Consider the following 144,179-nt stretch of genomic DNA (forward strand, 5'->3'; position numbering starts at 1 on the left):
CTTCCCGTGTTTTTACTGGGAAGTAAAACATGCTCTTCTTTTTTGGGTTTTGAATTTGTTTAGTTCTTTGTAGATTTTGGATACTAACCCTTTATCACATATCATTTACAAATATCTTCTCCCATTCTGTAGGTTGTCTTTTAGTTTTGTTGATCATTTCCTTTGATATGCAGATTTTTATCTTGATGAAGTTCCAATCATTTATTTTTTGCTTTTGTTTCCCTTGCCTCAGGAGACCTACCTAGTAAGAAGCTGCTATGGCCAAGGTCAAAGAGATTACTGCCTGTGTTCTCCTCTAGGATTTTTATGGTTTCCTGTCTCACATGTAGGCCTTTCTTCCATTTTGAATTTATTTTTGTGTTTGGTGTAAGAAAGGGGTCCATTTTCATTCTTTTGCTTCTTTCCAGTTTTCCCAACATCATTTGTTGAAGAGACTGTTTTTTCCATTGGATATTCTCTCTTGCTTTGTTGACAATTAGTTGACTGTATAGTTGTGTGTTCATTTTCAGATCTTCTATTCTGTTTTATTTATTTGTTGTTATTTTCCTAGCTTCTTTAAGTGTTAGGTTAGGTGTGTATTTGAGAATTTCCTGCCCCTTGAGGTAGTCCTGTATTGCCATATATTTCCCTTTTATGACTGGTTTTGCTGCATCCCGAATGTTTTTAACCATTATGTTTTCATTTTCATTTGTGTCCATGTATTTTTTATGTCTTCTTTAATTTCCTGGTTGACCCATTCATTCTTTAATACTATGCAATTTAACCTCCAAGTATTTGTGGTCATTCCAAATTTTTTCTTATGGTTGACTTCAAGTTTCATAGTGTTGTGGTCAGAAAAGATGCATGGTATGACCTCAGTCTTTTTGTACTTGTTGAAGCCTAATTTATGACCTAGCCTGTGATCTAATCGAGAGAAAGTCCCATGTGCACGTGAAAAGAATGTGTACTCCGCTGCTTTAGGATGAAATGCTCAGAATATATCTGTTAAGTCCATCTTGCCCTGTGTTATTCAAACCCATTATTTCCTTGTTAATTTTTGCTTTGGTTATCTTTGCATTGATGTAAGTGGAGGTTAAAGTCCCGTACTATTATTGTATTATCATCAGTGAGTTCCTTTATGTTATTATTAATTGTTGTATATATTTCAGTGCTTCCAAGTTGGGGGCATTAATATTTACAATTGTTGGATCTTCTTGTTGGGTAGACCCCTTAATTATGATATAATGCCCTTCTTCATCTCTTGTTATAGATTTCGGCTTAAAATCTATTTTGTTTGATATAAGTATTGCTACTTTGGCTTTCTTTTGATGTCCATTAGCATGATAAATATTTCTCCATCCCCTCTCTTTCAATCTTCAGGTATCTCTGGGTCTAAAAATGAGTATCTTCTAGGCAGCATATCAATGGGTCTTGTCTTTTTGTCGATTCTGACACCCTATGTCTTCTGATTGGAGCATTTGGTCCATTTACATTCAGAATAATTATTGATAGATACTTATTGCCATTTTATTATTTGTATTGTAATTTTTCCTGGAGATTTTATCTGCTCCTTTTTAGTCTTTGTTGCTTTTTGCCTTTCCTTCCTACTCAAAGAATTTCCTTTAATATCTCTTGCAGGCCTGGTTTTGTGGTGAACTCCTTTAGTATTTGTTTGTCTGGGAAACTCTTTATCTCTCCTTATATTCTGAATGATAGCCTTGCTGGATAGAGTACTCTTGGCTGCAGATTTTCCCCTTCGCCCATTGAATACATCATGCCACTCTCTTCTAGCTTGCTAAGTTCTGTGGAGAGATCTGCTGCTAACCTATGGGTCTTCCCTTGTAAGTTAGGGACTTCGTTTGTCATTTTGCTTTTAATATTTTTTAATTTATCACTGTATTTTGCAAATTTACCTACAGTATGTCTTGGTGTTGGCATGTTTTGTTGATTTTGATAGGAGTTTTCTGTGCCTCCTGTATATGGATATCTGTTTCCTTCCCCAGATTAGGAAGGTTTTCAGCTATTATTTCCTCAAATAAAACTTCTGCTCCCTTTTCTCTCTTCTTCTCTAGAACTCAGATGATATGAATGTTATTATGTCTGATGAAGTCACTGAGTACCCTAAGTCTACTCTTGTGACCCATCATTCTTCTTTCTCTCTTTTGTTCAACTTCATTATTTTCCATAATTCTTTCTTCTATACCACTTATTCATTCCTCTCTTTCTTCTATTCTGTGGTCATTACATCTAGTTGGTTTTGAATCACAGTTATTGCATTTTTCATTTTGGCCTGATTGTTTTTTAGCTCTTTAATGTCTGCAGTAAAGTTTTCCCTGATGTCTTCCATGCTCTTCTCAAGCACAGCTAGTGTCCTTATCACTATCGCTTTAAATTCTGGATCAGGCATCTTTGTTATATCTGTTTCAATTAGATCTCTGGCCATTATCTTTTCTTGTTCTTTATTTTGGGATGAATTCATCTTGTATTTTGCTTAGGTCTCTCTCTGTCTTCTGTGTGGTAGAAAAACCCGTTATATTTCCTGCTCCTGAGTGTAACAGTTTTATGAAGAAGAGATTATATAGTGCCTAGGGCCTAGTGCTTCAGGAAGTATCTATGGTGTGTGCTCTCTGCACTCTGCTGCTGTGTTCTGGATGCTTTATCCCTCAGGTCAGTCATCTGCAGTTTCTCCTTGCCTGCAGTGGGCAGTGTTTGGACCTTGGCCAGAATGTGGCAAGTTTTAATTAGGTGTGCTCTATTTGTTAAAAGAGAACTGATGCTATTTCCTCAGAACTGAACTTTTGCAGAACGCTATGGTCAGCAGATGTGGTACATATGGGGGAATTCTGTTGGTCTCTGGGGACAAGGGACCCACAGCACTAGTCCTTAGGGACACCAGCTGAAGAAAAGCAGTCCCAATGGAGTGCAAGGGGTCAGAACTTAGTCTAAGCAGGTTAGGCAACAGTGTTGGTTCTGTGGTGTTTAACAAAGTTGGTTTATGTTGAGGTGTGGGAAGGGAAATGGCACCAGCCGGTATCTTTGTTCCTGAAGAAGGAAGTCTGTGCTTGCTGCTCTCAGAGAAGCACTTTCAGAAGAACAAATAATTTCCCCTGTGCATCACAGGCATTTTTCAGATCATTGCTTTCGTACTGTCTGTCTCTGGGTTGCTTGCTTGCTTACCTGGAGTGGTGCAGCACACTTCTATCCCAGCCAAACCTACTGACTTTTAAAACTCAGGGACCTGATGTGGCAGGGACCTGTGCTGGTCTTCTGGGAAAGGATCTCACCATGCTGGGATTGATGCAAGTTTGACCTAGAAAGGCAGTCATGCTAGAGCGGGGCATGGGATTTGGAGCACAGCAGGCTAAACAGGTTAGCTGCCCTCAGCACGTATCTCTGTGCTTATGTTGAATGGTAGGAAGAGAAATGGTGCTGGCTAGTTCTTTTGACCCTGAAGAGACAATCTCACTTCTCACTGATATGCTCCAAGAAGAAAAGTCTCTTCCTGTGCACCTTAGGCAATCCTTTGATCATGCAGCATGCCCCAGGGTTGCCTTGCCTTCCTTCTCTCCAGGAATAAGGAAGCACCCTGAGGTCTCTATCCCAGCCAAGCCTGAGACCTATAACCTCCAGTCTTTGCACTTCCCTGATTGCAAAAACTCATAAAAATTAGCCCCTCTTGTTTTCCCAGTCAATGGCATTGTGGAAGTGTTCTTGTGAATATCTCTGTGCACCTTATTCTTTCACTTTTCTCTGGGACCAGGGTTCCTTCCCTTCCACAGCACCTGCAATCTGTTTCTCCTTCAAACCATACCTTCACACTCCCTACTTTCCTCAGTGTGGCCTCTTCTCTCTCTCTAGTTGTGCAATTTGTTCTATCAGTCCTCAGGTAAATTCCTTGGATATTCAGAATAATTTAATAATTATCTAGCCATGTTCAAGGGACAAAGCAAGCCTAGAGTCCTTCTACTATGCCACTACCTTAGCTCCTTCCCTCTAATTACTGTTTCAGCAGTCATTCCAGCTTCTTTATTTCATCTTGTTAGACATACTCCATATTTTACCATACACAAAGGGAACGCTTTGGTCTAATGCATGATCTTTTCCTGGACAAACCTTTAGTAGAACTTTTGTTTGATTTCATACTCTAATGAACTGGGCCTTAGAATTTGGAAACAAGTAAACTGACGTCTTTTATATTTTCACTTCTCTCCCTCTATAAAATCTGTATATATCAAACATTAATTACCTAACTACTTGCATTATTCTGATGTCTATCTTTGTTCATATTATCTCTTCAGGTGTGAAAGAACCTTCCAAAAAGCATGATTTCTTCAAAAATGATGAAAACTGTCAAACTCAAGGTCACAAGGACTTACTTATATCAATGCCTTTCTTCAGGTGGAAGACCGGATGGATGAATCATAGGATCCATCATAGATAGCTTCTTTATTTAGCAGGTTGCTCTGGGTTTTTATAAGCCAAATTACAATTATACTTATTTAGTTAGTTAAGTATAAAAATAAATAATTATTATGAAATATCCTCAATATACCAGAAAGTTAAAAACCATCCCTACTATCAAGTAACAAAGATTATTGTTAATGATTCAGTTATAAATAATAGTTTTAGTGTGGTTCAATAATTAGCATTTAAAGTTCTACTCTGAAATTTTTAGAAATTACTTTGATTAGGTGAATGGTATTTATAATTAACATTTATATAGATTTAAATGTCCATATATTTGGTGTGCTTAGAAACAAATTATTTCATGTATTTGCTTTTTAAAGTGTGAGAAAATGGAATTGTGCCATTTTATTTTTTTGATGGAGGAAAATGCAACTTTACTTCTAAATGTAAAGAGATAGAATGTCAAAATTCAATTGCCTTAATAAGGAAGGTTATAATTTTTATAACAACAAAATAAAAGAGTCAATGGTCATATGTGGGAAGTAGAAAGAAGTGGAGGAAAGTGCTCTATAAAGAGCTTAGGTATTGCCTGGTTTGCTCAAGAAAAGTTCTATTTACTCATGAAGCAGTTGAATAGATGAATGCTCTATTATTAGAAGATATTTAATTGTACCCTCTCTATTTCCAAAGGGCTTGAATTAATTAAATAAATGTTTAATTTATTTTCATTTAATTTCCATCTAGCAGCTGAATCATTATTTAGATGAGCAATTTTTTTACTTTACATAATTATTTAAGATATTGTTCACCTTTCTTATACTGTTGTTATAATTAAAGGGCTAAATTTGAAGTTAAAAAATGAAACTACATACTTTCTACAAAACATGTTTAGATGTATTCTATGGATATTAATATATCTTTGTCAAATTGCAAAATCAATTGAGAACAAAATCAATGGTTTTATAGTGTTGTAGTTTCCAGCAGTTACCATAACAAATTGTCACAAACTAGGTGGCTTAAAATGTGAAGTTAATTTATTGGTAGTTACAGAGGCCAGATCTCTGAAATCAAGGTGTCAGCAGAGTTCTGCTCCCTCCAAAGAATCACTAGGTAGGGAAACTATTTCTTCCCTTTCTTAGCTGGCATGCCTTGAGGTTTCTGGCCTGCTGGCTCCCACTGCAATCTATTCATATCATCTTCTCTTCTGCTTGTGTCTCAATGAAATCCTTCTTAGACCCTTCTTATGAAGATACACAAATGGCAGATAGAGCTTACCTGATTAATCAATGATAAGATCTTCCTCTCAAGAGGCTTAAGGCTTCCATATATTTTGCCATATAAAGAAATATTCACAGGATCTAAAATTAGGAAGTGAATATATCTTTGGGAAGCCATTTTTTCTGCCTATCACAATAATAAAAAGCATAATCTAACTACAATATTTAAATTTGTATTTATCAAACTGATCAAATGTTTGCAATTCTTTCAAAAATTTATTTATTTATTTATTTTAGAAAGGGAAATTAAGAGAGAGAGTGCATGGTGGGGAGAGGGAAAGGGGGAGAAAATCTTAGCCGACATTCCTCTGAGTGCAGAACTCGATGAGGAGATCAACATTACAACCCTGAGATTATGACCTGAGCTGAAATCAAGATTAGATGCTTAACAGATTGAGCCATTCAGACACTTGCAGTTTTTCAAACATGAGTGTTGTCTAACAAATAAGAACTTCCCCAAACTTATATTTTCAAGCAACAAATATGTTTAGGTCTTAATAGTAATGCATTTTATTTCTATTGGCAAAATTTTCAGAATTTTGCATCCAGACCCTAGTAAACTTGACTTGTTTTAGTGATCTCATGTACCAGCATCCAAATCCACATGTTTTATATTATTATTTATATTAATTATGAAGTGAAACAAAATTTCATAATGAAAACTAACAGATATATTATATTTAATGATCTTTCTATCCACAATATTTCTGAAGTAAATTATTCAATTGCATATGATAGTAACAGTAGCTATTTTCATAGAATGTTAAAATTACTAAATTTTACCTAGTAGTTGCACATTTCCATTACTAATCACTTCTAGCAAAAAGATGTACTATCAAATCATGAGGAAAGAGCTTAAAAAAAAAAAAGAAGCAGAAGTTTCATGGGAAAAAATTAGTTTCTTGAGTTCCAAAAGAAACTGTAATATAGAAAGATCTAGGTATAAATATTGGATATAATTAAATGATCTTGACAAATAAATTTAGAAAATAAAGTAATAAAAACACATAATCTGAACTTGTATATAAAGATAATATCATCATAAATCCTTTAATGGAAATAAAAATTAAAGATGAAACTGAAAATTCAAGTGGTAAGGACCTTAAGTAGTCTTGGGAACATTTGCTGATGGCAAAAACTGAAGGGTTTGAGTTTTAAGGACCAAAATGAAAGGGAAGGAAAAATGTGTTCTCTTACAAGTTAGGGAATAAGAACAAACATACTACATAATAAAAACATAAATTATAAATATCTGTCAATGAAAGCATGAGTTACAAATATCCACCCACAGCCACACAAGTTATTGAGAAAGTTACGTTTAGCTTGAGTTCTGGGATAGGATGAAAAGAAACTCTCTCATGAATATTTATAAATAATGGCTTATACTGACAAAAGACTTGAGAGAGGGGATGGGGTGGTCCGCATTTAAATATCTCTGGGAAATACTAGGAAAGTTTTGTTCCATCTTTGAGGTAGTAGGTGAGAGCACAGGTTTATTTAAATTTGTACTTGAGGATCCTGCCTGCTGTTTGTAATAGTTTAGGCTGACATACACTTATTTGCATATATCTATGCAGCAACAAAGTACTCTGATTGAAATTAAAAATGAAACAAAGCATCCCATGCAAGTGCATAACACCAAAGATACTAAGGAATAGAGAAAATGTATTTGTAAAGGTCCATTCCATACAATACACTGAATAATTAAAATGCCTCTCACATTAATTTCTTGCCATTATTAGTATCACTCTTGCCTTTTATCTCTTTGCCTCTGCACTACCAAAATGGACTCTTAATTTTTTTTCCTGGTTTTCTACTGCCTCTCTCCTTTCAACCATCATTCATATTGCTCTGCCTGATTCATTCCTCTAAAACTTTTACTAGGTATCTTTTATTATTAAAAAATCTTTGGGACGCCTGGGTGGCTCAGTTGGTTAAGCAGCTGCCTTCGGCACAGGTCATGATCCCAGGGTCCTGGGATTGAGTCCCACATTGGGCTCCTTGCTTGGCAGGGAGTCTGCTTCTCCCTCTGCCTCTGCCTGCCTCTTTATCTGCCTGTGCTCGCTCACTTTCTCTCCCTCTGTCTCTGACATATAAATAAATAAAATCTTTAAAAAAAAAAAATCTTTAATGATATCATGTTAGCCATAAAATAAAGTACAAGTACATGAATATGGCACTTAAAAAGCCTCAGACTATCTATAGTTTTGACTGAGCTCATAATTATTACAATTGAGCACCTAATCTCAGTTGGGCTATTTGATTCACTCTTGTGAATCATATGCAAGTCATATACTGGCTCATGTTATTTTTCCTTTCTCTCCTGGAATTATCATTCCTACCCTCTGTCCAACTATATCCAAAAAAAATTCTTTCTTCCACTTAATATTTATTGTATCTGTTGAAAAATAGTAATTTAACAATTATCATGATAAATAATATATATGTCCATGAGTTACCAAAAATTATTTTAATGTAAGATATTTGTGACCCATCTCATTAATTTAAAATCAGTCATTATTTTTATAATTATTAAATCTCCTGAAATAAATCCAAACTACCCTACATAGTATTGAATGCATTGTAGCTACTCAAATATTTGATTTTATGTAATTTTAGAATGCATTTCTTTTAATATTCACAAAAGTAACTGATACAATGTTTTGTACATAATAGATATTCAATAAAAATATTAATGATTAAAGCCAAATGAAGAAATTCTTTAAAAGCACTCACAAAAGAGATCAACTTTGGTAGAATGGATAACTAAAGTACTATTTTTGGTTTCTAAGTATATAACACAGACTCTAAGTTTATTTATTTATTTATTTATTTTTAAAGATTTTATTTATTTATTTGACAAAGAAAGATCACAGTAGACAGAGAGGCAGGCAGAGAGAGAGAGAGAGAGAGGGAAGCAGGCTCCCTGCTGAGCAGAGAGCCCAATGCGGGACTGGATCCCTGGACCCTGAGATCATGACCTGAGCTGAAGGCAGTGGCTTAATCCACTAAGCCACCCAGGTGCCCCTATTTATTTATTTATTTATTTATTTATTATTTTTTTTAGACTCTAAGTTTAAATAGAAAAAGGGTTTTTAGAAGGTATTAGCAAGTTCTAGGAGGATCATGAAACTAGGTTTCAATGCTACAATTTAAGAAAAAAGCCAATGGAAAGGTCCACCCACAATATAGAGCTCTTCTAAAAGAAGCCTCTCTCCTGCACATCGCTCATAATGCTAGGGGGAAAATCAGAACCACCATCCTCATCACCATGCCTGTAAAGAGTCGCTCCCTGACTTCTTCCAAATGCTGTGTTTGTTGGAAAGAATTCAGGCCATAACCAAAATTATGTCTTTTCAAAAAAGATTCTAAGAGATGTAGTCTTTAGCTTTTCTAGCCTCTACAATGGATGAAGGCAGCTTAAAGATGTTTGAGAGGGGTATCGAGCAAATATAATCTGCAATATCTATCATACTAAGAAAATATTTCTTACGGAGATATTTATGAAAATAGTGTATACAATGACAAATATAAAAAGTATAAAGGAGATTATACTTGAACTATATTTATCACTGAACTATATAATCATTTCATGCCTTATGTTTTAGAAATTTGGCTGCATACATAGTTCACAAATTTGAAAATAATGACTAAAAATAAAAACAATTAATTGACAGATTCTACACATTTTTGGTCCTGGTGATTTCTTGAGGAGAACATTCTTTCAACTGCCTTTAACTCGTGTTGTCCTTAATATCATGCTAATGCTTGTTTTATTTGATATCATCTCAAGTTAAAGTTAGCTTTTATTATCCTTAGTTTAAAACACTGTGACCCACCCCCAGCATTCTTCATTTTTGACTGATTGAAATCATATAATTCTCTTAAATTTCTACTCAAAGACAGTAAAACAACAAATTTTGTTTTGAGATTTAACAACAAAAGTGTGTTCAAATATACAAAGGTTTATTTAGTGAATACCTTCTCCCTTATACAGAGAAAATATATTCTCAAAAAAAGTGGAAACAGCATGTATAGAGATCTTGAGGGGAAGGAGCCACTAGAGGTCATAAAAATCCAGAATTTTCAAGGATAATTGAAACATGAACAGAAAAAAGGATGATTCAATATAAAACTTGGAGACACAGGCAAGGCCCAGATGCAACTGGCCTTTAAAAAACTATATTAAGGATTTTGTATTTTGATCTAATAACAATGGGAAGAAAGAAAATTATTAAGGAGAAGAATGATAAAATAAGTTTTGATGAATGATAAGATAAATTTTGATGAATGATATGATAAATGATGAATGATGAGATAAAATTTTATTTTAGTACCAGTCAGTATACTAAAGTGTATAGGATATAGTGTAGCTGAGAGAAAGGAAGGTGGGGAAGACAGGAGAGAAAAAGTTAAAGTGGAGGCAGGATTCTGGAACTTAGGTAAGATGAAATAAGTGGAAGACACATTATAGTAAAAATGATACAAGTCAAAGACAAGGAGAAAATCTCAAAGCAATAAGAGAAAAATGACTCATCAATTACAGTGAACCACAATAAGATGAAGACCTCACTTCTCAACAAAAACAATTTGAAACCAGAAGACAGTGGAATAATGTATTCAAAGTGTGTCAAAAAACAACAACAACAACAACAACAACAACACTACCAACAAAAGTAGTGTTGAGAGAAAAGTTTCTCTCAAAAAAGAGAAACAAAAGAAAAATTTCAAAAAAGAGAAACATTCCCAGTTAAATAAAACCTGAGATTATCTGTTGCTATCACAAATACTAAGGGAACTTCTTCAGACCTAAGGCAAGGAACACCAAACAGTAATTCAATTCTGCTAGAAAATTAAAGAGTACTGCTAAAGGTAAATATGTAATTGTAGAGATCAGTGATAAGTGGATGTTTCTTCTCCTTTCTTCTTTTAAATGACTTAGAGAGTGATTTTAAGTACATAATCCTGGTTTGGGGTCTTTTATATACGTGTGTATATATATTTGCCAATAACAGCACAAGATGGTAAACTGGAGTAAACTAATACTGGACTAAGGAAAGGGTGTCAGGTGATACTTTAAATCCACAGAAATAAGTGAAGATAGCTAGAAATGGTAAATAAGTCATTTAACATTATAAACATATACTTTTCTCCCTTCTCACAGTCCCTTTAAAAGATGTAAAATCATATACAATAATAACAATTTATCGTTCAGTTTCAAAATATATAGATGTAATATGTATAGTGATAATAGCATATGAAGAATGAAAACAGAGTTATATATGATAATATTTCTATATCTAACTGGAATTAAGTTAGTCAAAATCTGAAGTAGATTCTGGTAAGTTGTGATGTATATAGTTAGCTCTGGAACAAACATAAAGGAAATAATAAATACAGTGAAAAATCAGTTTTTCTGATCCAGCTTCCAAGGAACTCGGGAGTCACTACTTCATTCTGATAATAAATAAAGAGCTAAAAACAAACAAACAAAGCAAAATAAACAAAAAACCTGAAAAATAAAGAATTTTTAACTTCTAAGAGGAGTGAGGTCAAAGGAAAAACTGCTGCCCCACAAACTGGAGCAACTATAAGTAAATACAAAGAATCGCAACTTGCCAGAACAGAAACCTCCTCAGGAACTGGTGCTGGTTTAAAAAAATCAAAACTGTACTTGACAAATTGCTGAAGGTTCACTGTGGCCAAATCTGAGTTTAAAATTCCAAGGAGACACAGGATTCAGGAAATCCCACACTTTTGTGAGTTTTACCATCTGGGTCTCTGTTAGGTTCCTACAGTATGTATTAGAGGAAAATTCCTTAAGCTTCTGGAATGAAATAGGCAAGGCACTCTGTTTTTAACAAGACCTGCCCTTGGGGAAAACTAGTTAATCAGAGCTTAACCTAATGGGATTTTATCAGAACCTAACTGAACTAGAGAAGGGATGTACCTAACATCAGTCCCCTCTGGCCATTCTGTTCTATCTAATGTGGGGGTAGGGGTGAGTGGAGAGGACTAAGAAGTATAAGTGAAACTCCCATTCCAGAGACAAGAAGCCCACTAAAAGACTAAGTCCTAATCACAAGAAGATAAAACACTTCTTCCCCTACACCTTATAACCATATTACTAAAGTCTATTCATAGCAGTTCTATTTACAAAGTACCTCATGTCCACCGATCAAGAAAAATGTCGAGAGAATGAGAAGACAAAGCAAAGATTGTGAGAAAATATTTGCAAAACACATATCTGAGAAAAAAAAAAAACTCTTTTTGATTCTTTTTCAAAATATACAAAGAACTCTTAAGAATAACAAAATATCTGGGCCCCAAGGGGCACCTGGGAGGCTCAGTGGGTTAAAAAATGGGCCCTGATCCTAATAGACACCTCAACAAAAAACATGTATAGATTAGAAATAAACCTGTGAATAGATGCTTCACTCAAATGTTTTCAAGGAAGGGCAAAGTAAAACAACAGTGAAATACCACTATAAATCTACTTGAGTGGCCAAAATCCAGAACACTGACAACACTAAATGCTGACATGGATGTGGAGTAATAGGAACTCTCACTGACAATGGAAATGCAAAATAGTACAACCACTTTAGAAGACAACTTGTAGTTTCTTACAAAACTAAACTTATTCTTAACTATCCAGGAAAGGTTTTTTTTTTTTACTATTATTATATTAGCCTATTTTATCTTTCAGAACTAAACTGGTTACTACTTTTTTAAAGTATCTCTAGTTATTGTTTGCTGATTAATGAGATAAACTGGCTGTCTTTTTCCAGCAAGTCATACGTTGAAAAAAATAACACCTGGTAAGACTTTAATTAGGGTGATAGGAGCTGGACATGTAGCATTGTACACATCTATTATAGTCAGGATCCTTTGGCAAGTGAAGCAAAAGTAAGAAGACTTAGGAAGTTAACAAAGGAAATAGAGCCAGAAATAAGCCTTACTTATTTCATGGATTGCCAAGGATTAATCCTAAATTCTATCAAGCTTTTGAGTAATTAACTAAATCTCTCTGAAACTTCATCTAATACACATTCCTAAAAGAAGATCAAAACACACATAATTATGCTTTGGAAATCATACTGGTGCTAATTTTAAACCAAGATAATAAAAGTATAATTTGAACTAGAGTTTTTACACTTTCTGATAAAAATTCAAAATAAATCTTGAGTAAAGTCGAAAAGTATTACATCTAATGCTTCTCTTTGATATATCATGTTTGTCACTGCCATATAAGAAAATTTGATTAGGTTGACAGAACTTATTCTTCACCTACGTATGTTTATTTATAAGAACCACAGTATTTCAGAGCTGAAAGAGGCTTTAAAGATCATTTATTATAATTGTCATTCTACTCTAAGGAGGACAAATGATTTTTAAAACTGTATAAATGTAAGCACTACATATTTTTATTTGGGAATCAGTGGGAAAATGATGCTATTTTTGACTTATTCAATATAATCACAGACTGTCCAATACAATAGATGGATTCCACCATTATTTTTAAAGACATTTGTAAAAAGAACTTGAACCCAGCATTAGCCTAAGACACTGCTTTAATTCTAATGCTAAATTTAAATATTTTACGTTGATATTTTAGAGTGAGGCACATATTAGTCATCATTAGTAATCAAAGACATTAAAAGCTCATAATTATTCCCCTTTTTAAAATTCCATGTTCTTTTGTCTCATGTACATAATTGAAAATATATTTGTTATAGTTTCTTTCCTCCTTCTTATTTTTCAATTATATTTTATTTATTTGAGAGAGAGAAGGAGAGAGAGACAGCATATGCAGGGGGAGGATCAGAGGGAGAGGAACCACCAGACTCTAGGCTGAGCATGGAGCCCATTGTGGGGCTCAATCTCAAAAGAGATTGAGATCTCATCTCATAAGAGATCTCTCATGAGATTATAACCTCAGCTGAAATCAAGAGTCTGATGCTTAACTGACTGAGCCATACAGGTGTCCCTTTTTCCTCCTTTTTAATCACCTAAAAATATTAATGTTCTTACAGATAGGTAAGACTGAGACACTGTTTTTTATACAAAATAGCCCTGGAAATGAGGCATGGACCAAAATGTGACATTTCTGATACAAAAGGAGGAGCCAATGATAAATCAAAACACCCATATTAAAAAAAAGTTTCTATACAATAAATATGCTGACTTTAGAAATGTCCAATTCCTAATTTTTCCCAAGTTAGGGAATTACTTTCTTAAATATACTGTTGGCCAAAAGTGGCATTAATAACACATTAGAAAAACATGTCTCATAGGGCGCCTGGGTGGCTCAGTGGGTTAAGCCGCTGCCTTCGGCTCAGGTCATGATCTCAGAGTCCTGAGATCGAGTCCCACATTGGGCTCCCTGCTCAGCGGGGAGCCTGCTTCCCTCTCTCTCTCTCTCTGCCTGCCTCTCCATCTACTTGTGATTTCTCTCTGTCAAATAAATAAATAAAATCTTTAAAAAAAAAAAAGAAAAAAAAAAAGAAAAACATGTCTCATAAACAAAAATACATCTAAAATTCAATTTTTGCAAGCAAGGAAAAAATATGTATTTGGCTAACTATGGGTTAAACACTATATTTTCAAAAAGTGATAAATAAAATATAAAAATAAGCACAGGGAAGAAATTTGGAACAAATTCTGTAAATGACTATAATCTCAACAAATGTAACAAGTTTATTAGAGAATCTTGGTTTTTGAAGCATAACCTTGCCTCTAGTGATATTTACTTTTCTTCTAATAAAATAACCTTCTGTATTGGTTCTTGCTACACCTCACCTTTCTATTACACAGTGACTCCCTCAAAGGATATCTTAGCCAGATTTTTCTTAACTCCATCATATTTTTTTATTAACAATCACATTATGGAATTTGCAACTCAGACTCATTCTTTTTAGCATTTTAATTTTAAATTTAATTCAGAAATGTTCTCCTCCTGGCAACATATCCCTTACTACATTTATGGCTCTATAGACTTGAAATGGAAGTATTTCTCTTGAACATTATATCTTCTATTATAATCCACTGTCCAACTAAGAGAAAAGCCAGGTAAGGCTGCAAACCTCTTCCTGTTATTTGTGACTATCTCTTGTAGGGCAGTAGGGATTCTTACTAGAAGGAGATCTAAAGCTGCTCTGACCCACCTACCATAATTCCTCTTGTGGCAGTGTCTTAGTCAGTTTGGGCTGCCATAACAAATATCAAAGCCTGGATGGCCCAAACAAAAAGCATTTTTTTTCTCACAGTTTAGGATGCTGGGAAGTCGAAGATCAAGGTGCCAACAGATTCAGTGTCCAGTAAGATCCCTCTTTCTTAATTGCAGAAAGGTGCCTTCTTGTATCCTTATATGGCTGAGAGAGACAGATCATCTCTCATGTCTCTTCTTATCTAAAGACACTAATCCCATTCATGAGGGCTTTCCTTTAGTGACTTAATCACCTCTCAAAGGTCCCACCTCTAAATAGCATCATATTGGGGATTAGGGCTTCAATAAATGAATTTTGTGGGACACAAACATTCAGTCCATATCAGCTGACATCTCTCATTTAATGGGCTTTCATAGATAGAAACAATTATACAGAATGACTTAATGCCATCTACGCTTTTTCTGTACATGTAAGCAGGAAATCCACACATCGCTGCCATGCCAAATACTGGAAATGTTGGCAGTTTCACTGTTGCTATTCCTTCTCTCAGCCTCACCTTTTCTCTATATTTTCCACTGATAATGTGTAGTGCAAGTACAGAGAAGCAAATTTGCTCCTTAAGTAGGTTCAATCAGGAGAACAGGAAAAATGAATAGAACTGCTCACTGCATTTCTACTTTTGTCCTTACATTGACTGGATAGGGCAAGAAGGGCATGGCCATGAGGAAATACAGAGGGATATGAAAGTAAGGCAAGTTCTGAGGTCACTCTTCAAGCCAATACATAATGATTTTTTAATAAAAAATAGGCAATAATCTAAATGTCCAATTAAAAGACTACATTAAGAAGTTAGAGAAACACTCATATGAAAATTACTAATTCCAATAATATGTTAGGTAAAGAAAATGATCCAAAATTGCATTAAACTCACCATGACCTGGAGGAAATTTTTTCCATTTAATGAGTGCAACTAGCTCATGTATGGATAAAGTGGGCCACTCTTCATAATATGGACATTTACGAATTAATTTCACCTTTTCTTTATTTTCGAGTTTTATTTTCTCCTGAAAAAGGTTATTAAAAAATAAGGGAAAATGTACAGTAGATAGATAAATGGCAGTAACCAAAAAATAAAAGTTTTATGAGTGTAAATTGTATAACAAAATTACATTTGAAGTTTGTAGGTGCATCATTCTTTGATCACATAACTATATTGAAATTTTAATCTTCAGATTTGCTACTAAAATTGTATTTTCCCCCTTTCATAATATTTTTAGACTTCCATAAGTGTTTTAGCATTTTTAAGAAATCCTGTCATAGTCAAGACTAAACTCAAAAGTTGTACTTGATAATATTGAATCCTTGACACTTATATTTTGAAAATAAAACATACAAAATGATTTTTTTTAAGCTAGCCACTCTGAAACCAGGGATTTGGAAGGAAGTTGAATTCTGAGAAAGTCATCTGTACCACTGACACTGAGACAACTGTATCAAAAGAAACCCTAACTATTAGAGACCTAAATCTAAAAGATGGATGTCTCTTCATCTCCCTCCAACCTGAGCACACAACCGTAGCTGATACCAGTGCTCTGTTGCCCCTGTACCAGACTTAGATCCTATCAGAAAAGCTCATAGACAATGGGGGCCTTTCAATGCAGTCATTTATAAAAAACTTTCTCTGTCACCAATAAAGGAGAAATCAAAAAGAGGGAAAATTTTGGAGTTGATTAAAGGAGACTAAATTGGTAAACTTGAAGTCAATAAGTTATCTTAATGTAGCAGAATTTGGGGGCCAGAATTAAATTGTGATCACCTATTCATCCAACACTGGGTTTTTAATATCTATTACAACAATGAAATAGCATGTTAGCCATTCCCAAGTATTTCTTTTTCCTCAGGTGGACTGACAGATTTAGAGATCTCTCTGTATGTTTGTCTGGTATCCCTAACTCTTGACAAGCTGTTGACACCCAAAACATATGTTTGTTGAATAAGTACCTGAATAAATGAATGGATAAATGAATGGATTTGAAATTCATGAAAAACCCAAAGTGCTAAAAATATACATAAAATATACCCATAGAGACCTTTCTTTCCACTTCAACTACCCATCATCATCATAAGCTTAAATATTGTTCATCAAACAAGCCATATTTTTGTCTCCAAGTTAAGTATATTAAAACATTAAAAAGATATGGACATCTGTCTAAAGGCAAAACTTAGCTTGAGTTTACACACATATTGTGTGTGTGTGTGTGTTCGTACCGATTTAAATCTTGCATAATTCTTTGCAGAGATTTTAAGAATTTCACAATCTTCTTCTGTGATCACTGAGTACTCCTTTGTTTGTGATTCAGTCTGAGCCTCAACTTCTAGGGTTCCAAAGGTACTCCATTGTCGAAGCTGTAAAAAATACAGAAGTAGCTTAAACTTCATTATCAATCATCAACATAAAAATACCAGTGATGATGAAATAAACAATCTAGAAGAGTCTGGAAAAGAGATGATGGCAGATCAAACTCCAAGTCTGTGAAAGAAGGGGATCTAAACAGTCTTGCATGGATGTCATACTTCTACCCAATGTTACCTTCCTAAGGCAAGAAAAAAGTTTCCATTTTTTTAACTAGAATGAAAGAAATAACTTATAAGAATAGATCTTCTGGGGGCACCTGGGTGGCTCAGTGGGCTAAGCCTCTGCCTTCTGCTCAGGTCAGAGTCTCAGGGTCCTGGGATCGAGCCCCACAGCAGGGAGCCTGCTTCCCCTGCTCTCTCTGCCTCCTCTCTGCCTACTAGTGATCTCTCTCTGTGTCAGATAAATAAATAAAATCTTAAAAAAAAAAGAATAGATCTTCTGTTTTATCCACTGATTCATTTTAAATACCTAGAATAATGCTTGGAACATAGTAAACATTCAATAAATATTTGTTGAAAGAGTGAAGAAAAAAATACACTTACATACTTGGTCTTCTATTTATTTTATTATCCTCATATGTTAGTAATAATAATGAAATGAATATATTGTTATGCAGTATTTAAATTATAAGTATATATATTTATACACACTCATATTCACACATAGTGTCTTCTAATTTAATATGTAAAAGATAAATATTTAGCATCCTCAAAATTTTGCACTAGGATATGTATTGTAAATTATTACTATATAATGAGAATATATACAGCTACATAGAAGACCTGTATTCATGTTTACCTGGGGAAAAATATATAGCATAGATAATCTCTATCTATGAAATTGAGAAGCTTTTTAGGAAAAACATCAGGTCTATACGCCTAAGATAATATGAGAGGACATCCACTCTTCCATTTCAAATTCATAGAAAGGCTGAATTGTTTTCTTTTGAGTTGAATGGATAGCTGAGCTTGAATCTGCAAGTTCAGAATTAAAGAGGAATTTTAAACAGACACTGATGAAGCTGAAGTGGTTCATCGTGATATCAAACTAGGATAAAGGCCTAAAAAGTGGAGCTCTGGGATTTGTCATACATGTAGGAGTAGGAAATGAGACCCAGGACCACACAAAGCAAGGAACTGGAATTGAGCCCTCTTACCTAAAGCCTAAGACCTTGTGTAACTGCCCCTAAGAATGAAGTACTGCTTAAAATATAACCTATGAGAAAATACACTAGTTATGAAGCATGCTTAGATATAGCCTTAAGAAAAACATGTACTGGCAATAGGCCTCTGGGGGAGAAGATGATATACATCCTTGAAGCCGAGCAGCTGGGGATGCCTGGCTCACTCAGGGCCGGCCCAATGCCACCTGCTTCATTTTTCCATTATCTCCCCTTCCCTGGAGAGCACCAGAAGTTAGTCATACAATCCTTTTGTTTGGGCTTGCTCACTCTAGGTCATGTACTACATGACCAGACATACTTTGCCTATCTTCTTACGTATCTACAAGACTCATGGTCAATGTATTATCTCCGGTTTCTTTGTTGATTGTTACCCACTTTCTAATAAACATGAGACTGAGGAGTTGTTTGGGGTGACAGTCTTTTCTACTGACCCCTGCTCCCCTTCCCCTGCAGCTGCAGCTGACTTGTTTCTGCTTTATTCTCCCATGCACCATCAGGAGGCAGCACCTTGGAGGATCACCTCTTTGTGAAATGGAGGCAACAAAGTCTAGTTTGTTGCCTCCACTAGTCTAGCTAGGGAACTGGGTACAGTTGTCACAAAATCAGGATCCTAGGTCTGTAACTTTTGTAGGTGAAGAGTATACATTTATACATGGTACAGGACTCAAAGCTTAAAAATTACTCTACAATCTGGTACACATCTAGTACCTAGGATCCAGGAAAGTGCAAATTTAAAACCCTATGGATGAATTGAGAATAAAAGGAACTCACATAAGAAGCAATCCCTACTAATAAAAAAATCACAATAAAAACTTAAAAGCTTCACAAGTGACAAAACTCCTATGAGGGTAACTCAACAGAGAACTTGAAAAAAAAATCTAAAAGAATCTATTTACAATTAACTTATTAGATCTTACTGCATTTGCATTTTATAAAAGAACAAAATTAAAACTTTTATAAGTAAAAAATTATAGGAAGTTATTAAAAAACTCAATGAACACATTAATTAAAATGTAAGAGATAATTCACAAAATGGATAAAACATGAGAAAAGCATTCAGAGTAAAACATAAAATATAGAAGAAGTTTGAAATAAGAATTTAAAAGATATGGAAGACAGATGGAGAGCATTCAGTATACATGTACTAGGATTTCTAGAAGGAACTAAAAATAATGGGAGATGAGTAAATATCAGGTCAGTGACAACAGCACCAAATTTTCCAGAATAGGGAAAAGATGAGTCTTAGAAATAAAGGAATATACAAAGCTTAGATATATATTTGTATTTTGTATTCCTGCTCAGGTTTTGTTTGGTGTACTATATCTTCCTCCTCCAGGTACCCCTTCATCATCTTGATAGTGATCAGTATATTCAAGTAGATATTTTCTACATATAGTTTTCCAAATTTTCTAATTGTTTTTAGGATAAGACTTAGTTTGTATTACCTATTAAACTGTTATGAAAGCATAAGTCCTTTATGACTTTAATACTCTTAAGGGTTTCTTACTTGATGTGTTAACAATATCATCAAATTCCCTAATATTATTAGGAAAGTATTACATTTCCAATATTTTTTACATATGATCTATATGTAAACATTGTTGTACAACTTAATTACTATATTACTGAATTATTTAAATTATTAATATTTATATTTCCATTCTGTCCTATAACTATGTCATCTTCAAAGTGCTCAGAAAAAATAAGTTTCAAGCTAGAATTCCTACTTAAAATAGGAATATGGAATGAAGAAAACAAGCATCAAGCTAATTTTTGACATCATGTGAAACAAATTTAAAAAGAAGAATTTTAGCTAGAACAATACTGAATCCAAAGAGGAGTACAAAACAGTAGATAAAAAAAATTGGTGAATGTAAATAAAATTTATCAGCATATAATATTTTTAAAATAACTAATTTTTATAGCTAATTTTTTAAACTATTTTTAAAATAACAAACTAATATGTGGTACTTTAAAATAACATATATTTAAAATAGTTTTACAACAATAACTCCAAAGAGAAGAGCAAGAAGACAAAAAAAAAATGTTTTGAGAGTGAATCTTTATACTTTGGAACTAGGAAAGAAAAAAGATTATATAGCTTTTCTTAGTTAAAATTGAAAATTTAATAATACAGAAATCGGACCTTTATGGATGCAAAAAATAAACATAATGACACAAAAATAAATGATGAAATTTACCATGTCCCTAAAATATCTAAAACCTATAAGCTGACGTATTATGAGCAACAAAAACAAATAATTAGATAAAATGCCAAATTATTTTAAAAAAAGAATTTATAAAGAGAACAATTAAATAAACCACACACAAAAGAAAAAAATACAGGTCTATTAGATCAAGTTTGTTAATTGTGCTGTTCAGAATTTCCATATATCCACTGACACTTTTTTTTTGTGGGGGGTCTGGTCCCTTATCAGTTACTCAGTGATACTTATTAAAATTACCCTTTATAGTCATGGACTTGTTTACTTATTTTCTTTCCTCACTTCTTCCCTTCATTTCTTTATCTTTCTTTTCCTTTCCTTTCCTCTCCTCTCCTCTCCTCTAGTTCTTTCTTTCTTTCTTTCTTTCTTTCTTCTTTTGCTCTCTTTCTTTCCCTCCTTCCTTCCCTCTCTCTCTCTTTCTCTTTTTTTTCCATCAATGTTTATACATTTGAGGTAACAATTCTTAGTGTATATAAATTTCACACTAATTATGAAATATCTCTTTTTACCTTTAATAATATTCTTGTAGTAAAGTCTACTTTGCCTGCTATTAGTAGAGCTTCACTAGTTTTCTTTGGTTTAGTATATTCTGGTTTACCATTTTTCCATTATTTTATTTTGCAACTTCCAGTATATTTGTAATAAGGTGTGTCAGCATACAGGAGTTTTTTTAAATCTATCCTGAAAATCTTTGTTTATTAATTAAAATAGTTAGTCTTCTATATTTAATGTAATTACAGACATATTTGGTTTAAATTTGCCTTCCTAATATTTGCTATGTGTCTTTTTTATTTTTCATGTGTCATTTAATTCTTTTTATTCAGTGCTGAACACGAAGTATAAAAACTTGTTATTGCTGTAGATATCATCTTCCTCTGAGATGCTTTTCCTACTGACAGTTAAGTAGTGAGTGTAGAAGCAGATTAACATGATCCAGTCATTAGGTATTGAGGTATTTGAGGCTGGTTTTAGTTCTGGGTTTCTACTGATAGACTAACATGTATCAGAACTTCTTACCTTACTAGACATAGAACTTTTTTTTAAGATTTTATTTATTTATCTGTCAGAGAGAGAGAGATCACAAGTAGGCAGAGAGGCAGGCAGAAAAAGAGGGGGAAGCAGACTCCCCATTGAGCAGAAAGCCCGATTTGGGGTTCAATCGCAGGACCCCGAGATCATGATCCTAGCTGAAGGCAGAGGCTTAACCCACTGAGCCAGCCAGGTGCCCCTAGACATAGAACTACCTGTTAAGCACTATGAGACTGATGACAGTTCTTGTTAGATTTTTAGCTGCATATTTTTACTTGTGTTCTCTGATGGTTAATTTTATGTGTCAACTTAATTGGGTCATGGAATATCTGGATAAATTGGTCAAATATTATTCTGGGTGTTTCTGGTCAAGTTGAACTTTTAAATTTGTACACAGAATAAAGTAGATTGATTTCTATTCTGCGGCAGGCCTCATCCAATCAGCTGAAGGCCTGATTAGAAAAAGAGACTGATCTGCAACCAACTAAGAATTTAGGAAGTTCTCTATCCAGTGGCCTTCAAGCTGATCTCACTAAATATCAGTGATTCCTGGTTTTACAGCATCTTCCAGACTTCAGACTCAAACTGGATATTGGTTTGGCAGATTTTGGATTTGCCAGTCTCCATAATTGTCTGAGCCAATTCCTTACTATCTATCTATCTACTTATCTATAATCTATCTATACTTCTGTCCATCCATCCATCCTACTGGCTCTGATACCCCTAGTTCTATAAAGCTTAGGAATTAGCAAATACCTGAAAGAAAAGAAAGGCATATCAAGCTACCTTTCCTCTGCTTTTCTTTTCCCAGTATCATGGTCCCTCAAATCCTGATTGTCTAGATAGATTGAATTCCAAATTTTGTCACTCTTGTACTGCAAGACTCCTGAAAGTCCTGAACTACTGTTTTTTTCTTACTCATCCCTATGATGCTTAAAAATTGGCAGATGCCCCAAAGGAAAGCAACAGGAAATGTCTGGCTCAAAATATTGTATTTCCTTTTCTTCTTGAATCATGGCCTTCAAATCCCCTGGTTCCCTTGCTTGCTCTCAAATACCTTCAGACAGTTGTTTGGTTGGTTGCTGTTATCCCACCTTTTTAGTGTTCTCAGCAGGGATATTGGGTTGATGCAAGCTACTCATCATGGTCAAAAGCATGAGCTTTGGCAAACTAAAGTGACTGTTTCTTTAAAACAAGATCTACTTCTCTTTGTATTGTTTAGATTTGGTTAGCTTGCTCTTATCATCCCTGTATAAAATGAGTGACAAAAATTACTCAGAATCATCAATGGGACAATAATATCTAAACCCTTTTCATAGAAAATAAAGGAAGGATAGAGACTCTGACAAGATTGTCCAGGAATTTTTATATAAATTAGTATTTGTAATTAGAAAAATATTCTGAAGAGCCTTATCCTGGTTTTGAATTTCTTTTCCTAAAAAACAATGGAGAGAAATTAGATGGCAGCTTCTTAACACAAGGAAGGAACTAGTAGGCATACAAAGGGGGAAAATGCTTCGTATTTCAAAATACTTCATATTTCATCTTTTTCTCTTTCTCTGTAGATGGATAGATCATATCCATGATTAATTAATGAATGAATATTAATGTATCAATAGCAGAATTTCTAATGTTTGAATTATTCATGCACATCAGATACTCATAAGAATAATGTAAGTACAAAGCACTCTTTGCTACTTGGCAGGTTATGTATGTTGTATGTACCTGTGTGTCCTGTTGAGTTTTCTCTGTCAACTGTATTTTTTTAAGTCTTTTAAAAATCATAAATTTTCTAGTCCATATAAAAGATATATCTACAAGTGCAGGAAAGGAGTAGATCAACAGTGAAAAATAGTACCCGATGAACTCATTGGAAACATGTTCCTGTATAAGTGTCACAGTACCTACAATATAAAAACTCCTAACAGCCCAGACTACATCCTATTAGCACAGCTTAGCCGATAATCATGAACTGAACATCAGTTATATCCCAAATATTTCTTTGTGCATTAATTTTTTTTATGTTTGGGAGGGAGCAACTCATACAGTATCTTCTGCACTGGACTGCTGATTTTGCCAAAGAGATACAATTTTTTCTATGTCCTCAGAGGTCCTAAATGACTACACTTAATTCTGAAGGAGTCACCAGCATGATTCAGCACTTTCATTTATCTAATTTGAAAATACTGAATGTATAATTTAATCAGAAGTATAGTTCAAAAATTAAACCAAATAATTAAAAGATAGCATTTGGACAAATAAAATATATTTAATAATTTTCTAAACATAGTTGGTGCTAAATAAGTATTGCTGACTAGTTATAGATGAGAAAAAACATTTTTATAGCATTATTATTTGAGATATTTTTACTTTCTTATTACAAGGGAGAAATTAATCATTCTGATATGTAGGAATATACCATTCAACCACTAGAAATAATCATTCTAGCATGTCATTTAGTGATATTGCTCTTTCACTGCAATATTATATTGCAGAAAATATAAGTGGCATAGTCACAATTATTTTAAAGTAGCACTAAGAACTAAAAATACTTCTATATTATGATATGAAATACAATGTCAGTTAAAGTAAAAGCTAATATTACTTTGAATAATCATAAATTTTTTTAAATTAGTATGTAAATCTTAGTAAAAAATTAATGGAGCATATGTTGAAATGCATACATTATAGGTATTCATACATAAGTGCTCATCACATGTTCACTAGCTATAACACTTATGAAATCTAATGTTCCTTAATGGATCAACATCATTCATGTGTTATATGGTTTCTCATTTTTAAATTAATTGCTCTGATGTGATTTGAATTTTATATGAAAAATGATATATTTTGGTAGCTTTGTATAGCAGACTTTCTAATAAAGCAGAAACACTGCTTTCTGACTTTATATTCAAAATAGAACATTTTATCCACATACTGCTAAATTCAATGGCTCATATATCCATTTATTCTGAGTTTAATATGATCTTATAAAGAAGATTCAGTTGAATAAGCTTAAATATAAAGTGAAATAACTGTGTCAGCCTAATCCCAATGTGAAAATGATTTAATATTTACATTTTTGCTTATAGCTAAAATAAGTACTTTGAACTGCACTTTGGGATTTTCCATGTTCACCATTAAAAACTATAATTTTCTTAACTATACTCTCTACTTTTATAATTATAGAGCCTACTTCTTAAACTTTTCAATGAATAATAAGCATAAAAAAGTAACAATAAAATGAACTTCTATGTGCTCACTACCTGACTAAAAAAAATCAAATTTTCCTAGTTAGGCAGAGGTAGCCATTATGTTAATTATTAGGATATTAATTTATAACTATATCTTGGTAAAACTGTATGTATCTACAATATAGTATAGTTTTACCTTTTTCTTCACTTATTACTTATTGTTTTACCCTTTTCTATGAGTATATTTTACCTATTTCTTGCCTATTTCTAAAACCTATAGTTTTACCTATTACTATAGTATAGTTTTACCTATTACTATAGTACAGTTTTACCTATAGTATAGTTTTACTTATTTCTTCTTTACCTATTATTTTAAGTAACGTTAGAATAAACATTATTATATTTTTGCTGAATATTAAGTTTCTGAAATACAACCATGTTGATGTAGTTCATTCATTTTTCATTGTTGCATGTTTATGCTCAGATTATTTATTAATTATTTTGCTGATGAACATTTGTGTCATCAGTATTTGTCTATAAAATAATAATATAAGCATTATTATATGTGTGTTCTTATACAATATGTAGCTATTTTTCTAAGATACATGCCTAAGGATGCAGTTTCTGTGCTACAGGATGTGTTATCACTTTAACATCTAATATCCAAACTGTTTTCTGAAATGCATGTTCTAACTTACATCATACATACATACATACATCATAAATGCATGCAATGTCTTTCTGCAAAGCTTCTCCAAAATTATGCATTTTCTGATTTTTAATATTTTTCAATTTGGTAGTAAGTAACAGTATTGATTTTTTTTAAGATTTTTATTTTTATTTATTTATTTGACAGAGAGAAATCACAAGTAGACGGAGAGGCAGGCAGAGAGAGAGAGAGGGAAGCAGGCTCCCCGCCGAGCAGAGAGTCCGATGTGGGACTTGATCCCAGGATCATGACTTGATCCCTGAGATCATGACTTGAGCCAAAGGCAGCGGCTTAACCCACTGAGCCACCCAGGTGCCCATGGTAGTAAGTAATAGTATTGATTATACATTTTTGTTATTTATTTGCATTTATTTTAAAGTCAAAAATATTTACTGTATATTTACTGGGTTCCTAAAGTGGTAGAACTTCATTGAATTTGTCAAGTCCTTTAATTCATAATTTCTCTTCTGCATTAGATTGATGTATATGTTTTGTATTTTTCATTATTATTGTCTTTTGGATTTTTAGGTGATTATATAGTCCAAATGTTGGTTCTTTCCTATTTATGTGTGTTGAAAAAAATCTTCATTGAAAGTGTGCCTTTTCTTTACTTAGGGATCATGGGATGAATAAAACCTAACTGGTATTTTTTTTTTTTATGCTTAAAGTTTTTATTTAGATTCTGGTTAGTTAACATATAGCATCGTATTAGTTTGGGGAGTAAAATTTAGTGATTCTTCACTTGCATATAACCACTTAGTGGTCATCAGAAGTGCCTTCTTTAATACCCATTACCCATTTAGCCATCTTCCCACCCACCTCCCTTCTAGCAACCCTGCTTGCTCTTCATAGTTAAGAGTCTCTTATGGTTTGCTTCCATCTCTTTCTTTCCCCTAAGTTCATCTGTTTCATTTCTTAAATACCATGTATGAAATATATGGTATTTGTCTCTCTGACTGACTTATTTTGTTTAGCATAATATGCTCTAGCTCTATTTGCATTATTGCAAAGGGCAAGCTTTCATTCTTTTTGATGGCTGAGTAATATTCTTATATACACCACACCTTCTTTTTCCATTCATCAGTCAATGGACATTTGGGTTCTTTCCATATTTTGTCTGTGGTTGATAATGCTGCTATAAACATTGGGAGCATGTGCACCTTCAAATCAATATTTCTGTATTATTCTCCGGAGTGGCTGCACCAGTTTCCATTCCCACCAATATAAAAGTGTTCCCTTTTCTCCACAACCTTGCCAACATATATTGTTTGGTGCTGTGAATTTTAGCCATTCTGAGAGGTATTATGTGTTATCTCATTGTAGTTTTGATTTGTATTTCCCTGATGAGGATGTTGAGCTTCTTTTCATGTGCCTGTTAGTGATCTAGATACCTTCTTTGGAAAAATGTCTATTCATGTCTTCAGCCCATTTATTAACTGATGATTTAAGAATTTTGAGGGGTATCAAGTTTGTTAAGTTCTTTATAGATTTTGGAGACTAACCTTTTATCAGATATGTCATTTGCAATTATCTTCTTCCATTCTGTAGGTTGCCTTTTAGTTTTGTTGATTGTTTCCTTTACCATGTAGAAACTTTTTATCTTGATGAAGTCCCAATGGTTTATTTTTGCTTTTGTTTCCTCTGCCTCTGTAGATGTATCTACTAAGAGGTAGCTATAGCCGGTGTCAGAATGTTTCCTATGTTCTGCTCTAGGATTCTGATTGTTTCCTATCTCACATTTAGGTCTTTCATCCATTTTGAATTTATTTTTGTGTATGATTTAATAAAGTGGTCCAGTTAAAACTTTGATTTTAAATTTGTTTGGGGGGAGGGATAGAGGAAGAAAAGATAGGATCTTAAGCAGGCTCCATGCCCAGTGTGGAGCCTGATGCATGTTCGATCTTACAACGCTGACTGAGATCATGACCTAAGCCAAAATCAACAGCAGGACACTTAACTGATTGAGCCACCTAGGTGTCCCAAAACTTTCTTGGTTTTCAACAAACATCCTTATAGTATACTTCTGTAAGTATCTTATTTCAAAAGCTTTTGTTATCATGACATCATGAAGAAATTCTGCTACATACTCTTTCAGAATATTTTTTAGCTAATTCCTTTTATAATTAAGCTTGTGATCCTAAATTGATCTTTATGTATGACGTGAAGTAAACCAGCGGGTTTATTTATTCTATTTACATAGGTAACCAATTTCCTTAGCTCATATTATTAAATCATCCCACAAATTTCCCCACTGTTTTTCATGATACTAGTTTACATCAAGAGTGTTTACATATGTGGATCTTATTTTTGGACTCTGATTGCTCATATATATGTTCATCTAAGCCATTAGTAATCATTATAAAAACACTATATCAATTATATAGCCTAGTTTTAAGTCTTGATATCTGGTAGAAAAAGAATCCCTTCCGTAAGTGTCATCTTCAGAGTACCTAGCTGTTTTTAGCTTTTGGCTGTTTAGTATAATTTTTAGGACCAATTGGCAAGTTCTACAAGAAAACTACTTGGATTTTTTTCACTGAAATTGCAAGAAACCTAAAGATCTTTTTGGGAGACTTGTCATCTTAAAATATTAAATGTTCCTATCCCTAAATGTAGGGTAGCTATATTTAAGTCTTCTCTTATATGTTTTAGGAATACAAATAATGTTCTCCAAAAAGTATCACAACAACAATTTTTATTATTTTTCTCATTACTCAATATTTTACATATCTATTTAATAGAATCTTTTTATTAATGATATTTTCTAACTGTATTTTTGTGAATTCTTTTATTGTAATATCAACAATGCATTTAGGGGTGCCTGGGTCGTTCAAATGGTTAAGCATCTGCCTTCGGTTCAAGTCATGATCCCAGGTTCTGGGGATTGAGTCCTGCATCGGTCTCCCTGCTCAGCAGGAAGGCTACTTCTCCCTCTCCCTCTGCTGTCTCTCTATCAAATAAATAAATAAAATCTTTTTAAAAATGCATTTATAACACAAATAATGATTTGTTACATTTTAATCAGTTCTTTAGTTGTTTTCATTTAAAGGAAGGGGTTGGTGAACTTTTTCTGTAATGGACTAGAACGCTTACATTTTCAGTTTTATGGGACCTATAGTCTCTGTTACTACGATTCAACTCTTCCATTTTGGAGTAGAAGTAGTCACAAACAGTATATAACAAATGGGTGTGGTTGTATACTTATAAAACTTTATCCACAAAAGAAAAAAAAAGCTGTAGTCAGATTATGCCCAAGGTCTTGAGTTTTTCAACCCCACAGAGCTTCATTAATATTATTAAGACCCATATACTTTATTATTATTTATGTTTTAACCTTAAAAATGTATAAATATCATTCCATAAGATGAAGTAAAAATGACTAACATTTAACATACAATAATATATTTTACATGATATACTATATGGTATAAAAGAGTACTTCTAAAATGTGATATTCATATAATTTACATTTTAAAAATTATGGTTTCCAGATTTTTTAATTGATATATTTCCTCCTGTAGTAGCCCTTCTGTTCCTCAAAACGTTTTACATTTAATTTTCTTTGGCCTTGGAAGTCATATTTTTAGGCTTATCATATGTTAAATATAAGTAGACTATATCATCTAAACATCTATTGAACTCTCCTAGGAGTAAAGTATGAAGCTTGGGAAATTTGTTTGCTTTGGTAAAATATAACTAATCTGCTATAAAGTCCTTTAAGTTTATCACTGTGCTCATCTTAGAAGAAATTGACAGATACACTCTTGTTATATGAAAAATTACTGTATGTGGATATAAAGCAAATCCTTTTAGAAAACAGTTACACAGACAATTTTTTTCTTCAAATAATTGTGCATGTGTTTTTCTGTGTGTATGTGTTCATTTATATGTTGGCTGAGTAAAGTCTTAGCCAACTTTTTAAGGAATTATCATCATCCAGAATGTGTTACGGTGGAGGTTTACTAAAACTTTTACTAAACATTTTCTGATTTTCAATAATATAGTCTGTTAGCTGTATATTTTGTCCAGTTTCATTTATGCAGATGGATTTCTGAAGATGGGTAAAAGCAGCTTCTTAAATAATTGTTTGGGAAAAATATAAGCCAGTTAATTAAGCCAATTAAAAATAAGTAAGAATTGATTTCCAGTATTATTATACAAACACACACACACACACACACACAGAGTTTCCATACAAATGACAAGCTTATAAAGAGAATAATGGTCATCATAATTGACAAGGACACTAAGTAAATACAAAAATTATTTTAATTAAAGAAAAACGAGTTGAGGCCACCATATACCACTATGGTTGTGATCATATTTTTCAGGCAATATTATGTAATAAACATATATAAAGGGAGTTCCACATAAATCAAGGAAGTTCAATCCTTATTCGCAAAGCAGAGCCTGGCGCTCTGAATTTTTGCTCCCACCAAAAGGCTTGTTTATTTATTCACCAATTCACACCATCAAACTGAAACTTTCAGCTGCATTTCCAGCCATCTCTACCACATCATCATCTTCTCTAAGGCCAAAACAATTTATTTATCTCAGTACCAAACACATAGTAGGTGTTAAAAATGTCTGTTGTAACTAAACTGAACATTAGAAAAATGCCAAAATATAATCTTTTATCAGAATAAATAAAGATCTCTTGAAGTATTCAAAGATTTTGGATGCTAAAGTGGTGAATTTCATCACTCTCTATCTCAACTGGCAGAACCAAGTGGAAGTTTATATTCCTGCCTTTGACCAGGGCATATGCTAATGGGATTCTCAAAAGCAGGGAAAGGAAATAAAATAATTAAATCTGTAATTTAAAAATAATGCTGTTAAAGGGAGGAACCTTGCCTGAGACTCAGTCAGAATGTTTTTGCTGTTCTAATTCTTTTTAAACTTCTAACAATTAATAAAAATATAATGTTCAGCCATCTATACTGTGTTCAATAAAGAATTTATTAGGAACAAAGCACAGTTCTTGAATTATGCCTTAATGTACTTGGACTTTTTGCCATCAACAATGCAAAAAGAAGCACAAATTCCATTTCTGTGATACTCTAAGTGGTATCATCATACCTCTAGCTGTCAGTAATCTGTAAGAAATATACAAGTCACCAAAAGAACACTTTTCATGGTCAAGCCCAGTCCTATAGGGGAAAAAAAAAAAAAAACCCAAAACCAAAAAACGGTTTTTGATCTTCAGAGAAGCATTATGCTCAGACACATCTCAAATAATTGGTGGTTTACTTTCAAATGCTCCAAAGAAAGAAATAGTATATAGTAAGAAAGCTCTATTACAAAGAACTTGAGGTGAATTGAAACATCAAAGAACACTGAATAAAACATTGAGGTTGTTTGTTGCTTGAACAAGTGGGAAGAATCAAATCACTCTTAAGGAAAACCAACCATTAAGGAAGGCAAACTGATGGAGGAACTTTTAGCAACACAGAAAGGCAATTTCAAGGAATTTATTACTATGTATTTTCACCAGCTGTAAAGAATCTCAAAAGAGCACTTTAAAGATTTACAGTGCTAGTGAAAAAAACATTTGCTATACAGAACCAAAAAAATCATTTTTATTGTTTAAGATCTTTTTTTAAATTACTGATGTTTAGCGTGGAAAGAAAGACATTGGTCCTCAAACTGCTGACTCAGAGAGTAAGAAGGGTTGGATTTGTTGAAGAGGAAATAAACTATTGGAAATGTGGAACAACTGCAATGGTGAGACACCTATATCAATCTGAAGAGCAACCTGGGATAGATTAAGTCTGGTCAACTGCATAAGTTTCCATTGCTGGCCAATGAAAGAGCCTCCCAGGATGCCTGGATGCAAAAGGTTTAATTATGCAGTTATTCAAGTACTTCTTCCATGAGTATAATATTCTTAATTTGAAATTGTGGTTTTATAGTTATGATCATATTATAAGAAAACATATTTTATTTTTTTGTTTTTTGATTTTGATTTGTTTTGAAAACATATTTTATATGCACATTAATCTTACAGCATCTATTCTATTTATTGTGTCTTATTCTGCTTAATAAAGACATAGAATATTTTCTGATACTAGGCACCATACTCAAGACTTTATAAATATTAGCTCACTGAATACCCATAACAACACTCTGACCTGAGTTTATTACTATATTCATTTTTTATGGATGAAAATTAGACTCAGAAGGCTAGGCAACTTTTCCAAGGTCACACAGCTGGTAAGTGGCAGAACCAAAATTGGAACTCAAGCAGTCAGTCTGGCTTCAGAACCTGAGCTGGCTCAATCACTTCTCTGTGCTATCTGTGTATGCTCAAAGCCAGGTGCAGAATAGGTGAGGAAAGATAGCTAGTGAATATTGAAAAATGATAATTATAGGTATTGGTTTTCATATTAATTATCTTTTTAAAAATTGGCTGCACTTACATATTCTTCAAAAATTTAGGAATTTGAAATCTATGTGTTAAATGAGAGGAACAAATTATTCTAACTGGCTTTCCTTTCTCTTGAAAAACTGTAATCATTTTTTTCCCTCTTTACAGCACAGGTCTACTTTCATGCACAGATGTACTTTAATCAGGTAAATAAAAATCAAAGAGTAAATAAAAATGATAATTATTCAGTAAATTTTCAACATGCACAAGGTTTATTTCAGTACCTTTAAATCTTATATCCTGTGATCTTTTCTTAATTTTCTGTCTCAGTCCTTTCTTCCCACCACCTTCACTGGCTTCAAATTGTCCCTGACTCCTTGGGTCACAACTGTTGTGCCCCAATTACATCTTTGGAGATTATTTTTAGAGTAATTTTAGGTTTACAATAAAAATGAGAGGTGGGCGCCTGGGTGGCTCAGTGGGTTAAAGCCTCTGCTTTCGGCTCGGGTCATGATCCCAGGGTCCTGGGATCGAGTCCCACATCGGGCTCTCTGCTCAGCGGGGAGCCTGCTTCCCTTCCTCTCTCTGTCTGCCTCTCTGTCTACTTGTAATCTCTGTCTGTCAAATAAATAAATAAAAATCTTTAAAAAAAATGAGAGGAAGGTACAGAGATTTCCCATATATTCTCTGCCCCACACATATATATATTTTCCCTCATCATCAACGTCACTCACCAGAATAGTACAATTTTTTAAGCGGGATGAACCTAAATTGAGACATAATTATTACCCAAACTCCCTAAGTAACTGTTTGGTTCATTTTTTGGTGTAGTACATGCTAAAGATTTGGACATTAATGTATAATGACATAGATCATAAAATCATACAGACTATTTTCACTGCCCTAAACATCCTCTGTGCTCTGCCTATTCATCTTTCCCTCTCCCACTATTACTCCTGGCAACCACTAAATTTTTTAAAGTGTTCATAGTTGTATCTTTTCCAGAATGTCATATAGTTAGAATTACACACTATGTAGCCTTCTCAAAGTGGCTTCTTTCACTTAGTAATATGCATTTAATCTTCTTCCATATCTGTTCATGACTTGATAGCTCATTTCTTTTTAGCACCAAATAATATCTCATTGTCTGGATACATCACAGTTTAATTATCCACTCACCTAACAAAAAACATCGTATTCCTTTCAAGTTTTTGGCAATTATGAGAAAAGCTATTATTAACATCTCTGTGCAGGGTTTTGTGTGGGCCTAAATTTTCATTTGGACAAATACCACAAAGTATAACTGTTGAATCATATAGTAAGAGTATATTTAGTTTTGTAAGAAACCACCAAATGACCTTCCAAAGTGGCTGTACCATTTTGCATTTCCATCAGCAATGAATGAAATGCTGTTGTTCTGCATCCTCACCAGCCTTTGGTATTGTCAGTATTAACAGATTTTGGCTATTCCAATAGGTGTATAGAGGCATTTCATTGCTGCCTTAATTTGCATTTTCCTAATGAAAAATGATGTGGAGTATCTTTTCATAAGTTTATTTGCCACCAGCATATCTTCTTTGGTGAGGTCTCTGTTAAGGTTTTTTTTTTTTTTTAAATTAAATCTATTTCTTTTCAGCATAGCAGTATTCATTATTTTTTCACCACACCCAGTGCTCCATGCAATCCGTGCCCTCTATAATACCCACCACCTGGTACCCCTGTTAAGGTTTTTGATCCATTTTGTTTTGGTCCAGGTTGGTTGCTTTCTTACTGTTGAGATTTAATTAGGAGTTCTTTAAGTGTTTTAGGTAACAGATCTTCGTCAGATTCATTATTTGAAAATACTTCCTCCCAGTCTGTGGCTTGTCTTCCCATTCACTTGATATTATCTTTTTGTAGACCAGAAGTTTGTAATTTTAGTAAAGTACAGCCTGTCAATTATTCCTTTTACAGATTGTATCTTTGGTGTTGTATCTAAAAAGTCATCACCATACCCAAGGTCATCTAGGTTTTCTGCTATGTTATTATCTAGGAGTTTTTATCATTTTGTGTTTTACAATTAGGTCTGTGATCTATTTTGAGTTACCCTTTGTGAAGGGTGTAAGGTCTGTGTCTAGACATTTTTTGCATGTGGATGTCTAGCTGTTCTAGCACTATTTGTTGAAAGACTGCATTTACTCCATTGTATTGCTTTGCTCTTTTGTCAAAGATCAGTTGGCAGCATTTATAAGGCTCTATTTCTGGCCTCTTTATTCTGTTCCATTTATCTATTTACCTATTTTTTTCACTAGTAACACACTGTCTTAATTATTGTAGCTTTATAGAAAGTCTTGAAGTTGGGTAGTATCAATCCTCCAACTTTGTTCTCCTTCAATATTGGGTTGGCAATTTTGCGGTCTTTTGTCTCTTCATATAAACCTCAGGTTCCATTTGTTGATATCTATAAAATAACTTTCTAGGAATTTGATTGGGATTGCATTGAATCTATAGATCAAGTTGGGAAGAACTGTCATGTTGGCAATATTGAAACTTCTTCTCCTAAACATGGAATATCTCTCCATTTATTATTTTATTCATCAGAATGTTGTAGTTTTCCTCATATGGATCTTATACATATTACAGTAGTTTTGTATCAAAATATTTCGTTATTAGGGGTGCTAACACAAATGGTTTTGTGTTTTTCATTTCATATTCCACTTGCTCACTGTTAGTATACAGAAAACTGACTTTTTATATTAACTTTATATTCTGTAACTTTGCTGTACTAAGTTCCTAGAGTTTTTGGTTGATGCTTTCAGATTTTCTACATAGATAGTCATGTCCTCTATAAAAAAGTTTTATTTCCTCCATCTCAATCTGTATATCTCTTGCTTTCCTTTTCTTTTTTCTTTCCGTTTCTTTATTTATTGAATAAGCAAAGACTATCATTATAATGTTTAAAAGGAATTGTGAGAAAGAACATATTTGCCTAATACCTAATCTTAGTGGGAAAGCTTTATGCTTCTAATCATTAAGTATGATGCTAATTGTAGATTTTTCTGTAGAGTTTTCATCAAGTTTAGAAAGTTTCCTTCTCTTCCTGGTTTACTGAGTGAGAGCTTTTGTCAAGAATGGGTATTTATGGACATTGGGGAGGGTATGTGCTTTGGTGAGTGCTGTGAAGTGTGTAAACCTGGTGATTCACAGACCTGTACCACTGGGGATAAAAATACATGTTTATAAAAAATAAAAAATTATATTAAAAAAAAAAGAATGGGTATTGTATTTTGTCAAATGCCTTTTATGCACCTGTTGTTATGATCATGTAATTTTGTTTTTTCATCTGTTGGTGTGATCAATTACATAAATTGATTTTCGAATGTGGAATCAGCCTTGAACAACTGGGATAAATCCTACTTGGTCATGATGTATAATTCTTTGTATACTTTTTTGGAATTGGATAGTATGAGTACTTCATAATAACAATCTTAATTCTCCCTCTTACTCCTTTTATCATCACTGTCATTTGTTTATACATAAACATAGTAAAACATATATATATATTTATACACACATGTGTATATATATATTCATAAGCATGTGTATATATATTCATAAGCATACATAGTCAAATACAGTGTTGCCATTATTATTTTGGAAAAGGTGTTATATGTAGGATAAAGAAGAAGAAAATTAAGGAGTTTTTATTTTGTCTTACTTATTCCTTCTCTGATCCTCTTCCTTTCTTCTGTATAGATCTTAGTTTTTGACTTATATTATTTCCTTTCTCTCTAAAGATTTAACATTCATTGCAGGCATCTACTTATACCACCAACAAATTGAGAAAGTCTTTGTTTTTCATCAGTTTTGAAAAATAATTCCCAGGGTACAGAATTTTAGGTGGGGTTTTTTTGATGAACATTTTAAATATTTCAGTCCACTCTTCTTGCTTACATTGTATCTGCTAAATCAGAAGAAATTCTTTGTTGCTCTATATGTAAGATGATTTTATTTTCTCTCTGACTTCTTTCAAAATTTTTTTCTTGATATTTCTATCATTTTAAAATGAAATGCCAACATGTAGGTGTTTGTTGTTTTGTTTTATTTTGTTTTGTTTTGGTATTTATCCTGCTTAGAGTTCTCTGAGGTTCTGGATCTGAGGTTTATTGTCTGACATTAATTTGGAGAAACTATCGGTCATTATTGCTTCTAGTATTTCTTCTGTTCTTTTCTCTTTCTTCTCCTTTTGGTAGTCTCATGATGCACATGTTACACCTTTTGTAGTTGTCCCAGGGTCCTTGAATATTTTGTTCTGTTTTTAGTCTTCCTTCTCTTGGCATTTCACTTTTGGAGATTTCTAATGAGATATCCTCAAGCCGAGATTCTTTCCTCAACCATGTCAAGTAAGCTAATAAGCCCATCAAAGGTATTCTTGATTTCTGTTAGTGTTTTTGATTTCTAACATTTTTCTTTGTTTCTTTCTTAAGATTCAATCTCTCTGCACTGCCCATTCAGTCTTAAATGTTGTCTACTTTACCTATGAGAGCCCTTAGCTTATCAGTGACAGTTGATAATGTGTAGTCTTGTTTTAGTTTGTTTGTCTGTTTGGTTAGTATTTATCCTGCTTTGTGTTCTCTGTACTTCTGGATTTCACAATATTGTGTAGGTCCCACTAAGACCAGGTTTCCCTAGAGATTTTAACTCTCAGAGTTGTCTATACTGAGCTACCAATAATTTGTTAGGGTTCATCTTTATCTACCTCCCACACTGGCTCCCTACCTGGTTTCTACTTCTGAGTTTGTGCTCCTGTAATCTTGTGCCATATATTTGCCTTTGTCTTTCTAATCTTACAGGCTGTTCGCCCTTTGCCCTACCTTCTTTCATGGATACAAGTAGAGTTGTTGAATTACAGCCTATTCAGCTTTTTATTTGTTGATACAACAGAGTGGCGATTTCCAAGCCCCTTACCCTCACAAGCGCTTCCATTTACTTTGTGTGAGATAGACGACATAACCCAAAACATGTGATTATAACAAATAATTGACTACTGATGATAACAAATTACTTTGATTGGACAATACAAATAAGCTAGACAGCACTGAAATAACATCTTTTGTTCATTGTTACAATAGTCTTTCTGAAATCTCTTTCTCCGCTTCTTTTTACCACTCCTACTTTCCTCTCATGCTCAGTGAGTGGGAGCCTTTCCCAAAGATTAGTCCTCAAGTCTCTGGTCTGCACTTATGGGAGCTCTACTGTCTGAGAACTCAATTCTAATGACATGGTATCACCATTATTTGGAATACTGTTAAATCTCTCTACATTTCTGACCTGTATCTATATGCCAGTCACTTCTCAAAGTGCCTACTGGGCATTTCTCCATAAATATAATTCATATAAAACCCAATCTAAAATTGTCTTCTCTAATTTAGAGACCTTTCTTTTTTCTCTATTTTGTATATGATAAAATAATTTTATCAATGACTTAAACTCAACCTTCCAGTTGTTGACATCCCTATTTAACTAAATTCTCATTTTCTCATAAATCCCACATCTTGCAATCATGACTATTCAAGTCATGTTTAATATTTTGTTTTTCTTTCTTTCTTTCCTTTCTGTAATTATTTACCCAATAGTGGTTCTAAATCTTCATTCCCTGAATTTGGTCCTTATGTGATCAATTCTGTTTATTAATTCTCTCTGCAGCTCTAATTTACCAATCTATTTCTGGATCTCTAATGTAATAATAATCATCCTATAACAGTTAATTCAGTATTTTCCCACTTATCAGTCAGGGGAGATATACAATGGCCTTTTGGGTAATATGAGAACAATGAAATGAAGGAATTATTTCCATCTGGACAGGAGAGACTCCAAGCCTAGCCTCAACCTAGCCAATCCCAAAGATGTTGCCAAAGATCTACTCACAAGAAAGAATTCAAGGACAAATTAGCACAGTGGAGAGACACAAGTGGAAAAGTTTATTAAAGTGAAAGTACACTCCTGAGATATGAGAGCTGGTGAGTTAGAGAGAGAGAGAGAGAGAGAGAGCGCTATGCCTCTGGGGTATGGGTTTTTATCTTTTATTGACAGTTGTTAACAGGAAAGTGGAATATTTATTACTTGGAGTGGGAATTTCTTTGAAGCAGGATTTGCTGCTTTTTTTCTTCCTTATTTGGTCAGGGGTTTCTGGCCTACTTTTTCAGTCATCTTGATCCTTGTGGCTTTGTTTTGGAGTACTGCCAGGGCAGGCCTCTGACTTTTCCAATAGCTGGCCATGACTTCTTCTAACAGAACTACTTATTAAGGGTATTGGAAACCAGAATGGATAGTGTCATAACCTGGGGTTAAGAAGGGCAGAGCACATCTCTCCTAGGCCTGAGAAGAGAGGAGAACTTAAAGGCTTGGAGAGCTGTGTTGTGAGGATCATTTGATCAGAGCTGTGACCTTCAGGTGAGAGATTCAGTCAGTGACACTGCAGACAAGGAACCAGGGAATAAATACACATAGCTCCACTCACCTACCTCCTTCTGATCTCCCACTGGTCCCCTTCCTGGACTAAATCCAACTGTAGATCAGTGGGGAAAAAAAGCCCTTGGATTTAATACCTACAGGCTAGCCTCAGGGTAGAGAGGAAGGTAGAAAAGAACGGGAGACTGGTTCTGATGACTAAGAGAAAGGAAGGGGAAACTCATTGCCTTAGATTTTCAGCTTATCCTTTAAACTGGCCTTGAATATCAGGCTTAGCCCTACCTTACTACTTTCTCTCTCTTTTCCCCTTCTCCAGATCTGCTTTTTGTTCATTCACCACTGAGTTTCCTGAACTCTGCACATCCCGGATGCTTGCTCATTTTCATTTCTAAACCATTGCTTAAGATAGGATTCTACACAGAAAATTTATGTGCCCTCTCTCTTTTCTATATAATCAAATCTCACTTATCCTTTAAAGATATCATAAGATCCCCCTTATCAACAGGCATTATTTGAAACTCAGCCCATAAAAGTCTACTCCACCGGTGACATACTATCCAACTTTGTGTTCCAGTTATTACACATTTGAATAGGGACTATCTCATATTGTCATTTAATTTGTATGTGTACATATATTGAGCCCCCACCAGACTGTAAGCTCTTCAGAGCCAAAAAAAAAAAATTCCTCTAAGTTTTAGACTCCCCACATCTAAGGAGCTTATAAATACTGTATATTAGATTTTAAACTTAAAGATAAGAATGTCAAATTCATTTTTGCTTCACCAGTACTCAGCAGTCAATATATAGCACACAGTGGATGCTTATTTAAGGTTTGTTGAATTAACTACATTAAAAAAAACAGTGGAAAAAATAAATTATGTGCTTCTATGAACTTATTCTTTAAGTAAAATAACTATTTCTCTGATTATAAAGAAGTCTACAGAGTCTAGATATGAAATTGCTTTTCTTCATGTAAATATAATCATTGAAATAAAATCATAATTGATTTTGAATAATGTTAAAACTCCTACTATAATAACAAAATATTGAAAGTCAATTATCATTGTTTGATGTTAGTCAACCAATTTCATTGAACTGAATATAAAGAAAAAGTATACCTTGTTTCACATTTATGTAAACACAAAATGGAAAAAGATTTTTCCTTTTTCTGTATAAAACCCAGTATACCTTGAACTACAGTTGAACCATATTTATCATAATAATGTATATAACTCTGGCTATAGCAGCAAGGAAAAAGTAGAAATGAATGTCAGACTAGGAACTTAGTCTAATTTAAATGTTTTTTATGTATTTGTTGTTCTATCAAAAACACTGATGTTATTATCAGTTTAGGTGGGAATACATAATCTGCTCATCAGATTATAATCAAGATAGATTCTATAATGATGCTTTTCAAATATACTTAACCCCCACAATATTTGAAAAGTATTTACTTCAAGAAATCTTACTAAGAAGAATATTAAAAGATAAATACAAAAGGGTTCTTCTTGACATAAGATATGGGTGCCACTGTGGGCAGCAATGAAATGTTCTACCCAAACTTTGTCCTTAGTGGTCCTAAAATGACTAAGGAGTAAATTTAGAAAAAACTGTTTGATGAAACATATTTATAGCCACCTGCCTTGGAGTACTACCATAGAATTTGAAAAGAATAAACAGTAAATGGTACTTAGAAGCGGTCAATTCAGTTTCTAAGAAAGAATGTCATATAACAAAAACACCAACCATATTCAACATTCAAAATACTAGGAAGATAATACCACAAAAGCTAGAGAACTGAAATTACACCAAGGGTCTCACGTGTCCTGTTTTTATAGTTTTGCCAATCTGCCGAATGATTAAATTACCTTGCATAATGTCAAACTAACTCTTGAGAATTTTGTGTCAGAAACATATTCACTCACTCAATAGCAATTCCTCAGTCCTGCCTTGTTTGCTAAGCCTGATTTTGTTCAGGCATCAGGCTACAAAGCGCCCAGAGATAATGACTAAGCTCTTGGATCTGAATCTTGATTGCTCTAAGCTTATAAATGGTGATCACATTCAACTTTGTCAATTTTCAGTTGAAAAGTGAAATGTCTTAATCCATTTGGGATGTTATAACAAAATACCATAGATTGGGTGGCTTATTAGAAATTAGCAGTAGAAATTGCTGCTCACAGTTCTGGAATGTGGAAGTCCAAGATCAGGGTACAAGCACGGTTAGTTGAGAGCTTTCTGGATTGCAGATTTATTGCTATATCTTCATATATAGGAAGGGTCAATAAATGTCTCTGAAGCCTCTTTTATAATGTCACCAATCTCATTCAAAGGGCTCTTCCCTCATAATTTAATCATTTCCTATAGTCCATACCTACTAATATCATCACTTTGGGAAAGAGTATTTCAACTTACACATTTTGAGGGGATACAAATAATTCTGACCATAGCGTGGACCTATGACCCTGCCTGGCCAATGAGAAAGAAGTGGAAGTCTGTGCTTTGTGTGTATTTTGTGAAAATGTTTTCTTCACTGATAAAAGGACACATGATGAAGAACCATCCCCCACTCCATGCCTGGCAAAGTAACAATTGAGAGACAAATCTGAAGAAGAAAGCCAGCATTCTAGGGATGGCAGGATGGAGAGATGGGCAAGTTCCTGCATCCAGGTGACATTGTTATGGCCCTATATTAATAATCACTGAGCCATCTATCTCCAGACTTCCCTTATGTAACATAATAAATACACTTATTTCTTAAACCATTACTGATAAGGGTTTAGATTATACACATTGAAAAATCTTAACTGATACAGAGGGTAAGACCAAATTCTCTAAACACATTTCATAACTTGGATTTCAACTGTAAGAAAAAAATTTCTGCATTCAAAAAGTGACAACATATTAAAAAATTGAGCTAATGTAAAAATTCTAGAAGTTATTGCATGATCTAGTTTGCTAAAAATTAAATCCTATAGCTTCCCAGTATGATCAGTTTCCATTCCCAGTATGAACAATAACCAAAAGACATCATGGAAATAATGACTTGAGAAACAAAAAGAATGTAAATTAGCTTATTTTAGAAGTAGTGGGAAAATTACCGAACAGGTTTGTCACTACCTTAACCCTCATCATTTCCTCATTCTGTGTCTGTTAGAAAAATTTAAATAGCAAAGTAGTGAAGAAGTCCAAGATAGTTGCAAAAAAAATAAATAAAAGAACTACAACCTGAAGGCATTATTTCTGGAAACCTCTCTACAGGTGAAATAGGCACCAAAGTAAAGCAGACCTGTAACTATGACACAGCAGTCCAAGAATCTGCTGGATTTCTAAAAAAATGAACCCATTTTACGTGAATAATTACTTTTATTTAATAGTGTGAGTTGTAAAAGTGAATCTTACAAATAAGAGATCTATGTACTTACTCAAAATATATACCTGGGAAATAATGGCAGCTGGGATGCCTTCTCCTGCTTAATGCTCTGTTGAGAATATTGTTTTTCTTTCTTTCTTTCTTTCTTTCTTTCTTTCTTTCTTTCTTTCTTTTTCAATGTAAAGCATAATCTTGAAAACATGAGCTGAAAAGGGGTGTTTGCATGGTGGTGGTACTGAAGTGTGTCAGGGGCATTTACTGTTAACATTTTGGGTGGGAATGAGAACAAGTTACAGACATTCAAAAAGTAAGAAAGTTGCTTTCCTAATACACTATTTTCAAGAAGTTTGGTATGACCATCTGCAATTGCAGAAGCTGCTCGAGGAACCTAGGATGGACAAACTATGTCAATGACCTCATCACACAGAAGTGAACTGTCCCTTAAGATAGAATAAATTAAAAAGTCCAGGAAAACATTAATTAAAAATGTAATAGGTGCGGTGCCTGGGTGACTCAGTTAGTTAAGTGGCTGCCTTAGGTTCATGATCCTGGGGTACCGGAATCGAGCTTCACATTGGGCTCCTTACTCAGCAATGAGTCTGCTTCTCCCTCTTCCTCTGTGATCTCTCCCCCTCTCACTCTTTCTCAAATAAATAAAAATCTTTCTAAAAAATGTAATGGGTGTAAAATACTTTGGGTGATTTCCTGTGTCAATGTAGGCTCATCAATTGTAACAAGTGTATCAATTTTGTGGGTGATGTTGATAATGGAAGAAGATATGTATGTGTGGGGTAAAAGGGTACTTTTCTCTCAATTCGGCTGTGATCCTAAAACTGCTCTTAGCAAAATTAAAACTTTTTTAAAAATGTAATTTTTTTTAAAGCAGATACAATGATAGAAGCAAAAGAGTTTCTGGATTCAAACATAATTTTTCAAATTTAGCAAATTTAGTAGAGGAACTGAAAAAAGAGACAGTTCTAAAACTGAATTTGTAATCTGGAAATTAAATTGAGGAGCATTTACATTAAAAAGCAAAACTCCTAAGAAATATAATCATTAGTGATTTTTTTTTTAATAATGAAAGATAGCTGAGAAGTACTGAATGCAAATTCTAACATATCTCAAGGAGAAAAAGTGGAAGCTATAATGAAAGATAAAAATGTGATTATTAGGATAGGTTAAAGAAAGCTGTGCTTAAATGCTTAGGCTTCAAAACCAGACTGTCTAGGTTTGAGTCCAAATCCCACCATTTTTGAGCAATATATTTGAGTTTACTTGATTTTTTGTTACTTTGGCTTTTTTTTTTTAATTACAAAATAGAATAAAAACAAAATGCCTAATTCACAGTTATTTTTTATTACATGATCAAAATATTTAATTATTTAATCCCTATTAAGAGTTTTAAATAAAAACCTGACATATGATAAACATTCAGTAATTATTAGCACACTTGTCATCGTTCATGTTATTAATGATGGGAAAGTAAACATTACTAAAATACATATATAAATAGTAAATCTTCCAAAAGTACTTGGGAGAAGAGAAAATTTGAAAATGTTCAATTTAAGAGTATATTAAAAACACTTAAAATTATGACTACTGATTCATTAACATGCGGTGTCATTTGGATACTTTTAATAGAACATTTTCAGAATTTGACAAATCAAGCACACAAAAAATGGGTATAATAGCAAGGAATATAATGACGCAACCAAAATTTTAAAAAGTTTGTAAAAAATAATTTTCAAAACAAAGAGGAAGTCAAACAAATCGCAATTATTTGGAAATTTAGTGGTTGTGTTGGGCCAATAGGGGCTCCCATTGAAAAACAACAAAGTTACTTTGCAAACCACATGAAAAATACATTTGAGAAAAAAAAGGATGCGTGCCTGGGTGGCTCAGTTGGTTAAGTGTCTGTCTTCTGCTCAGGTCAGGATCCCAGGACCCTGGGATCCAGCCCTGCATCTGGCTCCTTGGTCATTAGGGTCTACTTCTCCTTCTGCTGCCTCTCCCCCTGCTTGTTCTTTCTTTCTTTCTCTGACAAATAAATAAATGAAATCTTAAAAAAAAGAAAGAAAGAAAAATACATTTGAGATCTTCAAAATCTCTAAATGTAAAAATAGAATCAACAAAGGTATGGATTGAAAAAAATTTTTTCAAACATTTTTATAAAATCATGGTGACAGAGGAACTCAGAGGCTTTTAAGACAAAAATCAATATATTTGATAACATAAAAATTGATATACCTGTAATGGTAAAAGAACCATAAAGTAAAAGCATGAGCAAAAAAATAGATTGGAAGATCATATATGCAATACAGGTAATAGAAAAAAGTTAAGTCACTAAATCAAAGATCTTACAAATTAATAAGCAAAAGGACAAGGAAAAACTTAAAGGTAAAATAAGCACAATATGAGGCAGGCATTACATAGAAGACATGCAAATACCTACAAACAAGAAACTATAAATAGTTCTCTACCTCCAAATAAATGTTATAAAATTAACACCTATTTTAAATCCTATATAAAGTTGAAATTATCACACAAGTTCCTTAAATCCACTATTAAAAATAGGTAAGAAAAACAATATTATACTTGAATCTATTTTGATGTCTTTAAAATTCTAGTCAAATGAGAAACAGTCTTTCTAAAAAAATGATCAATAGAATATAAAACAAATTGAAAGCTTTAATTCAAATAACTATATGTTTCTGAAGTAAAATATATTTGAATTAATGCTGCTGTATGAAGTCCTTTTATAATGTTATTAAAAAATTACTGGTAAACAGACTTAATATGTACTAATAAACATCTCTCTTTAATTGCTTTTTTTTTTTAATTTTTTATTTTTTATAAACATATATTTTTATCCCCTGGGGTAATTGCTTTTTTAATAGAAGAGCTGTAAGAACATCTTATAGATAGTATAGTTTTCATTCTTTCTCTAATTTATTTTCCAATAGTGGTAAATGTGCTATGACCTGATCTTTACCAGTTACACAACACATTCTAACCCTCTGTAAAAATAAAAGACCACTACATGTAGTAATGATAAGAAATATCTTTATGTTTTAAATAAATCACAAGATATCTCTATTAAATTTTTAAATGCTGGAGAGCCACCTAGATGTTGTTTCAATTCCATTATTATAGCAAAAATATTTCCTATGTGACTTTCTAATTTTTAACTTCCAAATATTCCAGTAATCACATTTCATTTTTAAGAAAATAACTGCATATGTTTTAAACATACCAATTTAGATATAATAAATGCAGTATATAAAAACAGGAATTTTAAATCATTGGAGATGAAATCCTGCATCATTTGCAATTTAATTGAATCAAAACTCATTTCATAGTTCATCTTTGATATTTTAAAGTCTCTCCTTGATTAAACTGAATTTAATTTAAGGTTTTCTTATTGAAAACCTTAAAAATTTCTGGAATACGGGGCACCTGGGTGGCTCAGTGGGTTAAGCCTCTGCCTTTGGCTCAAGTCATGGTCTCAGGGTCCTGGGATTGAGCTCCACATCAGGCTCTCTGCTTGACGGGGAGCCTGCTTTCCCTTCTCTCTTTGTCTGCCTCTCTGTCTACTTGTGATATCTCTCTATGTCAGATAAATAAATAAAGTCTTAAAAAAATTTTCTGGAATACTATAGTACAGGCATCAGAAAAAATAAGCTCCCTGATTCCAAAGAAGTCACCTTCACATTGGGGGTGAAGTTCATTTGGCAGTTTCTTTAGGCATCTGGAGAGAACAACATCTAAGATAACAGCAAAGAAACATTCAAAACAATATGTGAATAAATGAGATAGAGATGGAGGGGATTAATAGAAGTCTGGACTGGGACTGAATCCCTGAGGAGCAACGTGATATGGAGAAATGAAAGAAAAAGAATGAGGGTAACTTAGAGAATAATATACCCAGAACCCAGTTAGGCAGTACCCATTCTCAGAAATCTGGAAGCAGATTTAGATACCTAAAGACAAACCATTATCTTTATCAAACACGATTTTCTCTTTACTCTTCTGAATATTCCAATACCCTTCTGGGCTCAGAACTTAAAATTAATTGGAATAAATTCCCATTTGAAATTATTGGTTGAGTTTTATTCTGGGTCTAAAGATGAAATTGTTATTGCAGTTATTCAGTTATTCAGCTATTATTCAACTGCCTTATAAGAGAGGTGCATTATTTATACTGTGGGAACAAACATTTATCAATGCCTCTGAAGTCACCCCCATTTTTTCCCAAATATCTGATAAAATCTGAAATGTATTGGACAGTATGAATAAGACACTCACGTCTCAATTACTCTCAGGTAAGAAAGATATACTCTGTGCTGATAACACAGATTAGAAATATTTTGCAGTTGGGAGACTAAAAAATTAGGATTTAATAGTAGAGTTATTAACTTACCCCAAATATTTTCACTCTAAATTAAAGATACATGCATACTGGCAGCAAACTGGTTTTAACAAACTCTGACCGCCACAACCCCTATCACCTACTTCTTACTCACACAGCTTATTATCGACTGACTAGCTAACTAATGATATAAACCAATAAGGAAGACTTTAAAGTGTGGATCAATTCCCATAAAACATAGAAATTAGGGGCGCCTGGGTGCCTCAGTGGGTTAAAGTCTCTGCCTTCAGCTCGGGTCATGATCCCAGGATCCTGGGATCAAGCCCCGCATCGGGCTCTCTGTTCAGCAGGGAGCCTGCTTCCTCCTTTCTCTCTCTGTCTCTCTGCCTATTTGTGATCTCTATCTGTCAAATAAATAAATAAGAATCTTTTAAAAAAACATAGAAATTAATATAAATATCAATTAAATTTCTGCAGCAACCATTATATTATGCATATGTGCTCATTATCTCTAGTTATCCAATTTATACTATTACAAAGGGAGGTAGAACCCTTGCCTTTTCCTATTTTAACAAGAATATAAATGGTATAATTAAATCCCTCCAAATGATTGCAAATAAATATCATTTTGTTTTCTTTATGCACTGTACTGGTATATTATTTAATTATTTGATTTACACGGGCACAAGCTAAGAATTTAATCACTGTATTCATGTCCTCATAATATTACTTCTGGGCCACAATAGTGATCACATAATTATTCTTCCATCTTCATGTACCAGACACCATGCTAAGTACTTCTATTATTATTCTTTCAAAACTATACCTTATATAAATTTTTGTGTTCAAAGCAATTGTGGTTATAAGTCAATGTCCATAATTTTATGCAATGTCCAATTTAAGTATGAACCCCTTAAACTTCAAATACAAGATCCACTACTCTCCTACCTATTTTTCTAGCCCTACCCCCAAATTGTTTCCTTAGATGGATTTATCATTCTAGTTAATTCATTGTCACTAACAGAATTTTGTCGAATATTTGGTGAATTCTGACTTAGTTGTCCTAGCAGCCTTTATTAACCATAGAAAATACTTCCTTTAATATGTTATGACTATCCATTTTAAATTTAACTTTTAAAATCTATTTTTAATTTAATTTTACTTTTTCAGTGTTCCAAGATTCATTGTTCATGCACTACACCCAGTACTCCATGCAATATGTGCCCTCCTTAATACCCACCACCAGGCTCACTCAACCCCTCCCCCCTTCCCTTTTTTTAATCTATTGCCTGCCAAAGCTACTACTCTTTCCTTTAGACTCTTAAATAATTATTTGTTGCCTACAAAGTTTATTTGGCAATTCATATATACTGTTAATGCATAATAATAAAAAACAACATTAAGCCCTTATTGTGTGTTAAGCACTTTCACGTATCATATTATTTCATCCTTAAAACAACACTACTTGGAAGATATTGATAGTACTATTACTACCAGTAAATTTATCTTAGAAATAAAGAAACAGGGCACATGGGTGGCTCAGTGGGTTGAGCAACTAACTCTTGGTTTCAGCTCAGGTCAAGATCTCAGGGTTGTGAGATTGAGCTCCTTATGAGGCTCCATGCTTGATGTGGCATCTGCTTGAGATTCTCTCTCCTCCTCTTTTGCCTCATCCCCTGCTCACTCATGTGTGCATGCTCTTTCTCTCTCCCTAAAATAAATAGAAAGAAAGAAAGAAGTAAAGAGGAAGGAATGAAGGAAAGAAGGAAAGGAGGAAGGGAGGAAGTGAGGTAGAAAAGAGGAACAAAAGCCTTTAGAAAAATTAAGGAGCATATCCAAGGTCAAACAGCCAGTAAATAGCAGAGACAGGCTTCAAGTCTAGAACTGTCTCATACTAGATTCTTTTATCATCTTTATCACACTTTTACTATTATTTCAAATTGCACTTAGTATTTCCCTTAATCTCTACCTTCTCTTTCTTGTAAGTATAGTTTCCTTTTAGTGTGAATGTATATATTATGGTATGAATGTATTACATTACAGGTGTTCTATACATTCTGTCATCATCTAAGTACCTACAACACAGAGATCTCCTTCAAAGTAGTAATATTAAATTTTGGAGATTGTGACAAAGCTAGATAGCCACAACAAAACTAAATCCTGTACAGAAAGCACTGATGTTTACACATAATCATGTTAAACCAAGATCCAAAGATGAGTTAAGATTATGAATTAGCCAGATACCCCAACTGGAAAACTGACTAAGCTTCTTTATAACCTAACAAATGAATGAGAAGCTAATTAATTCTAACAAACAAACCACAGAAGTGAGAAAGGACTGACTCAGTAAATAGGGGAGCAAAGAAGGGAAGTAGCTGTGAGCTGATTTAGAGGCAAAGGCAAGGAGGAAAGAAAAACACAATGTCTCCATATTGTACAAGCTTCTACTCCCATCCTTATAACATCTGAAAATGTACTCAAGAGAGATGTTCTTAAGTAGGAATGAAAATACTTAATTCCTGATACATTGAGTAAATTTATTGCCAAGGAAGACCACCTTTATGTGTCAGACTTGGAAAATGATCATCCCAATAGAGTCTAATTAGGTGGAAGTGTCTCAGGGCCTTATGCAAATAAATCCACTCTACCACGGAAGACAAAATGACTTTTCACACATAAAGTATACAATACTCCTCTGCTTTTTTAAAAAAGCTGGTAAATATTCAAAACATAGCATTGTCATTTTCATATTCAAATGAAGAATTAATGGAACCCAGAAGACAGGAATTGATTGTTTCTTTAAAATACTCATAATTTCTTATTTTTTTTTTCAGTAAGCCCTGAACCCAGCATAGAACCCAATGTGGGGCCTGAATTCACAACCCCTGAGATCAAGACCTGAATGCTCATAATTTTTTATTAAAAAATGTAGAGCAAAGACAAGGATTATTTCCACTTAAGTCTTAACTTTTCTATCCATTATGAATATCAATCATATATTAGTTAGGTTGTTTATTTTTAGCGCAAAGTTTATTAAGGCATTCTTTGGGAGAGGAAATGTTTAATTTTAAAATCACATCCTGACACAGAGCAAAGTGATTAAATAAGCAAGGAAGTCCATTGACTCTAACATGAAAATATTAAATTTGCTCAAAATATTATAAAGATTAGCTTTCTGTGAGCATACATCAAATCTCTTGAAAATACTAATTATCAAAATACACCAGCGTATACCATGAACTGTCAGGTTAATCTAAAATGTATAAAATTAACATTTTTTTCAAGTGATTAGTATAGTTCCTTACTGTCCTTTCATCAAAGATGAATTCTTCCCATTGACTCTAAAGATGAACTACAAACTTACTGAGCCTGCCTAAGTTTATCTGTAACATTTTCATTCCTAAAGACCGTAAGTTTTCCTCACTGTCCATATTATCTCTCCCTGTTCATATTGGTTTTCCTACTTGGAGTATTTCCATTTACTCACTTATTCATTCTCCTAGTCATCCCCTTATAAATGCCTTTGCTTTAAACAATGTCAATATCTATGTCAATCACTACACCTATGGAAAAGGGGTATAAAGATTAGATTAATTTCAATGAGTTTACAGTAGAATGAAAACAAAAACATAACAAATTAAAAAGTCACATGACAAAAACCAACACCACAATCTAGGGGCTTACACAAAATAAATCAGGGCACAGGGGAAAGTGAGACTATTTTGTCAGAGAAAGGAAACTTGGTGAGTTTTTTGAGAATGCATGAAAGTGTTTGAAAAAAAAAAAAACAAGAGCATGTCATTGCAGGCACAGGAAACAAGATGTACAGAGGCATGGAGACAAAAAAAACCTCCAGTGATCTATAAGTAGTTCTTCATGGCTGGGGAAAAAAGGTGCACTGGACAGGTGAATTCATTCATGAAGGTCTTTGAAACCCATGCAAAGAAATTTAAATTTTATCGTAAAAGTGACTAGAAGGGACTGAAGCATTTTATGCAAGGGAGCAACATAATCATATATGACTTTTACAAAAGTCATTCTAGTGACAATTTGGATGGTGAAATGAGGGGTTTCATATATTGGATATCCTTCATATAAGATTGTGGTGGTCACAATGTATTGGCAAGAAATAAGGAGAGCCCATGGGGTGCCTGGGTGGTGGAGTTGGTTGAGTAGCTGACTTTTGGTTTTGGCTCAGGTCATGGTCTCTGGGTCTTGGGATCAAGCCTTGCATGGTGGTATGCACTCAGTATGGAGTCTGCTTAAGATTCTTTCGCCCTCACACTCTCCCCTCGCCACTGCTCACTCTTTCTCCCTTTATCAAATAAATAAATCTTTTTAAAAAAATAATAATGAAAGAAGAATTAAGGAGAGTTTGAAGATAAAATTGGTATTAAAAAAAGATGGAATGAAAAGTAAAAACACCAATAATAATAATTGTAGGTTAAAATTCAGTTCTTATAATGTGCTAGACATTGTTCTCAGGCTTATATAATCTCATTTAATACAATGATCTCTGAGGTAGGTATTATTACTAAGCTCAGTTTTAACAGATAAGGAAACTGAAGCATAGTGTCTTAGTAAATTGTTCATTTCCAGAGCTATAAAGTATGGTCTGACTCCATTACTTGTGTTCTTAGAGTGGTGTTATCATAGTCACTGCATAAGGCCACACCATGTGAGCAAGGTGACTCCTTCAATATATGTTCTATTCTATAGAATTCTATAAAATAAAGGGATAGTGCCTCTCGTCATTGATTTATAAACTAACTCTATTTAGAGACATAACTCAAGCTCCTTAACTTCATGACATGTTCCTGGCCACTCTAACTGACAAGGAACTTGCTCTTCCTCCAAATACCATAGTCCTAGTCAAAACCAACTTCCACTTAATCATGTACTATCTTTCCTGTTCTTGTAATAAGAGTTGGTTTTGTTTCCCTATTACAGATAAGGAGAATTTCTCAGGTTTCATTTCAGTAATCCTTGGCTCCACCACAATATTGTCAAATAATAGGGTGTGTGTGTGTGTGTTTTGATTTGTACGCCTGCTTGGAGACATGTTTACCAAAATCCAAAAACAAAGAGCCAGATCAATGAGAGACATGAATAGAATACCATTGTCTCAATATTAATAAGAGCAGGAGGATGAGATAAAAATAAATATTTTATGATTTATAATTTTTATTATTGAGAAATACTAGTTTTGTAAGAATTATCAAGGCAGCAAACCGTCCAACCTGCTAAATAATAATGTATAATTAGTTAAGTCCCTCACGTCTTATTTTTAGATTTAATGAGCTAACTTGCTAAAGAAGAGCATTAAAAAAAAATTCTCAGATTAAATGTTTGAACTTTATTAGTTAAAATATACATATTCAAGGGAAACTTATTTTCTCCCATCTAGGGTGCTATCAAGTCATCTAACAAATGCTCACAATAGGTCAAAAGATAAAACCAGGCAAGAATCTCCATGCAAAGCTCTTATTGTTAAGAAAGGGCCTCAAAATGTCAATGACTATTCAATCATCTCACCTTTTTGGAAATCATCTTCTCCCTTGGGTTCTAGGACCCTTCATAGTTCTAGTTCTGCTCTTTTTCTGGGTTCTTTGGTGGCTCTTATCATCTTTTGAAGTATGAAATTAATCAAATTTGCTCCTTGAATTCAGCCCTTTCTTTTTAATACTGTTTTTTTATCAGAGTCTTTATTTATTTTTGTGGTTTGAATATCATATTTCTTTGTACACAATTCCCAAATCTACATCTGAAGTCATTTCAAGATTGTATCATAAACCCACTACAGCACTTAAAACACAAAAAAACTTACATAGTGTAAGTACTTAATAAAACTCATGAATTTAACTGTGAATCTGTAGTATCGAAAAAAACCCTTTTCTTCTAAAAGCTAACTTTTTAAAACTGATTTTTTATATACCAAAACACACATGGTAAAGAGCTACAATTCAATATCATAGCTTTTGCCAAATTGTAGTGGGTTTCAAGAAAAAAATAAAAGTATATGTAAAATTTCTGTGTAAATAAGAAAATAGAAAATGTGCCCTGATGCATTCTATGAATTATATGTATCTTATGTGTATATCATAACATCTTATTATATATATGTAATAGGATATATATAATTATATAATATGTAATATAAATATAATAAGCTATATATGATTACAGAATATATAATAAGTAACAATTGGGACATCTGCATTTAATGTTCTATGTGTTGTGGATAAGCACATATTTTATTACATATGAATTTTATTACATATATATATATATACACACACATATATAAATAAAATGGGATGTTTTATGTATACCAATGAAACATAGACTATTAAGTGGAATTTTTCCAAGAATTTTCCCAGAATGTTAACCTTATGTTTTTATAATTTTAAATTGTATAAAATAAAATTTATTTATATAAAGGCTAGAGAGATGATAGCTATTTGTGTAACAGAGTGCTTGGTGAAATTTTCTTATTGTGAAAGTACTTTTTTCCTGTTGTTTCAGAGTAACAAGGATTTAAGTCTGCAGAACTTGCACAGATATTTAAAAATTGTAAAATCAGTTTTGTGAACTTTAGCTCACTTTCTAACTCAAGAGATTATAAGCTGAGATCAGGAAACTGATGACAATGCTTGTTGGGTGAGACTTTGTCAGAGTCCCACAGTCTTCTCCTTTCTGACTTTGTCCTCTCTCCTGGGGAATCAAAGTGATGAGATAGGAATTTGATAGAGGAAGTATGTGATTCTCCCTCTCCCATCAGCCAGGAGGGCTCACAAGAGTTAACCAGTGTAGGACTGCCCAGAGAAAAGAATAAAACTGGAGAATTGCCAGAATATGTAAAGTGATGTAAAAGAAAGGCTGGTAGGTCTTGCACTACCTGAAGCCATGGATGAATTAAATAGTCCCCTATAGGAAAGAGCACTCTTCCAGGGAGTTACAGGAAAAAGAATATATAAAAGACTGCATTTGGACATCAAATCACAAAGGATAACCATAGAATTTTACCTCTAATATCCACCCTCCTTTCCTTCTTGATTCTGGCAGACAGGAGCCTGAAAAAGCATCTAGTAAGTTGAATGGGATGCACAGTTAAAAAACAGGAATAACCCCTTTCCCCACTGCAGAATTATGGCACAATAAGGCACAGCCTGTGCCTTCAAACAGCAGCAGTTCGAAATTTTGATATGAAGACAGGATTGGAAATTTTAGTATATAAAAAAATGCAGTTATTTGGGTTAATACATAGGATCTGAGATTTTATCCAGAAAGCAGAGAAGAATAATGCTACACGGCCTATTTAAAAACTTCAGTATGAAAAAGAAATAAAGCTATTTTATAATTTCACTCTACTGTGTTCAACTTTTTTAATACACATTTTTTAAATAAATGAATTTCTCTTCACGTGATTTCAAATGTGCATTTTTATTTTTTTTTAAAGATTTTATTTATTTATTTGTCAGAGACAGAGGGAGAGAGAGCGAGTGAGCACAGGCAGACAGAGAGGCAGGCAGAGGCAGAGGGAGAAGCAGGCTCCCTGCCGAGCAAGGATCCCGATGCGGGACTCGATCCCAGGACCCTGGGATCATGACCTGAGCCGAAGGCAGCTGTTTAACCAACTGAGCCACCCAGGCGTCCCTCAAATGTGCATTTTTAAAAGAAAACTTCTATTAATTAACTGGAAATTTCTTTTAATAACTACTGTTTCTTCAACTTAAATATTTGCTCTTTAATTGTTGCTAAATTTTATAATGTCAGAAATACATTTTAATAAAAGATAGGGCATAGAAATGTATATATATATTAAATACAAAAGTTTGTAAAGTATAAAATATGGTTACTCGCATGTGTGAGGGGGTGTGTGTTATTATACCATGAGATGACTCAAAAGAAATTTGATTTTCTTTGATCTTTGAAAAATTAGAAAGGATAAAATGAATTTAAAACTTTAAAATACTTAGAATCATTAAATTGGTGGTCTTGTAAAGGAATATAATTTTTTCTCTCCTTTCATTATCTAAAACAATATAATAGAAAAATATTTTGCTTTTAATGTACAAATCAATTTTAAGAAAAGCAAAACCAAACATTCTTGCTATATATACTTGTGTCACACTAATTTTTTTTAGTCCAGTTTACATTGATAGCATGGAGGAAGGACAGGAGTTTGTATCTAATGAAAAATGAACTTGATCCTTAAACTGTATTTTATCACCTATGTTCATTATACTCAGATAATGCTCACTTGTTTATAAAACTGTTAGAAGTTTAAATTGAAGAGTAAAGATATCATTACCTTTTTTTTTTCTTCATAGTGTTTGATTCTCTGGTAAACATAATAAAAAAAGCAAATAATGGCAAAGAAGCCAAATAGAAAGAGGAAAAAAAAATAACCTTCTATTTGAGAAAAATTAAAAAAAACTCTCCTTAGAACAAACCTTTGAGAGTCATAATATTTTTATTTGTTAATGTCCTATTAAATAAATAAATAAATAAGTACAGTTACTAAAATTAGGCAAAGAGCAACATGTCTTAAAACTTACATTTCTTACAGGGGAAGGATAATTTAAATTTTTAGCAATCTGAAATAAATTGTAGTTAGTAATCACATACTTCTTCTTCAGCAGACTTAAAAGCCTTGCTAACCGTTAATGAAATTAACTGCCTTTATTTCTATCCTATTTTTTCAAAATACTCTATCAGAAGTAGAAAAAAAAAAGGGACTTTAGAACTGTGAACTGCCTGTCAGCCAGTTGGCAATAAAAATCTATCACTGTAGTACTGATAGTCCCTGGCATACTGTAGCACTACAACTGATAAAACTTTTAATGGTTTTGAACAGGAATGGGGTATTGGCAGATGAGAATGCACAGGAAATTACAATATTTCAGACCTTTGAGATATTGGGGGATGAGTAATTTTAAGAACCACAGAATAGAATGACTATTGCTTGGTGATATCAATACACTGGAGAAAGACTGAAAAGGTTGAATAAAATCAATCATCAGCTTAAGGTGAAGTATGCAATCCAAGGGCTCCATGACAGGATATAAATGAAATCTCCTCTTCTATAGTTGGAAGACAGAAAAAGCTGAGTAGTGGGCCTAGTATTTAATTATAAGGATAGCATATCTCAAGATAAGGTTGTAGTCACAGCCCAAGCAAGTATTCTGTTGAACCTAAAACATGGAATAATGGCTTTAAAATCTGAATACAAAATAAATAAATAAATAAATAGATAAATGAATAAATAAATAAAATCTGAATACTTTAAGTGTCACAATGACCACCTGTTACATGAGAAACATGGAGAATGCATTTAAAAATGGAGTTTTCACCTAGGTCTAGTTTTCAGTAACTCCATGGGGTCCATAGACCTACCTCATGGCAATTTCCATGGGCCTTAAGTGTATAATTTGAATGGAGACATGGTAGAGCCCTTATATTGGTTTCTTGGTCTTCGTGACAAGAGCTCTTATTAAGGAAGTTTATGTGGAAGCCTATGAGACAGTCCTTTTCCTACCCTCTTCAACTTTAGCCAACACAGTAAATTAAAACAGTATCACAGACATCATCAAGATTGCAGGCTAAGAGGTCCTAATTCCCTCAAAAAAAAAAAAAAGGGATTTAGCAACTATCTTCAAATGAAAATAGCTGTGAGAGAATGCTGGAATATAATTAAGATGCTGCAACACACCACCAAAGCACAAAAAACAAGAATGGCCATATAGAAAAAGGAAGGAAACATTTCACCTGTGTCACCTCATTCCCCAGGCCAGCATAGCTCAGTGCCAAGAGAAATCCTCTCCATGGTGAATTCTCTGGTGGGTGTAAAGAAGAGCAGATGACATTATCATCCTTCACCACTGAGGACCTCTACAGTATTTGCCAGTGTGGACGCACCTGTTGGACACAACAGAGCCAACACTGCCGGGCTTCCCTGGAATTGGAGCTACTTTGTGCTTCCAGAGCTAGCACCTCCATAGCTCTCTGAGTATTGGCACATGGACACCTTGGACCCAGAGCCATTACCACACACTTACCCTAATCCGAGGAGGGTACAGAAAGCCTACTTAAATAAATAATGACCAAAAACTTCCAAAGAATGGAGAAGGAAGACATCAAGATTTGAGAAGCAGAAAGAACCCAAGTAGGCTGAATATAAAGAGGTCTCTATCAAGACATACTATGATTAAATTTTCAAGTCAAAGACAAAGATGGTTTTGAAAATAGCAAGAGGAAAGCAATTTATCACACTAAAGATTATCAGGAGAGAGTAGAACAATATATTTCTGGTACCAAAAAACAAACAAACAAACAAATAACAACCTGCCAATGACCATATCTGTCAAAAATGAGGAAGTTCATCACCACTAGACACACCTTAGAAGAACTGCTAAAAGAATTTCTTCAAATTGAAAGAAAGGCATGCTAAACAGCAATGTGAAAGCACATGAAAGCATAACTCTCACTGATACAGGTAAACATACAGTCAAATACAAAATAAGGCAACATGGTAATGGTGGAATAAAAATTTCTTCAAATCCGAATATAAAAGTTTAAAAACAAAAATATTAAAAATAACTATAACCACAAAAAACTGTTAAGGGATACACAATATAAGAAGAAGTAAACTCTGACTACAAGTACACAAAGTAGGGGAGGGGTGAAAGTGTAGAGACTTTCTATGTGATTGAAGTTAAATTGTTATCAATTTAAGAAATGAAATTACAAGATATTTAGTGATACACAAAAGATAAAGAGAAAAGAATCAAAGTAAATCACTATGAAAATATCATCAAATAACAAATGATGATGACAGTAAACAACTACCAAACAGAAAGAAAACAATTAATAAAATGCAATAGTAAATCCTCTCATCATTAGCACTTTAAATGTAAATGGATCAAATCCCCCAATAAAAAAACACAGAGTGGCTGAAGAGATCAAAATAAAACAAGAACCAATAATACTCAATGAGATACTACTTTAGATTTAAGGACACATATAATAATGGACTTTAATAGCCCACATTCAGAAGTGGACAGAGCATCCACACAGAAAATTTCAGCGAAGAGCTGACTTGAGCAACACTATAAACCAAATGGACCTAACAGACATACACAGAACTTTCACCCAACAGCAGTATAGTCTTCTCAAATGCACAAGGAATGTTCCTAGGATAGATCACGTGTTAGGTCACAATCATTACAAATATATTTTTCAACAACAATGAAATGCAATTAGAAATCAATAACTATAAAGAGACAGGAGAATACACAAATATGTAAAAACCAAACAACATATTTCACCAACCACTGGTCAAAAAAGAAATCAAAACAAGTGCGCCATGTCTCAGACCAGCAAGGCAGTCATCAGGTACACCTTCTGCCAGTGAGCTGCCTCCAGACCACCTGACCACGTCGTAAACCAAAGGCTCTTTTCAGAGCCACCTCACTTGGCACAAAAAAGACCTGTAACTCTCCAGAGACCCACCAGCTCTAGCGTTTGAACCTGTGCCATTCTGCCCATACCTAAAATACTTTTGTTTATGAAACATTACCAAATGTAGCAACCCTACTTTATCGTGTGTCTTTAGTGCAATTCGTTCCGAGCAAAATCATCGATTTACTTTAACCACACACACACAAAAAAAAAGGCAATTAAAAAAAATATCTCAAGACAAAAAAACAAAAAACAAAAGAATCCACATCACATACCAAACTTATGGGATGTAGCAAAAGCAGTCCTAAAAAGAATATTCATAATGCTAAATGCTTATATTTAAAAGATTTCAAATTAACTTTATGCCTTAAGGAACTAGAAGAAGAACAAACTGAGCCCAAAGTTAGCTGAAGGAAGAAAATTATGAAGATTAGATCAGAAATAAACCAAATAGAGGATAAAAAAAATTTAAAAATCAATAAAACTAAGGTTTTCTTTTAAAAAAGATAAAATTGACAAACTCTTACCCTAAGGAAAAAAGAGAAGTTTTAAATATATAAAATCAAAAATGAAAGAGGAATTATTACAACGGATGGTTCAAAAATAAGAAGGCTTATTAAAGACTAATATGAACAGTTATATGCCAACAAATTGAGTAACCTAGAAAAAAATGGATATATTTTTAGAAATATACATCTTACCAAAAGTAAATCAGACAAATAGCAGCCTGAGCAGATGGGTAACAAATAAGGAGACTGAATCAGTAATCAAAAACCTCCCAGTATGAAAAGCCCAAGACAGAATAACTTCATAAGTGAACTCTATCAAACATTCAGAAAGGATACCAACCATTCTTAAAACTCTTCCAAAAAAATAGAAGAAAGGTCACTTCCAAACTCATTTTATGAGGCCAACACCACTCTGATATTAAAGCCAAAGACACAATTAGGAAAGAAAACTTGGGCCAATATCCCTGAATAATATAAGCACAAAAACAAAAACAAACCTAAATAAAATAAATTCCACAGTACCCTGAAAGGATTATACACTGTAACCAAGTGAATTTTATCCCTGGAATGCAGGGATGGCTCAATATTCATAAATTATACATAATTTACATAATCACATAAATGTGATTCACCACAGTAGAATTAAAGGGTTTTCATTAATTAACATGATCATGTTAATAGATACAGAAAAAACATTTGACAAATTCAACATCCATTCATGATCAACAGTGAACTATAGAAGGAATGTACCTCAACAAAATAAAGGCTGTATAAAAAATGCTAATAGCTAACAGTATAATCAATGAAGGAAAATCTTGAAGATTTTTTTCTAGTATCTAGTTCAAGGAAGAATATCCAGGCTTGCCATTTCCATTTAACATAGTCTGAATTCCTAGACAAAGAAATTGAATGGAAGATGAAGAGGAAGAAGGGGGGGTGGGGAAGAGGAGGAAGAGAAGTAGAAGTAGAAGCAGAAGCAGAACAGAAGAAGAAGACCACCACCACCACCACCACTACCACCGATGATGAAAAGGGGGAGGGAGAGAAGAGGAGGAACAAAGAAAGAAAAGACATGAAAATAGGAGGGAAGGAAGATAAATTATCTGTTTACAATCCTCAACTTTCTGTGAAATCACAGAAGATCCCAAATAGCCAAAAGCATCCTAAAAAAGAAAAAAGCTGGAGTCATTACACTTCCTGATTTCAAATCATATGATAAACTTACAGTAATTATAATAGTATAATAGAGAGCTCAGAAATAAACTCCCACATATATAGTCAACTAATATTTGCCAAGGGTACCAAGAACATTTAGTGGGGGAAACAATAGTCTTTTCAACACGGAGGGCTGGGAAAACTGAATAAACACATGCAAAAAAATGAAATTGGAATCTTACCTTATTCACAAAAATTAGACTAAAAGATAGGATCTGATATCTTAAAACTCCTAGAAGAAAACATAGGAAAGAAACTTCTTCACATTGATCTTGACAATCATTTTCTTGGATACAATATCAAAAGCAAATGCAACAAAAGTGAAAATCAACAAGTGGGACTATATCAAAACTGAAAAGCTTCTTAACAGCAAAAGAAACAATCAACAAAATGAAAGACAAAACACATGAGAGAAAATATTTGTAAACCATATATCAGATAAGGAGTTAATATCCAAAATATATAAGGGACTCCTACAACTCAATGACAACAACAATTAAACACAATCTTATTTAAAATGGGCAGAAGAACTAGATATTTTTCCAAAGACAACTGAGTGGCCAATAAATACACAAAAGATGCTCAACATACCTAATCATCAGGGAAATGCAAATCAAAGCCAGAATAGGAAATCACTTCAAACATTGTAACAGAATGGCTATCCTCAAGAAGACAAGAGATAACATGTGTTGGTGAGGCTATGGAAAAAAATAAACCCTTATACAATGTTGGTAGTAATAGCAATTGGTTCAGCCAATATGTAAAGCAATATGTAACTTCCTCAAAACAGTTAAAAATAGAACTACCATATAATTCAGTAATTCCACTTCTGGGTATAAACCCAAAAGAAATGAAGACAAGATATTGAAGAGATATCTAAACTTCCATGTTTATTATCGCATTATTCACAATACCCAAAATATGGAAACAACCTTTATCTGCCAATGGATGAATAAGAAAGAAGATATGTTATCTATATAATTGAATGTTATTCAGTCATGAGAAAGAAAAAAATACTGTCATTTGTGACATGGATGGACCTTGAGGACATTACGCTAAGTGACATAAGCCTAAAGACAAAAACTGTATGATATCATTTATATGTGAAATTTTAAAAAGCCATACTCAAAGAACAAAGGCATTACATTTCTTGATCTCAAATTACATTATAAAGCTATGATAATTAAAACAATATGCTACTGGCATAAAAGCAGACATGTAGACCAGTGGAACAGAATAGATATCTCAGAAATAAATCCATGCAGTTAGGGTTTCTGATCTTCTGCAAGAGTACCAAGAAACATACTGAGTAAAGGATAGTCTCATCAGTAAATGTTAGGAAAACTAGATATCCATATGCAGAGCAATAAACATGGATTCTTATCTCACATCATATACAAATATCATCTCAAAATGGGTTAAAGTTTTAAGATAAGACCCGAAACCATAAAACTCTTAGAAGAAAACAGAAATCTTCTTGACCTTGTTTTAGGCAATGATTTTTTGGATATGACACCAAAAGTACAGAGAACAAGTGAGACTTGTCTATTTTGCACAGCAAGAAGAAAAAAATGACATAGTGTAAGGCAACCTACAGAATAGGAGAAAATATTTGCAAACCATTTATCTGGATGAGATTAACATATATCCAAAATATATAAGAAGCACAACTCAATTTAAAAAGTGAGAAAAGAATCTAAATAACCATCTCTCTCTCTCAAAAGAAGACATAAAAATGACCAACAGGTATATGAAAGTGTTCAACATCACTAATTACAAGGAAAAAAACAAATCAAAACCACAATGAGTCGTCACTTTACACCTCTTAGAATGGTTACCATCAAACAGACAAAAGGTATTGACCAAGATGTGGAGGAAAGAGAACACCTGTACACGGTTTGTAGAAATGTAAATTAGTACAACCATTATTGAATACAGTGTAGAGTTTCCCCAAGAAACTTAAAAATAGAACTACCATACAATCCAGCAATCTCACTTCTGTGTAGACAACTAATGAAATGAAAAGAAATGAAATGAATGAATGAATGAATGAATGAATAAATAAATAAATAAATAAAACGATTTCTAAGAAATATCTGTATTCCCATGTTCATTGCAGCATTAGTCACAATAGCCAAGATATGGAAATAATTTAAAGGTCTATGCATGGATGAATGGATAAAGAAGATCTCAACTGCTACAACATGGATGAATCTTGAGGACAGTATGTTAAGTGAAATCAGCCAGACATAGAAAGACAAATTTTGTAGGATCTCACTTATATGTATAATATAAAATAGTCAAACTCATAGGAGCAAAGAGTAAAATGTTGGTTACCAGGGGCTGGGGTTAAAGGAAATGAAAAGCTATTGCTCAAAGTTTCAGTTATGCAAGATGAGTAAATCGTACAGGTCTAATGTACAGCATGGGGACTAAAATCAACAATACTGGGGCGCCTGGGTGGCTCAGTGGGTTAAGCCGCTGCCTTCGGCTCAGGTCATGATCTCAGGGTGCTGGAATCGAGTCCTGCATCGGGCTCTCTGCTCAGCGGGGAGCCTGCTTCCCTCTCTCTCTCTGCCTGCCTCTCCATCTACTTGTGATTTCTCTCTGTCAAATAAATAAATAAAATCTTTAAAAAAAATAAAAATAAAAAATAAAAAAAAAAATAAAATCAATACTGTACTGTATGCTTGAAATTTGCTAAGAGGTTAGATATTAAGTGGTCTCATCCCGAAAAGATTGTTAATTACGTGCCATGATGACTATGGTAACTAGCTTGATTGTTTTGATAATTTCACTTTATTTAAATGTGAGATACATATATACAATTTTTATTTTTTAATTACACCTCAACAAAACTGGAGAAAAAAATACTACATCCCAGGCAGAATGGCAGATAAGTGCTACCTTCATAGACCCACTACAGAATTCAGAGGTGGTGGTCCCATCACATTCCCATTTTAATTCATGAGTTTTGCCCTCATCAAATGAGCAAACAAACAAATAGATTCTGAAAGATTAGAGTTGACTACTACTTGGTCTACTACGTGGACTAAGAAGTAGCTCTCATTATAGCTGCTGTGCCAAGTGTGGTATTTTTTCCTAAAGCATATTGAAATGGCATCAGGTACATATTATGTGGCCATTGAGTGGCAAATGTACTCTTTTTCATCTCTATCAAGAAAGATCAGAAACATTACCCATTCACATGTGATCAACAACCATATGGTTTTATATTGTATCATTTTTTATCTTTTTCTTTCTTTCATAGTTTTATCCATCCTAGTTCTGAGAATGTTGTAGGTTTTTTTGACTTCAGTCCATAGTGATAAATAGTTTGGCTTTATTTGGTTTCATTGGCTCTTTTCTACTCTGAATATCTTGACCACCTTAAATCTAAAACTGGATTTCTCTTAGTCACAATTCTAGTCAAACCACATTTGATTCCCATGGAGAATATCCAGAGACCCAGAAAGATATTGAACTTTAATTTTTTGACCAGCTGATAGTGTCAAAATCATAAATACAAGCCAAGGATTTTCTTCAGGTAAAACCTTACAACTGTAAAGGAATCAATCCCTTGATCACCTTACCGTTGTTCTTGAGATTAACAGGATAAGCATGCATTCTTAATTTGTCAAAAAGACCTTTCATGATCTGTCCTCTGTTTTCCTCTCCTCAAACCATCTGTTCCCTCTCCCTTATCTCAAACTACCCTCTTCTTCATTCAGTGATCCAACTACATTGGCTTTGTCCTAGTTATCAAAATACGCTATATAATCCCTGCCAGTGGATGGTATGTTGTTGAAGACATCCCTCATTAAAATTTCTTAAGCAAATTTCAAGTTCAATATTAATAGTATAATTTTCATTTTTAAAAGATATCTTATATTTAATACTTAAGAATTCACTGAAGATACTTGGATTTAAATATCTGAAAGAGATCAAGTTTTATAATAATGATACTTTGTTGTTTATGGAAAAAGCAAAGACTCGTTTCTTACTGTTGCATCACGTGAAGGTGGGTGCATCTCAGCAAGCATAAAGTTTTTGAAGTCTTCATTGACAAATCCTTGGAAATGCTGAGGTATGAAAGAAGCTGTTGACTCATTTTTTTCAATCAGATTGCTATGTACCTTTGTTTGAGGTCTAGCTGAACCTTTCAGTATTATATAAAATCCATCATTTCCAACCACTGAAACAAAACAAAACCAAAAAAGCTATACTGTTGACTTTATTTCCCAGGTTTTCTGATATAGACATGACCACAACACATATTACAGTTGCTTTGCTTTTAGTAGATTTCTCTTAGTTTATGCAATGAGAACTCTAATGTAGCAGTTAGGCATTCACAAATAATTTACTCAAATAAGAATAAAGAACACTATACTCAAATACTATACTCAAATACTATACTCAAAAAAGAATAGTAAAAACATGTCTCCATATTTGCAGAATTCTTTTCTGACAATTATAATAATTGATCCTCTTATGGAACTGATAGATTCTAGAAAAAGAACCATGGTAACATGTTACAATTGATAGATTTAAGATATTTTAAGAAAAAAAGGATCAGAAAATTCTTTGAATTTTTTAAAATGTTCTCTTCCCCTCAAAAATGCAATTTTGCTTATTTTATATAAGTAACTATATATATATATTAATTTTTATTTGTCTTTCGTCTGGGTATGATGATGATTGCTCATAGACGCTCATTTAGAAAGAGAGATCATTATTAGAAACAAAAGTTTTTTCCAGTATTTCTTTTGCTCCACATTGTAACTCTCCATAATCTTCCTAAAGTTTAGCTATGCTCCTGTAAGTATGGTTGGTTTACTCAGTTGTGAGCATTTTGAATGCGACTTAAATCTGTTCTAGTTCTTCTGAAGCCTGACCTTTTAAAGAAGCGGAGCATAGGACTGGATTATGTCATTTTCCAATTGTTTACATTATTTTATAGGATTGGAGCAAATTATTCAAGTGTTGTGAGAAGGACTTTTCTTAAATTTTGCTTATTATCTTGCAATAAATAGAAACTTTACAATTGATTTTTAGGAACAATTGTTGGTTTTTGTTTTGTTTTGTTTTGTTTTCCTAAAAAATGACAACTGCTTGCCTTCTCTGCTTTTTTCTAAATGAGTGCTTTATTAGTGGGGCTTTCTTGGTAATCATCTGTACACAATGACTATAGGATAGTGATTATCAGTCTTCTTTAAAGCAAGGGTTGCGTTTGCTTGAATGCCTGAGCTTAAAATAGATTCCTTTCTGGATAGCACAATATCACTTCTTACTAAACATCGAATCTATATGGTGAAAACACTGTAGAAACATTGCTTTTAAATACCTATCAGATGAGCTGTATGAGAGAACTACATTGTAGAAAGAACACTGTAAAGGTAAAAGGTAATAAAATTTTGTAAGAGTGTTAATGATTTTGACCAATTGCATAGGTGAAAAAAACAGCTAGGTGAAAAAAGCAGCTGGGTGAAATGTGTATTCTGATAAATAAATTTGTATTCTGTTTTTGTATAGATTTTTTAAAAAGATTTTATGTATTTATTTGATAGAGATCACAAGTAGGCAGAAAGGCAGGCAGAGAGAGTGGGGGAAGCAGGCTCCCTGCTGAGCAGAGAGCCCGATGCGGGACTCCATCCCAGGACTCTGGGATCATGATGTGAGCTGAAGGCAGAGGCTTTAACCCACTGAGCCACGTAGGCGCCCCTGTTTTAGTATAGATATAACTGGCATTTCTTAGCATAGAATAAAAAGTGTAGAAAGAACTACATTGTGTGAAATAATTTTATTCCAAGGGCTCCTAGTTGCTTATCCAATATGAATAGTCTTTTCCTTTACTAACAAAACAACAGTTTTATCAGGTGTTGCCTGTGCCAGTTTAAAAATTACATTTTCCAATACTCTTACATGCATGGCTCTGTGACATGATTCTGATTAACAAAACATTGGGATAATTTCTGCTTTCCAAATATGCATGTCACTCCTTCGTGGATATCAAGACAAAGATATGTTAGAGCTGGAGAAGCATCTTGGTTCTAAAAGGAAATGGCAAGAACCTCAGGATATTCACCCTGATACCTTTAAATTTATCTTGTGACTTCTCATTATGTAACATAAATATATTCTGAAATTTTTGTAAACTAGTGTCATTTAGTTCTCTATTACTCACAACTGAACACAATTTCTGTGACTATTGTAATTTCACTTAACTCTAACCATAACACAGGTTTGCCTTACTGACGGACAAGACTTTTCTGGTGCTCTGAAGAAAACCTTCCTTTTTATTCAGGGTTTGGCCTGATGACAGTGAATATGACTAAATAATCTCTACTTACAATGTATTAATTTTCCCATTTATATTTAAAAAAACTGTAATATTAAGGAGGCCTTTAAGGAGTTAAACTAATTAGCAGGGGAGTAGAATTTGAGATTCACGCCAGAAAATATTTTATCAACCCTCAAATTATAACTCATAAAAAATAAGTGAAATTAAGCTATTCTGGAAGCTGCTAACTCTCCATTATATATAAAGACAATAATTGCATTAGGGGTTGCCTAGGTGGCTCAGTTGGTTAAGTGTCTGCCTTTGGCACAGGTCATGATCCCAGAGTCCTGGAATCAAGTCCCGCATCCAGCTCATTGTTCAGCAGGGAGCCTGCTTCTCCCTCTGCCTGCTGCTCCCCTTGCTTGTGCTCTCCCTCTCTCCCTCTTTCTCTTTCTGTCAAATAAATTTTAAAAATCTTTTAAAAGATAACAGAAAATTCTCAGAATTCATGTACCATCTGAAACTGATCCTCAAATATATAGATAAATGATATACACAAAATTTAAAAAGGTCTAGAAGAAAAAAAGAGTTAAGCTTTCAAATAACAATTGAAATATTACTTAAAAATCACAAAGTGGTGTTAAACTTATGAATTGTGACAAAAATATATTCATTAACAACGTAAGATAAATGCAAGCTTTTGAAGTTCATAAGCAATGAGAAGGAACCTATAACATAGGCTCCTTATTCAAATTTTCAAAATACACAAAATTACATTACATAACTTTTTAGAAAAAAAAGCACTCCAAGCATCTAAGAAAAATTTGACTATAAGAATTAAAATACAGATCAAAATGGCTTTAAATTTTGATTCCCAGGTCTTGCAAAAGTAAAAAAATTCAATAAAATCAAGTTGGTTGAGAATTAGTTTCATATTATTATTTATCTAGCCACACTCCATGACATGAAAAGGCAAAAAAACAAAAACAAACAAACAAACAAAAAACACAAACATATTTTCATAAGGGCTTGAAGAAATTTCCTAGTACAGGACGGACCTCATGTCTTAAAATATCTTTTAACCACACTTGAATTAGCTGAACAAAAGGCATTCAAAAGGAACTGAGAATACCAATAAGGGCAAGTTTACTCATTTTGGTACTGAGTTTTCAAAAGGTCGAAGGCCAAATACGAAGTTTGATTAAAGGAAACACGTTTGTGAATTTTTGACTAAGAGTCTCCTGGTCTCTGGTTCAGCTAAAATCAACCATTTTAAAAGGATTTAAATGCTTCAAGGAACTATAATTGGATGAATAAAGTCATATTGTCACCTGGGTAATTCTTACTTGGCCTGTAAAATTGAGTTTAAGTGTTATCTATTTACCAGGGAAGCCTTTGCCTGACCTCTGCCTTGCTCCCATCCATACTAATTAATGCCCATCCATACTAATTAATGCCCCTCCTCTGTGACCTTTTTTTTCAAAGAATTTCTGTCATGACACTGCATTTTCAGTGTCTGCCAACAGATTCTAACCTCTTGGAGAAGGATCTCTAACTTTGCTCTCAGTATCTCCAGCCCAGAGCATATTGCCTGGATTACTTTAGGCATTTAGCATATACTTGAATGAACAAAAACTTAACTAATGTCCTTATTGTATTTCTCTCCAAAGAATCTTTTAAAATATTTGGGGAACAACTCATTTTTTTCCTTAGAATTCTGTCTATTGAGAAATAAGACAAAATTCCTGTGTGAACTAGTTTCTTCCCAGTTCATTAGGTGGGAACTTAGGAAAATACCAGAAAGTTATGTGACTTTTAAGTGAGGTGGTTTTATTCATGGAATCCTCATAGTATAAGGCCTAAACGGTCCCATAGATAACATAACAAAAGCAGTGAATAATTTTTCACAACTTTTATTACATTAAGGTATGTTTGGAGATAGGATTTTACTCCTTGGGGCAATTTTTCTTCCCATAAGGTACTAGGAGAAGTTATATGAAGTATGTCTCATCACCTTTTTTTGAATACTGCTATAACCTGTGGAAAATAATCTACAAGTAACATTGTATATTTATTTTAAGATTTTAAAAAACTCAAATAAATAAATCTAGAGGTAAGTGGTAGGGATGAAGAGAAATTTATTTCATTTTATTTTGGGCACTGATCTTCCACTGGAATAGTATTAATACTGACATTTCCTGTCCAATATTTGCAGAGATTTCATAAAGGGAGAATTTATAATTTCACAAATTGTTGATTGTTTTTTAATAACCTTAAAACATTATTTGATATTTTTACTTAGTTCTTCTTATAAAAAATAAAAAAAACACACACTAAGAAAATTCCATCTCTCAAATTGCTTTCATATCCATAACATGCTATATTAAGACCAAGGCTGGGGCACCTGAGTGGCTCTGTCCGTTAAGCATCTGCCTTCAGTTCAGGTCATGATCCCAGGATCCTGAGCAGGCAGAGGGAGAAGCAGACTCCCTGCTGAGCAAGGAGCCTGATGTGGGACTGGATCTTAGGACTCTGGGATCAGGACCTGAGGCAAAGGCAGATGCTTAGCAGACTGAACCACCCAGGCATCCCTACAATATTGTTTTAAATTTTAGTGAAGAAATGGAACAAGGAAAAACAAGATGTAATATATTAAATTACAGAAACAAAATCTGTAAAATGCTATTTATTTGTGAGGAGATAGTACTGGGTCAATGGACAATTTTTACTCCATTTTCCTTACTTTATTTATTTATTTTTTAAAAGATTTTATTTATTTGACAGACGGAGATCACAAGTAGGCAGAGGCAGCAGAGAGAGAGGGGGAAGCAGGCTCCCTGCTGAGCAGAGAGCCCGATGTGGGGCTTGATCCCAAGACCCTGGGATCATGACCTGAGCTGAAAACAGAGGCTTTAACCCACTGAGCCACCCAAGCGCCCCTCCATTTTCCTTACTTTAAAAGAAATTTTAATATTACTAGTTACCTGTAGTTTAGCAACTACAAGAGATTTTAACTCCATTTTTTTTTTATAAATTTTTACTCCATTTTCCTTACTTTAAAAAATTTTAGGGACGCCTGGGTGTCTCAGTTGGTTAAGCAGCTGCCTTCGGCTCAGGTCATGATCCCAGCGTCCTGGGATCGAGTCCCACATCGGGCTCCTTGCTCAGCAGGGAGCCTCCTTCTCCCTCTGCCTCTGCCAGCCATTCTGTCTGCCTGTGCTCGCTCTCTCCCCCTCTCTCCCTCTGATAAATAAATAAAATCTTTAAAAAAAATTTAATATTATTAGTTACCTGTAGTTTAGCAACTACAAGAGATTTTTAAAAATTTACTTGACTGGAAGTCTCAATACCACTGAATTTCCTGGGAGTTCTCAAAAAAAGAAAACAATGTACTGTAAACACAGCTAAATTTTTCACAAAACACATTATTTAAAATATCTTGTACCAGGTTATAACCAGAGTATTTCTAAAGATTTAAATATCATTTCTACATGGGAAGATCAAAAGGATGGCATCTGGATATATAACCATGGGATTCACTGATACAATCCAAAGGTAAATATTATTTTACCTGAAAGAATGAATGAATGACATCTATTCTCAGACTATCATTCAATATATTGACTAAGAACTGTGTTCTTAGACAAATTTTGAATTGGTACTGTGTATTCAAGAATGCAGTGGCTGGGAATGACCTGTAATACTAATTAATGAATACACTGATTTGTTAAAGATTTATTGAGTAGACTATTTTGTCCAAGCACTGCAAGTTAGGTCATATTTCAGATTAAGAACCTAAGTGCATTAGGGTCAGCTCTGTTTTTGAAATGAGGAGAGAAAAGATAGCTTGGGAAGCTTAAGAACTTGAGACCAAATCATGCCTGAAGAATGTGTTATGGTATATATGCCTAGAGGTATGCAGGTGGTAAATTGAGAAATTTTTTATCTCTAAAAATAAATGGAAGCACCTACAACACACAAAGAATGTGTTCTTTCTGACCCAAATTACATAAAATTGAACATTTTAAAGTAGTTATCAAAAGTTCTGGTCTATTAAAACAAAGAAAAAAAGTCTCAGTAAGGGTTTTAAAAAGTATCTTCTCTTAAGGAATACAACTTCCAGATGGATTTTCCACTATTTTCTGATCTTTAAAATATATCTCTGGATAGCAAGGTCAAGTTTTTGTTCATGGTTGTTAATAAAAGTCAATTAATCTTTAAAGAAATCTATATAATTCATAATTTGAGCGTTAGAATTATTGGCTTATGCAGGGAGATTCTTTCTAATAATAATTAAATATCATGAAGAGTTGTCTATTAATATCATTATTTCTATTGTCTCCAATGAATATAATATATAAATCACTTCATACATTGAAATTTAAAAACTCTGTGGCTACATATCAAATACAGTTGATTAAACATTTCTACTTTAAAATATGCCAACAATTTTATGAAACATCATGTACCCCAAATTACATTCTAGCTTAATCTTGATTAAAGTAAATAATTATATTCTAGCTTAAATCTTGATTAAAGTACATAATGATTCAAAATTTTTTTTCTGAAATTTACACCATGATTCCTAACATTAAGCTAAACCACATTCTAATCCTAAATATCAAATTTAGTAAAATTTTAAAGCATATTCTAAATCTAAATGGATCAATTTTGGTAAATTTTTGAAATTCATGGCAAAAATTATGGATATAAAACTGACTGATAATTTGACTCATTTCCTCTACAAAATACAAAGATTGAGGCCAATATATCACTTAAGTAACTTTTATCATTTTACATGTTTTTTCTAACTTCTGGCTTATGAAAACTACCATTATCTTCCCTATAATAACATTTTTGAATGTTCTAAGTTTTAAAATAAACTTAAAGAAATATTTCTGTATTATTTTCCTTTACTACTAAAAGCCATCTTAACCATTTTATTGGTGTCACTTTTACAAAATGTCACACTATATTTTGGACACTTTAAAGATAAAAATTTACAGTAAACATTAAATCCAGACCAGTGCCATGAAAAGGACATATCACATCAAGAACCATTCCAATAGTAGATAACAGCATCACCATGCAGAACTGTTTTACACTAGGAAAGATCAGAAAAGGAAGACTGCTTTCTATGATGCATCATGTGGGCAGACATTCTAGATTATCCATAAAAAAAAAAAACTATCAGTTGATACATACTGTCTTTGTGAAGGCTTATTGATGATATGCATTAAAAAAGTTTCTTGATATTGCAGAATTGCAGGAGTTTAATTACTTAAGGAATTTTTTATTTTATTTTACTTTACTTTGATTTAATTTAATTTTACTTTATTTTATTTTTGTTTGAAGGGCCAGCAAAGGGCAAGAGAATACAAAAGATTGGCTTCAGGTTCAAAAGCCCTGGTTCAACCCTTTGCTAGAGTGAAACTAGTAAAGCTGAATTTCAGTCTTCAAACACAAGAAAGGGATAGTCCTATAAAGCTACAAAGCTAAGATATCTCTCTCAAATAATTAATGGTGGTAGAAGGAATTTACATACCATCAAACATTATTATTCAAATATAAGGTATTTCTAAAAGCTAATAAGAAAGAAGTTTTTTCTCCTATGGCAGTATTCCCCCAGATATGCTGCACAGAGCTGCTTCCTGAGGTAGGGAAAGAAAACACGGGGATAACTTACTTCAGAAGTCATTTAGTATCTATGCAGTGTCCTACAGGAAATACTCAATGCGTGCTGGCATTTTGAAGTCTTTGAATTTTCACACATCCATTTCCTCAGAAAACTCATTTCTGTTTGTTTGTTTATTCTTCATATTTTTAATGTTAAACATTTATTAAGATTTATTGACTTCAAATTTCAAGGATTTCCAAGTGCTGGCATGTGTTAAGGTATTAGCGGTGTCTAGTGGTTTCTGATTGTTTAAAGAAAAAAGTACTTTGAAAAATAGATAATAGCTTATAGCCACAGAAAGAATGAAGTACATGATACAATGTGGATGAACCACAAAAATATGTGAAGTGAAAGAAGCCAGACACAAAAGGTCACATATTGTATGATTCTATTCATATGAATTTTCTGAAATAGGTAAATCTATGGAGACAAAAAGCAGGCTAGTGTGGAGCCTGATGCAGGGCTCAGTCTCATGACCCTGAGAAATCATGACCTGAGCTGAAACCAGAGTCTGAGCTGAAACCAGCTTAACAGACTGAGCCACCCAGACACCCCTTACTTTGAGCTTTAAAATTACTTTATTGAGATAAAATTCAAATTCCACGAAACTCACTTTTTAAAATACACAGTCCATGAGGGTTTTTTCAGTATATTCAAATAGACTTACAGTCAGCATCATAATCTAATGTTAGAATATTTTCATCATCCCCAAAGGTAATTCATACTCATCAGCAGTCATGCCTCAAGGCCCTATTCCCCCAAGTTCCTGGCAACCACTAGTTGTTGTCTCAAATAAATTTGCCTACTCTAGAGATTTCTTATCAATGAAATTATAAATATGCATCTTTTGTAAGTAGTTTCTTTCATTTAGCATAATATTTTCAAAATTCATTCAGATTGTAACATGTACTTTATTCCCTAGTACTACCAAACAATATTCCATTATGAAGATATAGCACATTTTTAAAAATCCATTCATCTTTTGTTGGAAATCTGGCCTGTTTCCATTTGGGGAATATTGTGAATAAATCTCTGCAGACATTTGTGTACAAGTTTGAATGAATGTAAGTTTTCATTTATCTGGTATATCTGAGTAGACTTTCTCAATCAAATGCTAACTTTATGTTTAACATTTGAGGAGTTGCCAAAATATTTTCCAGAGGGGCTTCACCATTTTACTATGTCATCACAAATGTGTGAGAGTTTCAATTTGCCTACATCTTAATGGTTATGATTGTCTGTTTTTTATACTTAAATCATCTTAATGGGAAGGAAGTGGTATATAATTGTCGATTGATTTACAGTCCTCTAATGACTAATGATATTAGTCACTTTAACATGCTTATTGGCTATTTGTATATCATCTTTTGAAATGTACCTGTTCAAATAATTTGCTCATTTTTAAATTTGGTTAATTGCCTTTTTATTATTGAGTTGTAAGTGTTCTTCATAATCTGGATATGAGTTTCTTATCAGAGGTATGATTTGCAAAAACTTTCTCCCATTCCAAGGGTTGCATTTTCATCTTTCTTGATTGTGCTCACTGAAGTTCAAAATTTAAAATTTTTATAAAATCCATATTATCTGGTTTCTCTTCTGTCACTTGTGCTTTCTGTGTCATGTTTAAGAAAGCATAGCTTAATCCATGGTCACACAATTAATTTGAAAATTTTGCTGTAAGAATTTTGTGGTTTTGTTCTCACATTTAGGTCTTTGATCCATTTTAGATTAGTAATTATATATAGTGTGAGTTAAAGGTCTGACTTCATTCTTCAGCATACGGATTGATATACAGAAAAAATGGTGTGCCACCACCATTTTTTTAAAAAAATTACCTTTTCTGGAATTGAATTTTCTTGACGTTCTTGTTGCAAATCATTTGGCCATGAAATTAAAGCTTTATTTCTGCACCTCCAATTTTATTCCATTAAACTCTATGTCTATCTTTGTGCTGGTATTATACTGCCTTAAAACTGTAGGTTTGTAATAAGTTGCAAAATCAGGTGTGTGTGGCCTCCAACTTTATCATTGGTTTATAAAATAAGTTGCTCTTCAGGGCCCTCTAAATTTCCATATAATTTTAGAATCCGCTTACCAACCCCTACAAAAAGACAGCTCTAATTTTCATTAGAGATTGTGTTAAATCTGTAGATCAATTTAGGAGTATTACCATCTAATTAATATTAGGTCAAATTAGCCACCAGACAGGTCAAATCACTTGGATGGAACCTTTAAGAGGGATGCAAACCTATTCTGCCACCACCAGTGGCTGTTAGTCTGGTTTTTACAGCTACCATAACTTCAAGGCTGCTGCTTTTCAGGTAACTGCATAGTTAAGCTATAGTGAGATGGGAAGAGAAGAAGTCAAAATGTTGTAAAACTCACTCTTCTTAGCAAGATTCCACCATTTTTCTGGAATAAACACCCCTGGATTGATGTAGGTCTTTTCCAGAGTTATGAAAAAGTTGATATTCACAGTTTTTGCCACTCTGTTCATTTATTTTTTTTGGAGGTCCTTAATGTTCCATTCCAAAATTGCTTCTCTGGCTTATTTATTTTTTGTAGCTGTTTGTTTTAATATCCATTATCTGCAGCTGAACTCCATGAAAACTCTCTAGGAAATGTCATCCTAAAACACTGAAGAAAATGTTACTTTCAAAAGTCTTGTTGTCTTTCAAATATTAAATTAACAGTGTCATTTTTTCAGTTCTTATCTTGCATGTTGACATAGCAAGGCATCTTACACGAGTGTTATCTGACCACTCTACCTGCATTACCTTGTCCAGCTTGCTTAATATCCCTGCCTGTCAAGTTCCTTTTTTGTAAAATGAGGATTATAACCACACATGTCATAGAATTTTTAAAGTATTATGCAAGGTAGTACTTATAAATTATTAAGAGTAGTGCCAGATCAAAAAATATTTTATATAATATATAATTATTCCATGGAAAATGTTGTTGGTGTACTGACAGGGACTGCATTAAATTTGGGCAGCATTAGCTTTGGGTAGTACAGACATTCTAACAATATTTTTTCTTCCAATCCATGAGCATGGAATGTCTCTCCATCTTCTTATGTCATCTTCAATTTCTTTTATCAGTATTTTACAGTTTTCAGAGAACAAGTCTTTCACATGTTTGGTTAAGTTTATTTGTAGATATTTTATTGTTTTTGGTACAATTGTAAATAGGATTGTATTCTTAACTTCTCTTCCTGCTGCTTCATTATTAATGTATAGGAATGCAGATTTCCGTATGTTGATTTTGTATACTGCAACTTTACTGAAATCATTTATCAGTTCTAGCAGTTTTTTGGTGGTCTTTAGAGTTTCCTACTTATAGTATCATATGACCTGCAAATAGTGAGATTTTTTTCTTCTTCTTAACCAATTTGATTGCCTTTTTTTTCTTGTGTACTTTCTGTGACTAGGTCTTCCAATAATATGTTGAATGGAGTGGTGAGAGTAGGTATTTTTGTCTTGTTCCAGACCTTATGGGAAAAGCTCTCAGTTTTGCACCTTGAGTATGATGTTGGAGGTGGGTTTTTGGGATAAGACTTTTGTTTTGTTGAGGTATGTTCCCTCTAGACTTACTCTGCAGAAATCATAAATGGATATTTATCATAAATGGATATTGTACTTTGTGAAATGCTTTTTCTGAATCTATTGAAATGGTCAAGTGGTGGTTTTTTTTTTTTTATTCTTTTTGTTATGGATGCAATGTATCATGTTAATTCTTTTGTGAATATTGAACCACCTATGCACCGAAGTAGTTTTTTATTATTTGAAAATGTTCCAATACAGAAATGGAGAAAGTTATGCATATGGGGCTTCTACACTGGTATTACTTATTAATACTCCTGTATCAAATGCTCAGAGCAGTTATTTGTTGTGCTTGGGTAACACACGTTCTGATTCGCTGTTGAGTAGTTCTATCATCTCTGGTTTTCAGTTTCACTATTTAGAAAGTAAGATTCCATAGCCAAATTAGAGAAATAAATATCATGGCAAAGATTTCTGGTATCATCATGTGACTGAAGAGTTTGCATTAATTTTTGCATTAATTTTCTCAAAGTCTCACAACCATCTCTTGGATAGGGAAAGACAGAAATGGAGCTAGCCCCTTACAATGCAGTTGAAGACTGAAAAAGCTTTCTTGCCAGATTTCAAGGACAAATCTTCATGAATCAGGGCACACCACCTTAGTTGCTGTGAAAGTATACCCATGCTTTAGAATCAATGCATGTTCTTTAAGGCATGTTTGCTTGTAAGAGAACCTTTGTCTTTATGATAGGCCTAAGTATTTTCCTATTTCTATTACAAGAGCATATTATTTGAATTATGGTTAATTTACTTATGGAAAAGATGCACGCTAATTTTTTTAGGAGATTTGGCTACTGCATTTTTATATGTTACATGAAATTCAAACCACAACAGAAAAGACAATCTATATAGGCTAAATAAATGTTAAAATTTAGTGATATAAAAATATTTGTCAGCATTAAAAATAAATACAAGAGTTTACTTAAGTGAGGAACTGTGGTGTTTTTGAGATATAACCTCATAAAAGGTGGGAGTAAAATTTTAAAAAATGAAAGAAATAAAAGAGAAATAACTCCTAAGACTTAACAGACTTCAAAAAGAAAACAGTAAAGATGATAAAGATATAAGAAAAAAAAAACCCTTATAGTAATTATTTCATGGAAATCTATCAATGTTAATATAAAGGTAGACAGTAATAAAATTTTGATCTGGGATCTATTTCCATGTTAGCCATTAAATTGAATTCTGAGGTAAGTTAATTCTCTTAGCTTTCATGAGCTTTAGGTTGCCAATCTTAAAAATGCCTGCTGCTCAGGCCAAAATATAAGAGATCCAATGGAAAACTCTTGAAATCATTCGAATTAAGTAACATATATCTTTGGCTAGATATTTATATTATGTTGTAGTGCCATTTTCACTTAAACTAGAGATATGTATATGTGTTAGCCAGTAACTAAAATCATAATATTGTTATCTTGTTAATATTTTATTGTTTAAGAAAGCTGAGTGAGAGGGTGAGTGAGTAATGGGGTTTAGGAAGCTGCCTTAAATTCCAAAGTTCCAAAGAACCCACCAGAAGAGACCAGAAGGTGCAAACAGCTGTGTAGGCTTGCAGGAGAGAAACCAAAGCCTCAGCCTCAGATTAAAGTCAGCAGCCTGGTGACGAGGGGCTCCTAGGGGGAATACTTTAAATAACAGCAGCAGAGGTGAAATGCACGCATGAGTAAAGAAAAGAGAGAAAGACACTTGGTTATACCTTTTTTTTTTTTTTTTTTAAGTTGGATGAATGAAGAGATTTACAAAGGTCAGATATTTAATGAATTGACTGCTTGGGTAGTGAAACAGATTTGGACTGTCTGAATCAGACGTCTTAAAAACTCAAGAGAAGGATTTTGACACAGGTATATGTAAAGGCAGAGACATGTATTTTTTATAAACTGTTTGAAAATATGTTCTATTGAAATATGAATTGAAAAACCTTATTTGATATGAAAGATGAAATAAAAGTTGATATATATTTGTCAAGAAATGAAAGTTCACATTTTAATAGCCAATTACCCAACTTTTAAGATACCATCAGAATACAGTTTTTGCTTTGAATTGTAATTTTAAAACCTTTTTGAAAAAAAAAAAACACACAATTACAAACACAAACCCGTGAATATATCTTTATTGTGAAAAATTCAACAGAAATATATGTAGAAGAAAGAGTTAATTCTTCACTGTCCCTCAACTCTTCCGTCCACCAAGGTAATGGTTTTAAAAATACTTATTTTTGGACTGTTTTCCTGGAGCTACTTCTATGTCTTTTTACTATGAATTTTTATATATGTATATATGCAGTACATCTGTATATATAACTTCATATTTGTATAAATATGTGAAAATATAACCATATTATTTATATAACTCCACAATTGCTCTATTTTTATCTACTGTCTTTAATAATTTTGATAAGTTTCCATGTCAATATACAGAGAGATCTACCTCATTCTTTTTAACAACTGCCTAGAATTTCATTGGATACATGTATCATAATTTAGTATGCCTTTTATTCCATGAAAGATATGTATCATTGTAATCTATCTTCTATTAAAGGTCATCTAGGTTGTTTCCATATTTTTACCATAATAAGTATAATTTCAGGGATTTATGATAAAAACAAATTAATTTTTAAATTACTATCCTCAAGTTAATGCAAGGCAATGGTGAATGTTCTTTCTTGCCTTTCAAAATCATTTTGTCCTTTGCAAACTCCTGTGATTTAATTTTCATTGCTTGATGTCAGCTTAAATGAAACTAATTGTAAGAGATGACCACTGGGGGAAAAGTCTTGAAATATTTCAACAGACATATGACATATTTCAAAAGACACATGTTCTCTGAAATTACAGTTATATTTTTAAGGCATGATCCTGATGAACCACTTTATAAAAACAGCAGAATATTAGACATAGAGTGAGTTAAAGTGTGTTTGAAATTCAATTCTAATCAGGAATATTCTGCATGATATTATATGCCTTACAGTTCTCATCTGTGGAGAAGAAGAATAATACTTTTTTTTTTAAAGATTTTATTTTTCTATCTGACAGAGAGAGAGAAATCACGAGTAGGCAGAGAGACAGACAGAGGTTGGGGGATGGGAAGCAGGCTCCCTGCTGAGCAGAGAGCTCGATGCGGGACTCGATCCCAGGACCCCAGAATCATGACCTAAGCTAAAGGCAGAGGCCCAACGCACTGAGCCACCCAGGTGCCCCAAGAATAATACTTTTATTTGTGTCTGTGAGGAATAAATTAGGGATATCCCCTGACATAAATAATATATTAAATAAACTTAATTCTACTTTTCTAATAGGTATTTCACAAATGCAAAAAATGGTATTGAATTCTGTTGTGTCAGGTGTGTGTGTGTGTGTGTTTGTATACCCCTCAAAAATTACAATATGAAGTACTTCTATTAATGTACCCAGTGTATCCTTGGTAAAGGGACTAGAAATTTAAAATTGGGAAACTAAAATCTGCCTGGAGGGGTTTTGTGCCCAATATCTGGGTCAATATCTGGATAAGTCAGTTAATTGCTATGACCATTTGCTCTCTTAACTATATGCTAGATTGTCATTAAATGTGTATATCAATGAGTGGTTTTCAAAGTATAGTCCCATACTAGCAGTGTCACCTGGAAAATTGCTGGAAATGCAATTAAGCCCCATACCACACCTACCAAACCAAAAACTTTAGAACTGAACACAGCAATTTGAGTCCTCTGCATGATTGTGATGCATGCCCAACATAGAGAAAACACTAGTGTATATCATTAAGACATCCATACTAAAATGTGGAATGTTATTCATTTCAGTACTTATAACTACAAACAAAATATACACAAACAGCACATTTTAATGTATCAAGTGAAAATATCAATATTATAGAGAACTCAAAATAGTGACACACATTCTATGTTGCTAAATTCCCTCCAGATTAGTCTGTTACCTGTGCTGCCTTTTACCCAGGTTTCAGAAGTGACACTCTTACTAAGTATTTTCAGATGCTCCTCAGGTAACTGACGGGTCAAATCTGGAATTGTTTTCAGCATTTTCCATACAGTTTTGTGTTCACGCAATGTCCTATAAATGGGCCTTAAAACAACATAAAAAAGATTAGCAAATAGAGAGAACACAGCTTAACTACAAAGAGACAAACCAAAAATTACTGATTTTCAAGCTTTCAAATTTGCATTTCTTTTTTTATTACAGGTTTGCTTAAGGATACCTATGATGATACTCTATTTTTGTTTTGTAATCAACTTTAGAGTTTATTCTCTTTCCAGCACTAAGATGTACATCCTTGAAACTTGAAACTTAAGGAAATTACCTAATGTCTTTACCTTCTTTTTATAGAAAACTCAGTGCTTCAATTGTAAGACTATATCTTTTACTATTAGTCATTATAATAATAAAGACCTCCTTTGTTTAGTAAAAAGATTGATTTTTTAATCCAGTGTATACTTTAAATCCTTTCCAAGTACTATTAAATTAAGTGAAGCTGCAATTTAACATTTGATAAATATTTTAACTGAAAAAAATGCACATGTAATTTTAAATAAAACACAGTCATCCTGTGATGGATGGTATTTATTTGCTTTAATCATTAAATTCACTATTTAATATATATAATACCATAATAAAGTTACAAAATTCATGTTGATCCTAAATTCACAAGAGACTAACTTATCATACCATTGCTAAATGCTCAATATTTTTCAAGCAATTTTTAAAAATCTATTGTGAAAAATCAGTCTGGAAAGGGAGTTTGGGATACTCATAAACGCAGGTTTGCCAGAAATAGTCCCAGTTTAGATGTAATGCCCAGTTGAGACACCTGGTATGCATGTGGTTGTGTGCACACATTTACTAAATGACAATATATTGTGCTTTTTGTTGTGGGTTCCAGGAAAATAGAAGTTGGAAAAATACTAATGTAGTAGATAGTCTTAAGAAACAGTCTTGAGGAAACTGGCTTCCTAGTTAACATCATTTAAAAGAGTGTACTTCAGATGCAGTAATAAAGATGAGTGTTATTAAATAACATTTTATAACCAAAACCTAAAGTGTATATCATTGATTTAGCAATAAAACAGGAGGTGGTAAAAAATAATATCACAGCAAAAAAAGTGCCAAACATTTGATATATAAGTTCTCTGCAATAACTTATTGGAAGTTGGAAGGCATACCAAGTACCTAGGAAACCCACTGTTTCACAGAAAGTAGATGGAAAGAGCCAGAAAGTTACCGTTTTGTTTGCTCAACGCTACTTCTTTCTTGCAATGTATTATCAGGGCCTAAAATTGGACAGTTTTCAAGCATAAACAGAAAGCAATGGAAGAGATCTAGCAATGCGGGGCATAAATGGAAAAGTCAAGTGCTTCTTGATTCCATGCAATAACAACAATGACAAAAAAAAATGAAAGATATTTGACTATGAAAGATCTATTTTCTCAATTAAATAAAGGCCCTTAATCCTGTGCCAAAGTCCTAATTACAAGCTTTGCCTTCTCAACCAAGCCTGTTGTTACAGAAGAACTTAAAGTAGCCTACATGAAAAGACAGGAAGTCACAGGGAGAAGAAATAAACAAGGATTTAAAAACATTGTCTAGAACAGAACCTTGGATTTGGTTACTGGTATGCAGAAGATACTGAAGACAGATCAGAAACCCTGACAAATGATCCACATGATCCATTGTTCTGAAATTCTCATGGAACTTTTCATTTGATTCTAACATACACTCCTGTGTTTACCATCCTCAAGAGGATAAATCAAGACATTCATGTCTGAAACTTGGCCTTCACTTCCTCTCTTTAAACATGGCCTTCCTTCACTTCTCTCTCATTTCTACCTTTACCATTTGTCAGGAATGTTTTTTACATACATCATACCCACTCTTTCCTTACCTATTCGATCTACAAAAGCTCTTAGGAGAGAAATTAGATTAACAACAACAACAAAAAACATACATTGAGAGATGTTAGGAAAACTATAATGTCCAAATTATTACCAGTAGAAAGGAACTTTTTTTTTTAGTTTTTTTTTTCTTTTTTTCTTTTTTTTTAAATTTTTTATTTTTTATAAACATATATTTTTATCCCCAGGGGTACAGGTCTGTGAATCACCAGGTTTACACACTTCACAGCACTCACCAAAACACATACCCTCCCCAATGTCCATAATCCCATCCCCTTCTCCCAAACCCCCTCCCCCCCAGCAACCTTCAGTTTGTTTTGTGAGATTAAGAGTCACTTATGGTTTGTCTCCCTCCCAATCCCATCTTGTTTCATTTATTCTTCTCGTACCCACTTAAGCCCCCATGTTGCATCGCCACTTCCTCATATCAGGGAGATCATATGATAGTTGTCTTTCTCTGCTTGACTTATTTCACTAAGCATGATATGCTCTAGTTCCATCCATGTTGTCGCAAATGGCAAGATTTCATTTCTTTTGATGGCTGCATAGGATTCCATTGTGTATATATACCACATCTTCTTGATCCATTCATCTGTTGATGGACATCTAGGTTCTTTCCATAGTTTGGCTATTGTGGACATTGCTGCTATAAACATTCGGGTGCACGTGCCCCTTTGGATCACTACGTTTGTATCTTTAGGGTAAATACCCAATAGTGCAATTGCTGGGTCATAGGGCAGTTCTATTTTCAACATTTTGTGGAACCTCCATGCTGTTTTCCAGAGTGGCTGCACCAGCTTGCATTCCCACCAACAGTGTAGGAGGGTTCCCCTTTCTCCGCATCCTCGCCAGCATCTATCATTTCCTGACTTGTTTATTTTAGCCATTCTGACTGTGAGGTGATATCGCATTGTGGTTTTGATTTGTATTTTTGATTTGTATTTCCCTGATGCCGAGTGATATGGAGCACTTTTTCATGTGTCTGTTCGCCATCTGGATGTCTTCTTTGCAGAAATGTCTGTTCATGTCCTCTGCCCATTTCTTGATTGGATTATTTGTTCTTTGGGTGTAGAGTTTGCTAAGTTCTTTATAGATTCTGGACACTAGTCCTTTATCTGATATGTCGTTTGCAAATATCTTCTCCCATTCTGTCAGTTGTCTTTTGATTTTGTTAACTGTTTCCTTTGCTGTGCAAAAGCTTTTGATCTTGATGAAATCCCAATAGTTCATTTTTGCCCTTGCTTCCCTTGCCTTTTGCATTGTTCCTAGGAAGATGTTGCTGCGGCTGAGGTCGAAGAGGTTGCTGCCTGTGTTCTCCTCAAGGATTTTGATGGATTCCTTTTGCACATTGAGGTCCTTGATCCATTTTGAGTCTATTTTTGTGTGTTCAACATAGTACTAGAGGTCCTAGCCTCAGCAATCAGACAACAAAAGGAAATTAAAGGCATCCAAATCGGCAAAGAAGGAGTCAAATTATCACTCTTCGCAGATGATATGATACTATATGTGGAAAACCCAAAAGACTCCACTCCAAAACTGCTAGAACTTATACAGGAATTCAGTAAAGTGTCAGGATATAAAATCAATGCACAGAAATCAGTTGCATTTCTCTACACCAACAGCAAGACAGAAGAAAGAGAAATTAAGGAGTCAATCCCATTTACAATTGCACCCAAAACCATAAGATACCTAGGAATAAACCTAACCAAAGAGACACAGAATCTATACTCAGAAAACTATAAAGTACTCATGAAAGAAATTGAGGAAGACACAAAGAAATGGAAAAATGTTCCATGCTCCTGGATTGGAAGAATAAATATTGTGAAAATGTCTATGCTACCTAAAGCAATCTACACATTTAATGCAATTCCTATCAAAGTACCATCCATCTTTTTCAAAGAAATGGAACAAATAATTCTAAAATTTATATGGAACCAGAAAAGACCTCGAATAGCCAAAGGGATATTGAAAAAGAAAGCCAACGTTGGTGGCATCACAATTCCGGACTTCAAGCTCTATTACAAAGCTGTCATCATCAAGACAGCATGGTACTGGCACAAAAACAGACACATAGATCAATGGAACAGAATAGAGAGCCCAGAAATAGACCCTCAACTCTACAGTCAACTAATCTTCGACAAAGCAGGAAAGAATGTCCAATGGAAAAAAGACAGCCTCTTCAATAAATGGTGCTGGGAAAATTGGACAGCCACATGCAGAAAAATGAAATTGGACCATTTCCTTACACCACACAAGAAAGGAACTTTTTTAAAAAATTAAGTGTCATTATTATCATTACGAGTTATCAGACCACATACAATGGTGTGAAAGAAAATGTTATTTTCTTGAATTTTCATTATCCACCCCTATGTCTATTTCTAGCTCTAAATACAGCTAATCACAAAAAAGCAAAGTGTTAGTATATTAAGTATTTAGAAACATATTAGTTGGAAACAAAATAATTTCAGGATTTTCCCTTTACTTCTTTTTCTCCTGGTGATTATGTCAAACCTAAGAGCTTATAGAGTCATGACAAGTTACTGGCTTCTGATGACCAGTATCTATGCACACTGGCATCTGATAAGATGAAGCTACTATGTATAACCATTGGCATTCATGCTGGCACCCATTGAATTCCTAAATGTTTCCAGTTGTAGGTACACATCATCTAGATTTTTGTTAAGCTCTTGTAAACCTGCTTACTTTTTCACTCTTGGCTAATTTTTCACATTTCTTGTGCTGAGAGAGTATGATTGCTTCAATGAGTATCTCTGGACAATGGGACACTGGTTAGGGCTCTCTGAAGACCTTTACATCCCTAATACTAGTTCACTCACATTTACTCAGATGTGAAAATGAAACAGAACTTCTGCATTTTTCTCTAATTATAGTCTAAGAGTCCCCCATCTACTAGATTAGGGTTAAAACAACAACAACAACAAAAATCCTTGCATTTTCCTCGTAAAATATTACATGCCTTCTGATACAGGCTCCATTTAACTTAAATGTTGATGATACACGGAGCTTCCCATACTAGCTGATTTATATGGTTTTTCTTCAAGGACTTAAAGACTGTTTAGTAAAAATATTTAGTCTTCCAGAGTTACATTTTTCCAAGAGTTAGTGCAAGTATATCTCGGGATTGACTCTGTCCTCCTGGCACTGGTTGGAGAAATAGTTGGTCTCCATGTGTTGAAAATTTTGCCAAAGACATATAATCAACTTATATTACAGAACACATAAACACAGCCATTAAACTTGGGCAGGATGTTTGTCAATGAAACTAGAGTAAATCAGAGCAGTCAAATACAAATAAGGGGATAAAGTAAAGGGAATATGCTATAAAAAAATAATATTTAAACTGGGGATCAAGGAGGTTAATTTCCTCAAGGACACATAATAATAATAAAAAAAACTGAAATACTAAAAATTGTTGAGCTATGAGCACAAATACCACACACAAACACACAGGTGCAGAACACACACACAAAAAAAACCCCTAAATTTAAATAGAATAATTCTAGACACTCAAGTTAATTAGTTCTGTAATAGAAAAAAGTGCACAGTTTTCTTATTTAAAACAGAGTCAAATATTATATGTGGAAAGGTACACATGATAGCTTTAGGTAATATATTAAAAGTTGAAAATAAGTAGTCAATAATAGAGAAGTAGTATTCTACTTCATGTTTTCAAGAAGATATCATTTAGGTTATTACAGAATCAGGAATATAATACAGAATCCTAGGTAGAAAGACAAACCTGCAGTATTGGTGACATGTTATTAAGGCATACATTGCATGATTGCAAATATATCAGAAATACTCTAGGGGCAAGGTTATAAGTAAATCTTAATGATCTGATTTTATAATTGAAAAATACCATAATTAAAATATTCACTGTAGACATTCCATTTTATGAACCAGAACTTAATGATTCAGAAATTACTACCTTCTTTAAGATTGTTTCCTTTACATAACTGATTAAATTTAAAATGTCAACTTATCTCATCAGTTATTGCCACCATCTGGTTTCCTCTTCCTTTAAAACAAGATAACTATATACTAGGCCATACCTGAAATAATAATTGTCAAGTATAATTTCATCCATTAAACTATCATTCTAAATTACTGCATATAGCTTGGCAAAAGAACTGCATGATCTGTTATTTATTTTTTTATTTACACTTAATTTAAAATACCTAAGCTGTTTAATTTGAAGAACTCTCTGAGTATGTAGATATCAGAAATTCTGTTAAGATACCTTCCTATTCAGGGCACCTGGATGGCTCAGTCAGTCTTTTGATTCAGCTCAGGTCATGATCTCAGGGTCTCCATGAGATCCATGAAATGGAGTCCAGTGTCAGGCTCCAAACTGGGCATGGAGCCTGTTTAAGATTCTCTCTCTTCCTCTCCTTCTGCCTCCACAATCTCCAGCCCCCACCCTGTCCTTATCGGTCAGCTCACACGTGTTCTCTCTCTCTCTCTCTCAAAAAAAAAAAAAAAAAAAAAAAAAAGAAAAGAAAAGACAGCTTCCTATTCCTGGGTGGTCAAATAGAAAAGAAAAATAAGCAAAAAAAAACCAGGAGTAATTCTGATTGCAAGACCTCATTCAGAAAGGGTACCCAGAAGGCCCAAGAAGGTCTCTAAAATGAATGTCAGAAATGATAATTAATTTTTACTTTTCAAGGACTTATAAACATCAAAGAAAATATCTCTAGGTCCTGTCACAAAACAACAATTTCTTAAATAAAGATTTTATTTATTTATTTGAGAGACAGAAAAAGCATAAGCAGGGGGAACAGCAGAGGGAGTGGGAGAAGCAGACTCCCTGCTGAGCAAGGAGCCCCATGCAGGACTTGATTCCAGGGTCTTGGGATCATGACCTGGCCCTAAGGCAGACACTCAACTAAATGAGCCACCCACGAGCCCCAAAACAATCATTTTCTAAATTGGAAGTAAAAGTATATGGAGATAGAGCTGATTCAAAACTTGAAGAGCTGTCAAAGTAAAGAGGGAATAGGATTATTCTGTCTGGCAATTATGAACAGAGGTTTTAAAGAGGTCAATTATTTCTAACTAAAAGGTACAATTACAATATTAAGAACAATAAAACAGATCCTTGGGAAATATATGTGTGTGTGTGTGTGTGTGTGTGTGTACAAAAACACAAAATTCAAGCGTTTGTTCCCTATCAAAATCCTCCTACTGTTTGGGTTCACACTTTCTTTTAATAATGGTTAAAAATAACCAACTAAACAGAAATCTACAGGAGGCTCAGTCTCATGTGCTGTTGGAAACTTGATAATCCTCTAATATCCCTGAGAACTTGGGAAAGCTTATGTTTCTCCCAGTAGTTTCCTGCTGTTTTCCTATTTTCACTAAATGCTTAATTTCTGGTCTTGAAGGCAGAATCAGCTGTGGTCGGATTTATTTTGTTTTCTTTTAAATAACATTTTATTCATTTCTATGTATAAGTCAGGTCAAATAGAGAACAGATTACCACTTGTCTCAATTTTTGATATTTTCACTAATATCATGTGATTCTTTATACAAGGACTGTACAAGAGCAATAGTATTCAAAAACACACAGTCACAGAGCAGTTTGTTCAAACTGAATCTTACATAAAGTATTCATAAATAATGTCAATAAAAGCATAACTTAAAAAAAAAGCATAACTATACTACTTTAAGGAATAGGAGAACAGATAAGTTTCTACATAAGGTATAGTTTCTGCATGGACCAACATGTTCACCTGAAGGAGATGTGAGGAATTCACAAGGCTGATGGAAAATTATGGGAAATCCAAGCTTCCTTTCAACATAAATATTCTATTTTTTAATTAGTTGATTTCCCACTGTATTTTATTTTATTTATATTGTCATATAATTACAAAAATTACATTTTCAAATCCAACTTTTTCCTTTTAAAATGAGAAAGTTTAGTCTTTTATATGTTAAGTAACTTGCCCAAGGTCACATGGATAATAAATAGCAGAGCCAGGATTTTATCCCAGGTAGTCTCACTCTAGAATCCAGATCTCCATCTATTTAGCCACTATACTAAGTCAAATCTTCAGTGATTTTCATTTATCTTCAGTTATTAGGCTAATTGAACTAAGGCAGGGTCTGTTCTAGGTTTTGCTGAGTCAGACACATAAATAAAAAAGAACACAAATTTATAAATTAAAAAATTGGTACAAATGGGAATACAGTTGACCCTTGAACAACACAAGAGTTAGGGGCACTAACCTCCCACACAGTAAAAAATCCACATGTAACTTTTAACTTCCCCAAAACTATGTACTAAATAAGCTACAGTTGAGGAGAAAATTTATTGGTTAAACATAAGCAGTTGATTAACAAATTTTATGTTATATATAAATATATATTACATCTATAAATATATATAAATAAAAAATTATTATGAAAATAATAATGAAGAGAAAATATGTTTACCATGCCATACTGTATTTGTCAAATAAAAATAATGTGTGTATAAGTGGACCTCCACAGTTTAAACCTGTGTGTTCAAGAGTCAATTATAGATATTTAGAAAGAGCAGAAAGCACTACAAATTATACTTTTTAAAAGTTGGTTGGTTTTAAATCACCATAAAAATCCAGAAAAAAATGTTACAATACTTTTATTAATTAGTTGCCTATATACATCTATAATATTTATTTTTATAGAATTTGTCCTGAATTTCTTATATATTTTCACTTCTTTTCATGAGAGTAATTTTATATTAATTTTTATTGACAGAATAGAGTCTTCTCTTGAGCTTGATTGGTAGATTTTTTTTAATTAGTCAATAACTTTAAATTTTTTTTAGCTTTACAACTGATTATTAGTAGAGTAACATAAAATTTCAATATTCTTATCAAATTTGGGAAAATTCATGGCCACATTTCTTTCATCTATGATCTATAAGATTTTGAAAGCTCTTCCACAAATTTAACTCTCTCCATACATTCTAAAGTATGTGCCAATCCATGGCCCACATGTGTCTGGTATCAGGCTTCCATAGAACAGTCGTATATGGTGATAAGAGCTCTGGTTCTGCTTCTTCATCTCAAGATGCTGTTGAGTACACTGTGTTTGGTAGGCCTATTCCTGATAGCCATTCATACACAAGCCGAACAAGCATTAACTGGCATATGTAGCAGTGACTAAGAACCAAAAATTATATCTCAATAGACCAAACTGAAATGTATCTCTAATGCAATTTTCCATAAACTGAATCCCCCAAATGCCTAAAGCCACTCCAATGCCAGGTGCCATGAAAGTGAAATATAAGTAAAGGAAATTGGCAGGCAAAGGGAAAGAAGAGATCACAGTCAAAATAGCTCACTTTTGCAAATTTTACAGGAACTATGAACATGTGAATTCATTTCTAGGGCTTCTCCCAGGGTCTTGGATGGGACTCATGCAAATCAAATAATAGACCTACAGTTTAAGCTTCATTATCTTCAAGGTAAATCTACCTCTGAGTCAAGCAAAAGAAACAACAAGAAGAAAAATAGGATTGGTAATTAAGCTTAATTAAAAACAGAGGGCTTTGAATCTGGAATAAAATATAGGTTAAAATAAAAGAGACAGTATAAGTAAGGAACACAGAGCAAAGTAAAATCATGAGCCTGAATCAAAGGCTGTGGAGGAATTGCCTCAAATTTAAATTCACAGAAAAAATGGTAGAAATGGCATGGTAAATCATCAGCTGAGAGCAGAATACGTGGAAGTCCGTTAAATTGGGATACATCTGTCCCCAGAACACATACCCTGTATGCCCAGTCACACGAACTCCTAAAAGATTCCAAAAACTTGCTTGAATTTGATGCCCTGATGTGTATCCCCATAAAAGAACATTTTCAGAAATTGCACAACTAAAATCTCTGGGCTTTAAAAAAACACATTTTTTCAAGTGTTTTGTGAGCCAGAGATTAGTGGGACAGAAAAATCTAGCTAAAAAGATCATTTTAATTAAAGGATACACACATGCATACCCTTGTGCCTCCTCAGTAGTTTTCAAAGCAGCATTTATAAAATTAGTTAAAACAGTTTTAAAAAGTGACCCCCATATCATTTATTTATCCATTTATTCGGTATGTTTTTGAGTTATTCACTATAAAATTATTTTTCTGGGATCTTGTGTGCACTTGAAATTTTTTGTAAATCATTAATCATTAATATGCACATCACTTTCTATCTGACTTCTCATTTAAATTGCCTAATCAGTCAAGGATGAATGAACAGAATAACAATTGATTTTATTTGATCATCCAAATTCATATGACAAATGTCGATTATTATCAGTTTTTCCAGAAATTGAGTTTGGTCATTCATATGGAGTGCAGACATCAGAATCACAGCATGAGCTGGTTCTCTTTGCTATTCCAATACACAGTTGAAAATTGAAAGATCAGTGACAGCAACTTTAACTCTTCCTTTCAAGCTTAAAAAATGCTTTTGTGATTAGAAAACAGGTTATTTTTTAAAAATGTCTCTTTCTTCTCATTGTTTAGAAAGGATGATTTCTTTTCCTTAAAAGACATGTTGTACCACCAGAATAGAATTGCAGATATCCCTTCACTTCACAAGGACAGGACTGAAGAAAATAATAAATTAGGCTGTTAATTGGAATTTTTGTAAAAAAGTGTGGGGGCATCCTAAAACAAGTTTCAAACAGCTTCAGTTTCTACGTATTCATGATCCCACACTGAAACTTGAGAATTTTAAGAATCCTAAAAAAAAAAAAAAAAAAAAAAACCTCATTAAAGAGCACTTTCACAAATTCAACCCGTGAGACCTGAGTGTTTCCAACAGCCACACAAAAAAGGGCATAAGTTAGATCTTAAAAACAGTTGACCCTTGAACAACATAGGTATGAGCAGTGTGGTCAACTTACATGCAGATTTTTTATAGTACAGCACTGTAAATGAATTTTCTTTTCTTTATGATTTTTCTTAATAACTTTTTTTTAGTTTGCGTATTATAAGAATAGGTATATAATACATGTAAAATATCAAATATATGTTATCAGACTGCTGATGTAATCAGTAAGGTTTTTTTTTTAATATTTTATTTATTTATTTGACAGAGAGAGATCACAAGTAGGCAGAGAGGCAGGCAGAGAGAGAGAGAAGAGGAAACAGTCTCCCTGCTGAACAGAGAGCCCGATGCAGGACTCGATCCCAGGACCCTGAGATCATGACCTGAGCCGAAGGCAGTGGCTTAACCCACTGAGCCACCCAGGCGCCCATCAGTAAGGTTTCTGGTAAACAGTAGGCTATTAGTATTTTAAGTTTTTATGGAGTCAAAAGCTATACATGGATTTTCAACTACATAGTGATGGGGGTTGGGGGAGTGTTGGTGCTCCTAATCCCTACATTATTCATGGGTCAATGTATTTCAAAAGTTACCTGTAAGCTCACTCCCAGAACACACTCAGCAGCAGTAAACAAAATATCCATGGGTTACTAAAACACACAGATGTTTAGAACTTTTGTTTAAGATTTTCTATATTTTTTTATGCTTAGACATTTGAAATGACAGTTTCCAAGACACAAAATTGATGACATGGATTTTTCTGTAAAAGACATTGACAAGCAATTTTGTTAGGAACCTTAATTATTCTTAAAATTATCACCCTATTTCTCTCTTCTGTGCTCAAAGGAACGTGATAACTATGTGTCAGATTCAGAAGGCAAACGACAGCTTCTACCCACATTTTGGATTTTTGAGGTCACCTAAAAAAGAGCCTCTACTGTTTAACCATTCATTCATCCTCTTATTTGACAAATAGCTTTGTGCAAAGGTTAATTTCAGGTATTATTCTAAATAAATAATTATTCTATTATTTGGCATCCAATAAAGTAAAGACAAATATGTTCCTTGCCCCATACAACCATAAATCCAAAAAGAAAGTCAAACAGTAAACACAACTTATGTCTGTGAAAGTGTACAGCACTGTGTCCCAAGGAAATACCGAGACATACCTAGTCTAGGGTGCTCAGGAAATATTTCCAGAAATGAGAGTGTGTAAACTGACACCTGAAGGATAAATTGGGCAATGGAGAAAGGGAAGATAACAGTGTTGTATGCACAAGTAATTGCTTGTCCAAAGGTTCAGAATCAAGTATTCAAGAAACACTTAGGGAAGAAAGCCCAAAGTAGTTGGAGCAGAGAGGGCAATGGGGAAATTGGACATAAAGTGAGGCTAACACAAGAGGCCAGGGGAAATTCTAGAGGGCATGTAAATCCTGTGAAGAATTTTAGACTTTATCATAAATAAAGGTAAAGATAAGCATTAGTGAGAGGAATAACTAAACAGATATGCATTTTTGAAAGTTCACTCTGACTATAAAGAATAAATTAGAGTATTGTAAAACTAATGCACTAAAGTCAGGTTAATGCAGACTATCTATAAAAAAATTCCATTTGGTACGTTAAGTTTTTAAAATTAGTTTGGAATATGTTAAATGAATTTAATGGACCAAGCAAAACACAATATAATTCATTGCTAGGCAGGCAAATTGTCCTTCCACAAGAGTAACACTGGTATCACCAATATTATCGATATTATGACTGAAGAGACTTCCTTTGCAGGATAGCTGACTGGTAAGCCATTCTGAAAATTTCCAATCCAAAATAATCTGTTATGTTTAGTGTCTAAATTTCTGACCACATCTTAATTACTGTCAAAATGCTAACAAGGAAAAATGAAATATTAGAAATATCCTGTAATTCCCCTCTTTAGCATACTTTTCAAGATATATTATATCCTTATCTAATGCTAGGACCATGAATATTTACAAACTTAAATTTAATTAAGTTAGTTAAACTTTTCCATAATTTGAGGGTAAATATAGGTTTATGAAGCCACAAATCATCACACGTATCTGATTGGTAGACAGATGGATGGGTGGATGAATAGATGGATGGATAGGTAGAGTTGCAGACATGTGTGTAATTAAAATATTTACATATCTAGATTTCAATACCTATAGATATTTTGAACATCATATTTCTATATATCTGAAGATAGAGATACATATCTGTAGGTAGACATTGAAATAGATATTGAAATCTATATATCAAATATACGCAGATACATATCCGTGAGACGCATAATCTATATCTATATAGATATAGATATATATCTGTAGGTATATGCTGGTATATGGCTATATAAATATTTTAACTTTTAAATATAAAAGTGTTGCTTTTTTGTAGATTGATAAGAAAATGACAATATAGAGAAAATCCATTAGGCATTGAGTAAAAAGAAAAACTAAATTGTTGGATAATGTCAATTATGTACTTCAATATTTGCTTCTTAGCAGGAAACATTTGACACTCAAATGGGTTTTTTTTAAACTGATAATAATTAATGCATTTCTATTTCCTTCTGGGATGCATAAAAATGCTTGAGTTAAATTTAGTGTTAAGACACATCAAGCATGTTAGCTAAGGTACACTATATATTACATTTAAAATAGGAGTTGATTTATTTAAATGAATTTAAAATAAGAGTAAGGATTCAAAAAAACCTTTAAAATAATAATCAAATTTATAATAAATTTAAAATAGGAACATTGTATTATGGTCCACTGGATAATATGAGATTCAAAGAACAGATTTTTTGTTGTTGCTTTTTCACCAGCAGTTTTACATACTTTTTAAGAAGAATGTCTTTTGTCATTGTTGGGTGGTTTGTTTTTTTTGTTTTTTAACTTTGGAAGAGCTTGAAATGGATATGGCAAGAGTGATGGATGCCTAGGATGAGGGCATGGAATGAAGTTGGTAAGGAAGTATTTTTACTTCTTAATTAGATTGAGTAGTTGAAGAGAAAGAGGAAAATATCTTGGAGGACCATCAGGTTCCGGACTTAGGAAATTTTAAGTGTGGTGGTGGAATTTAATGAGATGAACAAGGCTTCAGAAGAAGCAAGTTTTAGTAGAATGAACAAGAATTTAGTTTTAGATTTAGAAAGTGAGATATGCCAAGTGATCACTCCAAGTAGATAACTGATCCAAGTCACTACAGAAGGAAAAATAAATAAATAAACGAAACAAAAAAATAAAAACCTAGGAAAATACTTCAGGCATCTGCTTCTGGGAAAGATAGATTAAGAGGGACTTGTTCTACTCTGTTGTCTGAAACAATTAAAACTGAGATAACATAGACAAAATAATGGTTTTAGAGACATTGAATATCAGGCAGAGAAAAACCATGATTCCTGGAAACAAAATACAAATGAAAGTAAGATGCATGATTTCCCTACTGTACAGAAGAAAGAAAATTTCTATGCTACCGCATGAGTAGAGGGAACCCAGTCTCTCAGAATTGAAAAGTCATATCCAAGAGTCAGGAGAGTTTAAGATGGCCAGATTACAAAGAGAAAATTATTGTAGAGGAGAAAAATGCAGAAAGAAACAGAGCTCCCAAAATTCACAAGGAATACCTACTGAGTCTTTAGTATTATCATTGCTCCCATGTGAATAAATTATAATAGGCTGGAAATTGAACCACCTGAAAATGTCAGAGGGAACAATAAGTGGAGCTCAACCATGTCTGAGAAGTTCCTTTTTCCAAAAGGCAGAGTGAAAAGCTTGTAAATCACAGCACATGGGATAAAGCACTAATGAAGCTTTGGCATTAGTATTAAGGAAAAATAACCACAGATTAAACGCTATACTGATCCTTCCTAACAAAACCTAAAGTTGAAACTTGAAGGGATTACTGTTTCCAATAAACATAACTAATTCTAAAACAAAGTTCAAAATTATTTATAATAATATAAAAATATTCAGCGTCTAATCAGGTAAAATAATCACAAAGACTGGTATCCAATCAAATATCACCAGACATACAAAGCAAATATTATTAGAGCTTCAAAGATAGACAAATATATAATTATAGTGAAGATTTCAATATCCTGCTTTCAAAAATTGTTATAAAAATATATAAAAATATATCAAATAAGGCAGATCAAGGAGTCAAGATGGCAGAGGCGTAGCAGGCTGAGATAACATCAGATAGATGGAGATCAGCTAGATAGTTTATCAAACGATTCCAAACACCTACTAATCCAACAGCAGATCAAAGAGCAGAAGAGCAGCAATTCTAGAAACAGAAAATCGACCACGTTCTGAAAGGTAGGACCTGTGGAGAAGTGAATCCAAAGCAACAGGAAGATAGACCTTGGCGGGAGGGGCCAGCTCCTGGCAAGCAGTGGAGCAACAGAGCATAAAATCAGAACTTTTAAAAGTCTGCTAAACTGAGGGACATTGCTCCAGAGGCTAGCCAGGGTAAAGCCCCAGCAGGACAGTGTGGTCTCAGGTCCCACAGGGTCACAGAAGGATCATGGGTGTCTGAGTGTAGCACAGCTCGCAGGTCTTAGAGCGGGGAAGCCAGCTACAGAGACGGAGCGGAAGAGTGAGCTCTCAACTCGGGGATTACCTTAAACTGTAATCAGTGGCACAGTCAGACACTGCTCTTTGAGCAAGTATCCCACAAGATCCAGGAGACCACCCTAGAAGAGTGCAGGGATCTGCTGGGTTTGGGGACTCCAGGTGGGGCTGTGTGCCAGAGACAGAGACACTTGGTCACAGTCCGGGTGAGATCCAAGCACAGCCAGGGGCCAGGGAGATGGGAGTGATTGAGCGTGTTTCTCTGAGGGCGCACTGAGGAGTGCACTGCCAAGCTCTGGGCTCCTCTGGGCCAGATATTGGGAGGCTGCCATTTCCATTCCTGTCCTCCAGAACTCTATGGAAAGGTTCAGGGAACAAAAGCTCCTGAAAATGAACCAAAGCAGATTACTTAGCCTGGCGCCTGGTAAGGGTGGGGCAATTACGCCTCGAGCAAAGACACTTGAGAATTACTAAAACAGACCCCTACCCCAGAAAATCAGCAAGAAATACAACCAAGACCAAGTTCACTTACCAAGGAGAACAAACAGCAGAATTCCAGAGGACGGGAAAGCAAAGCATGGAATTCATGGTTTTCTCCCCATGATTCTTTAGTCTTGCAAAGTTAATTTTTTAAATTTTGCTTTTTTCTTATGCTAATTTTTTTTACTTTTACTCTTTTAATGTTTTTAACTAGTTTATTTTAACAGTACCTTTCATAAAAAAAACAACTTCTTCATTATTATAATCATATTTTATCCGTCATTGTATCTAACTTTATTTATACATACACATAGGGTTTTTTCTTCTACAAAAATTTGGGATAAAACTTCTTCTAATAGATCAAAATACAACCTAAATCTAGCACAGGGCTTTGTTCTAGTCTCCAGCCTGAGAAAATTCTCTTTACCTTCTTTTTCTTTATTCACTCAACCAACTTATCTTATCAACTCCTTTCTTAGAAATTTGTTTAAAAGAATTTTCATCTTTGGGCGCCTGAGTGGCTCAGTGGGTTAATTAAGCCTCTGCTTTGGCTCAGGTCATAATCTCAGAGTCCAGGGATCAAAGCCCATGTCAGGCTCTCTGCTCAGCAGGGAGCCTGCTTCCCCTTCTCTCTCTCTGTTAAATAAATAAATGAAATCTTTAAAAATATTTCTTTCACCTCTATACTCATATTCCATCCCTTCATCATGTTTATCCTTATTTTTTTGTATATATATATATATATTTATATATATATACACATATATATATACACACACGTACAAAGAATATATATATATATATATATATGTGTGTGTGTGTGTGTGTGTGTGTGTGTGTGTGTGTGTGTAGTTTTCATTCTTTAAGTTTTTGGGAGGTAGTTTCCTCTAAGAGACCAAAATACTCCCAAAATTAAGTGGGTGATTCTGTTCTATTAACCAGTCTAATATGTATATTTTCTTTTTTATATTTTTTCTTTATTTTTTTCTTTTAAAAAAATTTTTTTCCAAACTTCTTTTTACCCCCTTTCTTCTCCCCATGATTTGAGGTCTCTTCTGATTTGGTTAAAACACATTTTCCTGAGGACTTTGCCACAATTTTAGTATTTTATTTGCTCCTTCATATATTCTTATCAGGATAAAATGACAAGAAGGAAAACTCACCACAAAAAAAAGAACAAGAGGCAGTATTGAAGAACAGGGACCTAATCAATATGGACATTGGTAATATGTCAGATCTAGAGTTCAGAATGATGATTCTCAAGGTGCTAGCTGGGCTTGAAAAAGGAATGGATGATATTAGGGACACCCTGTCTGGAGAAAAGAAAGCCCTTTCTGGAGAAATAAAAGAACTAAAATCTAACCAAGTTGAAATAAAAAAAGTTATTAATAAGGTGCAATCAAAAATGGAGGCTCTTACTGCTAGGATAAAGGAGGCAGAAGAGAGAATTAGTGTTACAGAAGACCAAATGACAGACAATAAAGAAGTTGAGCAAAAGAGAGACAAACAACTCCTGGACCACGAAGGGAGAATTCAAGAGATAAGTGATACCATAAAATGAAACAACATTAGAATAATTGGGATTCCAGAAGAAGAAGAAAGAGAGAGGGGAGTAGAAGGTATATTGGAGAGAATTATTGTAGAAAATTTCCCTAATATGGCAAAGGGAACAAGCGCCAAAATTCAGGAGGTGCAGAGAAACCCCCTCAAACTCAGTAAGAATAGGTCCACACCCTGTCATCTAAGAGTAAAATTGAGTAAATAGTAAACATTTATTTAGTAAATAGTAAAAAAAAGTCTTGATGACAAAGAGAAAATCCTGAAAGCAGCCTGGGAGAAGAAGTCTGTAACATACAATGGTAAAAATATTAGATTGGCAGCAGACTTATCCACAGAAATCTGGCAGGCCAGAAAGATCTGGCATGATATACTTAGAGTACTAAATGATAAAAACATGCAGCGAAGAATACTATATCCAGCTAGGCTATCAATAAAAATAGAAGGAGAGATAAAAAGCTTCCAGGACAAACAAAAACTAAAAGAATTTGTAAACACCAAACCAGCTCTACAGGAAATATTGAAAGTGATCTTCAAAGCAAAGAGAGAGCCTAAAAATAGTAGACCAGAAAGGAACTGAGACAATATACAGTAACAGTCACATTATAGGCAATACAATGGCATTAAATTCATATCTCTCAATAGTTACCCTGAATGTAAATGGGCTAAATGCCCCAATCAAAAGACACAGGGTATCAGAATGGATAAAAAAACAAAACCCATTTAAAGCCTCTCCCTTTGGCTCAGGTCATGATACCAGCATCCTGGGATCAATCCCCACATCGGGATTTCTGCTCAGCAGGGAGGCTGCTTCCCCCCCACCTTTGCCTGCTTCTCTACCTACTTGTGATCTTGTCTGTCAAATAAATAAATAAATTCTTTAAAAAAAAAAAAAACCGTCAATACATTGTCTAGAAGAAACTCATTTTAGACCCAAAGACACCTCCAGATTTAAAGTGAGGGGGTGGAGGGTGCCTGGGTGGCTCAGTTGGTTGAGCAACTGCCTCCAGCTCAGGTCATGATCCCGGACTTCCAGGAACGAGTCTCGCATCAGGATTCCAGCTCCTTGGGGAGTCTGCTTCTCCCTCTGACCTTCTCTTCTCTCATGCTCTCTCTCACTCATTCTATCTCAAATAAATAAATAAAATCTAAAAAAAAAATTTCTAAAGCGAGGGGGTGGAAAACAATTTACCATGCTAATGGACATCAGAAGAAAGCAGGGGTGGTGATCCTTATATCAGATAAGTTAGATTTTAAGCCAAAGACTATAATAAGAGATGAGGAAGGATACTACATCATACTCAAAGGGTCTGTCCAACAAGAAGATCTAACAATTTTAAATATCTATGCTCCTAACATGGGAGCAGCCAACTATATAAACCAATTAATAATAAAATCAAAGAAACACATTGACAAGAATACAATAATAGTTGGGGACTTTAACACTCCCCTCACTGAAATGGACAGATCATCCAAGCAAAAAAAACAACAAGGAAATAAAGGCCTTAAAAGACACACTGGACCAGATGGACATCACAGTATATTCAGAACATTCCATCCCAAAGCAACAGAATACACATTCTTCTCTAGTGCACATGGAACATTCTCCAGAATAGATCTCTCCCGGGTCATAAATCAGGTCTCAACTGGTATCAAAAACTGGAATTATTTCCTGCATATTTTCAGACCACAGTGCTCTGAAGCTAGAACTCAATCACAAGGGGAAATTTGGAAAAAACCCAAATACATGGAGATTAAACTGCATCCTTCTAAAGAATAAATGGGTCAACCAGGAAATTAAGAATTAAAAAAATTCACAGAAACAAATGATAATGAAAACACAATGGTTCAAAATCTGTGGGACACAGCAAAGGCAGTCTTAGAAGGAAAATATATAGCAATACAAGCCTTTCTAAAGAAACAAGAAAGGTCTCAAATACACAACCTAACCTTACACCCAAAGGAGCTGGTAAGAACAACCAAGAAAACCTAAACCCAGCAGGAGACAAGAAATCATAATGATCAGAGCAGAAATCAATGAAATACAAACTAGAAATTTGTACAATTCAACAAAACTGGGAGCTTGTTCTTTGAAAGAATTAATAAGATTGATAAACCCCTGGCCAGACTTATCAAAAAGAAAAAAGAAAGGACCCAAATTAATAAAATCATAAATGAAAGAGGAGAGATCACAACCAACACCAAAGAAATACAAACAATTATAGAAACCTATTATCAGCAACTATATGTCAGCAAATTTGACAGTCTGGAAGAAATGGATGAATTCCTAAAGATATATAAACTACCACAACGGAACCAGGAAGAAATAGAAAACCTGAACAGACCCATAACCAGTAAGGAGATTGAAGCGGTCATCAAAAACTCAAATCTCAAATCTCAAACAAACAAGAGCCCAGGCCCAGATGGCTTCCCAGGGGGATTCTACCAAATATTTAAAGAAAAATTAATTCCTATTCTACTGAAACTTTAAAAAAATAGAAATGGGGGCTCCTGGGTGGCTCAGTGGGTTAAAAAAAAGCCTCTGCCTTCACCTCGGGTCATGATCTCAGGGTCCTGGGATCGAGCCCCACATTGGGCTCTCTGCTCCTCAGGGAGCCTGCTTCCTCCCCTCTCTCTCTGCCTGCCTCTCTGTCTACTTGTGATCTCTCTCTGTCAAATAAATGAATAAAATCTTAAAAAAAAAAAAAAAGAAATGGAAGGAAAATTTCCAAACTCGTTTTATGAGGCCAGCAACACCTTGATCCCAAAACCAAACAAAGACCCTGTCAAAAAAGAGAATTACAGACCAATAGCCTTTATGAACACAGATGCAAAAATTCTCACCAAAATACTTACCAATAGGATCCAACAGTACATTAAAAGGATTCTTCACCACAACCAAGTGGGATTTATTCCAGGGCTGCAAGGTTGGTTCAACATCCGCCAGTCAATCAATGTGATACAATACATTAATAAAAGAAAGAATAAGAACCATATGATACTCTCAATAGAAAATAATCCATCAAAATCCTTGAGGAGAACACAGGCAGCAACCTCAGCTGCAGCAACTTCTTCCTAGGAACATCGCCAAAGGCAAGGGAAGCAAGGGCAAAAATGAACTATTGGGATTTTATCAAGATCAAAAGATTTTGTACAGCAAAGGAAACAGTTAACAAAACCAAAAGACAACTGACAGAATGGGAGAAGATATTTGCAAACTATGCATCAGATAAAGGGCTAGTGTCCAAAATCTATAAAGAACTTAGCAAACTCAACACCCAAAGAATAATCCAATAAAAAAATCGGCAGAGGACATGAACAGACATTTCTGCAAAGAAGACATCCAGATGGCCAACAGACACATGAAAAAGTGCTCCACATCACTCGGCATCAGGGATGGATAAATCAAAACCACAATGAGATACCACCTCACATCAGTCAGAATGGCTAAAATTAACAAGTCAGGGAATGACAGATGCTGGTGAGGATGTGGAAAAGGGGAACCCTCCTACACTGTTGGGAAATCAAGCTGGTGCAACCACTCTGGAAAACAGCATAGAGGTTCCTCAAAAAGTTGAAAATAGAGCTTCCTTATGACCCAGCAATTGCACTACTGGGTATTTACCCTAAGAATACAAACATAGTGATCTGAAGGGGCATGTGAACCCGAATGTTTAATGCAGGAAAGCCCACAATAGCCAAACTATGGAAATAACCTAAATGTCCGTCAACAGATGAATGAATAAAGAAGATTTGGTATATATATACAGTGGAATACTATGCAGCCATCAATAGAAATGAAATCTTGCCATCTGCGATGATGTGGATGGAACTTAGAGGGTATTGTGCTTAGCAAAATAAGTCAATTGGAGAAAGACAATTATCATATGGTCTCCCTGATATGAAGAAGTTGAGAGGCAACGTGGGGGCTTTGGGGGGGAGGAAAAGAATAAATGAAACAAGATGGGATCAGGAGGGAGACAAACCATAAGAGATTCTTAATCTCGCAAAACAAACTGAGGGTTGCCGGGGGGTGGGTAGGGAGAGGGAGAGGGTGGTGGGGTTATGGACATTGGCAAAGGTATGTGCGATGGTGAATGCTGTGAAGTGTGCAAACCTGGAGATTCACAGACCTGTACCCTGGGGATAATAATACATTTTATGTTAATTTAAAAATATATATCAGGTAAGGCTACAGAAATCTTAAAAAACTTGGTCTAATTGATATTTATAGAATACTACCCTTCAATGAGAGCAGAATATATATTATTTTCAATATGTCTTACTAACATCACACAAAAAATTAAGTCCTTTACATTAACTCTTAACTGCCTCTTTGAGGGGTGTTTAATCATTTTTCCCCTTTTTTTCATATTCAGAGTAAAGCTACATTTAATCCCTTTGTTAAAATAAATTAAATTCAGTAAATTTTCAATTAATATCTTCAAAATAATACTTTCTCTTCAAAACCATAATTATTTTAATAGTCTTCATACTAGTATATAATGTTTTAAAATGCAGCTTCCAAAGCAAACTATATCCAGACTTATTAATGTCTTATTCCTTCAACTAACCTCAAATGTGATAAAAAATTATTTCTTCATTGTTTTCTAGAAGTTTTAACTCAATTATTTTGTGGAAATCTTTAAATCCTTCTGCTTTATGGAAACTATTCCGAGACTCAATTAGTTTCTCTAGAAATGTTCAAGGCCTTACTTCCAGTTATCTACTGCCATCAAAGTGAATCTCTATCCTTAGATTTTGTGAAATTTTTGTGTTCTGGATATATTTCAAGAATCCAGAGAATATGACCACTTCTTATCCTTCTATTGTAATCAGACTTATCTAATCCTCATTTTTACCTGTATTAATGTAATTAATAATCTATTAAATTTTCCCTATTTACACCCTTGTTTAATACTGCAGCCAAAGGGCTACTTTAAAAATACTAGTCGGAGACCCTCAACTCTATGATCAACTAATCTTCGACAAAGCAGGAAAGAATGTTCAATGGAAAAAAGACAGCTTCTTCAATAAATAGTGTTGGGAAAATTGGACAGCCACATGCAGAAAAATGAAATTGGACCATTTCCTTACACCACACATGAAAATAGACTCAAAATGGATGAAGGACCTCAATGTGAGAAAAGAATCCATCAAAATCCTTGAGGAGAACACAGGCAGCAACCTCAGCTGCAGCAACTTCTTCCTAGGAACATCGCCAAAGGCAAGGGAAGCAAGGGCAAAAATGAACTATTGGGATTTTATCAAGATCAAAAGCTTTTGTACAGCAAAGGAAACAGTTAACAAAACCAAAAGACAACAGAATGGGAGAAGATATTTGCAAATGACATATCAGATAAAAGGCTAGTGTCCAAAATCTATAAAGAACTTAGCAAACTCAACACCCAAAGAACAAATAATCCAATCAAGAAATGGGCAGAGGACATGAACAGACATTTCTGCAAAGAAGACATCCAGATGGCCAACAGACACATGAAAAAGTGCTCCACATCACTCAGCATCAGGGGAATACAAATCAAAACCACAATGAGATATCACCTCACACGAGTTAGAATGGATAAAATTAACAAGTCAGAAAATGACAGATGCTGGCGAGGATGCGGAGAAGGGGGAACCCTCCTACACTGGTGGTGGGAATGCAAGCTGGTGCAACCACTCTGGAAAACAGCATGGAGGTTCCTCAAAATGTTGAAAATAGAACTACCCTATGAGTCAGCAATTGCACTACTGGGTATTTACACTAAAGATACAAATGTAGTGATCCAAAGGGATGTTTATAGCAGCAATGTCCACAATAGCCAAACTATGGAAAGAACCTATATGTCCATGAAAAGATGAATGGATAAGGAAGATTTGGTATATATACACAATGGAATACTATGCAGCCATCAAAAGAAATGAAATCTTGCCATTTGCGACGATGTGGATGGAACTAGATGGTATCATGCTAAGCGAAATAAGTCATTCGTAGAAAGACAACTATCATATGATCCCCCTGATATGAGGAAGTGGAGATGCAACATGGGGGTGTTAAGGGGGTAGGAGAAGAATAATGAAACAAGATGGGATTGGGAGAGAGACAAACCATAAGTGACTCTTAATCTCACAAAACAAACTAAGGGTTGTTGGGGGGAGAGGAGTTGGGAGAAGGGGGTTGGGGTTTTGGACGTTGGGGAGGGTATGTGCTATGGTGAGTGCTGTGAAGTGTGTAAACCTGGCGATTCACAGACATGTACCTCTGGGTATAAAAACAAATTATATGTTTATAAAAAATTAAAAATATATATATCAGTTGGGGGAGACAGGGTGGCTCAGTCAGTTAAGAGTCAGAGTCTTGGTTTTGGCTCAAATCATGATTTATGGGTTGTGAGATCAAGCCTCACATTGGGCTGTCTGCTCAGTTGGGAGTTGGCTTGAAGGTTCTCTCCCTTTGCTCCTTCCCCCTAAAACAACTAAATACATCTTTTTAAAAAACAAAAATAAAAATGTTACATCAGGTTTTGTCCCTGGGTTTTTCTCGGGCTCTAAGTAAAAGCCCAAGTTTTTATAATGGATCAAACTGTCTGTCTTCTAAAACTCTTCCATTTATTCACTCCCATTTAGTCACACTGGTCTTTTTGCTACCTTTCAGACACACCAAGCAAACTCCCATCTTAGGGCTTTTGCATTTCTTACTTCCTCTGCTTCAAAGGTTCTCTCTCAAGATATCTGCACTATATCCCTCACTTCCTGATTCTGCTCAAACGTCAGCTTCTCAGTGAGACTTTTTCTGAAAACTTCTAGATACAACTTATTCACCTCTACTCCTACCCAGACCCATAATTCCCTAATCTTTCTCCATAACACTAATCACTTTCTGAAACATCTTGTATTTTTTGTTGTTGTTGTTATTGCTAGCTGTCTTCTACTAGTAAATAAGCAAAATGAAGGCAGCGTCTAAATTAGGTTCTGTCCCATGAATAGGGTTTGGTATTTAAGAGATGCTCATAAATACTTATTTAAAAAATGAAATATTTCACTTTTTCTTAAGCCACTGCTACTTGCTAATAAATTCCCCACGTTGCTTTCAAGTTTCAGGACTATCAATTTACTTAAAAAAAAGTGAATTTTATTTTAATGTTTATCATTACTACATTACATTTTGTATCATCTCTACATACTTTCTTAACTACCCCAAATCATGCCAAATCTCCTATTTATTCTAATAATCCTTGTAACTATCTTCTTCCTGGTATGTTAGAAAGCTGATTTTTTTAAATAATAAAAGTTTAGTACGGTATAAAATTTTATAATTTTATTTACTATTACATGATCAATTAAAAAGTATGAATTGTATTTATCTTACAGTTACTGGTTATAATGTGATTTTAAAAGATGTAAGATTTCTGGGTAGGAATAAAAATTTGAGTGCTTGGTGTTTTATTTATCATAAAAATGTGTGACAAAGATGATTAAGAAGCACTGCATTAATTTCTGTGTCAGTGGTTTTAGGAAAAGAAAAGCCATTATTCTTCAGATGCTGATATTCATTATCAATGCTAGACTGGTTCAGTGATGTGTGGAATTTAGAACTCTGCAATTATACTATAAAATTTTTTCAGTATTGTAATTCCTACAGGAAAATATCTTCTTTATTTTGAAGATAAATTTCTTCATCTTCCAATCCTTTTCTTTCACTGAAATAATCATTTTATAAAATAATATCCAACATTGTGAAGTTTCTTAGGAATGAAACCATTGTCCCAGCATGAGTCTATTCTTAGGAAGTAGCAGAATGAGAAACACTATTACAATTTAGATCCTAATGATTACTTCTTAAATGTTCCCGTTTACATTTTACTTCCACTTTATATCGCTTTAATTTTCTCTATTCCCTTCCAGGAAAAAATGAATGCATATAATAATAAAAATAATTAACATCTGAATAGCATCTTAACATTTTCAAAGCACTTTTACTTATATTGCCTCATTTACCTTAACAACAACACTGTAAATTTAAATAGTTGCTGTTTTCCTATTATCTAGTTAAAAAACATGAAGAACCTCAGATTTCAAATAATACTCACAGTGTCAAACACAGCTTCAGCTTGGTTCTAAATATCATTTTCTTCCCTGTCTTGTCATTATGCCTAAGGAATAGGCATAATGCCTAACTGTTATGTCCCAATAATGTGTCCATGATTAAAGGAGTGAGACTAATACAAAGTGAAGGTCAAGCAAAGCTTTATTTCACACCAAGCATCAAGAATCTAACCATACGTTCAGGGCCACACCTCTTACAAGAGGGGGTGACCCTTCTCTGTTTCACAGACTAGCTTTTAAGGAAGGGCAAAGGCCGTGTGGTTGGTCCTGGCCACGCACAGGTGGCCAATGAGATTGTAACACACACAGGAAACTCCACAATGACGCTAGGTGACCAACTGAGTTACAATTTACCCTAGTAAACATTTGAACCAGCCTATTACACCTTGATTTGGATTGGTGCCCAAAAGGCTCCCAAAGGGCGGGGCCCATACTCCTTGGTAACCAGGGAGACAGTATGCATCCTACCCACTGATCAGATGTCTCCACCTGGCCTGATCCACATTTTTATCTGGGCTTTGTTACCTGAAGCTGGTTTCTGGGACTTGTCTCCAAGTAAATCCCCTGGGGGAAGGGGAGCACGGACAGTTTCTAAATAGGTCCTTACAAAACAAATGACATTTTTATAAGAATTTTATTCAAGTTATTGTTTATCTTGATAATATAACCTATGAAGCCAGAAGAACCAAGAATAAACAAAAATACTTATATTTCAAATATTGACTTAAAACTAAAAGTCAGGAAACATTCCTAGTAAGAATTACAAAAATATCAGTTTTAATCTGGCTTAACAAACTGACATAATCCTTGCCAGACTGCATTCAATGAAAGCATGAATTAAGGTTACCACTAGACTTGAGATTTGAATAACTGAAAACTAAAGGAATGTAATAGAAATACACAATCATATTTTCTGGATCAGTAAATCACAATATATTCATCTAGCAAAGCCACATGGAACTATATTGGAACCTGAGCAAAAAAAAAAAATATATATATATATATATGTATATGTATATGTATATATATGTATATGTATATATACATATATATATATATATATATTTTTTTTTTTTTTTTGCTCAGGTTCCAATATAGTTCCATGTGGCTTTGCTAGATGAATATATTGTATATACATATACATATACATATACATATGTATGAATATATTGTATATACATATACATATGTATATATTGTATATATACATATATATATATATATATATATATTTGCCCTCTCTCTCTCTCTATATATATATATATATATATTTGCCCTCTATATATTCATACTAAAATACCTTCCCATAATTTGAGCTATGTTCTGCATTCAGGCGCTTGGGTGGCTCAATGGGTTAAAGCCTCTGCCTTTGGCTTGGGTCATGATCCCAGGGTCCTGGGATTAAGCCCCACATCAGGCTCTCTGCTAAACAGAGAGCCTGCTTCCTCCCCTCTCTCTCTTCTCTGCCTGCCTCTCTCCCTCCTTGTGATCTGTCAAATAAATAAATAAAATCTTTTAAAAAAATGTTTTACACCAACAACAAAAATGAATAGATATAAAACCCTGCATTGCCCAGTCAGTTCACACACCATTGTTGATTTATGAAAATAAATCCACCTAGCAAGGCCCCAAGCACCCGATTATTTAGAAATCCTGGGCTGGTGGGAAATGACAGGACTCATCATTGAACAAAAAGTCAGAATCACAAAACAAACAAAAACAATTTGCATTTTGTTAATCATAGTATTTTATATTAATCTTGATTTTTCAAAATATTCACCAAATATTTTAACTTGACTACTTAGAGTTTTGGGTATGCCTCCCCTTAAATTTGGCATCTCATCTTAATCCCAGACCTGTCTCCAGGTACATTTTTAAGTATCATTGGAAAAAGATACCTGAAAAGCTGTAACTACAAATTGAAATAACCTACTTCAATAACAACAACAACAAAAAAAATGTATTTTTGTTACAGCATATCATATTAAGCTAATGAGTTCTAGAGTCAGCTTCACCACTATGAAAAGGGTAACTTTGACCACTTTAGACCTCACTGTCCCTCAGTTTCATTTTCTATAAAACAAAGCTAATAAAGAAAATCTATGCCAGAAAATTATTTTATATGTTAGCACATAAAGCATCTTGAAGTGTACCTAACATAAAGCATCTTGAAGTGTACCTAGCATAGTAGGATCCCAAAGATGATGACTATTATCATACGCATATCAAGTACTATGAAATTTTATTTTTATTATTATCATTATTACTATTATTATTTTAGTTATCTTCAACGTGGGTCTTGAGTTCAAGACCTGTGATTAAGAGTCTGGATGCTTAACCAACTGAGCCACAGGCACCCCTAAGCTCTATGCGATTTTAAAATAAGAAAAATATGTATCACCCTATTACCAGTTTATTCCAGAGACACAGTAAGAACATTTTAGTAATTGATGCCAACAATATCATCTATCTTTTTGGAAAAAAATATAGCATTTTGTTTTCAAGGATTTATAATAAATATAAATAATAAATATACCACCACTTCTACATACTTCCAAATGGATGTTTTAGAATTAGAAGAAGCTTGGGATTACTTTCATTTTTTAGCCCATGCTAGATGTAAGGAAATTATAAATGAATTTTTGTAAATGACTGGTATAAGATTACACATGAGTACACAGATTGAAAAGTTAGGAGATAATAAAAATAAAAAAGTGCATACTTCTTTTAACATGTCTTACACTGCAAAATAATAGTTATTTCATGATGTGTATTCTTAACAGCACTATTTAAATTTTTAATCTCTCCTTAGTTCCTCACAACAAACCACAAAAAAGGACTCAATAATAAAGATCCAGCAGTGATTATTCACAGATGGAATCTGAAAACTTTTTCCCTTCTGGCCTTAATCTTATATGCTTGTGTCTTTAATATATATGTTCCCATCCACAGTGAAAGTTATCTTTCATACTTTAGCTTGTTAATACATTCCTGGCTATGAACTAATTCTTCCCCTAATCAGCACACATATACAACCCTCAGCACTCTATCACTCCACCTTGCTGCTTGATCTTTTCATTCTTCTATCTAAACTCCATTTATACTTTTCTTTATATTCTCTCCTGCTTTTTGGGGAGTTAACATTTATCCCTTTTGACCTAAGTTCTCACTAGATACAAGAGAGAATTATACATATTGTCTACAAAACCATGATGATCTTTATAAAACAAATAAATAAAAGTTGAGTTTTATTAGTTCCTACCACAAAACCTTCACAAATACTTTGAGGGGAAAAAAGAAACAAACAATTTTTTAATTCCTTAATTTTCTTATGTAGCTGATTTCTAAATAGCAAATGATCTCTGACCATTAGGTCAACCTTGCATGAAATTAGAGAAGAAAACTACATAGATAAGCATTCTCTTTGATTAACTTTACTTGAGCTGCAGTTATGCAGGCAAAGCCTCAGAATACAGATGGTAAGGAGCACAGGAAAAAGGCAGGTAAGGTGGAATCAAGTGGTAGTTAATGAATAAAAAGTGTCATTTGGCTGATAAAACTGGTAGCTCTTCAATGAAAATCAAGATTGAAAACCAGTAAAATTAGAAAGAAGTAGGTATCAGACTGCCACCATACAGGCAAGAAGAGAATCTAACAAGGCAATCCAGCTGAAAGTATTAGTTCAAAATCTAGAGAATTGAACAAATGTACTCTATGAATTCAAGGGCTGGAAAGCTCAGTAAGAAGCTTAGTAAGAAAGCTCAAGAACAAGTAAGTGCAGGTGTTCTTAACTGGAGTTAAGAGAAAATTAGGTCGGTAAGTGGATTCTGTACCACATTTTTATAGTTATATTTCTCAGCCCATCTGCTTTACCCCAACTTCTTTAGATTAAAAAAAATTTTTTTACATTAATATTACTCTATTTTCTTCACTTTGAGTTTTTGCTCAATTTCACATTATCTCCCATAGACAAAAGTCTTTCAATGCTGATCTTAGGTACCCCCCCCACCCCAAGTTTGGTGCTTTGATCAACATCACCTGGAGACTTCTTAGAAATGCACATTCCAGACCATGTGAATCAGAATGTCTGGGATTAGGATGCAGCAATACATTTAGTTCACAAACTTTCCAGGTGGTTCTGATGTATGTAAAGTTTCAAGAGCGCTTGCTTTGTCATGCATCATTGAATCAAGTACCTGGTGTTTAAGGTAACAAAATACATTTTGCTATAGAGCTCAACTGAAATTGTCTCAGAACTTTATGAAGAGAAGGGGAACTGGAATAAAAAAAATTAATTCTAAATTAGAAAGATGAAAAAGATTCATGAGATTTTAGGATTATTTAAAGCTCATCCTATCTCCTTTTTAGTGTCCAGAAAAGATTTTAGTTAAATTAATTTGAGAGTCCCCTGGGGATAAAAATATATGTTTATAAAAAATAAAAAATTAATTTAAAAAATTAATTTGAGAGTTGTCACCTAAATTAATGTTATATACACATTATATAATTATATGAAACATATAGATACTATATAATCACATACATTTTGTTGAAAAAAAATATTTTAACTCATGTTTCTTTCTCCAAAGTTTAAAGATATAGTTCATTTTAAATATCTTAGATGTTGTTTTCTTCATGTGTTAATTATTGAGGTATAACTAGGCTTTAGGATTTAAATTATTCTATAATTATGTGCTACCCTTTAATTCTAGTTTAGGCTTTAGTTTTATTATATATATACTTTATTATTATTTTTTTATTCCACCTAATTTCACAAATATTTTCAAGTGGCATTTAAAAATGGACTTTAAGAAAAATAATGAGAAAATAAAAATAGAATAATGAGAATATAATTACAAGTAGAAATTAGGACCAAGTAAAGGAGGTGGGAAAAAAAGACTCTGGAAAGAGATCACAATACTTATCGGAACACAAAGATAATAGATATTTCAATTACATTGGAAAAAAATATTTCTGACACACAGATAAGATATGAAATAAAATAAAGTGGGGCCCTTTAACTCATGCAGTATAAAAAAGGCATGCCACAGGAATTAAAGGCTAAAATGTAAAACTTAAACAATATCAACTGTAGAAGAAATTCAAATTTCTCTTTATAAATGACAGAGAAATTAAAAATACCATTGCTAAAACCAAGAAAGAAAACTGAGGTGATATAAAAGAAAAGGTGAAAGTATCTCACTATATAAAAATTTAAACTTTTTAAGACAAAAGACATTAAGCACAAAATCAATACAAAATATTAGGAAAAACAGGTCTAGTAAAAATGACAATATTATTGGTAAAAAAACAACTCTTATTTTTTAATAAAAAAGATAAACAACTGATAGGGGAAAAAAGGATGTAAAAACCAGGGCAGAATGTAGCATAAAAATAGAGAAGTTGAATCACAACATTGTATATATGAAACAAATGTAAAATTATGAGTTAGTTATACTCAATTAAAAAACTTAAGGGGAGGTAAAAAACCAATTCATAGACAAGTGTAATGAAATGGCGAATAAAAATATGAAAAAAAAAAAGCATAACATCACTATTAGGAAACTTTAATTAAAATAATTATTTTATCTCCACACAGTATCAAAAATTAAAAGAATCATTATCATTAATTATAAGGCTTAGTGGGGTGCAAAGGTTAGGATGTTATCTTACATTACAGTGAGTTTTTAGAAATAATAAATGGGAATATATGTTAAAGCAATAATAAGCATACCCTGACCCAGAGTTCCAACTCTTGGGACCTGAAGTATAGGCATCATCACAAAAATGTTTATGTAGTGTAGTTTATAAAGTGTGTCTCTCAATTGGGAGATTATGTTAAAAACACTACAAATACATTAAAAATTTATTAACTCTATAACCATCACCTGGAGATATTTCTGTGAGTTGGTAATTGAAAAAAACAATCTAAAGTATATCAATATTACTTCATTGTTATAAATTAGCAATAATAAATTCTTCTGATAATACATTATGTACATATATCTATACAGCACTAGGTCGACATTTTAGGGAAGTGTTATCTGAAGAGGAAAGGAAGAAGAAATGGTGGAAATGAGCCAATTTTCTAAATGGCAATTTAAAATATATGTCCCTACAAACTCAGAATACATATTGTCATCTCGTTTTTATAAACACAATATTTTTTAATATAGTATTAAAGAGATAATTGAAAGGATGGCCACAGAAGTGTTAATGGTGATAACATCAAAGTTGTGGGATTTAAAGTAAATGATACTTTATTCCTAATATTTCCATGTAATGTTGGTATTTTTATAATGAACATGTATTCTTTCTATGATTAAAAATTAAAAGTACTTTATAGGATCACATAATAGCAACTACAGTTAAGCTTCAATAATGACCTTGAAGACTTTGTCCAAAATTATAGACTGCATACAGCCTGTAATTCCCTTAGCAACACAAAAGAAAAACAGTAAATACATAACTATATACTGTGTTAAAAAAGAAAGAAAATGTGTATGTAGTGGAGATGCAAGTTCTTGATAATGGCTGTTCACAGGAGGCTTCTCTCAGAAATGAACATGTAAGGGCAAATAGAATGATGAGTAGCCAGACGGCCTTAAAAAGTCATGGCAAGGGGGAAGAGTCAAGATGGCAGAGAAGTAGTAGGCTGAGACGACATCAGGTGTCAGGAGATGAGCTAAATAGCTTATCAAATCATTCAGAACACCCACAAATCCAACAGGAGATCAAAGAGAAGAAGAGCAACAATTCTAGAAACAGAAAATCAACCACTTTCTGAAAGGTAGGACTGGTGGAGAAGTGAATCCAAAACGATGAGAATATAGACCCTGTGGGGAGGGGCCGGCTCCTGGCAAGCGGCAGGGCAAAGGAGCACAAAATCAAGCCTTTCAAAAGTCTGCTCCATTGAGGGACATCGCTCCAGAGGCTAAACCGGGATGAAGCCCACATGGGGACAGCATGTTCCCAGGTCCCACAGGGTCACAGAAGGATCTGGGGTGCCTGAGTTTTGCAGAGCTCGCAGGTATTAGAGCAGGAAAGCCAGCTACAGAGACAAAGCCGAAGAAGAAGATATCAACTCGGGATTACCTTGAACTGTAATCTGTGGCACAGGCCAGTGCTCTGTGAGTGGGATCCCCACAAGATCTGGGGAGACCCCCGCCTGGAAGAGCTCAGGGATCTGCAGGGTGTGGAGACTCCAGGGGGAGCTGTGTTCCAGAGACAGAGATGCTTGGTCACAGTCCTGGGCACAGCCGGGGGCGAGGGAGATGGAGTGACTGAAAGCGTTTCTCTGAGGGCGCACTGAGGAGTGGGGCCCCAGGCTCTTGGCTCCTTCTGGCTAGAGATTGGGAGGCCATCATTTTCATTCCCGTCCCCCGGAACTCTACAGAAAGCCTTCAGAAAGCCTTCAGGGAACAAAAGCTCCCCAAAGCAAACCCAAGATTACTTAGCCTGGCCCCTGGTAAGGGCGCTGCAATTCTGCCTCAGGCAAAGACTCTTGAGTATGACTAAAACAGGCCCCTCCCCTTGAAGATCAACAAAAAATCCAGCCAAGACCAAGTTCACTCACCAAGGAGAACAGCAGAATTCCAGAGGAGGAGAAAGCAAAGCATGGAATTCATGGCTTTCTCCCCATGATTCCTTAGTCTTGCAGTTAATTTAAATATTTTTAATATTTTTTTTCTTCTTCTAAATTTTTTTTAACTTTTACCCTTTCCTCTTTTAACATTTTTTAACTAGTTTATCTTAACAATACTTTTCATTTAAAAAAAACTTTTTTGAAACTTCATTATGATAGTCATATTTTATCCTTCATTGTTTCTAAGCTTATTTATTCTATACACATAGGGTTTTTTCTTCTAAAAAATGTGGGGTATAACTTCTTCTAATAGATCAAAATACACCCTAAATCTAGTACCATGCTTGTTCTAGTCTCCAGCCTGAGCAAATTCTTTCCACTTTCTTTTTCATTATCCTCCCAACCAACTTACCTTATGAACTCCTTTTTTTAGAAATAAAAATTTTTTTTCATTATATATATATAATCATATTCCATCCCTTCATTGTCTTTACCCTTATATATGTTTTTCATTATTTAAAATTTTGGGAGGTAGTTTCTTCTCAGAAAACAAAATACTCCCAAAACTAAGTGAGTAACCCTGTTCTAGTCACCAGTCTAATATATATATATATTTTTTTTTTTTTGTATTTTTTCCTTATTTGTTTTCTGTCTTTTAATTTTTTTTCTAAACTTCTTTACCCCATTTCTCTCCCCCATGATTTGGGGTCTCTTCTGATTTGGTTAAAACACGTTTTCCTGGGGTCTTTGCCACAATTTTAGTATTTTATTTGCTCCTTCATATATTCTTATCAGGATAAAATGACAAGAAGGAAAACTCACCACAAAAAAAAAAAAGAACAAGAGGCACAAGAGGCAGTACCAAAGGCTAGGGACCTAATCAATACAGACATTGTTAATACGTCAGATCTAGAGTTCAGAATGACGATTCTCAAATGCTAGCTGGGCTTGAGAAAGGAATGGAAGATATTAGAGACACCCGGTCTGGAGAAAAGAAAGCCCTTTCTGGAGAAATAAAAGAACTAAAATCTAACCAAGTTGAAATAAAAAAAGCTATTAATGAGGTGCAATAAAAAATGGAGGCTCTTACTGCTAGGATAAAGGAGGCAGAAGAGAGAATTAGTGTTACAGAAGACCAAATGACAGAAAATAAAGAAGCTGAGCAAAAGAGAGACAAACAACTACTGGACCACGAAGGGAGATTCAAGAGATAAGTGATACCATAAAACGAAACAACACTAGAATAATTGGAATTCCAGAAGACGAAAAGAGAGAGAGGGGAGCAGAAGGTATATTGGAAAGAATTATTGTAGAAAATTTCCCTAATATGGCAAAGGGAACAAGCATCAAAATCCAGGAGGTGCAGAGAACCCCCCCCTCAAAATCAGTAAGAATAGGTCCACACCCTGTCATCTAATAGTAAAATTTACAAGTCTTGGCGACAAAGAGAAAATCCTGAAAGCAGCCTGAGAAAAGAAGTCTGTAACATACAATGGTAAAAATATTAGGTTGGCAGCAGATTTATCCACAGAAACCTGGCAGGCCAGAAAGAATTGGGATGATATATTTAGAGTACTAAATGATAAAAACATGCAGCGAAGAATACTATATCCAGCTAGGCTATCATTGAAAATAGAAGGAGAGATGAAAAGCTTCCAGTACAAACAAAAAATAAAAGAATTTGGAAACACCAAAGCAGCTCCACAGGAAATATTGAAAGGGGTATTCAAAACAAAGAGAGATAAGTCAGCTGCCAATCTAATATTTTTACCATTGTATGTTACAGACTTCTTTTCCCGGGCTGCTTTCAGGATTTTCTCTTTGTCATTGAGACTTGTAAATTTTACTATTAGGTGACGGGGTGTGGGCCTATTCTTATTGATTTTGAGGGGCATTCTCTGAACCTCCTGAATTTTGATGCTCGTTCCCTTTGCCATATTGGGGAAATTCTCCCCAGCCACATGCAGAAAAATGAAATTGGACCATTTCCTTACAGCACACACAAAAATAGACTCAAAATGGATGAAGGACCTCAATGTACGAAAGGAATCCATCAAAATCCTTGAGGAGAACACGGGCAGCAACCTCTTCGACCTCTGCCGCAGCAACATCTTCCTAGGAACAACGCAAAAGGCAAGGGAAGCAAGGGAAAAAATGAACTACTGGGATTTCATCAAGATCAAAAGCTTTTGCACAGCAAAGGAAACAGTTAACAAAATCAAAAGACAACTGACAGAATGGGAGAAGATATTTGCAAACGACATATCAGATAAAGGACTAGTGTCCAGAATCTATAAAGAACTTAGCAAACTCAACACCCAAAGAACAAATAATCCAATCAAGAAATGGGCAGAAGACATGAACAGACATTTCTGCAAAGAAGACATCCAGATGGCGAACAGACACATGAAAAAAGTGCTCCATATCACTCGGCATCAGGGAAATACAAATCAAAACCACAATGAGATACCACCTCACACCAGTCAGAATGGCTAAAATCAACAAGTCAGGAAATGACAGATGCTGGCGAGGATGCGGAGAAAGGGGAACCCTCCTACACTGTTGGTGGGAATGCAAGCTGGTGCAGCCACTCTGGAAAACAGCATGGAGGTTCCTCAAAATGTTGAAAATAGAACTGCCCTATGACCCAGCAATTGCACTATTGGGTATTTACCCTAAAGATACAAATGTAGTGATCCAAAGGGACACATGCACCCGAATGTTTATAGCAGCAATGTCCACAATAGCCAAACTATGGAAAGAACCTAGATGTCCATCAACAGATGAATGGATCAAGAAGATGTGGTATATATACACAATGGAATACTATGCAGCCATCAAAAGAAATGAAATCTTGCCATTTGCAACAACATGGATGGAACTAGAGCGTATCATGCTTAGCGAAATAAGTCAAGCAGAGAAAGACAACTATCATATGATCTCCCTGATATGAGGAAGTGGTGATGCAACATGGAGGCTTAAGTGGGTAGAAGAAGAATAAATGAAACAAGATGGGATTGGGAGGGAGACAAACCATAAGTGACTCTTAATCTCACAAAACAAACTGAGGGTTGCCGGGGGGAGGGGGTTTGGGAGAAGGGGGTGGGATTATGGACATTGGGGAGGGTATGTGCTTTGGTGAGTGCTGTGAAGTGTGTAAACCTGGTGATTCACAGACCTGTACCCCTGGGGATAAAAATATATGTTTATAAAAAATAAAAAATTAAAAAAAAAAAAAAAGATGGCACATAATATTATGTACACTGGGTGTTATATTCAACTAATGAAACACTGAACATTTTATCAAAACCTGATTATGTAGTGTGCCTTCGATAATTGAATTTGAATAAACAAATACAAATATCTATTTAAAAAAAAAAAAAAAAAAAAAACAAAGAGAGAGCCTAAAAGCAGTAGATCAGAAAGGAACAGAGCAGTAGTAGTAGTAGTAGTAGTAGTAGATCAGAAAGTAACAGTCACCTTACAGGCAATACAATGACACTAAATTCATTATTTCTCAATAGTTACCCTGATGTAAATGGACTAATTGCCCCAATCAAAAGACCGAGGGTATCAGAATGTATTAAAAAATAATAATAATAATAATAAAACAAACAAAAAACAAAAAACCATCAATATACTGCATACAAGAAACTTATTTTAGACCCAAACACACCTCTAGATTTAAAGTGAGGGGGTGGAAAACAATTTACCATGCTAATGGATATCAGAAGAGAGCTGGGGTGGCAATCCTTATATCAGATCAATTAGATTCTAAGCCAAAGACTATAATAAGAGATGAGGAAGGACACTATATCATACTCAAAGGGTCTGTCCAACAAGAGGATCTAACGTTTTAATATCTATGCTCCTAAGATGGGAGAAGCCAACTATATAAACCAATTAATAACAAAATCAAAGAAACATATAGACAAGAATATAATAATAGTAGGGGACTTTAACACTCCCCTCAAAGAAGTAGACAGATCATACAAGCAAAAAAATCAACAAGGAAATAAAGGCCTTAAATGACACACTGGACCAGATGGACATCACAGATACATTCAGAACATTCCATCCCAAAGCAACAGAATACACATTCTTCTCTAGTGCACATGGAACATTCTCTAGAATAGATCACATCCTGGGTCATAAATCAGGTCTCAACTGGTATCAAAAACTGGAATTATTTCCTGCATATTTTCAGACCACAGTGCTCTGAAGCTAGAACTCAATCACAAGAGGAAATTTAGAAAAAAACCAAATACATGGAGACTAAACAGCATCCTCCTAAAGAATGAATGGGTCAAACAGGAAATTAAAGAAGAATTGAAAAAATTCATGGAAACAAATGATAATGAAAACACAACGGTTCAAAATCTGTGGGACACAGGAAACACAGTCATGAGAGGAAAATATATGGCAATACACATCTTTCTCAAGAAACAAGAAAGGTCTCAAACACACGACCTAACCCTACACCTAATGGAGCTGGAGAAAGAACAACAAAGAAAGCCTAAACCCAACAGGAGAAGAGAAATAATAAAGATCAGAGCAGAAATCAATAAAATAGAAACCAAAAAAACAATAGAACAAATCAACAAAACTTGTTCTTTGAAAGAATTAATAAGATTGATAAATCCTTGGCCAGACGTATCAAAAAGAAAAGGGAAAGGACCCAAGTTAATAAAATCACGAATGAAAGAGGAGAGATCACAACCAACATCAAAGAAATGCAAACAATTATAAGAACATATTATGAGCAACTCTACACAAACAAATTAGACAATCTGGAAGAAATGGATGCATTCCTAAAGACATAAAAACTACCACAACTGAATCAGGATGAAAGAGAAAACCGGAACAGACCCATAACCAGTAAGGAGATTGAAATAGTCATCAAAGTCTCCCAACAAATGAGAGCCCAGGGCCTGACAGCTTCCCAGGGGAATTCTACCAAACATTTAAAGAAGAATTAATTCCTATTCTCCTGAAACTGTTCCAAAAAATAGAAATGGAAGGAAAACTTCCAAACTCATTTTATGAAGCCAGCATCACCTTGATCCCAAAACCAGACAAAGACCCCATAAAAAAAGAGAATTACAGAACAATATCCTTCATGAACACAGATGCAAAAATTCTCACCAAAATACTAGCCAAAAGGATCCAACAGTACACTAAAAAGATTAGTCACCACAACCAAGTGGGACTTATTCCAGGGCTGCAAGGTTGGTTCAACATCTGCCAGTCAATCAATGTGATACAATACATTAGTAAAAGAAAGAACAAGAACCATACAATACTCTCAATAGATGCTGAAAAAGCATTTGACAAAGTACAGCATCCCTTCCTGATCAAAACTCTTCAAAGTGTAGAGATAGAGGGCACATACCTCAATATCAGCAAAGCCAACTATGAAAAACCCACCGCAAATATCATTCTCAATGGAGAGAAACTAAGAGCTTTTCCGCTAAGGTCAGGAACAGGGCAGGGATGTCCATTAAAACCACTGCTATTCAACATAGTACTAGAAGTCCTAGCTTCAGCAATCAGACAACAAAAATAAATTGAAGACATCCAAATCTGCAAAGAAGTCAAACTCTCACTTTTTGCAGATGATATGATACTATATGTGGAAAACCCAAAGGACTCCACTCCAAAACTGCTAGAACTTGTACAGGAATTCAGTAAAATGTCAGGATATAAAATCAATGCACAGAAATCAGTTGCATTTCTTTACACAAACAAGACAGAAGACCAAGAAATTAAGAAGTCAATGCCATTTACAATTGCACACAAACCATAAGATACCTAGGAATAAACCTAACCAAAGAGGCAAAGAATCTATACTCAGAAAACTATAAATTACTCATGAAAGAAATTAAGGAAGACACCAAGAAATGGAAAAATGTTCCATGCTCATGGATTGGAAGAACAAATATTGTGAAAATGTCTTTGCTTCCTAAAGCAATCTACACATTTACTGCAATCCCTATCAAAATCCCATCCATTTTTTCACAGAGATGGAACAAATAATCCTAAAATTTATATAGAACCATAAAAGAACTCAAATATCCAGTGGAATATTGAAAAAGAAAGCCAAAGTTGGTGGCATCACAATTCTGGACTTCAAGCTCTATTACCAAGCTGTCATCATCAAGACAGTATGGTACTGGCACAAAAACAGACCCATAGATCAATGGTACAGAATAGAGAGCCTAGAAATAGACCCTCAACTCTATGGTCAACTAATCTTCGACAAAGCAGGAAAGACTGTCCAATGGAAAAAAGACAGCCTCTTCAATAAATAGTGTTGGGAAAATTGGACAGCCACATGCAGAAAAATGAAATTGGACCATTTCCTTACACCACACATGAAAATAGACTCAAAATGGATGAAGGACCTCAATGTGAGAAAAGAATCCATCAAAATCCTTGAGGAGAACACAGGCAGCAACCTCAGCTGCAGCAACTTCTTCCTAGGAACATCGCCAAAGGCAAGGAAAGCAAGGGAAAAATGAACTATTGGGATTTCATCAAGATCAAAAGCTTTTGCACAGCAAAGGAAACAGTTAACAAAACCAAAAGACAACTGACAGAATGGGAGAAGATATTTGCAAACTATGCATCAGATAAAGGGCTAGTATCCAAAATCTATAAAGAAATTATCAAACCCAACACCCAAAGAACAAATAATCCAGTCAAGAAATGGGCAGAGGACATGAACAGACATTTCTGCAAAGAAGACATTCAGATGGCCAACAGACACATGAAAAAGTGGTCCACATCACTCGGCATCAGGGATGTACAAATCAAAACCACAATGAGATACCACCTCACATCAGTCTGAATGGCTAAAATTAACATGTCAGGAATGACAGATGCTGGCGAGGATGCGGAGAAAGGGAAACCCTCCTACACTGGTGGTGGGAATGCAAGCTGGTGCAACCACTCTGGAAACCAGCATGGAGGTTCCTCAAAATGTTGAAAATAGAACTACCCTATGACCCAGCAATTGCACTACTGGGTATTTACCCTAAAGATCAAACGTAGTGATCCGAGGGGGCACGTGAACCCGAATGTTTATAGCAGCAATGTCCACAATAGCCAAACTATGGAAAGAACCAAGATGTCCATCAACAGCTGAATAGATAAAGAAGATTTGGTATATATATACAATGGAATACTATGCAGCAATCAAAAGAAAATAAATCTTGCCATTTGTGATGATGTGGTTCGAACTAGTGGGTATTATGCTTAGCGAAATAAGTCAATCAGAGAAAGACAACTATCCTATGTTGTCCCTGATATGAGGAAGTGGAGATGCAACGTTAGGGGTTTCAGGGGTAGGAAAAGAATAAATGAAACAAGATGGGATTGGGAGGGAGACAAACCATAAGAAACTCTTAATGTCACAAACAAACTGAGGAGGTCCGGGAGTATGGGGGTAGGGAGAGGGTGGTGGGGTTATGGACATTGGGGAGGGTATGTGCTATGGTGAGTGCTGTGAAGTGTGTAAACCTGGCAATTCACATACCTGGACCCCTGGGGCTAATAATACATTATATATTTATAAAAAAATAAAAAAAAACTTTTTTAAATCATGACAAGAATATTTGAGAAATAATTATCCAAATAGAAGCAAGTACATGTACAAAGATCATAAATCCTAAGGAGGAAAAGAAGCTGACTTTTTTTCTCTGAGACTGGGGTAGTCAGAAGACATTGAGAGGGACTGGACTTTGGGAAGAATGGGTAGGGCCAAATTCTTCAGGCTATTTGTTGATTTGTTAAGGAGTTTAGGATTTTGTTAGAAAAGAAGTGGTAAATCAATAAATGGATTTAAAATAAATGGAGAAGCAATGAAATTCAGTTTGTGTTTTGAAAAGAGAATTCCAGCAGCTATGTTAGTATGATAGTACTAAACTAGAAGGCAGAAGTAGTGGACACCAAGAATTTGCAAAGGAGCCTATTAACAGCTTCTAGGTGAGATGATGTCAATGTGAATGGAATGAAGCAGACCAACCTTATATTTTAAAGATAAGCCTGAAAAGACTTACTGATATTGGGGTATAAAAGGGAATAGTAAGTATCAAGTATTATGCCCAGGTTTGTCACTCAGTAGATCATGGTCTTGTTTATTGAGATAGAGAGAGTGTGAGAGAGTGAAATGGAAAAGAAATAGCTTTAAAATCATTGGGAGTAGGCTGGGTGGGCAGTAGAAACTAAGAATTCTATTTGGATATGGTAAGTCAGAGATGCCTATAAGACCCTCATAGAAACAGTTCCATACATTTATGTAGGTTGAGCTCAGGAAAAAAAAAAAAAAAAAAGCTGTGGCCTATTTGTTTTTGTAATCTCATAATGGCTTGAAACTGTATTTTGTTTCATAGTCCATAACCTTTTACTTAGCAGTTTCATTTGTAGGAATTTATATTCAGGAAATTAAAAACATGGACAAAACTCATTTACAATAATTTTATAATATATTATAGCAAAGAAACAATAGGGGAACAAACATAAATAATAAACAAGCAATATTACAAAGAAAGGTCAGACAGGATTTGATTGAATGTTAGGAAAATGAGTTAAGAATTAGACTTAGAAAAGATGTATGGTATAATTGCAATCATTTTTAAATTGTTGAGGTTGTTTTGTGGACTAATGTGTGATCTTTTCTACAGAATGCTCTGTGTACCTGTGAAAGGAATGTGTATTCTGCATTTTAGGATGGAATGTTGTGAATATATCTGTTAAATTCATCTGGCCCATTATATCATTCAAAGCCACTGTTTTCTGTTCAAATGAACTGCCTATCATTGTAAGTTGGGTGTTAACACTATGAAATTAGAAATCAACCACAAGAAAAAACCTGGAAAGACTATGAATACATGGAGGTTAAATAATATGCTACTTAACAATGAATGGATCAACCAAGAAATAAAAAAGGAAACCAAAAAGTACATGGAAATAAACAAAAATGAAAAGACAATTGTCCAAAACCTTTGGGATGCAGAAAAAGCTGTTCTAAGAAGAAAGTTTATAATAATACAGGCCCACCTCAAGAAGGAAGAAAAATCTCAAATAAACAACCTAACCTTATACTTAAAGGAGCTAGAAAAAAAAGCAACAAAACCCAAAACCAGTAAAAGGAAGGAAATAGTGAAGAGTAGAGCAGAAATAAATGATATAGAAACTAAAAAAACAGACAACAAATCATTGAAACCAGGATCTGGTTCTTTGAAAAGATCAACAAAATTGGTAAACCCCTGGCCAGACTCATTGACGGAGAGAGAGAGACTCAAATCAACAAAATCACCAATGTAAGAGGAGAATTAACAACCAAGGCCACAGAAATACAAACAATTATAAGAAAATATCATGAAAAACTATTTGCCAACAAATTAGACAACCTAGAAGAAATGGATAAATTCCTGGAAACATATAGCCTACCAAAACTGAAGCAGGAAGAAATATAAAATTTGTACAAATTGATTACCAGAAAGGATATTGGATCATGATTTAAAAAAAAAAAAACTCCCAACAAAACAAAGTCCAGGATCAGATAGCTTTATACCAAATTCTATCAAACTTTTTAAGAAGAGTTAAATCAGGGTGGGGAACCCTGATTGCTCAGAAGCGTTCCAGGGTGCACCTTGACTGCACCACGGTCGATACATCCAGCTACATCCGTTCAATCACCTCTCACCAAAATGACTAGGAAGAGGAATGCCCAACAGAAGAAAAATACAGAGGATGGGCCTTCTGCAACAGAGCTAACAACTATCAACATAGACAATATGTCAGAAAGGGAATTCAGGCTAACAATTATCCAGGCAATAGCTAGGTTGGAGAAAGCCATGGATGACCAAACAGAATTGATTAGCGCAGAACTGAAAGCAACCGGGGATGAAGTTCACGATGTTAGGGCAGAGCTGAAAGCTACCAGAGATGAGGTTCACAATAGTCTCAATGAGTTCCAATCTAATCTACATTCTCTAAAAGCTAGGGTAACTGAGACAGAAGATAGAATTAGTGATCTGGAGGACAAACAGAGAGAAAGGATCAGGAGGAATCAGCTTAGAAGCCATGAAAACAGAATCAGGGAAATAAATGATGCCATGAAATGTTCCAACGTAAGAATTATTGGAATCCCTGAAGGGGAGGAGAAAGAAAGAAGTCTAGAAGATACAGGGGAGCAAGTTCTTTACGAAAATTTTCCCAATCTCATGAATGGAACAAGCGTTCATGTACTAGAGGCCAAACGATCTCCACCCAAGATTATAGATTCAAAAAAAAATCAAGGCACCTCGTAGTCAAATTGAAGAATCATAATTGTAGATACAATCGCTTCAAAGCTGCTAGGACAAAGAGGCTCCTTACTTACAAAGGAAAGCCCATCAGAATAACGTCAGACCTGTCCACAGACACCTGGCAAGCCAGAAAGGGCTGGAAAGATATATTCAGGGCACTAAATGAGAAGAACATGCAGCCAAGAATATTTTATCCAGCAAGACTGACATTCAAAATGGATGGAGAGATAAAGAGTTTCCAAGACCTGCAAGGCTTAAAAAAGACTATGCAACCACCAACCCGACACTGCAGGAAATATTAAGAAGGGTTCTATAAAAGAGGAAAAATCCTAAGAATAGCATTGAACAGAAATATAGAGACAATCTACAGAAAGGCTTCAAAGGTAACATGATGTCAATAAAAACATATCTATCAATAATCACTCTCAATGTGAATGGCCTAAATGCGCCCATAAAAAGGCACAGGGTTGCAGATTGGGTAAAATGACAGGACCTATCCATATGTTGTCTACAAGAGACCCATTTTGAACCTAAAGATACACACAGACTGAAAGTGAAGGGATGGAGAAGCATCTTTAATGCCAACGGGCCTCAAAACAAGGGGTAGTGATTCTCATATCAGATAAATTAAATTTTAAACTAAAGCCTGTAGTCAGAGATACAGAAGGACACTACATAATTCTTAAAGGGACGATCCACCAAGATGATGCAACAATTGTAAATATCAATGCCCCCAATATGGGAGCAGCCAATTACATAAGAAAACTGTTAATCAAGATAAGGAGTCATAAGAGCAGAGATTGATATGAATACATTAATAGTAGGAGATCTTAACATGCCTCTCTCAAAAATAGATCATCAAAGCAGAAAATCAATAAAGAAACAAGAGCATCGAATGACACATTGGACCAGATGGACCTCAAAGATATATACAGAACATTCCACCCTAAAACAACAGGATACTCATTCTTCTCAAGTGCACATGGAACCTTCTCAAGAATAGACCACATACTGGGTCACAAATCAGGACTCAACCGATACCAAAAGACTGAGATTATTCCCTGCATATTCTCAGATCACAATGCTTTGAAACTGGAGCTCAATCACAAGGAAAAGTGTGGAAGGAACTCAAACACCTGGAAGCTAAAGACCACCATGCTTAAGAATGCTTGGATCAACCAGGAGATCAAAGAAGAACTGAAACAATTCATGGAAACCAATGAGAATGAAGACACTTCAGTCCAAAACCTATGGAATACAGCAAAGGCGGTGCTAAGGGGGAAAAACATAGTCAACCAAGCCTCCCTCCAAAATACTGAAAAATCCAGAATACACCTGCTGTCTCTACACCTTAAAGAACTGGAGAATCAACAACAACCCAAACCAACTCCACACATAAGAAGGGAAATAATCAACATTAGAGCAGAGATCAATGAGGTAGAAACCAGAGATACAGGAGAACGTATCAGTGAAACTAGAAGCTGGTTTTTTGAAAGAATCAATAAGATCGATAAACCATTGGCCAAACTAACCTAAAAGAAAAGAGAGAAAGCCCAAATTAATTAAATTATGATTCAAAAGGGAGAGATCACAACTCACACCAAGGAAATAGAAACAATCATCAGAAGTTATTATCAACAGTTATATGCCAATAAGCTAAACAACCTAGATGAAATGGATGCATTCCTGGAAAACTAAAAACTCCCAAAATTGAACCAGAAAGAAATTGATCACCTGAATAGACCGATATCTAGTAACAAGATTGAAGCAGTGATCAAAAACCTCCCAAAAAACAAAAGCCCAGGACCTGATGAATTCCCTGGGGAATTCTACCAAACTTTCAAAGAAGAAATAACACCTATCTTCCTGAGGCTGTTTCAAAAAACTGAATCAGAAGAAAAACTTCCAGACTCTTTCTATGAAGCCAGCATTACCCTGATCCCCAAACCAGGCAAAGACCCTACCAAAAAGGAGAATCTCAGACCAATATCACTGATGAATATTGGATGCTAAGATTCTCAACAAGATCCTAGCAAACAGGATCCAACAGCACATTAAAAAGATTATCCACCGTTACCAGGTGGGATTCATCCCTGGGCTACAAGGATGGCTCAACATTCACAAATCAATCAATGTGGTAGAACAAATCAATAAGAGAAGAGAGAAGAACCACATGGTCCTCTCAATTGATGCAGAAAATGCATTTGACAAAATCCAGCATCTGTTCCTGATTAAAATGCTTCAAAGTATAGGGATAAAGGGAACATTCCTGAACTTCATCAAATCTATCTATGAAAGACCCACAGCAAATATCATCCTAAATGGGAAAAAGCTTGCAGCCTTCCTGTTGAGATCAGGAACACGACAAGGATGCCTACTCTCACCACTCTTGTTCAACATAGTATTAGAAGTCCTAGCAACAGCAATCAGACAACAAAGAGAAATAAAAGGTATCCAAATTGGCAAAGAAGTCAAACTCTTTCTCTTTACCGATGACATGATTCTTTATATGGAAAGCCCAAAAGACTCCGCCCCAAACTACTAGAACTCATACAGCAATTCAGCAACGTGGCAGGATACAAAGTCAATGTACAGATATCAGCGGCTTTCTTATACACTAACAATGAAAATACAGAAAGGGAAATTAGAGAATCGATTCCATTTTCTATAGCACCAAGAACCATAAGATGCCTGGGAATAAACCTAACCAAAGTGGTAAAGGAACTGTACTCGAGGAACTGCAGAATATTCATGAAAGAAATTGAAGAATACACAAAAAGATGGAAGACCATTCCATGCTCTTGTATCAGAAGAATAAACATTGTTAAAATGTCTATACTGTCTAGAGCAATCTACACTTTTAATGCCATTCCGATCAAAATTCCACCGGTATTTTTCGAAGAGCTGGAGCAAATAATCCAAAAATTTGTATGGAATCAGAAGAGACCCTGAATCGCAAAGGAAATGTTGAAAAATAAAAATAAAACTGGGGGTGTCACGTTACCTGATTTCAAGCTTTACTACAAAGCTGTGATCACCAAGACAGCATGGTACTGGCATAAAAACAGACACATAGACCAGTGGAACAGAGTAGGGAGCCCAGATATGGACCCTCAACTCTATGGTCAAATAATCTTCGACAAAGCAGGAAAAAATATACAGTGGAAAAAAGACAGTCTCTTCAATAAATGGTGCTGGGAAAACTGGACAGCTATATGTAGAAGAATGAAACTCGACCATTCGCTTACACCATACAGAAAGATAAACTCAAAATGGATAAAAGACCTCAATGTGAGACAGGAGTCCATCAGAATCCTAGAGGAGAACATAGGCAGTAACCTCTTCGATATCAGCCACAGCAACTTCATTCAAGATATGTCTCCAAAGGCAAAGGAAACAAAAGTGAAGATGAACTTTTGGGACTTCATCAAGATCAAAAGCTTCTGCACAGCAAAGGAAACAGTCAACAAAACAAAGAGGCAACCCACAAAATGGGAGAAGATATTTGCAAATGACAGTACAGACAAAAGGTTGATATCCAGGATCTATAATGAACTCCTCAAACTCAACACACACAGAACAGACAATCATATCAAAAAATGGGCAGAAGATATGAACAGACACTTCTCCAATGAAGACATACAAATGGCTATCAGACATGTGAAAAAATGTTCATCATCACTAACCATCAGGAAGACTCAAATTAAAACCACATTTAGATACCATCTTACACCAGTTAGAATGGCCAAAATTAGCAAGGCAGGAAACAACATGTGTTGGAGAGGATGTGGAGACAGGGGAACCCTCTAACATTATTGGTGGGAATGCAAGTTGGTGCAGCCACTTTGGAGAACAGTGTGGAGATTCCTTAAGAAATTAAAAATAGAGCTTCCCTATGACCCTGCAATTGCACTACTTACCCCAAAAGATACAGAAGCAGTGAAAAGAAGGGCCATCTGTACCCCAATGTTTACAGCAGCAATGGCCATGGTCACCAAACTGTGGAAAGAACCAAAATGCCCTTCAATGGACGAATGGATAAGGAAGATGTGGTCCATATACATTATGGAGTATTATGCCTCCATCAGAAAGGACGAATACCCAACTTTTGTATCAACATGGATGGGACTGGAAGAGATTATGCTGAGTGAAATAAGTCAAGCAAAGAGGGTCAATTATCATATGGTTTCACTTATTTGTGGAGCATAACAAATAGCATGGAGGACAAGGGGAGATGGAGAGGAGAAGGGAGTTGAGGGAAATTGGAAGGGGAGGTGAACCATGAGAGACTATGGACTCTGAAAAACAGTCTGAGGGTTTTGAAGGGGTGGGGGGGTGGGAGGTTGGGGGAACCAGGTGGTGGGTATTAGAGAGGGCACACATTTCATGGAGCACTGAGTGTGGTGCAAGAACAATGAATACTGTTATGCTGAAAAGAAATTAAAACAAACAAACAAAAAAGCTGTAGAGATCAAGACGGTATGGTACTGGCACAAAAACAGACACATAGATCAACAGCACAGAAGAGAAAACCCAGGATTAACCCATAATTATGTGGTCAATTAATCTTTGGCAAAGCAGGAAAGGATATCTCATGGGAAAAAGTCTCTTCAACAAATGGTGTGAGGAAAACTGGACAGCAACATGCAAAAGAATGAAAATGGACCACTTTCTTATAGCCATACACAAAAATAAACTCAAAATGGATTAAAAACTTGAATGTGAGTACTGAAACCACAAAAATCTTAGGAGAGAACACAAGTAGTATTGTCTCTAACATTTCCCATAGCAACATTTTTCTAAATATGTCTCCTGAGACAAGGGAAATAAAAGCAGAATAAACTACTGGGACTACAAAATAAAATGCTTCTGCATAGTGAAGAAAATAATCAACAAAACTAAAAGACAACCTATGGAATTGGAGAAGATATTTGCAAATGACATATCTGATAAAGGGTCAATATCCAAAATATATAAAGAACTTACATAACTCAACACCCAAAAACTAAATAATCCAATTAAAAAATGGGCAGAAGACATGAATAGACATTTTTCCAGCAAAGACATCCAGATGGCCAACAGGCATGTGAAAAGATGCTCAACATCACTCATCATCAGGAAAATACAAGTTAACACTACAATGAGATACCACCTCACACCTGTCAGAATGGCTAAAATGAACAACATAGGAAACAACAGGGTTTGTCTGGCAAGGATGTGGAAAAAAAGGAACTGTCTTGCACTGTTAATGGGAATGCAAACTGGTGCAGCCACTCTGAGGTTCCTCAAAAAGTTAAAAATAGAACTACTCTATGATCCATTAATCACACTATTAGGTATTTACCCTAAAAATGCAAAAACACTAATTCAAAGGGATACATGTATCCCTATGTTTATAGTAGCATTATCTACAATAGCCACATTATGAAAGCAGTCCAAGTGTCCATTGATAGACAAATGATAATGAAGATGTGGTGTGTGTGTGTGTGTGTGTGTGTGTGTGTGTGTGTCTAATCATATATATATGGAATAATACCAGGCCATTAAAAAAATTGAAATCAGGTCATTTTCAATGACATAGATGGAACTAAAGAATATAATAACAAGCAAGATAAGTTAGTCAGAGAAGGATAGATACCATATGATCTCACTCATATGAGGAATTTAAGAAATAAAGTGAGCAAAGGAAGAAAAAGAGAGGGAGAAACAAACCAAGAAACAGACTCTTAACTATAGAGAATAAACTGATGGTTACCAGAGGGGAGTGGGGAGATAGTTATAATACGTGAGAGGAATTAAGGTGTGTACTTTTGATGAGTAGAGTGGTGTATGGAATTGCTGAATCACTATGCTATATATCTGAAACTAATATAACACTGTACACGAACTATACTGGAATTAAAATTAAAAAACAACTTTAAAAAAATTTAAATGAAGAATGAGACTTAGATATAGAACCTGAGTTGTCTGGGTAAATAGTACCTTGCATGGGATAGTTACTGAGAAACTTGAATTAGAAACATGAGGAATGACATTTGCAAATGTCATTTGTTGATATTGAAGTAATGGTGAAAACTGTCCAAAGAGATCTGAAATTGTGTGGAACTGCTATGAGTCAAGATTAAAAATTTGAGAAAGATGTTGAAATTATGAAAAATCAGAATGCTTTAACTTCTAGGTCTGCAACAAACTGGCATAAGTTTCATATATCAAAGTCTTTTGGATAATTTCTAAATTTCCTTGCAACCTTAACATACTCAATACTAAGCATGAAAAAATCAGTTGAGAATATTTTGCATTTCTGCAATATGGGTCAGTGTTTAAGGATTTTGCTTAATATTGCCATTGTATGTGTGTTTTTATTTGTTTCCTTTTGTGGAATTTAGAACTTAAAACAGAAAATTCTTATTTCTGATGAAATTCATCAATAGATCCTTGTTCCTTTACTGCCATGCTATGCAGTATGACAGAAAAATGCAAAGCACTATATTCAGACCACTGGAGAATGCTCAGTACAACTAGACAGGCTGTGAGCCATAAGTTTCTGAAGATATTATTGAGTGGTTGTATATCTATTAATTACCATAATGAAACTTGAATAGGCATAAAAGTAAACGGTAAATAACAATTTCATTTTCTTAGTTCTAAATATGAGGAAATTTCAATAAAATATAATGACAAAATGCTTGTTTCTTGATTCTGAAGATAAAACATTTTTAGATAGTTTAGAATAATAAGTAATTTTTTATACCATGATTTCTTTTAAGAGTGTCATTTCAAAAACAAAAGAAAGGTTATTAATAACAAAATAATTTCACATTTATTAGCTGGGTATCCCTTTAAATATTTCTTTTTTTAAGATTTTATTAATTTATTTGACAGACAAAGATCACAAGTAGGCAGAGAGGCAGGCAGAGAGAGGGGGAAGCAGGCTCCCCACCAAGCAGAGAGCCCGATGTGGGGCTTGATCTCAGGACCCTGGGAACATGACCTGAGCCGAAGGCAGAGGCTTTAACCTACTGAGCCACCCAGGCGCCCCTATATTTCTTTCTTTCTTTTTTTTTTTTTAAGATTTTATATATTTGACACAGAGAGAGACAGCAAAAAAGTGAACACAAGCAGGTGGGGGAGAGGTGGAAGTAGGTACTTCACTGAACAGGGAGCCTAATGCAGGGCTCGATCCAAGGACCCTGGGATCATGTCCGAACTGAAGACAAACACCTAACTAATGAGCCACCCAAGCGCCCCTGCCTTTAAATATTTCTAATCAAGAAAACATATGCCTCTTATTGAATCCAAAATTTTCTTTGTTTTTATCAGTTTATGATCAATAGGAAAAATATTTAGACCAAAATAGTCAGCAGCATTATTATAAAATTAAAAATGTTTATGCTAGTGAACTTTTCTCCAGTGTTTAAGTGGACACACAAAGCATTAACTTTCCAAAATAAAATATGAAAGCACCAAAATAAAAATATAACAGGGAATGAATACAATTTTACCATTACAAACCTCTTGTAAATTTTATTTCATGAAAATTGTTACTATTTATAATCCTTTCTTCACATTTCCTATTTAAAAAAAAAACTCTCAGAATTAGTGCTCAGGTTTTATTGTTCAGTATTGTTATAGTACACCTTATTTTCTTCCATATTTAGAAGCAGATATGTGCTTATATTTGTGAGTTACTCAGTAAAGCATTTCTGACAAAATACATTCTCTGAAAAAGTTATATTGAGTGCTTTGAAGATTGAGTTAAAACTTCAAGGGAGTTAATCCAACCTAAAAGATAGCTTATCAAATTTAGTGTTTCAAACAATTTAACATTCCCTAGTCTTACTATTTTGAAATTCTAGACTGTTTTTTATATGAATCCAATTGCTATTCACCTAATAATTTTTCTGTCCAAATTCTCTATGTTTTTCTTAAAGAGGTCCTCCATATTTTATCATTTGTTAGTCCTTTTTGATACTCTTTCACTTTGTATTGTCAGTAAGAAGTATCAGAAAGATTGACATTGCCTTTCACTATCAGCCTCCACTTCACACCTTTAGAAATAGAATCCCCTACAAGTTTTAGCTATGCAATAGCTCCCTCTGTTGCACCTGCTTGTGTCTGGGGGCTTAACTTTTGTTAATACACTGTGAATGAAGATGATTTCACATGCATAAAGGGAAAATTGTTTTCCCTCCATTTCCACGCTTACATTTTTCTTTGCAGGCTAGAAGATGTATGTGGAGGTAACCTATCTTTATCCATTAACACAAAGACAACATCTCAGGAGATGACAGAGTAACATGATGAAAGCAAATTTAGTCCTGGAATATATTGCTAAACAGAGGCTCCCACCAACCCAAACATCTTTAGTCTGTCATACAAGTGAGAAATAAAGCTCTAGATTATTTAAATCACTGTATTTTGGGATCTGTTAGAGTGGCTGAGGAAGTTCCATAAAGCAAGATGCTTGAGTCATAGGAAATACACCCTATGATAGTCCAATCATTAAATGCTGCTCTCCATTCTAATACATACTGGATTTTGTAATTATCATAGGTCATTGTGTCTGGTCATAAAATCCTGGTTAAAAAAGTTTAGATGAAGTTTCATCTAGTTCAGGAAACTTCTTATCCCTTCTTGTTCAAGACTCAGTGCCCTATTCTACTACAGATGCCTTTACAGATTTATATTCTGACTCAGAGTGGTTTCTTTAAAGGCTCTTGAGCAGAATATGAAATTCTTAATTCAAAAATATCCTATTGTTTTAAAGTGCTCACAGAAGAACATATTGATGATTCAAGAGCTTAGTCAATTTTGACCTTCATGTCTAATGTCAGTCTTCTACAAATAAGGCCGTAGAGGATATCTGTATACTTCTTTTTTCAGTATTTGATTTTTAAATGGTGTTGATGAACATTGTTTTATGATAAAGTTGATATTAGAAGCTAGAACTGAAAAAAATATATTGTAAGAGGCTCCTCCTGTTTTTTCCATCCTTATATTATTTACACCTTTGAAAAGATGTAATATATTTACAATTTTAATAATATATTTCAGAAAAATATAAATTTAATTTTGAATAAAATTAAATTATTTGAGGGTTTGTTCTTATAGGTAGTATTTGGAAAAAGGTTTTTTCTCTTTCTTCCTTTCTTTACATTCTGTGGGCTGTTCTTCATTTTCTTGATAGTGTTCTACAAAGCACAAAAGTTTTAAATTTTGATAAAGTCCAATTTATCTCTTTTATCCTTTTGTTACTTTTGCTTTGGTGTCATATCTTAGAATCCATTGTCAAATCTTAAGTTATGATTGATTCCTATGTTTTCTTCTAAGTGGTACTTCTTACATTTAAGTATTTGAGCCATTTGAATTACTTATTTATTTATTTTCATGTATGGTGTGAAGTAAGGGCTTTACTTTATTCTTTTACATGTGTCTATCCAGTTGTCCTAACACCATTTCCTGAAATTTGCAGTGTTTTTGAGTATATTTCTTTGTATGGCCTTTTTTAGTGGTTTCTCTACATACTATGTTACATGTACAAAATTTGTTAAAATCTTCTGGAGTTAAAATTTTACAAGTTTAAGTGAAGTGTAGAAACTTTACCTCTTTTTATGTCCTCTACCCTCCTCCGTTTATAATTGTCTTAAATGTTTCCTGTGTATGCATTTAGAATCATATTAGAGAGTGTTATAATTTTTGTCTCAGCCATGAAACATAATTAAAATACTTAGGAGGAGGGACACCTGGGTGGCTCAGTAGGTTAAGCCGCTGCCTTCAGCTCAGGTCATGATCCCAGGGTCCTGGGATCAAGTCCCGCATCGGGCTCCTTGTCCAGCAGGGAGCCTGCTTCTCTCTCTGCCTCTGCCTGCTTGTGCTCTCTTGATGACAAATAAATAAAATTTAAAAAAAAAAAAAAAACAATACTTAGGAGAAGAAGGAAAGTCTACCCACATTTTTGCTGTTTCTGTCACTTCCCTCTTTCTTTGGAAAGATTCCAAAAGTCCTTCTTTTGACATTGCCTATGTTTAGAAAACTTTCTTTAGTCATTTTTTCCCTTAGGGTAGATCTGCTAGTAACAAATTCTCTTAGCCTTCCTTCATCTGAGAATGTCTTGATTCCTGCTTCATTCCCAAAGGATATTTTGAATTAGTTCTCTTTCAGCACTAAAAAAGTATTGTGCCACTTTTTTTTTTAGCTCCTTGGTTTCTTTTTCTTTTAGCTCATTTATTTTTTGTTTGCCTTTTTAAATTACTATTAGGTTAACCTTTTAATTTGTGAACTTACTTGTGAATTGGTGATTTTTTTCTTTTTTAACCTTTGATCTCTTCATTTTTTCCACACCCCACCCCCAATTGGTGGTTTGACCAATTGGGTAGTTTGACAACCACCAATCTGTTCTCTGTATCCATGAACTCATTTTTTGTTTTTGTTTTGTTTTTTAATCTACATAGGAGAGAGATCATATGGTATTTATCTTTCTCTGTATGACTTATTTCACTTAGCATTCTACTTTCTAGATCCCCATGTGAGGACAAGAGTTCTTTTGTTGTCATTGTGTTGGCATTCATATATGGTTGTTTTCTAAATATTAAAAATATAAGCACTTATTTTTAATTATAAATGGTATTATGCCATTAGTTGGACTAAAGGTATCCCAGTGCAGTGCCTTAATCAAAAGAGACCCTCAGCATCCAGAAATAAGTATATAAATACTTTAGGAAGCAGAAATACAAGGCTAAGAGCTGGGGCCTAAGCACAGCCATGATGTTTTCACAAGATGGACCAAGAGCCTTGGGTTGATTATAGAAGGTGCTGTTCAGATGACAGCAGAAACTGTGTCCAGAAAAACAACTTCCACACTATAGCAAACTGAAAGGCTAGTCACATAACATCATGACCTCAAAAGGCAGGACAAAGATTTATCATGTCTCCAAGAAGGCAGATATGGAAGTGAGAGTTTCTTTACTTCTCATTCCCTCCCTGCTCTGTAAAACTACAGAAACAAAAAAGCCACAGCCAAAAATTCTGCCCCTCACTATACCATGTTGTATTTCATCAGTTACGACTGCACCACTTTAATTCTACTTCCTATAGAAGTTAGAAGATAATTTCTGATCAATCCCATTTCTTTTATATTCCATGAAAATTTCTAAAAATTATATGATGGGTTTTTATGTACAGTTTTGGACTAAAGTAAAAGAGTATTCTTTTGCCTCATTTAAATCAACAAAAGCAACTGGTATTTATAAAATACAGCTTGAAGGATTGTGCACTGGCAAGGATTATAGCAGGTACTAATAGAACCTGATTCTATACTTATTTGAAATTCAACATTAACCTTTCATAATCTAATGCAAATAAACAACCATTGAAAGGCAACAAGTGAAATGATACACTCAGATTCTACTATAAAACTAAGGGTTTGGCAGCTCATTAACTACAAAAGAAAAAAAAGATTACTAGAAACTAAAAAAAGATTGAAATAAGTAATGGATGCCATAAGCCCTCCTCAAATTATGTGAAAACAGATTTATAGCTTGATCCTGCCAAATGATAACTGGCAGACTATTAAATTGCTTGGAAAATGAGATATGTTATTTTCTGCATAATGTCACTTGCATAACAATGAAAAGTGCTTGCTAAGGAATGGTTATGCTTTAGTTCTTGCTCACTCTCTTTTCCTCCAGAAATGTGTACTTAATGTAAACTCTTGGATTTATATCATGCTCACAATCTTTATGTAGTACTGAGAAGCACTAGACTCAGAGTAAAAAGTGTTTTGATACAGTACCAGAGTATCCATTACTTTGCTATATGATCACAGACAGCTCTGTTTCTAGAAAGACCCCCAGTTCTCCAATTTATGTAAAAAATGAACATAGCTTACTGTTCAGCATAAACTTCACTGGATGAAAATCAAGCTTTCGTTACAATTTCCTATACCTTTGACATACACTGATGGTAATTTTAATATACATATAATCCATTTCACCAAAAACATTAAGGGTTCACAATGTGTCTAGAGCCATTTTAATGGCTTTTTGTAGTAACTCATTTAATCTTTTCAGGTACCTATAGAGTAGATCCTAAGCAAAAGAGGAAATGGAGGCACAGAGATGCTACATAACTAACCCAAGGTCAGAGCTACTGAAGTGTGGTATTGTGGAGTGGAGATTTTTATGCCAGGCAGTTTGACTCGAAAGCGATCAATTCTAAGGTCAAATTAGTAATAATATAGACAGACCCTGTTTATTGAGAACCTTCTAAGAATCAGACACTATTCTAAGTACTTTTATATAAAATAACTCATTACATTTTGTATAAAATCCTATGATATAAGCATCATTAACCCAAATTTATAGGTTAAAAAACAAAACACCAAAGAAGTATCATAAATTTAATAATGTGCTCATAGTCTTCTAAAGCAATTAGTAAATCCTTAATTTGTTTGCTTGACTCCAAAGCCTAAGCTACTGACAAGAAGAATATATGTCCTCCTTTTGCTTTACTCCAACATTATGAGATATATCAAATAAGAAATCTATTTACCCTTGCCAAACATTTTTTTTGCACCTCAAAAATCAAACAGGTTGCTTTGCACAGTAAAAGGAAAAATAATCAAATATGCTAGGAATGAAAATATATCAATTATTATATTGATTATATTATAATTATTATATTGATTTATACTCCAAACTCACAACCAAGACTTCAGGATTGTGAGATCTCTCTGCCCTTCCTGAGCTTGTTTGGCAGGAAAAGTAGCCCTGAGTTCCATTCAACGCTCCAGGCAAAGCCCCCTGTGTATAGGCACTTCAAAAAGGAGCTGGGGAAGGGCAAGAGAAGAACATTTTTTTGTTTGTTTGTTTCTATGTCAGCCAAAACACAGTCTGCTGCAGTCTTTTAAATACAAAAGAAGATCAAATGTGTCTCTATATGTAGGCAGTTGTCAATGATTCCCAAGTAACAAGGACAATTATAATGTGCGGGTACCAATATATCCCTTAATTTTGGCCAAGATGATGACTTTTGGCCTGCATTCTGCAAATCCAACAGTCATCAAGTCAGCCATTGGTGTTAATATTTTTCTTTGTGTTGTTTTGCACTGTGTATGCTCAATATTTACTATAATAATATTATTTTCTATTATTTTCAGATTTATCAGCACAGACATATGCATAATCTTATTACATAAATTATTCAAAATCAGCCAGATAGACCAATGATTAAAAAGCTGATTAGAAAAGAAATAGTACTGTTAATCAACTTTAAATCTCAGAAATCAAATGGTGCATAAACAATTGCTGATAAATCTGCAACATTAACTTGCTTTTTGGAGAAAACTGTTTATTAAGATAATGTTCATCTGCTGGTACATCTGCCATTAAAGCTCATGCATACAGACAGTTGCCCTAGCTTTAGTCTCCTAATAACACTCCCTATGCAAGGAGTCACAGGCTCATTTAGCTCTGTGCCTTACTCCAAAAAACTACTTTCATCAAATTCTAGGTCTTGGATAGCTTCTCTTCCCCAAATACATAGAGAAAAAAAACCATACTTTTCATTTTTCATCTTAATTTCTGCTAGAATTCCAGCAAGGAACTGAGTATCTGACTAATAACTGCTATGGTACACTATGCTTCTGAACTGACCTTTTATGGGAGAAACAAAAAATAGAATGAGAGCAACATGATCCTCTGTCCTTTATTTCCACAGTAGACTGAAATCCCAGACCTGATTGAAATTAAATTTGTCAGAGGGGCACCTGAGTGGCTCGGTTGGTTAAGTGGTGGACTCTGGATTTCGACTCAGGTCATGATTCCAGGGTCCTGGGATCAAGCCCTGTGTCAGGCTCCAAGCTCAGTGGGGAGTCTGCTTGAGGGTTCTCTTTCTCCCTCTCCCTCTGCCCTTCACTCTTGCTCTCTCTCTCTCTCTCTCTCTAAAAATCAATCAATCAATCTTTAAATTTGTCAAAGGGCATTACACAGCACCATACTTTGAATATATCCTGCAAAAATAATTGAAATAGCAAACCACAAAGACATATCTGTGCATGTATCTGATTACAAGTACATTTTATCAGATACATTTAAAACATGGAGGGGTGCCTGGATGGCTCGGTTGGTTAAGTGTCTGCCTTCAGCTCAGGTCATGATCACAGGGTCAGGATCAAGTCACATCAGGCTTCCACTCGGAGAGGAGTCTGACCCTCCCCTCTTGGTGCTCTTTCCCTCTCACTCTCTTTCTCAAAAAATAAATAAAATCTTTTAAAAATAAAAATAAAACATGGAAATACATATGAACAAAACAAATTAATTCATAGTCATCAAATTGAGTGAAAACTTCAGCTTCTTTAAAAAATGAGAGTACCAGGCTTTACCTTAGAGAGTTGCCTTGATGATTAAAAAAGACCATTGTGCAAAGTGTTTAACATAGGGCTGGTACACAGTGGGCACATAGTAAGCGTTAAGTCTTGACACTGGGTAGGATTACTATCCGCACACTCTCCTGAAGAGTAACTGACACTATGACTCCAAGTACCACCAATAAGTGAACAGCTGCTGTGTGTGTGGTTCTAGACTAAAAATGTCTCTGAACTTCAGATAAATATATATACAAAAAGTAACTAGACAAGTCTACTTGAATGTTCCTAAAGCATGTCCAGCTCAGTATGCTGGAAATAGAGTTTTACATTTCTACCAAACCAAATGCAATTCACCTTCATTCAGAAATCTAGGAATTGTCCTCAACTTTTTCTCTCTTGCATCACCCATCTATTCAGTCTCCTAGTTCTATTGATTTAACCCCCTATATATATTTCATGTTTATATTCTCTTATTGATATTAATGTTGCCATTGGTGTCGTTTAAGATCTGACCATTTCTTGCGTGGATCCGTGCTGTCCTTTTTAATTGGTTTCTCAGCTTTTGTTTGTGCCCCCACTTCTACATTGTCACTAAAAATGCCAAATGCAAATTGACTATGGTATTAACTGGTGAAACACTTTCGTGGCTCCCATTATCTATCAGATAAAGACCAATTCTTTAATGTCTGGATCTCTTAGAGGACAATAAATATCACCTCCTTACCTGCCAATTTATGAAGATATTGAGAAATAACAGGATGAGATGGATAACTAAAACATCTCCTTTATTACTGATGAAGCTGTGATGGAAATATGGTTTAAACTTACAATCAAGGAGCACCTGATTGGCTCAGTGGGTTAAGCCGCTGCCTTCGCTCAGGTCATGATCTCAGGGTCCTGGGAATGAGTCCCACGGTGGGCTCTCTGCTCAGCAGGGAGCCTGCTTCCCTCTCTCTCTCTCTGCCTGTCTCTCTGCCTACTTGTGACCTCTCTCTGTCAAATAAATAAATAAAATCTTAAAAAAAAAAAAACTAAAAAAAAAAAAAGATAAACTTACAATCAAGTATGCCTTAATACTGAATACCATAATCAGGAAAATCACCCTCCCAGCCCGAGGCAGTGCTGAACCAAAGCAATTCTTCCCATCTGGAAAAGGTGTTCCCAGCTAGCAGTACACCTGGAGAGAAGGAATGGTTTCTTTTAGGAGTTTTACAGTTTCATGTCTTATCTCTAACTAAGTCTTTAATCCATTTTGAGTAGATTTTTGTGTATGTTTTAAGGTAAGTGTACAATTTCATTCTTTTGTATGTGAATATCCAGTTTTCCCACCACCATTTGTTGAAGACACTGTCCTTTCTCCATACTCATGGCTCCCTTCTCTGAGATCAGTTGACTATATATGTGTGCTTTTATTTTGGAACTCTCTATTCTGTTCTATTAGTTTATATGTCTGTCTTAATGCCAGAAATTGGTCTTGGCAATGATTTCTTGTATGTGACACCAAAAGCAAAAACTGATAAATGGGACTATAGCAAACTAAAAAGCTTTTTCTCAGCAAAGCAATATCAACAAAATAAAAAGGCAACCTACAGAATGGGAGGAAATATTGCAAACTATATATCTGATAAAGGGTAATATATAAGGCACTTCTTCAATAACACAAAAAATAATTTTTTAAGTGGGAAATGTTTGAATAGATAGTTTTCAGTGAAGACATAAAAATGTCCAATAGGTATAAGAAAAGTTGCTCAACAGCACTAATCATCAGGGAAATGCAAAAAAAAAAAAAAAAAAAAAAAAAACCTCAATGAGGTATCACCTCACACTTGTTAGAATGTCTATTATAAAAACAAGAAATAAAAAAGATGGTGAGGATGTACAGTGATGAGAACCATTACACACTGCTGGGGGGAAACGTAAGAAAGTGTAGGCATCATGGAAAACAGTATGGAAGATCATCAAAAAATTAAAAATAAGAGAATCATATGATCCAGTAATTCTACATCTGGTTTTCAACAAAAGAAATTAAAATACTATCTGTAAGAGATATCCATATTGTCATGTTCTTCGCAACATTATCCACAATAGACAATATGTAAAAACAACCTATTATCTAACAGCAGAAGAATGGATAAAGAAAGTGTAGTGCATATATGTATTCAGTGAAGTACTATTTAAACTTTTAAAATAAAATCCTACTACATTAACAATATGGATGAATCTTGAGGACATTATGCTAAATGAAATAAGCCAGTCAAAAAACAATAAATATTGCATGATAAAACTTACATGAGGTATTTGAAATACTCTAATGCATAAAAACAAAGAGGAGAATAGTGGTTGCCTGGGGCTGAGGAGAGGGAGAAATGGGGAGTTGCTATTCAACAGGAACAAAGTTTGTTATGCAAGATAATTAGCTTCTAAGGAAACTATAGTTTTCCCTGCAGTTATCAATACTGTATTGTGCCTTAAAATTTTGTTAAGAGAATAGATCTCATAGATCAAATGTTTTTACAGAAATGAAAAAAAAATTAAGTTTAATTTAAAAAACAAGAGAAATGGTGAAGGTATGTCAATAAAATCTATCTAAGTTTACCTCTCAGAGAGTGGTTCCACACAATCCCCTTAGAGTAGAGTAAGTAAGGCTGGGTATATCACATTAATAGAGTACCTTTCTTCCAGAAGAAAACATCAGTTGTGTTCGCCCATAATGACCAGCCTGGCTAACCAAGGCCTTTATGAACTGACCTCTAGAGCTTCTCCTGTAGCCCCATCTTCTGACACTCCCTGTCACCCTGTTTGGGTCTTGTTGTCAATGTCGAAGTGTGTTTCATAGAATGTTAATAAGTTTTAAAGCAAAAAGGGGGCACATGTAGCCCAATGTTCATAGTGGCAACATCCACAATAGCCAAACTGTGGAAGGAGCTGAGATACACTGCAACAGATGAATGGATAAAGAAAATGAGGTTCATATATACAATGGAATATTACTCAGCCATCAGAAAGGATGAATACCCATCATTTGCATTGACATGGATGGAACTGAAGGGGATTATGTTGAGTGAAAAAAGTAAAGCAGAGAAAGCCAATTATCATGTGGTTTCACTTGTTTGTGGAACATAAGGAATAGCATGGAGGACATTAGGAGAAGGAAGGAAAAAATGAAGAGGGGGAATAAGAGGGGGAGACAAACCATTAGAGACTATGGATTTTGGGAAACCAAAGGATTTCCTTTGGGGGAATAGGTTAGCCTGGTGATGGGTATTGAGGGTAAGTATTGTAATGAGCACTGGGTGTTACATGCAAACAATGAATCATGGAACGCTACAACAAAAACTAATGAAGTACTGTATGGTGACTAACATAACATAAATAAATAAATAAATAAATAAACATTTCATGTGGAAAAATAAATAAATAAAACAAAAAGTGATGTTAATAGAGGACATCTATGATCAAACAATTTTGAGAAACTTTAGACCAAATAAAGAAAACAGGTTTCCTCACTGTAGAGTAGCTTCAGATCCCTTAATATACTAATGGACATTATGACTTTCCAAGAAGGTGACAGGTATAGGCCATGCATTTGTTTCCAGATCACTTTGAGGGATGTTTCCTAGGGCAAACTTTAGAAAATGCTATAGTCAAGATGGCGGAGAAGTAGCAAGCTGAGACTGCTTCAGCTAGCCGGAGATCAGCTAGATAGCTTATCTAAAGATTGCAAACACCTGAAAATCCATCAGCAGATCGAAGAGAAGAAGAACAAAATTCTGGAAACAGAAAAACAACCACTTTCTGAAAGGTAGGACTGGCAGAGAAGTGAATCCAAAGCGACGGGAAGATAGACCCCGGGGGGAGGGGCCGGCTCCCGGCAAGCGCCGGAGCAACCGCGCACAAAATCAGGACTTTTAAAAGTCTGTTCCGCTGAGGGACATCGCTCCAGAGGCTAAACCGGGGCAAAGCCCACGCGGGGTCAGCGTGGCCTCAGGTCCCGCAGGGTCACAGAAGGATCGGGGGTGTCTGAGTGTCGCAGAGCTTGCGGTTATTGGAACGGGAAAGCCGGCTACAGAGACAGAGCTGACAGTAAGCTCGCAGCTCCGTGTTACCTTGAACCGGTCGCAGGCTCGGTGAGCTCGGAGCGCGGCCGGAGGTCAGGCAGACGGGAGTAACTGGGCGCTGTTCTCTGAGGGCGCACTGAGGAGTGGGGCCCTGGGCTCTCGGCTCCTCCGGGCCGGAGACCAGGAGGCCGCCATTTGTATTCCCGTCCTCTGGAACTCTACGGAAAGCGCTCAGGGAACAAAAGCTCCTGAAAGCAAACCTGAGCGGATTACTCACCCCGGCCCCCCGGTAAGGGCGGTGTAATTCCGCCTGGGGCAAAGACACTTGAGAATCACTACAACAGGCCCCTCCCCCAGAAGATCAACAAGAAATCCAGCCGAGACCAAGTTCACCTACCAAGGAGTGCGGTTTCAATACCAAGGAGAGCAGCAGAATTCCAGAGGAGGAGAAAGCCAAGCACGGAACTCATGGCTTTTTTCCTGTGATTTTTTTTTAGTCTTGCAGTTAATTTAATTTTTTCTTTTTCATTTTTTTTTTTTTCTCGCCTTCGGGTAAAATTTTTTTTTAACTGTTACCTTTTTCTTTTTTAACGATTTTTTACTAGTTTATCTAATATATATATATATATTTTACATTTTTCTTAGGTGTTTTCTTTTTTTAAAAATTCTTTTCTTTTCTTTTCTTTTTTTTTCTTTTTCTTTTCTTTTTGTTTTTTTCTTTCTTTCTTCCTTTTTGAACCTCTTTTTATCCCCTTTCTCCCCACTCACGATTTTGGATCTCTTCTAATTTGGTTAGAAGGGGTTGTTGCCACCCTTTTAGTATTTTACTTGCCCCTTCATTTACTCTTATCTGGACAAAATGACAAGACGTAAAAATTCAACACAAAAAAAAGAACAAGAGGCAGTACCGAAGGCTAGGGACCTAATCAATACAGACATCGGTAATATGTCAGATCTAGAGTTCAGAATGACAATTCTCAAGGTTCTAGCCGGGCTCGAAAAAGGCATGGAAGATATTAGAGAAACCCTCTCGAGAGATATAAAAGCCCTTTCTGGAGAAATAAAAGAACTAAAATCTAACCAAGGTGAAATCAAAAAAGCTATTAATGAGGTGCAATCAAAAATGGAGGCTCTAACTGCTAGGATAAATGAGGCAGAAGAAAGAATTAGTGATATAGAAGACCAAATGACAGAGAATAAAGAAGCTGAGCAAAAGAGGGACAAACAGCTACTGGACCACGAGGGGAGAATTCGAGAGATAAGTGACACCATAAGACGAAACAACATTAGAATAATTGGGATTCCAGAAGAAGAAGAAAGAGAGAGGGGAGCAGAAGGTATACTGGAGAGAATTATTGGGGAGAATTTCCCCAATATGGCAAAGGGAACGAGCATCAAAATTCAGGAGGTTCAGAGAACGCCCCTCAAAATCAATAAGAATAGGCCCACACCCCGTCACCTAATAGTAAAATTTACAGGTCTCAATGACAAAGAGAAAATCCTGAAAGCAGCCCGGGAAAAGAAGTCTGTAACATACAATGGTAAAAATATTAGATTGGCAGCTGACTTATCCACAGAGACCTGGCAGGCCAGAAAGAGCTGGCATGATATTTTCAGAGCACTAAACGAGAAAAACATGCAGCCAAGAATACTATATCCAGCTAGGCTATCATTGAAAATAGAAGGAGAGATTAAAAGCTTCCAGGACAAACAACAACTGAAAGAATTTGCAAATACCAAACCAGCTCTACAGGAAATATTGAAAGGGGTCCTCTAAGCAAAGAGAGAGCCTACAAGTGGTAGATCAGAAAGGAACAGAGACCATATACAGTAACAGTCACCTTACAGGCAATACAATGGCACTAAATTCATATCTCTCAATAGTTACCCTGAATGTGAATGGGCTAAATGCCCCTGTCAAAAGACACAGGGTATCAGAATGGATAAAAAAACAAAACCCATCTATATGTTGCCTCCAAGAAACACATTTTAAGCCCGAAGACACCTCCAGATTTAAAGTGAGGGGGTGGAAAAGAATTTACCATGCTAATGGACATCAGAAGAAAGCAGGAGTGGCAATCCTTATATCAGATCAATTAGATTTTAAGCCAAAGACTATAATAAGAGATGAGGAAGGACACTATATCATACTCAAAGGGTCTGTCCAACAAGAAGATTTAACAATTTTAAATATCTATGCCCCCAATGTGGGAGCAGCCAACTATATAAACCAATTAATAACAAAATCAAAGAAACACATCAACAATAATACAATGATAGTAGGGGACTTTAACACTCCCCTCACTGAAATGGACAGGTCATCCAAGGAAAAGATCAGCAAGGAAATAAGGCCTTAAATGACACACTGGACCAGATGGACATCACAGATATATTCAGAATATTTCATCCAAAGCAACACAGAATACACATTCTTCTCTAGTGCACATGGAACATTCTCCAGAATAGATCACATCCTCGGTCCTAAATCAGGACTCAACCGGTATCAAAAGATTGGGATCATTCCCTGCATATTTTCAGACCACAATGCTCTAAAGCTAGAACTCAACCACAAAAGGAAGTTTGGAAAGAACCCAAATACATGGAGACTAAACAGTATCCTTCTAAAGAATGAATGGGTCAACCGGGAAATTAAAGAAGAATTGAAAAAAATCATGGAAACAAATGATAATGAAAATACAACGGTTCAAAATCTGTGGGACACAACAAAGGCAGTCCTGAGAGGAAAATATATAGCGGTACAAGCCTTTCTCAAGAAACAAGAAAGGTCTCAGGTACACAACCTAACCCTACACCTAAAGGAGCTGGAGAAAGAACAAGAAAGAAACCCTAAGCCCAGCAGGAGAAGAGAAATCATAAAGATCAGAGCAGAAATCAATGAAATAGAAACCAAAAAAACAATAGAACAAATCAACGAAACTAGGAGCTGGTTCTTTGAAAGAATTAATAAAATTGATAAACCCCTGGCCCGACTTATCAAAAAGAAAAGAGAAAGGACCCAAATAAATAAAATCATGAATGAAAGAGGAGAGATCACAACTAACACCAAAGAAATACAAACTATTATAAGAACATACTATGAGCAACTCTACGGCAATAAATTTGATAATCTGGAAGAAATGGATGCATTCCTAGAAACATATAAACTACCACAACTGAACCAGGAAGAAATAGAAAGCCTGAACAGACCCATAACCAGTAAGGAGATTGAAACAGTCATTAAAAATCTTCAAACAAACAAAAGCCCAGGGCCAGACGGCTTCCCGGGGGAATTCTACCAAACATTTAAAGAAGAACTAATTCCTATTCTCCTGAAACTGTTCCAAAAAATAGAAATGGAAGGAAAACTTCCAAACTCATTTTATGAGGCCAGCATCACCTTGATCCCAAAACCAGACAAGGATCCCACCAAAAAAGAGAGCTATAGACCGATATCCTTGATGAACACAGTAAAAACATTTCACTTGCAGCTCTGAACAGATCTTAATCTCTCAT

The 144,179-nt window shown here is 34.4% G+C and overlaps 1 protein-coding gene across 1 annotated transcript; it reads right to left on the minus strand.

Annotated features, from left to right (window-relative positions):
- Positions 1-2,755: 2,755 nt before the first annotated feature.
- LOC123387175 (cyclic nucleotide-binding domain-containing protein 1-like) lies at positions 2,756-78,964 on the minus strand. Its single transcript, XM_045063132.1, has 6 exons — positions 78,822-78,964; positions 63,337-63,527; positions 17,099-17,236; positions 15,762-15,894; positions 5,662-5,744; positions 2,756-2,875 (listed from the first exon to the last, which is right to left on the minus strand). The coding sequence occupies exons 1-6, from the start codon at positions 78,922-78,924 to the stop codon at positions 2,756-2,758; spliced, it is 768 nt and encodes a 255-aa protein (XP_044919067.1). The 5' UTR covers positions 78,925-78,964.
- Positions 78,965-144,179: the final 65,215 nt, after the last annotated feature.

Source organism: Mustela putorius, unplaced genomic scaffold (assembly GCF_011764305.1).
Source record: "Mustela putorius furo isolate JIRA1106 unplaced genomic scaffold, ASM1176430v1.1 tig00003846_pilon_pilon_pilon, whole genome shotgun sequence".
In the NCBI taxonomy this organism is placed as follows: domain Eukaryota; kingdom Metazoa; phylum Chordata; class Mammalia; order Carnivora; family Mustelidae; genus Mustela; species Mustela putorius.

What these genes read in the sequence shown, in the direction of transcription:
- LOC123387175 (XM_045063132.1), bottom strand. Translation starts at nt 78,924, where the DNA reads ATGCTGAAAACAATTCCAGATTTGACCCGTCAGTTACCTGAGGAGCAT. An exon ending in CTGGGTAAAAGGCAGCACAG is followed by an intron (nt 63,528 to 78,821) that starts GTAACAGACTAA and finishes GTTTTGTTTCAG; the next exon opens with TGGTTGGAAATGATGGATTT. An exon ending in ATTATGCAAGATTTAAATCG is followed by an intron (nt 15,895 to 17,098) that starts GTACGAACACAC and finishes AACCTTTTTCAG; the next exon opens with GAGAAAATAAAACTCGAAAA.